This window comes from Eubalaena glacialis, chromosome 4 (assembly GCF_028564815.1).
Source record: "Eubalaena glacialis isolate mEubGla1 chromosome 4, mEubGla1.1.hap2.+ XY, whole genome shotgun sequence".
NCBI classification, from domain to species: Eukaryota; Metazoa; Chordata; class Mammalia; order Artiodactyla; family Balaenidae; genus Eubalaena; species Eubalaena glacialis.
Genome location: NC_083719.1, coordinates 4218125 through 4362303, shown reverse-complemented (window position 1 = coordinate 4362303; position 144179 = coordinate 4218125). Strand labels below are relative to the sequence as shown.

Here is a 144179-nt window from a genome sequence, read left to right as displayed (position 1 = left end):
CAGCTAAGTTCACAAGACATACTCCTCTCCCAACCATGAAAATACCTGCTTATTTACAGTCCTACCACCAAAATATCCATCCCACTTCTTTTGACAGGAAGAGACCTCCATGGAGAAAGACCACACGCCCCCATCATACCTAGTTGCCCCTGTCTTGCAGGCAGCTGGAAGCAGAATTCACACAGATGGCTTTTCCTGCCTGCTCTCAGCATCACTCTGTTCTTAGTACCAAAAGTCTGAGATGCAGCCAATGGACATTACATACCACCTGGACATCCCCTGGCTGGTCCTGAAATTCCAGCCATCTGTATGGCCCTTCATGCAACCAAAAGCACCCTGTAGTAAACATGGTAACAGAACATGGTGGCCTGGCTCCTATCTTGCCCACAATGAAGCAGCTACTCAACCATGTGTCTTCAGAGATAAGGCAAAATGTGACACTGGATAATGTCACTTGTGATAGAAAGTGTTGCTTCTCAGCATATGGTAGGCAAGAACAACACAAGGAATTTTGGAGGACACAGTAATTTGTCTGGGTCTTTGTACAATAATCACATTAGAAGGATGCAAGAAGTACATGATGTAATAAGTGTAGGCACATCTCAGTGAACTATTTATCCCTTGTGATGGCAATACAATAAAATAGACAGGAAATTTCCATCTAACTAGTAGGAACAAACTCTACCCATGGTAAGGAACCCCAAATTCTGGGATGTTTGAAACCCAGGATGCCTCTGGGAAACTAATAGTAGATGAAGTGAAAGGGTCAGCAGAGCCCAGAACATGAAATACCTTGTGTACGTCATATTCCACTTGTTCACTCCTTGGTCTCCTCCTCTGTTTTTGCATGAATGGTTTCTGTGATACGACCATCCCAGCCTGACATGGATGATATTTCCAGTTTATCCTTCTCTCTTTTATCTGGATATCTTTGGTCAAGTAGAAATTTTTTCCTGATCACCTAGTGTGTGAACAAGACCCCACAATACCACATAGGATATTTGTTTTGGGTTTCATTTTTTCAACAATCCCCTCCACTAATTTCAGCAAGCCAGATGCACCACTTCCCATAGGAGATCAGGTGGGAAGCTTGTTACTGTGCTGCATACAATGAGCACTTTAAATAAAACTGCACTCTCTGACCTCCCCACACTTGTACTCCCTGGGCTCCAGCCCTCCTGATCGCATCCAAATCCACTCGGCCTTCTGGGGAATGAAAGTGCATCATAAGCCCTCAACCACTAAGTTGTACTTGATCCCACTTCTGTTGGAGGGAAGATAATCATGACTATCGCTATTCATTCTGGTGTTTATGTCTTTTTAGCTTCTTCATACATAGGAGGAGTATGAGAGTATTACTATAAAGTATCAAGAGAATAAGTTATCAATGAATTATAGCCCACTCCCCACTGCCAGTACTTTTATGAATCCAGATTACTAACCAGTCTTCAAAGACAGAAGCACTTCATACATCAGAACAACTACAGAATGGGAGAAGCCTGCAGAAACCAACAGAGCCCCAACTGCTGTGAAGGCCTGGGGAGTTTCCTGGATCTGGGAGGGGAGAGAACCATCTCTGGGGAGAGATATAATCACCATTCAGAGAAAAAGAGGAACCAAGTCCCAATATAGTACAGTCATTAATCTCTTGACTGAAACTAAATTCTAAAAAGAATTTGCTCTTGTGGGCTTACTGTTCTAAAAAAAAAAAAAATCCTCACACCTCATAGTGTATTCCTTTTTAAAGCCCAGTTATAAAGGTTCATCCAAGTGTATCACAGGTGGGAAAACTAGCTCCAAGCTCAGTTTTCCAAAAGGGTAATGGAGCCCAACCTATTTTCCTACTTCGGAAATTCAGCAGAGCACTGGGAATATTTCCATAGGTGCTTTAAAAAAAGTTTATCACTTGGTATCCCCTTCAAAGTCACAGAGCTCACCCGTAGGAAAGAACCAACCACCACGACTACAACAAAAGGCTCACCAATGCCCAAAAAACTTCAGCAGTTGGAGACCAGGTCAGCACCTGGGACAGCTCCTGGCCTCTCAGCCTCTCTCCTCAACGTAGGACCATCTGAATTTGTATTTTCTTGTCCAGCAGGACAACACTGGGAGTGTCACTGCAGCTCCCAATCCTTTCTTTGACCAACCCAGTGGTCTGTCCTTAGTTTTCACTTCTGAGCTTCTTTTCATAGCCTGGACAGTACTGGGCACCACCTCCTTTCTAGCAATTCTCTCTCTCTGGGTTCCCCTCAGCTTCACTGTTGTCATGGAATTATTAGCCTCTGCTCTGCTCTGTCCTCTCCCCTCTTAGAGTTCCCATTTATTCATGTGGCTTCAACTGTTGAGTTGAAATTTAAATCTGAATATCCTTCCTTGGAATCTCTCCTAATCATTAGTCCCCCCTCCAAACTTTCTACTGTTCACCTCCAATGATGTTGCATAATCATGCCTAACTAACTCAATACACTCTGAAAGTTGAACTTAGCATTTCCCCAGTTAACTCTACCTCCAAATATTTCCATTTTTCACTCTTTTTTGGTCTCCTAACTGAAAGTGTTTCCTCAGTGATTCCCTCTCATATTTTCACCAAGCAATTTTGGGATCTCTTCTGTTAAATTCTCTTCTATCTGCATTTTGTTTTGATTTTACATTGCCACATTCATTACTTATGCATCGACTTTTGCAATTATGTCCAGTCTTGATCCTCTTTCCCCTCCAGTTCACTTTTTTATACTAGTACAAAATTAGTCATCATAGAACCATGTTTTGAACAAGTCACCCCCTGCTGAACAACCACAAATGACTGAAATGACTGTTCATTGTCTGTCAGATAATGTGTAACCCCTTAGCCTGATACTCACATGATATTACCTATGACCCTCCCAACCATTATATTATTTTCTTTTCATTATCCCTTAATTTATTCCTTCAGTGCCTACCATGTGCCAGGCACAGAGCTACATATTGGCCATTTACTATTTCATTGTATTATCACAACAACCTGTCAAGGTTGATGCTAATGTTCCTTTTTGCAGATGAGAGAATTGAGACACCGCAAAATAAGGAAGTTGCAGCAGTCTCATGCACTGAACTCCACAGCTGTGGTCTTCACCTTGTCATCTGTGACATCAATAGTTTTGTCCTTATGGCTAAATATATAGCTCTATGTATGTGGCTAAACAAGCGTTTAATGAATTTAATATATTCAGATTTGCTGCAAACTTCTACTCCATTTCACATCATTTTTGCAACAATGCTCAGAGCAATAGCTTCACTAAGCTCATTAAATCACAATGTCAAGATTTTCTTCTTTTAAATGCTAATTTAGTCCCATCAAGTCCCCCACTTCTTATCATTAAAGGGACTATTAAGTAACAGACAATAGTGAGAACAGCAGTTTCATATTTTCTTTGTTAAATCAGGTACCAACCAAGGGACAGTCCCAGGTCTTGGTTGTGATCAACACTGAGCATTGTCAGACATGTGAAAGCTAGAGATGGAGACCAGCTTCAGAATCCTAACACAGGTGATAAAGGGCTGGTTCTCAGAGAGAAAACACTAGTTCCAATTGTTTTCCAATTGTTCTCTTATTTTAAACACAGAAAGACACGATTAAAACACATCAGTGGACCTTGTTAGTTCACAGCCCAAACATACACCCCACATCTTAACCAAAAGTACCTTCCCCAAATAGAATATGTATATTTAAACTGTTCATTGTACTTTTATATTTCTGTATAATTCAGTGTCTGATCTTGGGAAGCTTGAGACACTTAACTGGTAAGCCTGATGACCTAAGTACAGTATTAAGCTAATCATTTCTCAGTGTTACTCATTGAAGAAATCCTTGAGTGAGGACAGCTCTCCCTCAATAATGCAAACATGAATTAGGCACAGACTCTACTCTTGAGTAACTTAGGTCTAAGTAGACAAGAGAATCTCCTTGACCCCAAGGAGATGTTGGCAAGTGATACAAGAGAGGTCTTGATGCTTCCAAGAACATGGCATACAGATGACATGAGACTCACTTGCAAAGATCAGACAGCAGTTTCTGGAAATACCTTTTTAGGTACGTTGATTAACAAGAAGTATTTAGACATGCAGGTGGAAAGGCAAAAAAAAAAAAAAAAAGTGAGTCAGATCTCAGAGATGGGATCCCACATGGCATGTGCAAAGTAACAGACTGTTTAATTTGACCAGAGCATGGATTAAGCAGAAAGGTGAGATGGGAGAGAAAGGACCAAAGTAGCTAACACCTGAAGCCAAGTATTTAGAATTTAATCATCAATAGTGAAAAGTGGGGACTTTAAATCACAAAGTGATTTAAAGAAATTTGATAGAAAGAATTCTTTCCTACTCAAACATAAATAAGAAGCTGTATAACGTGTTAGCAAGCACAAGCTTGAGAAGCAGATAACCCGAGGACTTAGCCCAAGGCCTGCGTCATAGTAGGCATTCAGTAAAAGCATCATAGTTACTAATGTAACTAGTAACACTCTGGAGGATCAGAGGATGTTTGCATGGACATAAACAGGTAAGAAATAAGGAAGAGCAGAGATGAGAAGAATGGATAGGTTCCATTTTGGTTGGTGAGGTTGAAGATACTAGTGGGAGCCAGGTGGAGGTATTCACTAGATAACATGAGTGCAGGCCTGGATTTGGGGAGAAAGACTGGGGCCAGAAATCAAGAACTGAGACCCATCCACACAGGTGGGAGCTGACTGCACTGGATGAAGTGAGATGTCAGAGAGGTGACCAGAGGCTCAGGCATAGAGTCCTGGAGAAGACCTCATCATAGGGAACAGAGGAAGGGAGCAAGCCTGAGAAGGACCAATAGAGATGGGGAAGGAAAACCCAAAGAGCTCATGGTACAGAAACCAAGGATGAGACAGGAGATTGACTTCTCAAAGGCCACACAGAGGTGGCAGCCAATGAGAGCTGAGGAGAGGCCTATGGCTACCATCACTCTTAAGCCAGACTGAGCCCAAAGAGAACTGTGAAACATTTGTTACTTGGATAAAGAGTATAGTCATAAGAAATATGTGAGAGAAGTAAATAAATTTAAATATTTAAACTAATGGACAACCTCTCCTAATTTTGAGAGGCTAGAAAAATAAAAGCATGATGCATTAGCCATTTCTGTACCAAGAACCTGCTTTGGCCAGAGCAATGCCCCAAGGATGAGTGCTTTGGGGTTCTACACCTGTCAATTCTTTCCTTTAAGAAATGAGATCCTTTGGAAGATCTCAAAGGTGATGGGTTTTTTGCAGAGAAGATTTTATAAAATGATGCTTACACACTCACTGATTTTTTTCTCACTGATTCACTTTACGTCTTGTTCACGTGACCCTAAATTAAGGATGTGATTATTTAGCATAAGTGAAGAGGAGAGGAAATCTATTCTTACTTTATTATCTTCATTTAAGAACTGTATCTAATGAGGATTAAACCAACAGGGAGGCTAATTTTGCTAAATTTCTGTTTACACCCTTATTTCCTGTATCACGTTCTACTCGTTGCCCCTCCCTACCATCCATCCCGCTAAATCAAGTCTGTCCTCTGTGATCAGCTTAGAGAAAAAAAGTTGGTATTTCTAAACTTTAGATCTCATTCAGATGTTGTTTTTGGTTTTAAATAAAGAAATAGCCCTGAGCACCTTGAACACTGCAAACTAAATTTTAAGAAAAAATATTAACAGGGTACTTTATTAGCACTTTATGAATCAGTGCTTTATGAATAACTTGAAAAGCGATGCTAAGTGCCTTACTTTCCTTCATTCATGCCTTTCTATGTCGTTTGACTTCTCTCAACCACTGTCAAAGGACCAAAAATACCCATTACATGGATCAGGCAGCATCACGCTCCTTCTCACCCAGACTGCATCCCTTTGACCCCCAGAAGCGCCACGCTGCCCCCTGGGACTGTAGGACTTCCACTCAGTGGTGAGAGCCAGCAGTCCCCACGGTGGGACGTGGACACATGTGTTCAGTATTGAGCAGGTTAGGAGCATGCAGACCAACCCCTGCCCCAGTTCCCCGAGAGGCCAACTCTCTCACTCTCCTGTCTTCAACCTGGTGACATCACTAGACACAGATGAAGACAAAACTTAAGCTATATGTTTATGTATAAATATGTGAGCAGTATTCTCTCACAATAAATGGATTTTATCTTCAATCCTAAGCTCCAGAATCTGATGTTGAGTTAAATTAAACAGATATTACATTAAGAACTTTTTCTAATTGAAAATTAATATGTATTTTCACCATAGAAAATTTGGAAACTGTGGCAAACACGCAGACTAAATTTAAAATCACTTTTACTTCCCGTATCTAAAAAGAACCACTGCTAACAGTGTTTTGATTTAGTCTTTATATATATAATATATATATTATATAAAGTACGCAATATATATATGAAGTTGAAACAATAAAATGTTAGCAGTGGTTCTCTTTATATATATGTAGTATATATACATATATGTATAAATAAATATCTATAACTATATTTTATAGTATGTATATATGCACAAACATGTCTTTGTCTGAAAATAGAATCATGTTTTACTTTATTATCAAATTTACCTTCTTATCAAATTTATCAAATTACTCTTTTCACTTAAAAATGTGAGCCTTTTTTTATTCAGCAAAGGATCAGCATCACTTTAACAACTCAGTCCTCGGTCACTGTGTCACCCTCTGTCTAACCAATCATATCAACAGCCATAATAATAGACTTCCCGCAGGGCAGACATTGTTCTCAGCACTTCACACGCATCATTTCACTTAAAGCTCAAAGCAGCACTATCCAGTTGCAGGTGGGGAAACTGAGATACAGGGTGGCCACTGGCCCAGTGTGACACAGATAATATGCACTAGGCTGTTGTGATACTGTGACACAACAGGAGATATGTGTTTGGTCTTTACCTCCAATTCCTGGCACAGAGTTCCTAAAACCCTTGTCATTTCATGAGTGGTGGGAACATTTTCTGTTCTAATGCGGTGACTCTGCGTGAGCCCCTGTATAGCTCCAGGATGTGGGCTGGTCACCAGAAAGACCAAGCTTTGATTAGAAGCCTGACCGCCCACCTCCTCATCCTCCAGGAAGGACAGAGGGGCTGGAGATTGAGTTAGTAATCAATAGTGCCTACCTGATGAAACCTCCATTAAAAAATCACTTAACTGACGAGGTGCAGAGAGCTTGTGGGTTGGTGAATACATCCACATGCAGGAAGGATGATGCACCCCAGAAGCTCCTGTGCTCAGACAGAAGCTCCTGTGCTCAGACACTTGGACCTCGCCCAGTGTACCTCCTCATCTGGCAGTTCATTATATCTTCAATTCTACCCTTTATAATAAACTGATAAATATAAGTAAAGTCTTTCCCTGAGTTCTGTGAGCCTTTATAGCAAATTACCAAACCTGAGGAAGGGGTTGGGGAACCCCGATTTATAGCCAGTTGGTCAGAATACAGGTGACAAACAGGGACCTGCAATTTGTTCTTGAAGTGGGTGCAGCCTTGTGGGTCCGGCCCTTCACCTGTGCTAGTTCTCAGTAGTTAGTGTCAGAATCAAACTAAATTGTAGGTTGCTATCCACAGAGAATTGGAGAATTGCTTGGTGTGGAAAACCTATACATTTGGCAGTTTTTCTTACAAAAATCCTAACACTATAGCTGTCCCCAATTTTTTACTAAAATTCATATAATGAGTATCTTTATGGACAAATACTCACGCATATCTGTGATTATTTTTCTACGATAACGTTTTTATAAGCGCAGTTGCTTATTTTAAAGACTTTGGCTGTGCATGTGCCCCATCCTGTTTTCAATTTTGTTGGCTGGTGGGGGAGATGTTCCTATTTCTGCTCTTCCTAATCCTATTATGCACCACAATAAACTCGTTTTTAGTCCAGTGGGAGCCCCTTCCCAGAGACTCAAGACTCCTTCTCTTCTTGAGCCTCTCAGGTGGACCACAGGAACTTCAGCACTGCTGTAGGTAAACAGCGTGAGGGGCTTTTATGGGGCTGGGGTGTTGCACCCCCTGAAAGCTGAACCTAGACCATCAGCAACACCACGTGCAAATGCACCATAGGAAGCTCCACCAGTTTGTGGGAAGGGCTTACCATCAAGGTCTGTCAGTGCCTTTATTTGAAGAGGTACTTGCCCCAGGGCAGCTGCTGACTGATGCATATGAATCCAGATCAATATGTAAACTAACGCGAAGTCTATTTTCATTCAAGCTCCAGCATAGAAGCACCTTTTCAATTTATAGTTCTGCTCAGCAACTCTATTTTTTTTCTTGTCCCATTTACTAGGAGCTTCCAAGTATAATGTGCTCAGCATTGAATTAAATCAATATCCACATTAACATTCTTTCAAAGGCAACAGCCCAACATCCAAAGCTCTCACTTCCTGTGACCTTGCTCTACATGCAAGCTTGGCATGTGCTTAGCACCATCTTTGCGATGGCCCTCGCCAGCGCAGGCTGGGCATCATCCCCCAGGTAATATCCAGGTTAATTAACCTTTAGGTGAAAATGCCGGGGATCCCTGTGACATTCACTTCCTTCCTGCTCATTATGTTCAGTCCCAAAAGCAGCAAGGAGCTGCAATAAATGCATTAATTAGGAAAATGATTAAATGCAGTGCCTCTATTACCTTGGCAGTTAATCTTCTCTGCAAGATGCCTGAAAAGTCACCCTCATGAGGAGGGCTTCTGCACAGGGGAGAGGAAGCTGCTTGAAGCCCTGGGCCCCCCACTCTCTTGCTAGAAGATGAACTCAAACTTCCATCAGGTAATTGCCACAAAGTGCCCAAAGGGAGTATGGGTTCACCTCTTCTCCCAAGCCACTCAGCTGAGGGAGCTCTTAGAAAAAGGCATGGGCATTGTCACCTTTGCCACCAGCAGAAAGTACAGACCCCATCCCACAGGTGGGGATGCTCAGTGGCTGTCTAGTGTCTCATGATGCTTGGATAAAAGGTTCCATGTGTGGCTTGAATGGAAATTAATAACAGTGCTCAGAGCTTGTAAGACGGAGCGGCATTTCTAAAGAGAAACAGAAAGGTGATTAGCGGACATACCCCTCTATCAAGGATACATGAGCAAAGCTAAACAGGATGATTCCTCATGCCCTGCTTCCCACCCCAGATGGGTGTGTTGGAGCCTGATCTGTTAATATCTTGCTCAACCAGGAACATTCATGGGGGTTGAGTTAACCTGCACTCACTGGATAAATGTCGGAGCACTCACACCCTCTTCTCTGGTCCAGGCCACCCTGGTGAGCCCCCAGGATGCTCTCCTTCCTTTCACTCACTTCCAAAACCCAACTCAGCCATCATCCACTCTTCCTGACTCTGCCAAGCTCCCTCCTCACCCACGGGCATTAATCTCTTCTCTCCTATGTCCTACTGACCTGCTTACGAACCACACTGCTGCACTCTCCCCAGTAAATCTAAATCCATCACATTCATGCCCGCATCCTCACACTCCAGAAGGCTGCCTACTGCGTAGTGGGTGCTCATGCATGTCTATAGAATCTGATTTAGAAGCATATATACGATATCTTCTGTAGAGATTTAACGAAAGAAAACCAGGTAAGCTACAGAGTCAATGTGCAATGTTAACTAAAACAAGTGAGGCTCTCTGACTACCTGGTGTGGGACAGAGGAGAGAAAGGAGACAAGGAACCAACGGCTGTTTCACAGCAAAGGTGCAGGACTCTTCCAGGAGAATCTTGAGCTCCAGTTCACGGCCAGCGAACTTCCTTATGCAATAACCCTCTGTCCCACTCCCTGCAAGGCCTCACAACTTTCTTTCCATACTAGCATCTGTATGACTTACTGAAAAAATACAACTAAAGCTCATGAAAAGTGAACTCCGAGAGTCCAGTATTTTGACATTTTCCACTTTCTATGAGGAAAGCAATTGTCAAATTATTAAAAATTAAAATATTACCCAAAGTGACAGAAAATCTCATTTCCTCAATCAGTTCTCAACATTCGCCTTTGACAGAACTGTTACAAGCCCTCGTTCCTTCCTGCTTGGTCCAACACTTTCTGCACACCCAGGCCTCTGTCCGGTGGGGCTGGGCTGTGTACAGGCTGAAAAGATAAAACTGCATTTCTCAAGGAATTCTGCAAGGGAACTCCAATTCTCAAGGCTGGTCTTCTCTTTAATTTGAATGAGGAAGTTGCTGACATACTTAACTATTTCCAGAGTAATTTGCTACTCTATTTGGAGAACAGTGTAAGGTCCCAGAATCCTCCAATCAGCTCCTTAAAAACTGAAGTTATTTCACTTTCAGTAAGCTCATCTACCTTGGACCTCACTTCTACTCTCATGGGAATTAAAAGTGATGTCATTTCTCTCTCTACTGGGGCCAGTCCAACCGGTGCACTTGAGAGTAGGAAACTCCCAGCCCTAAAAGCTGCCCTTGGCCTGTTATGGGTTGAGTCATATCCCTACAAAATTCACTGAGGTCTTCACACCCAGAGCCTCACATGGGAATAGGGTCCTTGTAGATGTGGTTAGTTAAATTTAGATGAGGTCGCAGTAGAGTACGGTGGGGTCCTAATCCAATATAACTGATGTACTTATGAAAAGGGGAATTTTGGACATGGAGACGTGCACACAAGGAGAGCACCAAGTGAACACGAAGGCAGAGGTCAGCATGATGTTTCTACAAGCCAAGAAACTCCAAAGGTTGCCGATAAACCACTAGAATCTAAGGGAGAAGCCTGGATCAGATCTTCCTGCACAGCCTCAGAAGGAACCAGCCCTGCGGACACCTTGGTTGCGGACTTTCAGCCTCCAGAACTGTGAGACAATAGAGTTGGGTTGTTTAAGCTGCTCTTTCTCTGGTGCTTTGTTACAGCTGCTCCAGCCCTTCCTGAGATCCCTAAATGCCTAAACCTGGCTTCTCCTATCCTCTTGCACCCGGTGCTGGCTTCCACGAGGAGACAGGAAGCAGTGCTTCCGTGTGTTTGCTGTGTCACTAGAGCATGGGGCTGACTTGTGAATGTGTCCTGAAGAGTCCCTGCAGAACAAGCTGCCACCCTGCAGGTTTAGCCAGGAAGTGCAGTGAGAGCTCAGAGACGGAAGACAACAGGAACCTGGGGATAAGAACCGTGCCCCGCATCCTTGTCCCACCTCCCTCCATGGAGACTGAGGATGGAAACCCAGGACGAGCGAACATGCTGGTCCAGGATGCAGGTCAGTATGGACACAGAGCTGGTGGGGGCGGGTCCCTTGGTCGCTGGCATCATCAGTACTAATGCTCACCCTTCCTGCAACTGCAGTGCCAATGAGTGCCTGAGACTGCCTTCTGTCTGGCAGATCTCAAGCCTCATCTCAGCTCTGCTTAGTGAAGACCTGGCAGCTCCAACCCCTTTGGGAAGTTCAAGCGCCCAGGCGATGCAGCAGCTAGGATCCCAGTGCACCTGCCCCTTGGAGCCTCCAAAGCGTGAGGTGGGGCATTGCGTCTGCAAGGGCCAGAGGTGAGCACGGCCATCTGGCCACCTGTCCCCACCATGGAACCTCGCAGCCACAAGGAGCAGGCTGGGAGTGTCTGCCGTCAGGGGTGAGAGAAAGAGCAACACCTCCCCATCCCGTCAGACCACCCAGCAGAGCTGCCTCTGGACCCCAGGCCAAGCCTTCAGGCCAGTCCCCTCTTCCTCCACGATGGCCCAGCACCCAACTCCAAAGCTGTCTTGTCTTTATTCCAGAACCAGTTCACTGGCAACAGGAGACCCTCAGGACTGTATCCTCCATAAATTCCATGTTGAGAGTCGGGTTGAAGCATCTTGAGATGGAGAACAAGGGTGTCAGGGAGAGAAGGAGCTGACGTAGACTGTCCCAGCAGGGAGCTGTCCCCAGACGGCCCTGTGCAGCCAACCCTCCCGCCACCCGGCCCACCACAGCTCACAGCCAAGAGAAGGGCGTGCTTCTGCCTTTGACCTTCACTTTCCTGGCCCCAAATCTCACTGCTCGGACATCCTCTCGGGAAATATTTCTACCCTGGAACTCACCAGAGTGGGAACTTCCCGGGCCCCACCTCCCATCGCGCTAAACCAATGAAAGTATTTCAAAAGAGGGTTATTTTTGAACGCATAGGGAACGTCCAGAGTTCACATCTGCAGCCTCAGAGTGATGGTGTTGATACCACAAGGTGCTGGCATGGAGCCCCCATGGGGCCATTGAGCTGCTGTGCCCTGAGCTTGGAGAAAGGGATGGAAACCTTTTGACCCTACTCCAGGGTACAGGCATCCCCTCTTTCTGCTGTCTTGGCCCAGACAGTGCTACACCACCCATGATGTCTCCCCACCTCGGCTGGAGGACAGTGTGGGCTGCGAAGCACAGAAATGAGCTCCCTTAATCACTCTGCGCCACCGTGATGCTGCTCTGACGTCCCCGCATTGAGTTAACCTTGACACGGCACCATCTGCACATCACTTACCCTCTCCGCGTCCCTGTTCCTTCTACATCAGGGGATTCTCTTTGCAGCACACTCACCTGAAGCAAGCATCCCTTCATCCTGATATTCACACCTATGTATTTCTGACATCCTAATGACTCTTAAATATGCATAATCATTTCCAAGAAAGGCATTCCACACTTTTTAATCACTTGCATAAACTGACCAATTTTGAGAGCTCGCCCCTGGAAAGGGGCACAGGCGAGCTGTAAATTTAATTTGCTCTCACATCTGTTGTCATTGCAGTGGGGCCTCCTGGGCTCGGCGACGGTCCAGGACTCATATGTTCTAACTCCTCCTCTAACTCCTGTTTTTAATTATAAGCACTTCCACCAAAATGAATCACCTTTCAGAATTCCAGCCAGGGAAGCAATTTTTCCCTACTTAGCTAAACTGGACCAAAGCACATTCGGCCAAGAAATCAGGAGGCTCAGAACAAACCCATTTCCAGAGCAGTCCGTGTCCGCTGCTGTCAGTTTATGTGCTCACATCAGGGAGGGCTGGGGACGTTCTGGGATTCTGACCAGCGTTGCCAAAATTTTCACACGAAAAGTCTGTCAAAGGTCAAGGTGCATGTCAGTTTCAGGGATCCAAATGCCCCCTAACCTTACACAGAGCCACCTGTTTGCTTAGAGGTCACCTCTTTGCTCCATACTTTTCCCTGTATTGTTCTGTAATTAGTTAGGTCAAGGAGTAAGTATTCTTAAGAAACAAGGCTGTGGGTTCAAACTGGGTAGCTTGGCTTGTTCCTGAGGCCCCTGTTCCAGCCCAGACAAACCTCAGTCGGTGTGATGCTACATGGCTAATGCCCATCGGGAGAGAAAAAGGATACGTGATTCTGGGGACTTTATAATGGCTGGGGGTCCCAAGGCAGATGCTCCAGGGAAAATCCAGGTGGAGGTGACATTCAAGAAGAGGATGAAAATGGAGGTGGGCAAGGGAGGGGTTGACAGAGCGATGAGAAAAATCGTGGGATCAAGTCGTCTTTGATATTAGAACTCTGCTGTAAAAAGCAGTCCATGCAGCCGTTTCATTCACCTGACAAAAGTCAGGGTTGCTGATGGACACAGGCAAAACAGGTCTCGGCCAAGACACAGAAGGACTTGGTGCAGCTCCTGCCCAGGAGCTGAGCATGTATTTCCGTGTCCTGGACAGACTGCGTGGGTTGACTTTTTCTCCTACAAGCTGGTCAAAAGCAAGTAGAATAACCCTGTGTATCACGTGTGTGGACTTCAATCCTCCTCGTGACCTTGGGAGGTAGGAACCATGAATATTTTCTGGGGCCAGACGAGGAGCCTCAGCTCCCAGAGGGCTTTGTCACCCAGTGACCCCACCTGTGACCCCACCAGTGACAAAACCCTTTCCACATCCCGGTCCAGGATCTTGGGCTCTCTGAACATCAGCGTACGGAGTCTGCGAGCCTGCCTCATGCCACAGGTGCTGTTCTGAGCATCCGCATTTAGGGGGGCTCTGAGGGTTTCCCAGGAACTTTCCTAGGTCCCAGGGCTAGGATTTGGCCCTGGACCCTGACTCCATCCAGGCTCTTAGCCACCCGTCTCCCCTTGTCACAGCAGCAAGATTGCTCTTTTTGAACCACACGGACCCAGACAGACATGGCTCAGAGGCAGCTCAAGCATCACAACCCAAACACAAGACAAGAAAGTAGGTCTCTCACCACTGGCTGCATTGCCACCACCTCCCTGGCCTCCCGAGTGTGCCCAGGGCAGAGCAATGGGCGTCCACACCTGCCCTGGAGGGACACTCAGCTACACCCTTGGTGGCTCCTGGCGACTCCAGCCCCCTGACCCGGTGTCAGAGAGTCCCGGATCTGGCATGCGGCCCAGTCTAAGCTGTAGGAGCCCCTCGAAGCACCAGCCAGGGTGGCGCGAGTGGGCAGGCAGGACACCACCGCCGCAGGGAAGAGCTAGAGCAGCAGCTGCCCGTGTGGCCCCGGTCAGCATCCTCTCAGGCAAGGCACACGCCTCCGCAGCACATGTCCTGGGCGTGGACGCTGCACTGCAGTTCTTTGCCTTTGGCTGAGAAACTGGCCAATGTGTCTTTGTGGGGAGAAGCAGGGCCGTTTCTCAGTAGAAAAGGGCTCTTTCCTCTCCCACATGGTGGGAGGTCCTGGGGTCCTCCCATTTGCCTGGTGTTTCTCCCTGTGCTGTCTCCAGATTGGGCTGGTGGGCTTTAGCAGCAGGAGGACAAGCCCTCCAGGCCCTGTACTCGGGGGGCTCCACGAGGGCCTCCTATGGCCACCTACTCTTAGCAGAATGAGGAGGCCATGGGGCCTAGGGGATGGGCCCACCGGGAGCCTGTGCACATCCTTCTAGAACATCCTGCAGAGCCCAGAGCCCAGAGTTCCTCTCCCAAGCGGCCCCACATCCCTTTCCCCCCAGGCGTTCTCCTAGCTCTGTGTCCCCAGTCAAGCTCAGCGCCCAGTGTGAATCCCCGGCAGGGCATGCAGGAAGGGATGGATGGACGGAGCACAGACCCTGGGCTAGGTGGCCCCGGGCATGAGCAAGGCCCCAGGGGCTGTGAGGACCGAGGTGGGCTCGGAGCCGGGCTGCGCGCCTAGGGCCATGCTCCCCATCCTGGAGCATCTGAGAATCCTGTATTCAGACCAGCCTTCCATCCAGGTCCCTGGAAAGGCACAGTTGCCCGCGGGAGTTACAATCTTCACTGACAACCGGCCTGGGCAAAGGGCGCTCCTCAGCAGTGCCCGGGGTCCTGAGTGCTGGCCTGTCCTGCCCACGTCCAGTAAGTTCCCCACCATGTCCTGTGAGGTTTGTAAAGCAGTCAGAGTCCCAGGTTCCACCCAGAATGGACATTTTCCTGTAGTTCTGTCAGAAGGAAGCTCACTCCGGAACTCCTGTTCAGGTGCCTGAGGGGACCCCGGTGTTTTGTATGGTGCAAGGGGGTGATTTTTTTTCTCTCAGAACCCAACTTCGAGGGTTAGGAAAGAGAAAGGTGCTTTTAGAGGAGAGTTTGATGCTCCCACAGAGCCAGAATCCTGACAGAAAGCAGCAGCCCAGCTCCACCTCCACCTCCCTTCACATTTACAATCCTTCATTCATGCTTCTTGCCCTGCAGGGCCCCTGGGAGCTCATGGAGAGGTGGTGAGACCGCAGGGGCAGCAGCAGCGCTGGTTGGCAGTAGGGCCCACGAGGCCTCTGGCAGAGGAAGGACTTGGGGTGGGTTTTAGGGGTGTGGGGTTTGGCCGTGTGCATGGATGGAAGGTGAGAAGGCCTTCCAGAGGCAGCTCTGGGTAATAATGGGCTGAGTGCACGGAACAGGCAGGAAGTGATTGAAGACAGAGAACTTCTGATCCAGGCTGTTATGGATAAACGTGGGCTATGACTGCAAGCGTTCATGGAGGCAGATGGGGAGGGCTCTGGAGACCCCTGATGGTTCTGGACTCTCCGAGGCCGTGGAGCGAGGGCACTGCCTGACGGGAGCGGTATTTCCTACGTAAGACGCCCTTGTCCCTGTCACCTTTACAGGGTGTGGACCAGGAGGCGGGTGCTGAGATGTGAGGAGCAAGGGGGGGCCGGTGCGCACAGGGGCTGGGGGCCACGGCAGCACGCCCTTCACACGTGGCACTTATCGCCTCCTCACAGTAAGTCCACAAGCGTGTGCTTGACTCCCACACAGAGACGAGGACACAGACGAGTATAAAGGTCAAATAATTTGCCAGGAAAAGCACAGGTAACACACCAGGATTTGTGCTTGGGTCTGACTCCAAAGACCATGTCCTATCCATTACATCATAGTGAGGTATTAGAAATTAAAAACAAAACAAAACACATAAATCCATACAGCTTGGTGATGTATTAACATAGGAGGGAAAAAAAAGAGAAAAAAGAAAAGAAAAATGTCTTAAGTTTGAATAATCACTCCATGTATAAAGCCAGGGAAGTTCAGGGTGGGGATTTATTTGGGGAAAAGATCGTAAGCTGGGTATTAAGCGTGTGGGCTTCTTGACGAAACAGGAGCATCTGAGGTGGAGTGGCCAGGATGGAGTTCAGGGCTCGTCTCTACCCCTTAGGAAGGAAACCATGTCGGGGCCGGGGGCTGCATGCTGGAGACGGGGGGTCACAGAGGTTAAGGGTGCAGATCTCCGCAGAGAAGCGCTGCCAGGGTCAACGACACAAGGGAAGATAAAGTTTCCGGAAAGAGGAACGGGTCCGTTGTATCGAGTGCCTCAGAGTTCAGGAAAATTTTAAAAGAATGTTCTTAATTGGTGATTTTTCTTTTCTCTGAGTAGAAAGAATCCTTGACCACCAAAAAAAAAAAAAAGGTAATTTAAAAAGGATTTGTATATCACGGAGAAAATCAACAAAGCCAAAGTTGGTTCCCAATATTATATCTGTAAATACTCCCCCTCCGCAAGCGGGGCTTAGCCCCCGCCCTAACTGCCCTTCTTGAGTGTGGGCTGCACTTAGTGACTCACCTCCAAAGACAGAGGATGGACAGGGAGAAATCAGGTGTGAAGGGTCTCCTCCGTGCCCTTATCTTTGGGGAGGCCCCCATTCCACAGATGAGTCATCAGTGGCCAAGTCTGGTGGGTGGGCTGAGGCCATGTGTGTCTTCAGGTGGGACCCCTTTACAGGAACTCACTCCTTCCCTCAGCCCTAGGTCTCTGGAGCATGTCCTAGGGCTGGGTGTCTCCAGGGACTGATGGACAGGCAGACCAACATCACTTTCACTGAACTAAGACCAACCCAACGCATACATTCCAATAAAAACACAGATGACCAGAAAGTGACGCCTGGCTGCTGGCAGAGTTCTGACCCCTGAAAGAGTGAAACCAAATAAGTCTTGGCAGCATTCGCAGCGTGTGAAGAAATTTCACCTCTTAATGGATCGCACTACGTTTCCTCCTGTCGTGGTCAACTGCAATGATGCTAGGAAATAATAAGCGGCCCCATCACCTCCACTTGCCATCCTGTCGCCAGCTTTTTTTTTTTTTTTTTACCGATACTGGGTTCAACTCTACAAATTCCAGGGACCCTTGTACAAATGGCTTTAAAATGCCTCATCCACAACTGAGCTGCAGCCTTCCTTTCTGAGTGTCCCATATCATCTGTTCATCCTACATGTGGAGCCACAAAAAGTGCTGCCAGCCTGATTTCTCAGACCTCTGTCTCTCTCTGCCCAGGAAAGAGGACTTGCGGATGGATAGGTTTCCATCAGGTCCGGTAAGCTGAAGAGGAATCAGCAAGCTTATCAGGGGGGAGGTCTCGAGTGGGCACGTTTGCCTGTGTCTGTGTCAAGGAAATGACACCCAGAGGACACCCCTTTCCGATGCCATTTCTTCAGCAAGGAAGAGATCACAGCAAATGATGTTTTGAGTTCTTCCAGCTCTTCCACTTCTTTGAGGTGCGGCAGAGTCCACAAGAGGCATGGCTAGAGCCCAAATCTTTAGTCCAGGGGGTCCCAGGAAGGAAGGATCTTGAGAAAACTGAGACAGAAGATGAAGATGTTTCAATAGCCTCCATACCCACTGCAGGATTCCTCTGGAAGCAACAACTTCTATGGTTCTAAAACAGCTCACTAGTTACACTATTCATTTAAGCAAACTTTTCCTAGATTTGTCTGATCATGAAAATCTCCTGGAAAAGTTTTTAAATTCAGAATCCGAGGCCCTCACATGAAAGATTCTGATTCAGTCTTTAATCATCACATGGAATCACGTGATCACAAGAGTTTGGAAATTTAAGTCTTGGTTTTTGTATTTGGAGCGATGGCTATTATGCTGAAGACTTTGCTGAGGATTATTTTCCATATTCCGATCACTATCGAGTAGTACCAAGAGCAATAGAGGACAACACAGAATCACATCCCTTCCTATCGCCCACCGTTTGTAAAGGATGCTGCCTGACCCTAGATGCCGTGCACAGGCATCCCGGAGGACGTGGGTCGGGGGGAATGCAGTGATGCAGGAATGGCCAGAGTGGAAAGGAGAGGCGGACAAAAGCATAGAAGCATCAGAAAAGGGGCTCACGGTCCCCCCAAAGGGCTGTGGGATCCCCCGCCTGCTCACCCATAGCACCAACTCTAACCCATCATCCTGCTTAATCTTCTCAGGAGATGGTCTTCTTTGTGAGGGATGGTCTAATGGGATCAGTGATTCGGAAGCCTCTTGTCTAGTAATAATTACCTGTCTCTATCTTATCCTGATTCATTCAGATATGTTTATCACACTGCTCCTCTGTGCTGAGCCAAAACTGGGAAAAAATGGTGAACAAAATGTCCTTTGAGCTTGAGCTCATGGATCTTCTATTCCAACAGGGGAGTGTTCATTGAGCAAACCTCGATGTATAACTAAGACCATAATGAAAGCTGGGAGGGTCAGTGTACCAGAGGTCCTAACTAAGGAGGCTCCAAAATCCCAGTATGAACCTGAGAGGATGGGGTGGAGCCTTCCAGGCAAGGAAACCCACCCCACTGGAAAGTTTTTAAGCAATAGCCATTACTTTTCAAGATTCAACACTGCACATTAGCACTAGCATTTGTGTTTGGGGTGGAGGGTTGGGTCGGGGATGGGTATGAGCCCTGTTTTACAATTCTCTTCCTTACATCACACCAACTTTGAAGCCCTTTCCCTCACCTAAGGACATCCCAGTCTCTGGCTTTGCAGGGCTGAGGGCTCCCCAGAGACTATTCTTTCCACAATTGAATGGCCTTGGCACCCTTGTTGAAAATCAATTGGCCATAAATGTATGTGTTTATTTCTAGATTCTCAATTCTATTCCATTGGTCTGTCTATCTATCTATCTATCTATCTATCTATCTATCTATCTATCTATGTATCCCTTTATATATATATATATATCTTTATGCCAGTACCATTACATTTTGATTACTGTAGCTGCATATATTGTTTTTTTAACCCTTTGGTTTTACTTAATAAACAGAATAATTTCTGAAATACTATATATTTTTCTATAACATCATGATAAGTCAACCTTGTCATGTTTAGGTTGTCCATATTTCTTTATTATCAAGAGCATCATAATAAATACACTTGTAGTTTAATGAATGAAATAACACAGTTATTTCTCAGAATTACTTTCTAGAAGTAGAATCACTGAATGCAAGGGTATGCAAAATTCCCAGACTTTGGGTAGCTATTACCAAATTCCATTCCAGAAATCTCTGCCAGTTTATCCTCTTTCTAAACTAGAAGAGCCAGCTCTGTTCCTGTACTCCACTATATTTTCACCCCAATCAGACTCCAAGGATAGGTATCTCTTTTCTTCCATCTTCAAATTTGTTGAATACCAACTCTCCTTCTTTTCACAGTCTTAAAATTAATTTCAAATTGGAAAGTATAACACTCCCTTTTTCCTTCTTTGGCCCAGAGATTAAAAAGGCCAGCTCCCTTTAAAAAGCCTGAAAACCCCATTCCTCATGTGATGATCCAGCAAGGACTGAACTGCAACACGATTGACTCTTGGCTATTGATTACACTGATCACAACTGAAATGATGGTTGGCATCCTGCATCCCAACTGAGCAATATCATCGGTCAGTAATAGCCTGTAGAATAGAGATTATGGATTAGTAATGAGTGGTCAAAACTATTTAGCATAAATAAAATGACTAATCTCAACTGAATTATTCTGGTACACAAGCTCTCTCAAGCCCATGGGTCAGGAATGGCACAACAGCGAGGAAGAATGTCTCATTTGACACAGTAGACAGCCCTGCCTCTCTGCACCTCTGAGAAAACACAATTCTGGAAATTCCTCCTCTGTGGCTGCACATCATCAAAGCCGCATGGGCTGCGAAGATTTACTGAGATGGAAACAGCTTCCTTTGTCAAAGAACTCAGAGCAATGATTCTGAACAGCATGCGGAGAAAAAGAAAATCAGGGCTGGGGCAGCTGCTATGCAGAACGTGAAAAACAATAAAAAGTCTTAGCTTTAAATATCTCTGATTCTGGGATGCATGTTGCAGCTCAGAGGAGGCCAACAAACTTTCCTCACCAAGGTCTTTTCACTGACTAGAAACACTTTAAAATATTCCTTTTTTTAAGCATTAAGGTACAAAAGAGTAAAAGTGCCAAAACTTCTTATGTACTTGAGTCATGAACAACTCCAAAGAAGAAATTAACCAAGGTTGGACTGAGCATGGAGACTACACTTCTAGCAAGGCTGCCACCACTCCCCAGCCCAACATCTGCACAGACATCACCAATCAATAAGCGAGCACCTTCTCAGTGAACCAGTCCTTCTCCACAGAGCTCCAGGAAGCCAGAGCCGCCATTCTGAGTGGACACATGAGAAGAAGCCAGTTGGCCATGTCAAGGCTAGATGTTGCCCTCTCCAGGTCACACAAGATTGAATCTCTCCTTTTCTCCTTGTCCTTGTCTCTCTCTCCTCATATCCATTCCTTACAAAGGAATACATGAGAATGAGAGAGAAGATGACGGCAGAGCTGCATATCTTAGTATATCTTCTTGTCATGATTATCCTGCTGGGTGTCCAGGCGGGGATACGCTCAGTAGGCATATCTGAAGGGAAACTTTCCATCCAGAAGAAGGACCATCCATTTGAGTCACGTGGGCACTTTCACTTGAGGGGCATTTGTTCAAGCCACCAGTACCAGGGTACCAGGGGCATCATTCAGTACCAGGGACATTTCAGAGTGCAGAGGTTCTGGAGTTTACATTTATTTCCATGTACTTTAAAGAATATCACACAAAACAGATGAGAGACTGGAAGTAAGCAGAAATTTAAAAGATGCTAGAAGCAAGTAAGATAATGAAAACGTGCTAGACAGAGTAATAGGAGAAGTGGTCTCTGATGAGCTCAGAAAACAAGGTAGGTACAGAGAAATAGAGACACGACTTTCCATTTGTACTTTCACCTCACAAAGCACTTTAAAAATCGTCTCACACTCTCGTATCAATGCCTCAGGGGCAGGTAGCATCAGCCCTCCTTGTCAGGTGAAGCAATGAGGAGAGACCCACCCTGAGGTCTGAACAAGGTCACAGAGCTCATTAGGGGCAGGTCTCTGACTCCTGTTGGCTCATCAGCTAAAAAGACAAAAGTACAAGAAAGCACCCAAATTGGAAGCAGAGCGGAAGGGAGTAGGTAGAATGGCTTGGAGCAGAGGCAGTGTTTAAACATGGAAGGAAACAAATTGGGAAGAACCTCTGAACAGAGGGAAAAAAGACACGTTGGGATAGGAACAGGTCTTCATTCTGTAAGTTAACGACACGGCTCTGTGGATGTTAGGAAAATGACAGCTGGAGGAGGGAAACAGTTTAGAGTAAGCTGGTTGAAGACACAGAAGACAAAGTTCAGAAGGAACACTGCAAACACGACCGGTGATGGGGAAACTTCTAACGGAACACATGGAAAACATAGCTTTACAGAGGACAACAGTGCTGTTTCAACATGGAAAACACCACCAGAGGGAAACCAAGGCAGCGGTGACTCACACATCCAGGACTTCTTTGATGAAACTTTTTAATAGTTTGTGTTAAAAGAGTCTGCTAGTACATCTTATTTACCTATTTGACATTTATCCTCCAAGAACATTTTGAGCCAAGGACATGAAAGTTAATCCAAGGGCTTCCATATAGAACTATCTGATTGGCCATGACCAGCTACTTCTAGTATTTTTATTATAGGGGTTTGCATTCACAAAACATGGTGATTCATTTTCCTTGGAGAAATATCAGAAGAGGGTAGCTTTTAGTAGCCATTAATCCTTGTGACCTCATTCACTATCTCTTCAAAGCGGGCAAAAAACAGAAACAGATTTCAAATGGAAGCTCTTGTAATGAGCAGTGACAGACAGGCAATTTGGGTGTAATGATCCCTGAGTCTGTAATCAGCCACTTGGTTAAAAAGTGTCCCCTGATAAAACAGCCCTCAGAACCTAAACAAACACATGTCTCACCTGGTATGGCTTTCTCTGTCCAGAAAACCCTTCTCTACCTGTAATTTCCTGGTGCTTTATCTGTCCCCTCCTTCCCACCAAGAAAAAGGCTTAGAGGTCTTGGAAATAATGAGTCTATTTATTTTCTCTGCCCCAGTGGTCCTCAAGCACAGTGATTCTGCCCCCCTGGGGACATTTAGCAAAGTCTGGAGACACTTGATTATCATGATGGAAAAGGCAGAGTGGTGCTATTTGCATCTAATGGACAGAGGCCAGGGATGCAGCTCACCATCTTACAATGCGTGGCCCCTAGGACAATAATCTGGGCCACAAAGTCAATAGAGCAGAGGCTGAGAAATCATGACTAACTGAAAGTTATGAATAAATCAGAGCCATCCTCTGCCACCTCTGAAACAGGAACTGGTTCGCACTCAAATCCTGGGGTCTGTCTTCCTTCTCACAGATACAGGATTCCAATACGCATGTGTGTAAACATGGGTATGTGTAGGTGCTGCCCTGTTGCTGTCTCATCTACTGATGAAGCACTGTCTTCATGTTCAAGGGGGTAATTACACAGAGATGTGAAGCATGGGTGGCTCCAGAATGTGTGAATGCAGGGGGGTGGGGGCGAGAGGGACACACTGCAGAGAGTTAACTTCATCAGAGTCACGCGTGTCAATTTTTCAGCATGAATTCCAAAGGCTGACATTCCTATCTACATCTTACATTCCAAAGTCCCAAAGTCTTGCATGACTTTATAGAAGTCAGTTACCTTCTGGATGCCTTACCCTGTCCTGACAGTCAAGAGGGAAAATGAAGGTCATTCTTTAATTCTAGACAAGAGGCTACAGAGAAAAAGGAGTCTAGTATGAATCTAGAATAAGAATGAGTTGTGTAATTTTTTAAATTTGTGGCAAAAGCAACAAAGAAAAAAAAGCCTTTACAAAACCTGCCTATCGCAATAACCAAAAGGTGGAAACAACACAAGTATTCATCAAATAACTGATGGATGGATAAACAAACTCAGTAAATCCATTTAATTTGGCCATAAAAGGAATGAAGCACTAAAATATGCTACAACATGGATGAGTTTTGAAAATATTATGCTAAGTGGAAGAAACCAGACACAAAGGGTCACGTTATGTAATTTCACATATACAAGATGTCCAGAATAAGCAAATCTATTGAGATAGAAATATGTTAGTGATTGCCAGGGGTACAGGGTCTCCACTGAGGTGATGCAAATGTTCTGGAACTGGATAGAGGTGATGATTGTACAACATTGTGAATGTACTAAAAGCCACTAAAATGTATACTTTCAAGTTGCTTACACTGTGAATTTCATATTATATGAATTTTATCACAATTTCAAAAAAAAATGTTTTTGGGACCTTCACTGGGGAAATCTGATGAAATGAGTTCCTTTGAATGGAAAGGAAGTTAGGTTTGAAAAAACATGCAGTATCTATTGACTTACGAAAAATAAAGCCAAACAAACAGCAAAAATTATCAATACACCAGGTGTTTGTGGATGGTAAATTAAATAGCTCATTCCCCTTGGCACTGGGCTGCACGATTCTAGGACAGGATAAATGAATACACGACACTGAACATAAGTCATTCCCTGATCATTAGTCAGGTGTATTGTTCTGCCATTCCCATGCTTAATTGTTCTATGCAGCTTCATTTCATTGTGACTCAGAGAGAGTTGAGCGTCATCAAGGTCAATGCCAGCCTTTGGCACAGGCTGCCTGTCCCTCAGGACTCTGAGCTCCTCCTCCCAAAGCATATCTCCACCACTGGCATCTATGGGTCCCCAACCCTGGAGACAAAACCTTGTCTTTAGGGGGTCTCAGGGAGGAGACAGAGTGTCATGAGATGTCATCTGTGAAGTCTGCATGACACTTAGCAAAGTGAACAAGATCTGGGACGAGTGACCAGCAGCTGAGTTACCCAAACCACAGTGTGCTTCCTACAAAGGCTGGGGTCAAGCTGGGGAGCCCTGAAGCCTTGCACAGACTGAGGACAAGAAGGAAAAGACACAACCATTCTAAAGTAGGTGGTTTTAAACAAAAAAAAGTAGGGGTGGGCTAGGAAGGATTTCCGATGAGGGGTGGTGGAGCTCTGACCATCCGCTTCATTGGTTCCCCCTGTGCGCAGGCTGCACCCTGACCTCAGCCCCATCCTCCTGTGGTTGGCTCTTGACCTTTGCCCACGCACTCCAACACCTCCTTTCTTTTCCATTGCCGCCAGGAAGGGCAGACTTGAGGCTTCCAGAATGTTCCAGCTACTTGTCAATCCCATGATCAAATTCATAGGGTCAGAGGCACTGCAGAGATGGAAACATCCCACCCAAGGCGTTCTTTGCAAAGGAGGACAGGCGTGTCCAGACAGTCAGACTTTGGACCCAGTCGCTCCTACTCATTTCTATCCCTTAACTGCACGCAGATATATTCTTGGCGTTTGGCAGTGTTAGAAGATAAACTGAAGCATCTTAAAAAATGTGAGAGTTTGAGCAAAAAAGGATTCAAATCAGGCAACATCCAATCCAGAAGAAAGAAAGGAGCTCAGAGGAGCTGTACAAAATGAAACACTTTTATAGGCACAAGGAATGGGGACAAGGAAGTTATTCTAGGCCAAAAAAAGCAGTTTGGTTATTGCCAGGTTACTTTCCTTGAGGGGATGGCAGGGTCCATCAGGCAGAGTCCTAACTAGCGCTGATCAGGAGATTCCTGATTGACTTGTTTAAGATACGTTTTCTGGGAGAGACAGAACTCTAATTAAATTGTCTTGGTTGGGGGCTTAGCATAAGCAACTCCATTTGGGGCCTGTTGTCTTGTTTTTAACAGCTGACTGGGGTATTTTCTTCCATGATTTGGAGCAGGGTTTAAAAATCACCATGGCCAATTTGAAGCTTTCTAACCATGAAGAAAAAAACAATTTCCCTTTTAAGATTGTTTTAGATACTAAAATGGGTTTTGTTTTCAATGTTCAAACAACAGCAGGAGGCTTTAATGAAACTGAAAAGAAAACCAAACCGACTAATATATAAAGTTCTGAAAACTGTAAATTTCTTTCTAGGTGCCCAAGATGTGCACCCCATGCTTGTCTGGAAACACATGGAGGGGATACAGAGGGCCACCCACTCCTCTAGGCTGTTCGGTGATCACACTATCACATAAACAAAGCCAAAGGCCTTCGTTTTATTAAATGCCTGGGCCTCTGTGCTTGAGAGAACACAGAGGTGGGCACTCACCTTACACACACTCTCCACTGTCTGTTCACACCCACACGCCCATGGGAAATCCCTCCCCATGTCTTGTTATTTCCTCCTTAGGAACCTGATCTATTTGCTTTTTTTTTTTTTAATTGTTATTTTATATTGAGGTATAGTTGATTAACAATGTTGTGTTAGTTTCAGGTGTACAGCAAAGTGGTTCAGTTATACATATACGTATAACCATTCTTTTTCAGATTCTTTTCCCATATAGGTTATTACAGAATATTAAGTAGATTTACCTGTGTTATACAGTAGGTCCTTGTTGGTTGTCTATTTTATATATAGTAGTACATATCTGTTAATCCCATTCTCCTAATTTATCCCTCCCTCTTTCCCCTTTGGTAACCATAAGTTTGTTTTCTACGTCTGTGGGTCTATTTCTGTTTTGTATAAGTCCGTTTGTATCATTTTTTTTAGATTCCACATATAAATGGTATCATATGATATTTGTCTTTCTCTGTCTGGCTTACTTCACTTAGTATGATAATCTCTAGGTCTATCCATGTTGCTGCAAGTGGCATTATTTCATTCTTTTTTATGGCTGAGTAGTATTCCATTGTATATATACACCACATCTTCTTTATCCATTCCTCTGGACATTTAAGTTGCTTCCATATCCTGGTATTGTGAATAGTGCTGCTACGAACATTCAGTTCTCTCCTGGTAGAGCCAGGGTCAAAGGAGTTCCCCCAGGTTGAGGATGGGACCATGCCAGTGCCCACAAGCAGGCCGTAGCAGGGGGGGATACAGTCACCTCCCACCAGGGCTCTCATCTCACTTGGATCTGATGGGAAGACGCATGCCAGGCAGACACGGGAAGAGAGAGGGAGGGGTTGGTGTGGAAGCCAGGGTTGCTTACAGATCCCAGGCTGCTCCTCGGCCTCCAGGGAGGGAGACAGGAGGGCTGCAAGGACTTGGGGTGCGGGGGGACATTGTGGGACATTTACACATTGGAAGACTCACTCAATATGTGTGCCTGTGTGTGTGGTACGCGTGCGTGCACCTATTTATATACATATAAACACAAAGATGAATATATAAAATACACAGCGTGCCCGTACCAGTCAGCGAGGACTGTCATACAAAGCACCACACACTGGGCGGCTTAAACAACAGAAATGTATTCTCTCACAGTCTGCAGGCTAGAAGTCCAAGGTCAAAGTGTCAGCAGAGCTGAGGCTGTGAAGAAGGATCTGCCCCAGACCTCTCCCCTGGCTTCTGGGTGTTTGCTGGCAATCTTTGCTCTTTCCTGGCTTCTAGAAGCATCACCCTGATCTATCTCTGCCTTCATCTTCACATGGCCTTCTCCTTGTGTGCATGTCTGTGTTCAAATAAGGACACCAATCATAATGGATTAGGGGCACACCTGCTCCAGGGTCACCTTCTCTTAACTAAATACATCTGCAAGGTCCCTATTTGCAAATAAGGGCACATTCTGAGTTCTGGAGGTTAGGACCACAACATATGAATTTGGAAGGAATGTAATTCAGCTCCTGACTATAAACACATATATGAGTGCAACACGTACTCAGACATATTCAGCCCACATCCTGTCTGATTTCTTTCTAAAAATCATATATTAATTTCCACTATGGGCACACACCTCTTCTGGGCCCTGTGTGGGTCCCTGTGCCATGTGGTGACAGGTACAAATGTCACAGGGAATGACAAACCTGGATTAATCCAGAACACACAGCTAACTCCTGGCTTTCTTCTTCATTGTCCTATGTCTGTGAGTAAAACTGTCCACTGGTCCAACCACCCATCAAGGGGTTTCTGCAACCCCAATAATTCTTTGACTCCATGGAAACAAGGGTTAGGAGAGATGATTTCTGGCATCAGAGGTTCCGGACATGCACCCCAACTCTACCATTAATTAATGTAAACAGAACCACTTTCCAACTTTGTGCCTTGATTTCTTCATCTAATACGATTTATGCATTGAATGGAATTCATTCATTCCGTTACACATTCACAAAGCTCTAATACACTCACTATGTGTCAGTTACTGTGCAAAACCCTGGACAGCAGAGAGAAAGGAGAGGCAGCCCGGGGGCCCCACTCCTCCACTCCCCTCCGTCTCCCAGGTCCAGTAATTCTGAGCTGGCAAAGCGGGAGCAACGGGTTTCTAACAATCTTGTCCTGCAGTGAACACGGCCACAGGCATCCTGCAAGCTTGCTGCTTTAAAGGCTGCAGATATTTCTTTCTATGCAGGAATTGATACATACAGCCCACCCTCTTCCAGGGACCTTGCAAAGAGACCAGATTCATGGGTTGCAGAGAGGAAGGACACAAAAACCTCCAGCCCGTTGGAATCTAATGGCCATGACTATGCTGGTTGTTCTCCCTTTGCTCCCCCATCACAAGGCCCTATGGGCTCTTTGGACAGGGCTCCCTTGTGCGCTGGCTTCCTTCTGGGTGTGGCCAGCAGGAGGCACCAGCAGGGGATTGGAGGGAAGGAGAGAGGACAGGCTCTCTCTCCTCCACTTCCTGTTCTAGGCCACATTTTCCAGCAGTGACTGGGTCCCTTCTTCACAGCTCCTGCTCAGCTCGGATAAAACCCTTTCCTCCTTTTTATCAAAGAACAAATTCTTCATGACACTTGTTAGAGATGGCGAGGCAGATTCACTCAGAGGGACTATGGCAATAGCTGTAGAAACTACACAACAGGGTTTTGCAGTAGCAGGGAGAGAGCTTGGGCTCAACTCTGAATATGATGAGGAAAAGTAGGAAGTTACAGCCAAGGAGGGATTCTGGCTAAACTGAGCTAACAGTATTCCTGAGGAAGGCAGGCTGGGGGATCCCCCATCACCTTGGGGATGGAGAGGGGGAGAGCCTGATCAGATAGACACCATGTTCAGACACAGAGGGTAGGGGATTCTGGATAAACCAACCTAGCAGGATTGTTACTAAAATTGGGTGATGTGAAGGTGGACACAAAAGTCCAAAGGTCACGGTGCAGTTGGGAAGAGGGCTCCGAGAACCCTAAGTAGAATTTAGTCAAAGAGAGACACTCTGCCACCTTGGCCCTCTGGATCTGGGAGAGGAACAGTAATCCTCCTTTGCTGTTTCCTTCAAACAAGGCTGCACTTCTGAGACCAGGCCTTTCCTTAAGTTCTCTTGAACCATCTGAGACTGATTCTATCTTCTGCTGAGACCCTGACGGACACAAGCCTTGAGTCCGGTCCAGAGCTGTGTGCATCACCGAGTCCTTGCAGTACCCAACACGATTTACAGTTTTGTTTCTGATGTTACCCTTCAACAGAAATCTCCCAAAGATCTCCTAACAACAGACAGAGCCCTCCTTCAAATTGGAGCCTGTGAAAGGTAGACGGACATTCCCCCTGATCTGCAACGTGCTTGCAAACCTCTCAAATGAGTGGCTTGTGAATAGGAAGGATGTATCACTGTCAGTTCTGCTATAGACACAAGTCTGCCCCTCACATCAGAGAACCCCAGCTGTAGAGAACAAAGTCAGATGAAATCAGACCATGAAGACAGCTGGAAATGTGGTTCCCAGCCAGAGTGAAGGTTCTGTGCATTCTTCCTCTGATGCATGTTGATTGCTTTCAAAGGCGGCTCCTCTGTTGCACACAGCGGTGCCCACACTTCCATTCTGAGCCTCTTTTTGTCACTGAGAACAATGCAAGCACCTGAGCTCACTACGAGGAGTGACCCATCTTTTCTTGCTGAAAGGGCCGACCAGGAGACTCAGGTTAGGTAAACCAGAATTGGGGAAGATGTGAATTTAGATGCTTGCTGGTTTTCTCACACCCAAAAAGTAAAATAACATCTTTCTTCTATTAATCTCTTTCTTTACTGATTCCAGAGACCAACAGCAGTAGAACCAGAATAAATACTTTGACTGTAGTTGTTCAAAAGCCACCTAATGGGGGTGCCTGAAGCCTGTATTTCATGGTCTGATGGCCTGGTGCTGAACCTTGAAATATACATTCTTAACAGGAGCTGACCAGGATCCAGTGTTTTTTCTTGTCTGTGTGGTCATCCCAACGCCCCTTCCGTCCCCGTCACTCATGTTCCCTGGGTGGCCTGTCTCGTTTTGCTGTACTTTCTGTAACTCAAAGTCAGGCATCTCCTTCTCCTGGTGACAGCTGCAGTGGTTGCCAGAACAAGACAGCACTTAGCCCCCAGCCTCCTGCAATACTGAGTGAGAATTGAGCCTGGAGAATTTATGCTGAGCATCTGAGAGACAAATCACCTTGAAAATAAAAACACGTAGAACTGCACTGAGGTTACTTCATGTTCTAGGAGTCAAATATGCAAGGCTGAACGATGAGTCTACTAAAGGAAAAAACTGTTTGTTCAAAGGAAGGCTTAAGTGAATAAAAGCCTCATGTTCTCAAGTCTAAGCACCCTGTTGGCTGGATACTATCTATCTGTCCACGTGCTGGAGTTTACCCTGCATTCATGTGTATATAATGTGTATTCATACAGTCAGGAGATGAAAGCATACCAGCTAATGTTGACCATCCTCAAGGATAAGGTGATAGATCAGGGGTCAGCAAACCATGGCCCATGAACCAAATCCATCCCACCTCCTGTTTTTGATTTGATTTGATTTGATTTTTAAATATTTTTGGGGTGGCTTGTATTATTAACCTATTTATTTATTTATTTATTTACTTACTTACTTACTTACTTATGGCCTCACCACGTGGCATGCAGGATCCTAGTTCCCCGACCAGGGATTGAGCCTGCATCCCCACAGTGGAGACACAGAGCCCTAACCACTGGACCAACTTGAAGTCCCCACCTCCTGTTTTTGTAAATAAAGTTTTATTGGAACACAGCTACTCGCCTGCATTTATATATTGTCTATGCTGCTTTCCCACTACAGCAGTGGTATCGAGTGGTTGTAACAGTCATATCTGAGCTTCAAGGAAGAAGGGGGTGTGCAATGGGGGCCAAGGCTCTGCAGAGTTTCTAGGGCAGCTGTGGACATGGGAGGAGAAGCCAGGTGGTCCCACGCAGTGTTTAAGGGGGTGACCATCTCCACGCTAACTTCACAGACCATTAACAGAAAACACAATTAAGTTGGCAGCACATCCAAGTGCCATGAACATTTTAGAGCAAAGAGATTGCAGCACTGAGTAAAAGCTGTCTTTTTGAACGTGACCACGGTGGTGGAGAAGGAGATTGGTGAGAAAGGACCTCAGCTTGGTGGGTAGATTTAATTACTTTCTCACACGTTATGTGCAAAATTCCTGTGAAACAGATTTCTCTAATATATGGTGAAGATATCGCTATACAGATGAGTTCCAGCTCCACTGATACCAGCTGAATCCTTCCCAAAGAAAACAACCAGGAGATCTGAGAAAATATTGTTGAAATGTATTTAAAGATGTCAGAAAACTAATACAGCAATAAAAAATTTACAGAACCAAGGTTTGAGAGAAAAATCAAAAAGTTAGCCTGGCATTTGAGACCATATTACCCTAAATGCTTTTCTTCAAGCTGAAATGAGCTGTAGAACATGCAGAGATGGGCAGAACCTTTGACAGATGCCCGGGGTGGGGACAGGACCTAGAATTGAGGACATCCCAGGCATGGAGGGCAGCTCTGCTAAATACCTCAGCATTGAGTCGGGATGTCAAAGGGAGTAAACCTAGGAATAAGGGTGAACCAGAAGTAGGTGGAACCTTGGAAAAAAACTGCAGTCAAGCTCTGAACTATGCTCATCCCTGAGAGAGACAAGGTAATCCCAGCTTTCTAACTCCCCTGGTCTAGTTACCTTCCAGAAGTAGACAAACTCCCAGTGTAGGAAGAGAGGTCATCCAGAGCCTCAAATTATCGCTATGACTTTTCAAATACAATGCCTGCACCCAGTGAAAAATTACCATTTATAGGGAGTCAAGAAAACATTATTTAAAACAAAGAGAAATAGTCGACTCATAAAGGATTCAGACACAGGCTTTAAAATGTCTTAATATGTTTAAGGAAATAAAGGTTAGACAGAAAATTTTTGTAAAGAGCTGGAAAATATTTTGGTATAGAATTTTATAGAGAACCAGAAACTGTTTTTAAAACCCAACTGGGCATTCTAGAGCTGAAAAACTACAATGACACCATGTTAATGTATTTAACACAAAATTATAAAAAGCTGAAGTTGGAAATTAGTAAACTGAAAGGTAAGTCAGAAAGAATTGTCCAGACAATGTAATAAAAACAATAGAAAGAACATAAGAGATACAGGGATGTGGTGAAATAGTCTAAACTACCTATAATTGAAGTCCCAGAAACACAAGAAAAATATAAAGAGGCAGAAGAAATAATGGCAATATGGTAATTTTACCATGGTAATAATGGTAATTTTCCAAAACTAATGAAATACACAAAGCAATATATTCAATAAGCTTTACAAACCCCAAACAGGATAAATGCAAAAACACTACACCTAGACCCAACACAGAAAAAATATTAAAAACAAAAGAGAAAGCAGGCAGAGAAAAAAGACAAATTACTTTCAAATTGTTATCGTAAGAGTTAAAGCTGACTGCTTGCCAGAAGTGATGGAATCCTGGAGAAAATAAAATTATATCTTCAAATAACAACAAAAACAAGAATTTAAATTCATGTTAATCCTAGAAAAATGTATCTCAAAAATGAAAGTGAAATGAAAACATCTTGAGACCAAAAAGGAGAGAATTTTCAACATGAGAACCACACTAATGGAAATGCTAAGGGCAGTTCTTCAAGTAGAAGAAAGAAGACTCCAGATGAAAACTGAAAGAAGAAACAAGAGTGCAAACTTAAACATGTGAATAAATCTAAGCAGAATCATCTGTACAAAATAATAATATTGTAGAATTCAAATCAAGGGCAACAGTAACACATGTGGTAGGAGGATGCTAGGTAGAGTGAAGGCATCCTAAATTTCCTGCATTGGGTGGAAATAAGTAAAAGGATTGATTTCTATTAGACTTTGTAAATCAAGGCTGCCTGTCGCATTCCCGAGGGTAATCACCGGTTTAAAAAGAGTACTCTCCTATGAAGCTAATACGGGTGGGGAATGTAATTGATTAATAAAAATTTAACCAGTCCAATAAAAAAGGCAATCTTGGGACTTTCCTGGTGGTCCAGTGGTTAAGAATCCAGCTTCCAATGCAGGCAATGCGGGTTGGATCCCTGGTCGGGGAATTAAAATCCCACATGCCGCGGGCCAACTAAGCCCGCGTGCTGCAATGAAAGACCCCGCATGCCGCAGCTAAGACCAAACGCAGCCAAATAAATAAATAAATATTTTTAAAAAGGAAAATAAAAAAGGCAATCTTAAGAAGAAAAACAAAAAAGAAAATCTTCTCTTCCAGACGTCAAGACTTATTATAAAGTTATAATTAAGACAAACTGGTAGTGACAGAAGGTTAAACAAAATGTTTAAAAAATGGAATAACATCTTTGGAAAACTGTTTTGCACTGGCAGATAATAGAGTCACTTGCTGGATAACAAAGTGGCACTGAGAGCAAGGGAGACACGATGGGCTTTTCAATAAATGAGCCCATTGGACAGCCATATGGAAAAGGTGAATTTTAACCCCTACTTCTCACAATACAATACAATTAATCCCAGGTGGTTATAGATACGCCTGTGAAATACAAAACAATAAAGATTCTGGAAAATAACATCGAAGAATATCTTCCTGACTGAGGAGTAGGAAAAGATAAAAATGAAAAGAGTGATAAAATGACATATGCTAAACTTAAGAAAGTGTATTCATCAAAGAGACATGACTAAGGAAGTAATATTATTGTATGAGCTTATTAGTGTATTATATTAGGTATGTTATTCACATCCTATCTAACTGCTGAAGACCTTGCATCCAGCACCCCTAAAGAACAACAAGAAAAAGACAGACAATCCTATGGAAAAAAAACAGGCAAGAGATTTAAACAGGCAATTTCACAAAATAACGTATCTAAATGGTTCATAAACACATGAAAATGCATCTAGTCTTATTAGTCATCTACAGAAATACACATTAAGACGACAGTGGAACACCATGACACACCCTCCAAAATAGGCGTGTCATGGATTGACAGTAACAAGCATGTTGCTTGGAAATGTTTGGCATCTTTTGAACAAATGCCTGCCCTACGTCTCAACCATGGTACTCTTTGGTTTGTACCCAAAGACATATATGAGAGTACTTGTGGCAGCCTTGTTCGTAATAGTCCCAAACTGGAAGCAACTCTAATATCCATCAATAGCAAATGTATAAATAAATGGTAGAATACTAATACTGATGAAACATCACAAAGCAACAAAAATGAACAAACTACAGCCACATACGACAACATGGCTGAATCTCACAAATATAAGTTGAATGAAAGACAAACAATAACAAAATAATTATACTATTGTATACAATCCCATGCAGATAAACTCAAAACCAGGCAAAACTGATCTAAGATGTTAAAGTCACATGGTGGTTAGTTGTGATTGGGAGGCAGCATGAATGGTACTTTTGGGTGCCTGGCAATTTTCTATATCTTGACCTAGACATTAGTACACAGGGGTATTCAACTGGTAACAATTCGTTGGCTGCACATTTATGATTTGTACCTTTTATGGACATGTGCTATATTTTACTTAAGAAGAGTAAATGTGTGCTTTCAAACGTCAAACTTGAAAGCACAAGAACTTTAAAATTTGATAGCTGAAGCTGGAAATAAGTTCCTTGGGAGCCTCTAACTTACCCTTTTGACCAGATTTTGATATGTAATTCAAAATAGGTTCTGTTTACAGTACCAGTATTTGGTACTCTAAAAGACACAAAAGTTTATGGAATAAATAAATAAATGGACCTTTGAACCTTTAACAACAACAAAAAAAGAATATGGCTATTCTTTGGGAGTAGAGGGCAGATCAACTCTGAAAAAACAAGTCCTTTATTAAGTCATCCCCTGAGGACTGATACCGAGCAGGACCTTGCGGGGCTCTTGGGCACAAAAGCCTTTCTGTGTCCCCCCATTTCTTGATTATAGGAAATGGGCTTCATTTAGCCTCCTTGACCTTCCTTGAGTTCCAAAGAGCAGGTTCAAACAGTTGCTAATCAGAGAAGGGAGGGGATGCAGAGACAAGGGAGGAACAGTCAAAAGAAACAATAGTGTAGCCTTGGGGCAGGGTCCTGGTTCCCCCTCAAGGGATACACACAACAATATCTTTGAGCTGTTCTACAGGTACTGAAACCCCACCAGGTGGGAGAAGTTAACTGTCTGCTGCCCACAATCACAGAGACCCCAGACCGGTTGGAACCAGAAGGTTGATGATGCTGACTCCCAATTACCTCACCACCAACCAATCAGAAGAGTGTCCATGAGCTGATCACGCTCTGTTTGAACCATGACTATAAGACTCCTCACTACTCCCTCCAGGTCGGGACACACAGTCTTGGGGGCATTAGCCCACTGTGGCCCCCTTTGCCTGGCAAAGCAACAAAGCTATTCTTTTCTGCTTAACCCAAAACTCTGTCTCTGAGATTTAATTCAGTGTCGAGGTACAGAGGTCAGATTCGGCTTCAGAACCTTGTAGATTGCAGAGCAGGTGTGTCTTTTGGCCCAGAGACCAGGGCCTGGTAAGAGGATCCCAGGTCCCTCATAAAGTTGGACTCTTTCTCTTGACCTCTGCCAGAGAAAGGTCATCTTGAACTATGATATGGATATATGTGAGACAAAAGTACATGGAATTTGAAATCAAAACACCTACAGTTTAGACTCAATGCAGCCATTAAACTAGGTCGTTTTTGTGGCATTTTAACAAAGAAGATCTAGAAGATAAAATATAGATTATTTTATTATTCTGTAAAGTAAGCATGAAACATTACAATTCCATGGCCTTTTTCATATAGATTTTAAATAAAATGTAGATGATTGTATAGTCATAACTCCCATTGGGGTTGGGAGTGAATGAACCACAGAAAACAAAGATCTGGTAAAGAATCAGGTGGGTCAAACTCTCCCTGGGAAGTTGCCCCAGACTAGGCATTTCTGAAATCTTGAGTGATTGAGGGGTCTTCAGAGAGAAAGCATAAGGAATCCCAGTACATCTTACAGCTCCAGGCTTCTCAGAACAAGTATGTAAAGCTGGTTCTGCTGGTATCTTCTGGAGAGTCAGTACTCTGAGCTTGGACATCTCTCTGTGGTCTGTCAGGAGAAGCTCTGTCCAGTTCAGGTAACATTAAAATCATCATCAGCAATGACTCCTACAGCAGTCCACATCCTCACCATTAACTCTGAGAGAGCCCATCTAATCTTGGATGGCATAAAACACTGTGATATTCCTGGCAAAGGCTGGTATATTAAGCCCTTTTCATCTGCTCTCACCCTTCTCTAAACATTTTTGTCTTCAATCTCAACCTCTACACCTCATAGGGTCATGTGATGGATGACACCCTGACTTCAATATCACACGTGTGAGGATAGGTCCATGTGAAGGCCCTTCCAAGAATCCATAGCATAGCTTTTCCAAAAGAATTACCCCAAACAAGAGAAGTAAGACTCCATTAAGGAGAGTTTCCAAGTTGACCAAATCAGGCTAATAATAGGAACTACATCCTAGGGCTTTAGGCTTAAGTTAGATTAAATTAGAGGTAGGTGATTGAAATAGAGTATTCTCTATAAATGATAGGTATCACCACCATTATCATTGTCCTCATCACCATCAACACTATCATCACCACCATCATCATTATTGTCATCATCATCATCACCATCACCATCATCATCCCCATTATTGTCATCACCACCACCATCACCATCATCACCACCATCATCATCCTAGTTAGTACCATCATCACCAGTACCACCATAATTATCATTATCATTATCATCGTCATTGTCACTACTATCACCATTACCATCATCACCAGTACCACCATAATTATCATTATCATTATCATCATCATTGTCACTACTATCACCATCACCATCATCATCTCCATTACTGTCATCACCACCACCACCATCATCACCATCATCATCATCCTTGTTATTATCATCATCACCAACCCCACCATCATCATCACTATCATTGTCACTGCTGTCATCACCATCACCACCATCATCAACACCATCACCATCATCAACATCATTCTGGAGCTAGTAGACTGCTTCTGTCTTCTTTTTTTCCCACCTCCCACACTCCTGGATGCTCCACTCCAGACCTGTGGATCTAAATGCACCTAACTGTGTCCATCACAAAGGAACTGGTAAAATGGTGTGTTCTCTCCCCCTGACCATATGAAAATGGCAGGGATACATGTCAACATCCAACTGAGCACTGCGTGAGCCAGATACACCACAGACAAGCCAGGATGCATGTCTTTGAGCTCAATGGACACAGAGCGGGAGGACTCCAGTACCAGGAGATGGTGTGACCAGATGGCTGAAAATAAAGATATTAAGAAACTGGCTGCCTGTGATCTTGAAAGTGCAATGACTCGTGGCCTCAGGGAGCATTTCTGAGATGCTTTTGCCTTGCTGTTTTGAGTGAAGCTCATTGTGATGTTTGCCTGTTCCACTTATTTATAGTGAGATGAAACCCAGGTGACTTATTTGGCAGCAGGGAATGCTGCTGTTTTTACTCAAAGCAAATAAAAAGACAATCTCTTTATTGAAAAGATGTATCCTCAAGGCCTTTTACAGATGGCAGATGTGTGCACCTTAATCTTGCATTCCTTTGAAAAAAGAACTCTCTTGAAAAGCAATCTATATGTTCTTAATTTCACAATAAAACACTTGAATAGGTCGGTCTTTCTGAATCAGGAAAAAAAATAAAAAGCTTAAGTCCACTGTGACTCAGAAACCATCACACAACACAAGCCCCTGGAAAGTGACGATGCTGGAGTAGTACTGAGTTCAAGACCACCGAGCCTTAGGCTGCTAAGAGGCAAATTTGATTTTATAACATAAACATGAGAAGTCAAGACAATGAATAAAATGTGGGGACACAAGATGTTGCATAGAATAGCAGAGCCCAATGTGTCTGAGGAGGCTGTAAGTATAGATTTACTTAATGTCTGAAAAGACTTCACACCCATGATTAAAGGAGAAGTTGCATGCCACCTGGTACTATCTTCCACACAGCAACAATGGAGTCGAAACAAATGGATAATGATGCTTAAAAAACAATCGGAAACACATCAGCCTCTATGGTTGCCCAGGGAGAAACCTGAGAAGGCAAATGTTCAGGGAATAACTCCTTCCCAGGCTGGAGCAGACAGGAGCAGCATGATTCTTCATACCAAGCAGTGGAGAGAGATGACTTGTATGGTGATGTTGCTAAGGAAAAACATTGGAGTTCTTAAAATATTTGGGTCTCATGACTTTATAGAGACAATGTATAGAAAACATACATTACCTCTGGATTTCTAATATGATTTTTTCAGCCAACTAGATGAGGGAAAAAAATCATCTTTCCAAGTTACTCTTTATTTTTTTTAAAACTGGTTTGTATGAGGGCAGACATAACTTTGCCCTCTCTTTAGTTGTTCTACTATTCTCAAATGACTTGTACCATAAAACCTATTAATAGCTCAAGGAAGTCTTCATTATAAAAAGAATAAGTCAGTCAAGTGAGATGAACACAACTGAGGGGCATCAGAGCTTGGGACCTGAGCTTGAGAAGATAAGTATTTACAAGGTCTGGACTGGCTAGGAAAGTGTCTCCCCAAGACTCAAGTCTACCTTGAATCTCTTAATGTGACTTTATATGAAAAAAAGGGTCTCTGCAGATGTAATTAGTTAAGATGAAGTCATTGTGGATTAGGCTGGGTTCTAACCCAATGACAGTTGTCCTAATAAAAAGAAAATAGAGACACACCCTGACGAAGGCCATGTGACCACAGGGGCAGAGACTGGAGTGATGTGTCTGCAAGCCAAGGACCGCCATGGACCCACGGCAACCGCCACAAGAGGAAGAGGCAATGAAGGGTCCTTCCCTGGAGTCTTCAGAGGGAGGGAGGCCCTGCTGACACCTTGATCTCAGACTTCCAGCTCCCACAGCTGTGAGGGAATAAATCTCTGTTGTTCTAAACCATCCAGTTTGTGGTGCTTTGTTGCAGCAGTCCTGGGAATCCAAGACCAGGTCCCTTAGTCTGGAGAACGGAGCCCACAGACCCAGAATCTTGCCAGGAATCCATAAATGCCGAGCATTTTAAACCAAGCAGGACCCTGTGGGACTCCTGGGCACAAAAGTCTTTCTGTGTCTTCCCATTTCTTGATTACAGGAAATACGCTTCATCCAGCCTCCATGACCTTCCCTGAGTTCCAAAGGGCAGGTCCAAACAGTTGCTAATTAGGGAAGGGAGGGGATTCTGAGACAAGGGAGGAACAATCAAAAGAAACAATAGTACAGCCTTGGGGTCCCAAGGTTGTGTGTTGGAGTTCAGGGGTCGGATTTGGCATCGCACTCAAGTGTCCTCTGAAATCTGTGAAGGGCAGAAACTCCTGGAGTAGATTAAACAATGCTGGCCTCAGGTTACCCCACTAACTGACAGACACCGTTTCCTCCGTGAGTTCTGATCATCCTTTGAGTGGGACGTAGTCCTTTTATTCTTGATCAGGCTTAGAGAAAACTCTCTTTTATCAACTAACCTGCATTTTCAAAGGCCTGGGGTGTCTTTCGGTCGATAGTCAAAGGTTTTTAGCTGAGATTGTGGAATTTCTGCCCCGCGTATCAGGCTGCCCCGGCCGTCCCTCCCCTTCGCTGCATCCCCTCCCTCCCCTTCGCTGCATCCCCTCCATCCCCTGCCCCTTCCTGCTCTGCCTGAGCTGCACCAAGGCTCCTCCCACTGTACGTAAGTCTTCCCTGTTCTGTGCCCCTTCTATCTTGTATGCGTCTCCTTTGCCTCTTCAGAGCGTGGTGTGTCAGTTCCCTAGGGCTGCAGTAACACAGTGCCACAAACGTGGTGGCTTAAATCAACAGAATTGTCTTCTCTCACAGCTCTGGAGGCCAGAAGTCTGAAACCAAGGAGTCAGCAGGTCCCCGGAGGCTCCAGGGAAGAATGCGATTCCTCCCCCTAGTCTCTGAGGTTGCCCACCGTGCCTGGCATTCCTTGGCTTGCAGCTGCATCCTGGTGACCTCTGCCTGTCACCACATGGAGTCCTCCCAGCATGCCTCTCTGTCCCTGCCTCTCTCTCCTCATCAGGCAATGCATTAGGGCCGATCCTGTACCTATTTCTGGACCTCGCTCTCTCTTTCACAGGTTCTGGGTCCCTGGCCTCCTCTCTTTCTGGTCCATCATTTATCTCTGCGTCTCCACCAGAGGGATCTCTCCAGACAGAGATCCACTCACTGCCTCCACCTGCTGGGCCTCCACCGACTCAACAGACACGGCAGAAAGCCCGAGCCTCTGAGCCTGGTTTGTACAGTTCTCCCAAACCTGGGCCCTTCCTGCCGGCCCTCTCCCCTGTCTTGCTCAACACCCAAAACCTACGTCAGCACAGCAGGACGGCTTGGAGACCGTGGCCCCGAGTGGCATGTTTCATTTGGGACATTTACTTTTCTTTTTTCTTCCCTTTGCGCTGGGGGTAGGACACTAGCACTCTTTTCTGCTTTCTTTCCTGGTTAATTGTCACCAGTCAAGACCAAGTTCAAGGCCAATCTGCAGGAAGGCCTCTCTCCCCTCCACCCCACCCCGACCCAGGCTGGCAGGGCAGCTGCCTCTGGGCCTCCAGAGCCCAGCACACCCTGCACGGTCAGCTCTCAATGTTTGTCCTTCTGTCTGTCCCCTCCCCTCCTCTGTGGGCTCCTTGCCTTTCCCGGGAGGGCAGATGCAGCTTCTCACAGGGACTGAGCACCGGGCCTAAGGTGAGCTGAAGGGCGGCCCGTTTCTCCCGGCCCCTCTGCCCGCACGCTGGCCCCAGGGCCTGTGCACGGCCTCCCCCTTTCGACGCTGTGAGTCTCACCAAAGAGTGTTCAGCTGTTCCTGGTGGCATCTGTTTTTTCTTTCCAAACGAGGATTTTGATTATTGGCTACTTCAGAACAGTCAAGAGAACAGTCAAGAGAACAGTCAAGAGAATCCTCGCCGCACTCGGCTCTCAGCCCCTCTTCCCCTTAGAAGACACAGGTGTCCATCTCCACCCGAAGACCCACCTCTCAGGAGGTCAGAGTTCACCAGAGCCTTCGGCTTAAGGAGAAAGCAGTGGGCACAAGTGGGGCTTTGACGGGATCAGGCCACAGACTAAACAGACCCAGCTTTAGACCTCAGGGGAGCAACCATCTATATCCTGAAGTGAAATAGTCATCTAGAATGCTGACAGCCGCCGCGGCCTCACTGGGTGACGGCTGTCCCAGACCCCGTGTGTCCCCAGCCTGAGTCAGTGTGGCCAGGACTGCTCAGGCCCGAACGGGGCCCGGCCAATGCGGGGCTGGGTCAGCAGCCTGAGTGGGGGTCAAGCTGTTGAGACCCTTGCACACGCTCCATAAGGAGGGCGCCTCTGTCCTTGGTCGTCCCTGGGTCTGTGTCTTCCAGAGTGCTTCCCATGTGCAGGGAATTCCCCGAAGAACAGAAAAGAGAAACAAGCCCTGGCATGTACTAATAAAAGGTAAAAGTAGCCCCCGTTATTAAAGGCTCACGATGGCAGGGCAATGTCATAATGGCCCGAGCGCAGGCCTGGGCTACGTTGTTAAAACCTCACAACAGAGGACTTCCCTGGTGGTCCAGTGGTTAAGAATCTGCCTTCCAATGCAGGGGACATGGGTTTGACCCCTGGTCAGGGAGCTAAGATCCCACATGCTGCAGGGCAACTAAGCCCTCGTGCTGCAAACTACAGAGCCCATGCACTCGAGCCTGCATGCCACAACTAGAGAAAAGCCCACATGCCACAATGAAGAGCCCACGTGCTGCAGTGAAGACCTAACACAGCCAAAAATAAACAATTTTTTTTTATATTTTATTAAAAAAAAAAAAAATTCACAACAGCCTCGCTGGGCTTGTCGGTGCCAATGAAGGAGCTGGGCCTGAGGAGGCAACGTGACCCAGGTGAGGATGCGGCGGAGCTGGGGTCGGAAGCCCAGTCTGCTGACAGCCACACGGCTGCACCTGCGCCCCAGGTCAGGGCCAGCTCCGGGGACTTCTACGTCTGCCTCATCTCCAACTTCTCTAAAAGAGCTTCCGTTTCAAGGGCCAACCCCTTGCCTCTTCCCCTGCTTGGAGCACGCGCTGCACGCTTCCTCCCAGGCAAAGAGGCTGCAGCCGGAGCCATGACAGTGGATGGAGTGGATCCAGGTGACGGCCTGAGTTGCGGAGCTGCAGACCGAGGCTCCAGAACAAAGCTGGGAGCTTCCGGCTGACTGCTGACCCAGATGCCAGTGGCCGCATCTCTCAAACTCTAAGACTCCAAACACCCGCTGGTTCAAGTGCAGGTGGCCAGGGGGAGAACGTCGAGAACATGGCCGGGCAACCAGCCAACTGGACAGCTTAGCTGGTTTTGCTCCTCGCAGTGGAAGCAAAGCTTCAGGCTTCCCCATCGCCCCCCGGGGGACGGGGTTCCAGGCGCCTCTCTGGGCCTCAGCCTCCTTGTGTGTGAAATGGAGGGGCTGGATTGTGTAGCGTTGAGGGAGCTTGTGGCTGTATTTGTCTCTTGACTATAAAATTTCCATCAAGGTTTGAGCTGGAAGCTGAGGGCTACTGAGATCAACAGTAAGTACTGACCCTACCACCCGTGAGTCTTAATGCTTTTAGACCAGAGTGGGAAACTCAGTGTCCATACATGCAGATCTCCAGATCTGCATTAATCTGCTCTCATTATCCAGTCTTCCTTTCTGATTAGCCAGAGGTCAAAGAATCTGGACATGTATATGCTGACTATCTGGCCTACTTGACATGGTGGCAGGGCAGGGCAGCCTTCAGACCTAAGTTATAGAAAGTCCCTCTCAATGTCCTCATGAGATTTGACCTTAGTGACAAATTGCAGGGTTCAGATCTACTAATTGGAGTGAGGTGGGATTCTTTACAAAAGTCTCCCAGAGCAAATGAGTTTGCAGGAGAATCTGACACAACCCTCGCATACAGAAAGACACAGAGAGATGGGCTGGAGTGGAGAGTGTGTGTGTGTGTGTGTGTGTGTGTGTGTGTGTGTGTGTGTGTTGGGATTGGAGGCATAGCCTGGTGAAAGATACTTTCTCAGAGAAAGAAACATTTTTACAAGCATCAGAGGGATGACAAAGATGATGCAGCTTTTGTTTCTGAAAAATAAATGAGTCCTATGCATCCAAAAAAATTAAAAAAAAATAAAAAAATAAAAAAATAAATAAAATTTCCATCAAGACTAAAGCTGGCTTTGCCTCAAACAGCAGCAAACAAATGCAAATCGTGTGCAACGGGCCAAGCTCAGCGCCAGGCACAGCGTGAAGGACCCCATGCCTTGATCCTAACATGAAGATCGCCCTCTCCAGCGGGGGCTCAGGCTGATGCCCACGGCCCGTCAGGCCAGCTCCACTGGCTGAGCACCGGACATCACAGACCCGGCCAGGCCTGGGGCAGCAAGTGCCCACCGTGCCGGGAATCAGGTGCCCAAGCTCAGCGGCCCAGGGAATATGTCTCCTTTCTCAGTTTGTCAGCTTGACCGTTACAGGGCCAACTCAGCCCCTGACCTTGGCGAAAGCCACTTCTTATAGAAAGTCCATCTGGATGCTGGTGCTCTGGACACTTCCCATGAGGGTCGGTTGCAGAAGGCCCTAAGAATCAGGCCAGCCAATCCCCTTGGCCCATGGCTCACCTCCTGCAGAAATGCTCTGAAAAGGAAGTGAAGGGACATGAAATTCATAGATGCCTTCTTCTCTATGGCAGGACCTTTATAATCATCCTTCATTCACTCAACCAGCCTTCCTGGGCACCTACTCATGCCACACACAGATCGCTGGAGAGCCAGCCCTGAGCCAGCCAGATAAAGTCCCGTTGTGGACTTTCTCTTCTAGGGAGAGAGGGAAGACAGTAAGAACAGAAAGAAGTATATCGTGTGCTGGGTGGTGAAGATGGTCAGGGGAAAAGCAAAGCCAAGGAAGTTAACCTGAGGTCCAGAGAAGCATCCCATAAGAGGGGAGGGCCTAACAGAGCGAAGGGGCAGAGGCAGCCCGTGCTGCTGTCTGGGGGGAGGTGGTAGAACAGCAGAAGCAGGGGCCCAGGTGCAGGTGGAGACAGCAGGTCTGGAGGCCAGTGTGGACAGAGTGCAATGCAGGAGGCCTGTGTGCAGGAGGCTGATGTGCAGGAACTGAGTCACGCAGGGGATAGTGGTGGTGGTGAAGTTGGGGAGGACACAGGCCCAAATGCTACAGAGCACTGCTGTTCAATGTAAGAACTTTTGCTTTCTCTGCAAGGAATACAGGAACCCCTGAGCCGTATTAGGGCCAGCAGGAACACGACAAGGCTCGGCTTTAATAGACTTGCTCTGGGATGAAAACAGTGGGAGCGAGGGGAGTGGCAGGCAAGCAGGCAGGAGGTGTCTGCAAAAATCCAGGCAAGGATGACCTTGATCTGGCGGGGGACGTGGAAGAGTGGCCAGAGTCGGGAGCCCCATGACGGGCCCAGCGCTCAAGATTTGCTGGGGGACTAGGAGGTGGAAGGGAGAAAAAGCAGCGGGAAGGATGGAGCTGCCGTACATGCGATTAGGAGAGCAGAGGGCAGGGAGCGAGGACACGCACAGACGCTCTACCTGGACGTGTCACGTCTCATATGCCCGTTAGACTCACAAGACGCTGCGTAGCTAGTTAGATATGAAAGTCTGCAGTTCAGGATGTTGGTCATGGCTGGAGATATAAATTGGGAACCAAGAGTGAACGTATATTTACCACCAAGAGACCCAAGTGTAGCTAGAGAGGGAAGAAGTCGAGGATAGCACCTGAGGCATGCCAAGTCTTAGAGATCGGAAGGAAAAGTAAGTTCTGCAAAGTCCGCTTCCTGGATTCAGGAGGAGAGCCAGCTGTGTGTTCCGGAAGCTGAGTGAAGGGAGCCTCACAGAAGGAGGCTGTGGTCAGCTGGGAGCACCTGCAACGGGAGGGCCAGGTGAGAGGGATGCCCAGAATTAACCCCTGCATGTAGCCCTGGGGTCGTCACCTGTGACCTTGACCAGAGACCACTGGAGAGGTGGGGACAAAAGCCTGTTGAAATTGAGTCATTTCAAGAGCAAACACTGGGGCAGCTCCTGGAGGGAACAGTGGACTAAAAGGAAGGTTGTTTCTTAACTGTTGGAAAGAATATCACGTTCACTTGCTGGTGGAAGGACCCAGCAGGGGAGACATTGATCATGAAGGAGAAAGGGGCTGAGAGGAGATGGGATTTAGGGCACACGTTCATGCCAAGCACAGGAGGGAGACAGAGGCGTGGGCACAGCTGGCAGTAGAAGAGACAGCTGGAGCTTGGAGCAGTTCTTTTCTGATCATCCTTTTCTCCATGAAACTAAAGAAGCAAAGACATCAGTTAATGTCAAGGATGGAGGAAGAGGCGGTGTGTACTCAAGAGACAAGAGAAGGTATAAATGGTGATCAGGGAGCGTAGTATGAAGGCCAGGCAGCTTTCAGAGCCACTAGAGGTCAGTGCTCATGGGTTTAAGGATAGAAGAGTTTGGGCAATTGTGTTTTTGTCCAAACTCAATCTGCTGCCCAGGTGAAGGGGGACTAGGGCGTCACCAAGCACATAAGATGCAGAAATAAAGGAGCAAGGCAGCCACTGTGTTAGTGACACCACCCTGTGTAGTGTAATTCCTTCTTTATGAAAAGGAATTGAGTAACTTGCCCAAGATCACTGAGCTAGTGAGGCGATGATTTGGGATTGAAATTCAGGTCTAACTTGAAAAACATTGATCTTTCCACCACTGTATTCACTCAGTACTTAATAAAGAATGTAGCATTATATATACCTATGTCTACTCTGAGTTTTCTGTGCCATTATACCATTAATGCCACGTTGAATTGCACTGTCTTTATTATTCAGCATTAGTTCTTTGTTTTTCCAAGTGTTTTAATTAAGGTATGGCCTAAACACAGGAAAATCAGAATTCAGACATGTATGGCTTGATGAATATCACAAAGTGATAATTACCAATGAGTTTCTTATATCTGTGAATTGACATCTTCCATTGGTTTTGGAAAATTCTCAGCCATTATCTCTTTCAGGATTGTCCCTGGTTCATTCTTGTTTTCTCACCAGTTCTAGAAATGTCACTCAGTCTCTTCTTTCTTTGCTATGTTTTTCACCATTTATTCTTTCTATGATTCAGTCTGGATGCTATCTTTCAACTGTTCCTTAGTTCTTTGGTGAAATTCCTAACTTGGCTTTTAATTCTTGAACATATTAAGCACAGTTATTTTAAAGTCTGTGTCTGATCATTCCAATATCTGCCTCTTCTGTGGTTTGGTTCCTAGTTTTTTCTATTTGTCTTTGGTCTGTCCTTACTTGTTTTCACCCCTGTTATTTTAATCTGCATTTAGAACTTTAGGCATGAGAAATTAGAGCTCCCGTGAGGTGCTGGTTTGTGCTATCATTCTTCAGGGAAAACTTATTCTCCCTTCTGACAGGCAGTTGGGGAGCGAGGGGGCTCTAGGCTTCATTCTTTGTGAGACCTCATCTATTTCTGTTTCACCCTTATTCTTAAGTGTGACCCTGCAGGATTCCCAGCTGAAGGCCTTCTCCCTTGTGTTGGGCTCTGAGATCCAATTTTTGCTGAAAGCTCTGCAGATACTCAGACTTTTAGCTGGTACAAGGGCCTTGAGAGGAAAGTGGCACCTCCCTCAGGGTTTCTTCAGTGCCTCTCCTTCCAGCCGGGATCCTGGACCTCAAATCCTTGCTGTCTGGGGAGCTCTGCAATGGCTATAAACAGATGGGCCTTTTCTCTTTACAGTGTGTTCAGTTTTTCCTGTTATTCTTGGTGGAAAAGTTGGTCTGCATTATCTCATCTTCCAATACTAGAAATGCAAGTCTCTTCTTAACTGCTTAAAGCATTTCACATGGATTCTTTTATATCCTCCATAGCCCATCAGCAGGGCAGATGCCTAGAAAGACACATTTCACTGGGCAGTACCCACAGATATGAAGTCAAATGGTGCAGCGCATTCATTACATTCTTTAGAGTCATCTCCTTAACAAAGTTTTCTTTTTTTTTTTTTTTTCTTTTCCTGCCTCCTTTGGTTTCAGGAAGGGCCTAAAGAGTTAATTTTTATGACACTGGGAAATCTCTCTCAGGATTCATCATATTGTGTTCTTAGAAATTGTCCACCTCTCATTAAAGCATCCCAGGTTATTTAATTATAAGTTTCAAGTAGTGGTTGGGGAAGAATAAGGTATTTGGAACATGTACAACTTAACCTTAAACTTAATAATGTGTTCTCAAGAAAAAAAAAAAAAAAACTTTAATTAAGAAAGCCAGGGGCTTCCCTGGTGGCGCAGTGGTTAAGAATCTGCCTGCCAATGCAGGGGACATGGGTTCGAGCCCTAGTCTGAGAAGATCCCATATGCCGTGGAGCAACTAGGCCCGTGAGCCACAACTACTGAGCCTGCGCATCTGGAGCCTGTGCTCCGCAACGGGAGAAGCCGCGACAGTGAGAGGCCCGCGCACTGCAATGAAGAGTGGCCCCCACTTGCCACAACTAGAGAAAGCCCTCGCACAGAAACAAAGACCCAACACAGCCATAAATAAATAAATAAATAAAATTTAAAAAAAAAAATCTTCTATCAAAAAAAAAAAAAAAGAAAGAAAGCCAGACGACAGAGCAGAGAAATGTAATCAAGCAAGTCAGTCTTCAGTGGAAAGAAATGGGAGATTTATTACACATTTCCTCTTGAGATCTAGCCCGGAGAGTGAGGGTCAGTGATGCATTTGAATAGAGGAGGTGCTCAGGGTTGACCAGTGCACAGCCCCAGCCCTGGTCACTCTTAGGACCCCATCAAGCAGCCTGCTAGGGAGGGCAAAGATGTGCAGAAGTGGGGTGGGGAGCCACCTCTGTAGGAATGAGCAGAGATGTGCACAGACATGGGAAAGCTGCAAGCCCTGTGCCCAGTGAGTATTTCTGCTCATTCAGAAACCACACTCCCTAACACAGATTTATCTCAGGTGCCAAATTTAATCTGTCAGCACTGTGTTGAGAAAGATCCTGACGCTGAATCAAGGTCAATGACAAAGGGTCCTACTACAATGAATGGTACCAACAAGAGGCTTGGGGTGGTGAGAGCAGCAGTGCCGGTGTTGTGTATTTGCCACTTCTCTCGTTGAAGTATGTGTACAATGACAATTATCCTATACGTTCATTATTTTTTCACTTGTTCTTAAACAACCTCATGATGTAGGTAAGACAGGTATCATAAATCCCATTTTTCAGGTAAGAAAACAGCATTTTAGAATGTAACAGGATTTGACCACATAATCCCAGCTTCCTACTGAGCTTCTGTTCCTATTCAATTTTCCCATAGCTGCTAGGAAGACAGTCAGCACCCGGTGACCAGGGCATCAGGTAAAAACGTGGACGATGCAGTAATATTCATAGCATTGCTCTCAGAGAACACAATAAATACTTCCTAAAGAACAGCAAACTATTCTGTCCATTCATGTTAAAAAATTTTTAAAAACATAATTAAAAGATAAAAGTTATGAATGATCATGAATTTAGACATTTTATATTGCAAATGGAATAACATAAGTATAGAACAACACGTATTTGAATTTATACACAGATTTTTTTTCAGTAAATACATACTACAGTACTAAACAATCCATGGTTGGTTGAATCTGCAGGTGCAGAACTGCATATACAAAGGGCCAACTGCAAAGTCACACATGAATTTTCTATTGCACTGGGGGTCAATGCCCCTAACCCCCTCGTTGTTCAAATGTCAAGTGTAGTTGATGCCCCAAATGTATAAGGAAATACAAAAGGGGTTGAAAACTTTCACTGCTAATTTTTGTGCATACCCAAAAACAAGGCAGGAAAAGAACCATTTAACTAAATTAAAAATATATATTTGGGCCACATGCTAAATGCATAAAATATACTAGAATATAATCTAGTATGGGTTAGATTAATGTATAAGTAACTATAATCCAAGACAGGATATGATAGTACTTGCCATTGGAGAGACACAAGAAAACAGAATGGGAGACCACTGAGTCAGGAGATTTGGATATAAACATTCAGCGTGATTATTGAATGAATTACATTTTTATAACTATATAAAATTTACTGTCAAATTTAAGAAAGCAAAAAGAGAGAGAGGGAGAGAAAGAGGGGAGTATTTCTTTCAATCTTATAGATCGACTCTGATCCTCTGTGTTCTTTTTCCTGGACTCCTTAGGTGGGTATGAACAAACCCAGTCTATAATGTATTCACATCTATTTCCTGGAAACTTTCTAGAATTGTATATAATGAGCATCTGATAATAAATCAATTTATCTCAGGACTCGTGGCATGGATTTTAATTTCTGCTTACAAATTTTCAAAGGTTAATAAAAGAGAAAATAGAGTTTCTACAAGTGAACATAGAAATCAAGAATTTGTTGTAATTCCTTCCACCTTTAAATAGAAATGTTTTTATACTATCCAACATGGACTACTACCCCTCATTACTTAGCTCTCCTGGAAACAAGATCTGAAAGCCCCTCTGCATCAAGTGTTCCGGCTTCTCTGGAGGCTGAATAAGTCTGCTGTAGACAGAGGGAGGGTCTTTAGTTGCATTATCAGTTTCTAAAGTCTCTGACCATGGACACTCTTAACACTGACATCTCCTCCATCCACTTATGCCTTGGTGCTTAGGTCCTTGTAGGCAAAAGAGAAAAGGTCACAACTTCTTTGACACTCCTCCAGTTAAGGGGCTGAGTTTGTGTCCCCTCCCCTTAAATCAGGGTAGGCTTGTGATTGCTTCAGTCAAGCAGAATGGTGGAAGTGACCCTGTGTCTTCTGAAGCAAGGTCATAAAAGCTGTGCTGCCTCCACGTGGTCTCCTGAACCCAGCCCCATGCAGTGAGAAGCCCAAGCTGGGGGGGGAGAGGCCACGTGTGGGTGCCCCGCTCAACAGTTCCAGGTGAGCCCGGCCTTCAAGCCATCCCAGCCCAGGCAACAGATGTCTGAGTGAGGAAGCATCCAGATGGTTCCAGTCTCCAGCCTCTGGTCTGCCCAGTCATTCAAGTCTTTCCAAATGAGACCTCGGACCTCCCTCTTGTGCTCTATACAATTTCCTGACCGACAGGATTTGTGAACATAATAAAATGATTGCTGTCTTACCCCACAAAGCTTGGGGTCATTTGTTACGCAGCACTCAACCAGAACGCCCAGCATTGCATCTGCCTATGTCACTCAAACTTGTCCTGAGTCCCATCTCTCAATCTATTTCTATCCTGACCTCAAATTCTCTGCCAGTCCTTATGCAAATTTTCCATCTTAACACTCACCCAGCTTTACACTAATATTCTTCTCATTGCACAATAATTTGTTGTATTTACTTCCATTTTTAAAACCATTTTACTATCACGGGATGTTTCCATTCTTTTCCACTTGGGGGTAATTAAGGAAGATGCCATCATAAATATCTTTGTATGTGATTTTATGCTTGAGTTTCAGATTAGTTTTAAAGGGTACATTTTCAGAAGTTCAATTACCAGGTTAAAGAGGATTAATGACTTTAGTCTCTGGAGGCATATTGGCAAATTTATTTTCAGAGTTATAACAATTTAGAGTGACACCAATAATCTATGAGCGTGCCTGTGCCTCTGTGCCCTCTCCAGCTAAATTAAGTTTTATAATTAAGAAAAATACTAATTTGAAGCATAAAATTCACACTTTTGTTTATCTCACAAATTCATGTAGAGGTGGAATGACAAGGGCAGCTAGAATCATAAGCACATTAAAGCATGAGATACAGAAACAGACAGAATATGATTTAGAAGAAGAGAGAGAAAGCAAAAGGAATGATTGTCAAGTCTAAGTGGGAGAGAGAGAGAAAGAGCAAAAAAGAGATGGAAGAAGATAGCAGAAGGGACCCTCAGATCATGGTAAGGCCAGATACATAGAGAGAGAACCAAAAAGAGAGATTAATTCCAAGCAGCTGCATGGGTCACTGTATTGAGTAGGGCTCTGAGGCTCCATCAAAGCTCATGGCGGGGGCGGGGAGGGGGGGGCAAGGCTTCCCTGGTGGCACAGTGGTTAAGAATCTGCCTGCCAATGCAGGGGACACGGGTTCAAGCCCTGGTCCGGGAAGATCCCACATGCCGCGGAGCAACTAAGCCCGTGCTCCACAACTACTGAGCCTGTGCTCTAGAGCCCGCGAGCCACAACTACTGAGCCCACGAGCCACAACTACTGAAGCCTGCGCACCTAGAGCCTGTGCTCCACAACAAAAGAAGCCACCGCAATGAGTACCTCCCGCTCGCCACAACTAGAGAAAGCTGCACATGGCAACAAAGAACCAAAGCAGCCAAAAATAAATAAATAAAATAAATAACTTTATTAAAAAAAAAAAAAAGCCCATGAGGGGTTGTTCTCCATGGGGTTTTCAGGACAGCTGTGTCCGAGAATCAGACCAAGATATTGGAGAGACCCAGACCCAGAGTCGTTAAGAGAATGAGAAGAAAAATAATCTTGATCAGTGGTGTCACTATGATAGAATGTCCACCTTGTTTATCATCCCAGTTTCCTCAGAGAGTAACAGGAGGATAGAGCACAAGCTTTAGAAAAATAGCATTAGGGGAAAAAAAATTACAAAAAACTATTTGGAATGGGAGTGAATTTGGCCAAACAGATTCAAATACCTTTACTGTTATTTTCCGAAACAACTAACAATTCATCTTCTCTCAGGTAACTGTAGCTCCTTGAACTAAGAAATGTATAAGAATATTCAAAACATCCTTTTCAAGAGTGTGCTCCTTGAAATCCCACTGTTTAATGGTCAGCTGGCTGTGCTGTTTTATTTTTTTTCACAGATACCAAGGGCTTACGATAAAAACATCTGGTCTGCGTGAGCTGGTTTTTGGAAGCAGCACATTATGTAAATAAATATCTGCTTAAAAATGCATCCCACAATTGCAACTGATATCGTCAGCTCCCCAGTTTTCCAAGAGCAATATGAGATAAACCACAATTAAGTCTTCTAAACAAGAAGAGATTGACAGATAAAACAATCATTTTCGCTTAAGCTCTGTTCTGGGCTGGCGTCAAGGACCTTTGTAATTCAGGACACTGAAGGCTACTGGACTTGCAGAAGGAAACACCTCTTCCCCCAGACCACACTCGAGTGCTTGGCATATACATTTCACATATACAAGCAAATTAATATTTTATTTTCTGCTTAGCCGGGAAATAGGCAAACTAAACACTCTAGTTTATAGTATCAGCGATATTTACATGTCAGGTGTGACCACTTATATTGGTACACTGGCCTACGATATGCAAACGTGATTTCCTTGTATTATCCCATGTCATTAGCACAACAATTCTGACAAAAAGCTATTAGTATCTCCATTTTTTTCAAAAACTGGTCCTAAATAAATCCAACTGCTTGCCTGCATGTGGGGAGCTCAATGCTGAGGAGAGAAATTATACAACTGCCATTTGATACAATTTCAAACCAATGTTCTCCTACTGTACCTGGGCCCTCAGACCCCACCACACCTGGGCCCTCAGACCCCACCACACCTGGGCCCTTAGAACCCACCACACCTGGACCTTCAGACCTCCAACCCATGCCTACCTCACCTCCCACCTCAGCGAGGGATTCTGTGCTGTGCCCAAGGGCTCACCAGGTGCCCACTGCCCTCACGTACTGCTCCACTACACTTATCAGGGCCACCCCATGAATTCCACCACCTGCATTTCTTGGAGTGAACCTAACACAGGCCAGTGAAGAAAAAAAGGTTCTGTAGGGTCTCAGGGGGCCCGAGGACAACCTTCAACTCCCCTCTTGTTTACACTGACATTGCAAACTGAACAGAAAGGCCTCTTTCTCATGTCCAGATGCTCTTTGAAGAGATGACTGGTGTTTTCCGACCTGCTTTCATTCCGTGTGGACGGCCACCCCATTTGGGGAACAAGGATTTATTTTCTGGGCCTTTGAAGAGAAAGGAAAGCAACACAGTGGCTCTTCACACAGTTGGGCCAGAGCCTGCAGGGGTGCTTGTGGAGCAGGGACCCCAGGCCAGCCCCACGAGGGACCAGCAGTGGGTCCCATTCTCTGCAGCTCCGCAGATCTTCACAGGTGAGGACCAGAAATGCGATTGGGCAGGGAAGGGCCAGCGGGACACAGGACAGTACGGCAGAGCAGGTCCAATCCCAGGGTCCTCGTCTGGGAGCTGGCGTCCTTTGGTGATGTTCATGGTCAGGTTCCCGAGAAGCAGACCTGAGACAAGGAACAGGGTGTGTGTGATGAGGAGGAGGTGCAGGCGGGAAATGGTGTGAAGTCGAGGCTGGACCAGGAGGAAAAGCCAAGCGGGATACAGCCCCAGCCTGACCCTGGAGGGGCCGCGGGGGTGTGAGTTATGCCGCAGCGCAGTTCCAGCCCGGAACAAGGATGCTGCGGTCACACTCCCACACCCGGGCCCGGGTCACCAGCCACTCGGGTGGGGTGGCAGGACCTAAACTCTGGGCATTTCCTGTCTGTGCACGTGGAGGACGGGTCAAGGTCAGTGCCTCAAGGAAGAGCTACAGCTCCAGTGGGGAGGTGGACGCAAAGGCAGGGAGGGATCTGAGGGGATTTGGGTAAAATACTGGCATCGTCCTCCACAGGTAATAACTGTTTTATTGTTTAATACTTACCACTGTGTTCCAGCCACTGTTGTCAGCGCTGTATGTGTGTGGATTCACTTAGGAGGATCTAACAATCCTCATGGTCCTGGTTTTGCAGATGGGCAATTTGTGCACAGAGAGGTTAATTCAGTGGCCCGAGGCCCGATTCCTTGATGGTCATATTCCTACAGGTGGCAGAGCCCTGCCCCGGGGGCCATATTATAGGCCAGTGTTTGCACTGCCCTTGCGTAAGAGCCCGTTTCCTCCTCTGTAAAATGAAATAACTAGCTGGTAGGGTTATGAGAAGATCCTTCTTGATTATGACACAATGGTGAATTACCCTGACCAGGAGCAGGGAGAACCAGAAAGGGAACCAGCTGACCCAGACAGCCACAGGCCTGGTCAGTTCCAAGTAAAGTGAGCCTCTGGCATCCATGATCACTTTGATACTGGATGGAATGACCACACACGTTTAACTCCACTCTCATAGGACCTCGGTACAAGGGGACCTACCCCATCCACTTTCATGGGTCGTAACCAACTAGCTCCTATGTTGCATTTAGTCACTTTTAAAAACTGGCAGTTTTGTTTTCTCACCTAATGAGAATTCCAGAGGCAGGTGGCTGCTGGCCTTGGTTCAGTGGCTCAGTGATGTCAGGAACACAGTGTCTGCTATTTTCTTGGCTTTCCTTGTGGTTACAAGATGGCTGTTGCAGTTCCAGCCATCACATCCAAATTCTAGGCAGCAAGAAGGATGAGCAGAAAGGTAAAGGGAAAGTGGTAAGTGCCAGCTGAGTCTTCTGCCTTTTAAAGCTTTCCCAGAAAGCCCACCCAAGGGCATCTCATTTGTCAGAATAAAATCACATGGCTGAAACCAAGTTCCCCTAAGACTGAGTTCCTCTGTCGAGTTTATGATTAACCTCTCTATCAAAAATTTTGTTCCCTTTCTTGTCCCAAACTTGTTCCCCTCAAGATTGAGGAGTATCAAAGTAAAGGGGGAATTAAAACCGCATAGAAGCCCCTGTGTCCCTGTCCTTTGTAGTAAAAGGCTTTAGTCTCTCAGGTCTCCCCTGAGTCTCAAAGGGCTGGCTCAAGAGTTAATGATCAGGAAATGTGAAGGTGTAGAAACAAAGAGTAGCTTTTGGGCCAGAAGACAGGTAACAATTTAGACTATAGCCACATCACAGAGTCACTGAACTCCCAGTTCCCTGAAAGATAGAGATAAGGGCCCGACACATCTTCCTAAGTTGTTTTTACAGGAAGCAGACCCACCAGATGGAAACTGCTGCTGCAAGCACGGAGACCCCAGACAGGCTAAAACCAGAAGATTGGTGATGCTCAAAACTCAACCTTGATACCAACCAATCAGAGAACTGTGCACAAGCTGATCACACACCTGGCAGCTCCCTCCCTCACACTGCCTTTAAAAACCCCTCCCTGAAAGCCATCAGGGAGTTCAGGTCTTTTGAGCCTGAGGTGCCCATTCTCCTTGCCTGATGCCCTGCAATAAACATTGCACTTTCCTTCACCACAACCCGGTGTCAGTAGACCGGCTTTACCGTGTGGGCAAGCGGACCCAAGTCCAGGTTCAGTAACACGGCCACCCCATGTGCAAAGGAGGCTAGAAAATACGCTTCCTTAATTGGGTTCATTGCTGCTCCAAAATGAGAATCCTAAGGGTGTATCAGTTTCCTATTGCTACTGTGAAAAAATTAACACAAACTTGGTGGCTCAAAACAATACCCATTCATTCTCTTTCTGTTCTAGAGGTCAGAAGTCTGCCGTGTCTTAATGGGCTATAGACAAGGTGCGGGCAGGGCTGCAATCCTCCTGGAAGGCTAGGGGAGAAGGTTTCCTTGCGTTTCCCAGCTCGCAGAGGCTGCTTGCATTCCTGGGTCTGTGACTTCCTTCTATCTTGAAAGCCAGCAAAACCCAGTCAAGTCTCTCCTGAGGTTTTATCTATCTGGTTCTCCCTCTTCTACCTCCCTTTTCCACTGTTAAGGACCCTGAGATTACTTTGGTTCCATCTCGATCATTTAGTATCATCTCCCATCTCAAGATCAGTAAGGAATCAGAAACATTAATTTCCCTCTGCCATGTAAGGTAATGTACCCACAAGTTCCGGGAATTAAGATATGGACATCCTTTTTGGAGGGGAGTAATTTTTCCGCCTACCACAGTTGGAAGGGAAGAAAAAAAAAATAGATATCATGTGGGGGCCACCAGCAGCATCTACCATTTGGGTGACTATACGCAACGCTGAAGTAAAAAGTTGAATTAAATAATGCCTTTTCGCTCAGTATGACAATCTATAGGTCTATCCATGTTGCTGCAAATGGCAATATTTCGTTCTTTTCATGGCTAAGTAGTACTCCATTGTATATGTGTACCACCTCTTCCTTATCCATTCATCTGTTGAGGGACATTTAGGTTGCTTCCATGTCTTGGCTATTGTGAATAGTGCTTCAAAGATAAGTCAGACAAATATCATATGATATCGCTTATATGTGGAATCTAAAAAAAGGGTACAAATGAACTTATCTACAAAACAGAAATAGAGTCACAGATGTAGAAAATAAACTTATGGTTACCAAGGGGGGGAAAGGAGGGAGGGGAGGGATAAATTGGGAGATTCTGGCTGACATATACACACTACTATATATAAAATAGATAACTAATAAGGACCTACTGTGCAGCACAGGGAACTCTGCAATACTCTGTAATGACCTATATGGGAAAAGAATCTAAAAAAGAGTGGACATATGTATATGTATAACTGAACCACTTTGCTGTACACCTGAAACTAACACAACATTGTATATCAGCTATACCCCAATAAAAATTTTTTAAAAAGCAAACACACACTCTTTTTCCCACTTTCAACAGGATTATAATATCAAGGAATTTAAGAAACAACCCTTAAGTATCTGATTTTTAGGGTGGTCTTAGGAAACCGAGGGTCAGGACGGTTGAGTGGCCTGCCCTAGGCTGCAGAGAAACAGAGCTGGGATTTGAAATCGGGGGTCAGGGGTCAGGGGTCAGGGGTCAGGGGCAAGTTGGAACCAGAGCCTGGGTCTAGGTTCTCCCTTACCAGGAAGCCACAACATGTTTGTGTACAAGGTAGAGAAATTTTCTGTAAGGGACCAGATATTTAGGATTTACGGCTGTTTGGTCTCTAGCACACGACTCAAGTCTGCTGACATCCACAGAGAGTAGTAAACGAACAGCCTGGTGGCTGAGTTCCAGCAAAACAAAAGCAGCAGGTGGACCTGGTTTGGCCCAAGGGCCTAGTTCACTGAGCCCTGGTCTAGGCAATGATATCATTGGTAGTTTGTTTTATGAAACCTCCTTGAACCCTGAGTTAGTGCTGAGTCGTGGCTCCTGCGGAAACACGGAGCCAGGCTCCTACACGTCTCTGGCCACACATTTTTGTGAACCGATCAATACAGAACCTGGTTTTATGTGTGTTTCTGTTTGAAGACACTTGTTTAATGTATAGTTGAGTTATTAACATTGAACTCATGCCAGCATCTCTGTAGCTCATGATTGAGTAAAGCTCATCTAACACATGTATTTTCCCCAAAAGGCACATCACAGCCTTCTTGTCCTTAGGACCCTGGGCAGCAGTTCAGCATGATGCTCGAGGGCAATTTTAAACAGTAAAGTCATCAATGAGAAGCACAAGAATGAGAAAAATGTGTCACTAAATAGACCGTGAAAAGGACGCTTGTTTACAGGGTGAGAGCCGAGATCAGGAGGCAGAGTCCCTTGGTTCCCCCTCAGCTGGGACGGTGTGTGTCAGGAACTCAAATTTCCCACTGCTCTGGGCACATCTGCCAATGACCATAAAAGCACCAAGAGTATTGATTTGGGGTTACAGATAAATGTTAGCAAGTGGGTGAATGCACAAATATGGAATCCGCAAATACTGAGGACCAGCTGTGCATGATGTTGGTACCCAGGTTACCTTCACAATGAGAGATGTCGTATTTGACATGCTTGGTGACTGTATGACGCTGACATCACCAATGAAAACGGACCCTGGTCCTGCAGAACTGATGCCCGCCTGACCCTGAACAGCTGTAGGGAACACCAGTACTTCTACCAGCCGAATGCCAGCTTCCCCACTAGAAAACAACCAGTGGGTGGCTGGTGCTGGCCAGGCCCCGCCCTCAGCGTCTGTCAGCATCACTGGTAGGAATCTATAGTTCTGCAGATCAGAGTATTATGACACGGTGCTCAGAGGAATAGCATGCAAGTAGCCATATTATCCACAGAACTGGGATACTAAAAGCCCTGCCCAGGCTGGAGCAGTGACCCATGTCCCACACGATGCCTGTGAAGCCTGGTGCTAGCACAGGGCCCGAGGTGGGGATCGGGGGAACTTCATACATGTCAACCAGACAAGTGACCAAGCTTGGGCCCCCAAGGCCTGGTGTCCTGGATAAGTGACCCACGGTTCTAGCGTGATGTGGCCTCGGGCAGGCTACGTAGCCTTCCTGTGCCTCAGTTTCCTGACCTAAGTGTAGCCACCTCACGGGAGCTTTGGGAGAACCAGAGTTCTCGTCTCTTCTCATCCTGTAAAATCCCGATAAGATGAGCTATGTCTGCCCTTCTGGATCTCTCTATCCTGTTCCATTTCACACTCAGAAACCAAACCTGGAGCCTCGTGTCCAGTTATGGATCCCACATAGTAGAAGACAAACTAAGGAGATGCCATTCGTGCCGATACGGATGGACCCGGAAGATATTAAGTGAAATAAGCCAGACACAGGAAAACAAATACTATATGATGTCACCGATATTGAGAACCTCATAAAGTCAAAGTCATAGAAGCAGAGAGTCGAAAGGTGTTTGCCTGGGGCTGGAGGGGAGGGGGGAATGGGGAGTCATTGATCAAAGGGTACACAGTTTCAGTTATAAGACGAATAAATCCTAGAGATCCACTGTACAGCATAACGGCTACAGTTAGTGATATTGTATTGCATACTTAGAAACTTGCCAGGAGGGTAAATCTTACGTTAAGTGTTCTTATCACACACACAAAAATGATATTAGGAAGTAGGAGGAGGAAGAGGGAGAGGAGGAGAAAGAGAAGGGGAAGAAAAGAGGGGCAGAGGAAACTTTGGGAGGTGATGGATATCACCTATTACACGTAGGTGGTGATGATGGTTCCATGGGTGTTTATCTCCAAATTTATCAAGTCATGTCTGTTAAATATGTACAGCTGTTTCTATGTCAATCATACCTCAATAAAGTGCTTAAAGGTACCAACTGTCCAAAGCATAGATGAGAGTGGAGGCTCTATTCTATCTCTCGTGGTTTCAAGCTTCAGAATTCTAGCTGGTTCTGGTGGACAAGGAGATGTAATGGTTGTGTGAGGTATAAACTACAGCAAAGTCAGAAAACAGATTAGAAGAGCTGCTTCTTACAGTGGAATTTGACCCCGAAACAAAATGGCATACAACCGTGCCACATGGTTTGGGGTGAAATTCTCTCCCAAACAGGCAAGGTCCACGTGCCAGGCTCCAAGACAGTTGCTTAGAAGCTTGACGTTTGTCAAAATGAGACGTGCAGGGTTTTCTTGAGGACCTTTCAGAAAGTCCCCACCAAGTGCAAGGGGCCAACCGCTCAGTGACGGGCAGCAGGATGAGCCGGTCAGTTCTAAATCCCGCCGGCTGGACCTTTGTGGCTTTCTGTGCATCAGGTGGTAATGCTGTGACCGTTCCCAAATGTGTGGAAATAGAACTTTGATTAACATATTTGTACTCCTCGTAGAGACCTTTATATATACAGGGCAATCTGTTTGTTGGGTGAATACTTTGTACTTATTTATTTATTTATTTTTAATAAATTTATTTATTTATTTGTTTGTTTTTATTTTTGGCTGTGTTGGGTCTTCGTTGCTGTGCGCGGGCTTTCTCTAGTTGCTGCGAGCGGGGGCTACTCTTCGTTGCAGTGTGCAGGTTTCTCATTGTTGTGGCTCCTCTTGTTGCAGAACAAGGGTGCGCAGGCTTCAGTAGTTGCAGCACACCGGCTCAGTAGTTGTGGCGCATGGGCTTACTTGCTCCACGCGGCATGTGGGATCTTCCTGGGCCAGGGCTCAAACCCATGTTCCCTGCATTGGAAGGTGGATTCTTAACCACTGCACCACCAGGGAAGCACACTTTGTACTTATTTGAAGACTATTCTGGATCCATTTCTCCCATATGTTGCAAAATAGTGAAAAGTATCTCCCTGGGAACAGCGGCAGGTCAGGCCCGGGTCAAGAGAGGCTGGAGTCAGTCCTTCCGGACCGGGACAGACTGGAGAAGGGGAGGACACCAGTGGCTCTTATCAGAAGGGCGCCTGCGGGGCCCCGTGGTGGATGGGCTGGGCTCCCCTTGCTCAGATCCTGTGGCGTCTACACTGGGCAAGGCCCATGCAGAGTGCACGTTCCTCAGATTGCCATGAGGCTGAGCATGAAGGTCTGGTTCCACAGAAGGTAGAGCCCAGCCTCCTGAAGTTGGTTCAGGTGAGGCGCTCGCTGTGGACCAAGCTCCTGTGCACCCATCGCATCTGTAGGATGCCTTCCTCAGAGCCTCTCTCTGCCACTGTCTCCAGGGCCCTCAGCCCTGGCTTTGCCTGAGCCACGAGTCATCTCCTGAGCCTCCCGGGGCCCCCAGCTGCCTGCCCAGAGGAAGCCCTGCCCCAGCACCATCAGCACTGGCCTGAGGCTGAGCGGCTCCCTGCCCTTGTCTCTGGCACTGGTACCACTTCTTGAACCTGTTAAAATGTCAAAGGCTTGGGGCCTGGCTCCCAAGCAGCTGCCCCAGGAAAGTGCAGTCCCATTAACTTGGGGGAAAATTTGGTCAACATGACCCAGGACACAGGAGCACACACTCCCCCTTTTTCCTCCTTCCTGGGGGCTGCTTTGCCTGGAGCCATCCTGCAGAGCAGAGCAGGTTCACCTGCTGAGCACCTACCTGGCCGTGGCTCTCCCTGGCACTGCTTCCCTGCTGCTGTGGACTGAATGTGACCCCCACCCCCCAAATTCATATGTGAGATGGTATTTGGAGATGGAGTCTTTTGGAGGTAATTAGGTTTTCATGAGGTCATGCGGGTGGGGTCCTGTGATGGGATTAGTGTCCTTAAAAGAGGAGACACCAGACCTTACTTCCTCTCTCTCTCTCTCTCTCTCTCCCTCTGTCACATGAGGACACAGTGAGAAGACCACCATCTGCAAACCAGGAAGGACGTGGCCCTTGCCAAATCTGCAGACACCTTGATCTCTGTTGTTTAAGCCCGCCAGTCTGCATTTGTTATGGAGCAAATGAAAATGGCAGCCCTGGTGTCTCATGCCCCAGTACAGCACCAGCACGTAATCCTTTCCCCAGGCTCTGCTTTCTGGGGAATGCAGGGTTGGTTTCAATTATTCAGTTTTTAAGATAGAGATTAAGAGATCTATCTCACAGGCTTGTTATGAACGTGAAATCAAACATATGGAAGGCAACATTTATTGTGCATTAACTGTAGTTGGATATTGTGCTAAGACTTTCACATTCACAATCTCTCAAACAACCTATGGGGGTCGTCCTGTTGTCACCTGTTTCCCAGACGTGGAGAGTGAAGGATTCGAAGAGATATGGTCAAGGTCAAATTGTGGTGAGGTCAGGGGCTGCACAGAACTTTGTACCCAGAGGTCTGGCACAGGGATGGCATCTCCTTACCCACCACCTACATGATCTGTAATCTATCCAGGAGGACAGGCCAACATGTGGAAGGGGTTCACAGACAACAGCTTTCCTTTCCCTCCATCTGTCTTTACAATTATTATGGAACATTGGCTGTCTTTATTTCAAGATAGTTTTGTGACATGTGGTAATCCCCAAATGTGTGTTTCTAGCTGTGGGGAGAATCATTCCTGCAACATCCCTATAATCACTTGGACCGCATTGGGAATCGAGGTTCAGAAACAACAAAATGAATGGACTGTAGAACATACACCATTAAATTATTCTGCAAGATCCTTAAAATGCATAAGCACCCATCCTGATATTTATTCTTGGAGGCTGGTGGTTGTTTCTGAAACTACTTGCAGCATTTTGATTTGTATTATATCACCAAAAAGTTATTCAATTTTATTATATTGGGTTCTTTTTGACTTAACAATTTTACAAGCAACTTTCTGATCCCAGAAAAACAGATAAATTAAAAGTTGGCTGTGGAGATTGAGTCGCACTTGAGTTTGGAGCCCCTCACTTTGGTTCTCCATAAGGTTCACTCACAGCAGGAGGGCCACGCACGGTGTCCTGTCCACCAACTGCTTCCCTTTCGACCTTAGAGGACATTATTATCGCTCATAGGAAGCCAGCCGTGGTGGGCTTCTTGCAGATAATTTGGAACCATTATTGGAGAAATTGATACCCTATGTGGTTCCTGGGCAGTTCTTAGGCACACGCCTGGTGCACACAATCCAACTGATGTTACAGGAGAGAAGCAGGTGATGGGCCTTCAGGCCAGAGATGAGGGGCCCAGTGCAGGGCCTGGGGGGTGGGGGGCAGCAGAGGTGGGTGGGCAGGAGGCAGCCTCTTCAGGGCAGGGCAAGAGGAAAGCTGCAAAGAGGGCGAGCTTCGGCTGTGTTGGGAAGATTGGTCCTTGTCCAAGAGACTGATGGGAAGGGAATCCCTGGATGTGGCATATGGGGAACAAAGCCAGGGGGACGGAGCACACCCAGCAGGGTGTTCAGCGCAGATGAGTCGGGGTGGGAGCGGGAGGGGACGAGGCTGGAGAAGCAACGGGCAAGTGAGGGTGGTCTTCCCCTGGCCCCCCCAGACAGTCAACCACAGTGACAGGTAAAACTGAGCAGGTGATTGTAGAGGCAGTGAAGTAAACACACTAATGATGAGTGAGAAAGGATCCAAGGCTCCCTGTGCCTCAACTCTAAGGCCGTGGTGTCAGGCCCCACCCGGGTCCCGTCTGTCTGTGCCTTTGATGAGGAAGGAAGAAAAGAGAAGAGGTGGAGAGGGTAGAGGGGCAGGAGCACGGACCCCTTTGTCTGGTGGTCGGCGGTCGGTGTGGGGAAGCATCAGGGTCTACGGCGGAATAAGGGAAGGTCCTGGTGAGGGCAGCTCCTCCTGGCTTCCTCCGCATGCTGCCGCCTTACACTCCTGCTCTGGAGCCTGTGGCCTATCCCAGTTTGGATGCAACTGTCTTTTTAACTGTGTGCGCATGACAACCCCACACCCTCTCATACCCTGAGGATCCCAGGCTGCAGCTGGGACCCATCGTGGGATCTTAGGGTCTGTACTGCGCACCACGTATGAGATGGAGAATGCCATGGCTTTCAGAGGCAACCATGTGACCACAGAAAGGACCTTCTGATCTGGGGACACAGAAGCAAAGGGCTTAATACATCCCGAGGGGCAGGGTGGGGCGGGGCTGCCACCTGCCTGCGCTGCGTGGTTGTGTGGGCGTGGTCCAGGTGGGATGGACAAAGCCCCCTGTCCCCTTACCCCCTTCATTCTGGGTTTCCCGTCACACGCAAGCAGCTACTCCCACGATAACTATGAGATGCTGACCTTCACCCACCTGCTGAGTTCATGCCACAGTACTCAACAATGTAATGGTCCTCAGCGGAAAGAGGTACATTGTGATTAAAAAGCCCACAAACACCAGGAGAAAAGATTGTGGTTTAACAATTTTGCATCTGACCACTATTTTTCGTGGGGGAAATAATGAACAGGTACATCAGGAAGAATTATGTGGTGAGCAGTGCAGCACCCCATTCCAGGGATTCTGGATTCAGAAATATGAATGCCCCTGTCCCCAAACATGCCAGCTGGAAGACACCCTCATCGATCACTTCAGGAATGCTTCCTTCCAAATAAATGACCTTTCACGTTGGGCCACCTGCTTCCTCTGACTCAGGATGCTGGGCTGGGGCGGAGGGAAATACAGCTGGTGTGTTAGTCTGGGTTCTCCGGAGACACAGAGAATAGGACATATATGTCAGGGAATGTGGCTTGGTGTCTCTGGCGGACCGTGATATGATGAGTGGGTGGACAGACAGACAGATAAGTATGATTATAAATATAATCTCTCTATACATATCTCTGGATATATAGATATATGTAGAGATAGCTATATAAAATATCTATATATCTACATATATCTATATATAATCTATACCTCTAGCTATAGATATATAGAGACAGAGAGAGGGATTTATTTTAAGGAATTGTCTCACATGATTCTGGGGGCCAGAAAGTCTGAAGACCATGGAGCAGGCTGGGAATTCAGGTAAGAGTTGCCATGGCAGTCTCGAGTCTGAATTCCCCAGGGCTGCAGGCTGGAATGTAAGGCAGGGTTTCTGTGTTGCCATCTTGAGGCAGAATAGCTTCTTCTTTGGGAAACTTCAGTCTTTGCTCTTGGGGCTTCAACTGATTGGATGAGGCCCACCCACACTATTAAGGGTAATCTCCTTTATTTAAAGTCAATTAATTGTAGATGTTAATCACATCTAGAAAGTACCTTCACAGCAAGAGGTATACCGGTGTTTGACCAAAGAAACAGCACAGCCTAGCCAAGCTGACACCTAAAGTAAACAACCCCAGCTGGCGTCTATTCCCTTCTTTCTGGAACTCCATCAGGATGAACAGTCATCTTCCCAGAGAGCAACCATGCTGCTGGGTCAGCTACCTCGCTCTCCATGGACCAGAGAGAGCCGTGTGGTAGGAGATCACAGAGGGAGGAGCATGGTTTCTTTCTTTCCCTCTAGAAATTTCCTTGTGAAGGCAACTTCAGGTTTCAGGTCTGCTCTCTCAGCCAGGGGGTGGCAAAATGATCCAAATTCACACAAGGAAAACATTTTTTGAATATAATTTACACACATTGACATGCTCAGATATCAAGTAGACTATTCCATGAGGTTCTATGAATATTATGAAGGCACAGAGCACTTTCACTAGCACACATCTGCTGCCTCACCTTCCCAGTCCCTCCCTCCCACCCAGAAACCGTGGGTCTCTTGCTTATCCTAGACATTTATACTTATTGAATTATACAGTATGTGCTTTTGTGTTTGGCTTATTCCAGTCATCCTATTATTCTGAGAGTTACACCTATTACATGCTTATCAGTCATCTATTCCTTTTTAAAAATTTTTCACTGAGTACTAATCAACTGTATGAACAAGCAGAGCTTATCCATTCTGTTGATCAACAGTCCAGGTTTGACGGTTGTAAAAGTCTTATAAGAGGTTTTGCATGGACATACATACAGATGTATTTTGCACACACAACAGGAGTGGAATTACTAGGTCATAGAAGTAGATTTAACACTTCGAGAAACTGACACTTTGCCAAAACGGCTGTACTGTTTCACAGTCCCACCAACATGTGCAGGGTCTGGCTGCCCCAGAGCTGTTCCAGATTTGCTGTGGTCAACCTTGTGCATTTTACACATTCTAGTGGAGCATGTGGTAACACCTCATTGGGTTTTTAATGTACATTTTCTTGGTGATTAATGAAGTTGAACAGTTTTTCATGTGTTTATCGACCACTTATATACCTTCTTCTGTGAAGTGCCTGTGTGCCTTTGCCTCTTAAAATTGGGCTGTCTCCTTGTTATTGAATTTCAGGAGTTCTTTATATATTCTGGATACAAATACTTTGTTTTATGAACATATTCTCACAGTCTGTGACTTGCTTTCTTATTTTATTGATAATGTTTTATGATGAAGAATTTTTGTGTATTTGATGAAGTCTAATTTATCATTTTTGATTTTATGATCACACCTTTTGTCTCACAAGAAATGTTTTCTTACCTCAAGGTCACAAATATATTCTTCTATGTTTTTTGTTTTATTTTATTTTAGGCTTTACATTTAGGTCTATAATTTGTCTCAAATAGGTTTTTTTGGAGTGAATTAGTGACTGATGTTGTTTTTTGGCTTTTTGTTTGTTTGTTTGTTTGTTCTATTGGACCTCACACAAGCACATTTCAAACCCTGATTTACAAGGTGTTAATATTAGCAACAATAAAATCTTTCCCCAATTTGGCTATTAACACAAGTTTTGACAACTGGCTTTAATACACCTGGGAGCATTAGGTGACCTCACAAGATCCAACTCCTCTTCTTGCATTTTTAAGCTTCTCTGCATGGGACCCCTCTGACTTACCAACCATATTTATTTATCACTGTCAGACTCCTGCTGTCAAAAGAGCACTTCTTTTCACTCCTCCTGTGTGCAGTATAGCATGTGTGACAGTCTCCAGATGGTATTACCTCCCTTGATTTTTTTCTCTCTCTACTTTTTTAAATTATGAAATTTACTATTCACAGATACATATGTACAATTCCAAGAATACACATTCACATTGATAAAGTCTTTTAAATTTATACAAATCTGTACATTTTTGGTGCTCTTCATTGCTTCCTACAGATTTGGGGTTGAATCTGATATAATTTTTCTTTAGCCTGAAGAAATTATTTTGGTATTTCTTGTAGAGAAGTTCTGATTGGGAGAAATTCTCTTAACTTTCACCTCTAAAAATGGATTTATTTTGCCTCCAATTTTTTAAATTAATCTTTTCATTTTGGGAAAATAGTAGATTCACATGCAATGGTAAGAAATACAGAGAGATTTCATACATCCTTTACTCAGTTTCCTCCAATGATAATATCTTACAAAACTACAGTACAATATTATAACCAAGATATCAGCACTAATGCAATCAAGATACAGACTATTCCGTCACTATAAGGATCTCTCGTGTTGCTCTTTTTAGTAACTTCTCTCTCCTCTCTGCCTCCATCAGTGACCCTTGGTAACCACTATTCTGTCTCCCCAGTTTATAATTTTGCCATTTCAAGAATGAAATTGTTGGATGGAACAGTTTGAGATTGCTTTATCTTTATTTTTAAGGCTATTTTTGTAAGATATGGAATTCTAGGTTGACATTTGTTTGTGTATGAGTGGGATATATGTGTGTGTGTGTGTGTGTGTGTGTGTTAGTGTGTGTGTGTGTGTCCTTTGTATTTTTCCAGATTGGTGTTTCCTGAGCTTTTTGGATTTGTGGGTTGATGTCTTCCATCAATTTTAGACCATTCTCAGCAAATATCTAATTAAATATTTCTTCTTGTTCTCTTTTTTCCTTCTTGGGCTCCAATTACAGATATGTTGGACCATTTGATATTGTCCCATAAATTAAGACACTCTTATCTATTCTGTTGTTTGGGGGTTTTTTTGTTTGTTTGTTTGTTTACTTATTTGTGGTTTGCTTTTTTTCCCCCCTCAATTCACCTGTCCTCAAGTTCACTCATTATTTCCTCTGCTGAGTCATTCTGTTATTAAAACCAATAAAATATTTATTACTGATACTCTATTTCTCATTTCTAGAATTTCTACTTGATTCATTTTTGCAGTTTCTTTGTGTCTGCTGAAATTCACCATCTCCTTATCCATACTGCACACTTTTTCTAATAGATCATTTAGCATATTTCTAGTTATTTTAAAGCTCCTGTCAAATAATTCCAACATCTGGGCCACCTACAGTTCTACTTCTATTAACTGTTTTCTTTCTTCATCATGAGATGTTAGAACAATAAAGTCTAAAGTAAATAATATTTCCCTTTAGTAAAGAGTTTTTTCTTGTGTCAGGTCACTGGTTTGGAGTGACGGAGTAAATTTGTTCTACAGTTAAACTGGGTCTGAGCTTTTGGGCAAGTTTAGTTTGTTTCAGTTCACTACTAGCTACAGATATTTTGAGAGTGGGCTCAGAATTTTCCCTTCTGCAATGCTCTAGGTGTGAACGCTACCAAGATTCCCCAAATTTATTCATGTTTTCCACCAGTTTTCCACACCATGATAGATCTCTCTCTGATTTACAACTCAACTGACAGCTTTGTACATTGTTGGAGAGTTCCCTTTGCTTTCTGGTCCAGCCACAGGCTTTTGGACACTTGTGAAGACTCTGTTCTGCCTGGAATGCCTTGGAGGGATTCCTTTCAGCTTTCCTGCCCCACCTGTAGCTATTGTCAGTGGAAAACCTGAAGTGTTTGGGGGAGTGGAGGATTCTCTCAGGTCTCTTGCTTATGCCCAGCCCTTGGCAGCCGAAAATCCAGGATGCCTTTGGCTGACTTATCTCAGTTCTCCCCTCCTTTTGTAGCTGCATCTTCAGCTCTCTGACTAGTTTAGAAAGACTGTGACTTTGTGGCTTATACATCTTGTTTGGGTTATTGAGAGCAACGGTCTCTTGTCATTTTCTACCTTCTAACCAAAGAGACTTCTTCCACATCTCTTACCTTCTGTTTTCTCTCATTTCGTCTCTCTGAGTTGTTTTCTGGGTAATTTTATTCAGAGCAATCTTATAACAATATCTCATCATTTGTAACTAATCTGCTTTTATCCTGTCCTTTGGCTTTGTACTTGGAATACACGTGTGTGTATGTATTTGTATCTTTTTGTTTTTAGAAGTTCTATTTTGCTCTTCATCAAATCTGCTGCCTCATAAATTTTCATAATCTCTTTTTCTTTTGTCATACTTTCATATTCCCCTCTTATTTCTTTAAACATATTAAAGACAATAATTTTATGTATTCTAAACCTGATAAATAAAATATATACAAACTCCACAAATCTGACTTCAAACAGAGTTTGTGCGTTCTGGAAATTCTCACTCGTGGAGTGGGTTTTTTTCTCATCTGTTTAATTTTGTCGGCATGAGTATGAATTCATGCTCCTTGGAACTTTACTTGTGGGGAGTCTTCAAAAATGGGGTTTAAAAAGAACTTTTCTCTAATAAGGATACGCATTTGCCTTTTCCAGGTGCTTTAGTACTACTGAATTGGAAGCACTGTCAACTAATTTGGAGGGATTGAGGCCACATTCCTGCCCAAGTTCCCATGAGTACAGGCCTTTGGGTAGAAATTCTCATGCAAGATACTGGTGTGTGTGTGTGTGTGTGTGTGTGTGGTTCTTCCTGTTCCTCCCATAGCTAGGATGGTGGGGGGGGGGAGGGCGGGTTTCAATTCCTGTCTTCTCCTTCTGTGGATTTTTCCTTGGCTTGACCTCCTGGGTTTATGGGGTGGGATTGTCAGTGATGTGACCACGTTATTCTGGCCCCAGGCCTTGTCTCCTTTGACCTTCCTCATGACCCATAAACCTCAATCTCATTTACCATCTGAGACTGGTTTCCTCCCACCAGGTGCCATCCAGGCTGATGCCCCAGTGATCTCTCCACCCATGGATTTCTTCCCTACCCTTTATAACCTTCAGGAGATTCCCTTATTTTCTGCTGGCTCAAATGGGCATTATATTTTAAATATTTGATTCAACATTTTTAGTTGTGCTATTTGTCTGCAATTCTGCAGGATTCCCTCTTTATCTTCTATTTCAGCCCTGCTCTCCTGACAATGAATGGGTCTGTTTGCAGTTTCCAGGGGCCCTCAGGAGCCATATTTTGAAAGCACACTTCAGGATTTGGATAAGTGTGGGGAGATGTGTGTCCTTCTCGGATAAGGTAGCTACACACTCATCTGGATATCCACCATGCAGACCTTCCAAAAGGGAAAGCCTGCTCCTTCCTCAAGCCACTGGCCCATTCTGACTTTAAAAATATCATGTGAAAGTGATTCTCATATTAATCTTTATTTTGGTAACTGTAAACGTTGACATGAATGTAGATATTGCTAAGTTGAAAAGTAAATGTATCATTACTACAAACTTACTTTTACTGTTTTAAATCTCATACAAGCCCTTATGATTTAAAGAACAGTGCTTAACACTTATTTCTAATTTTAAGTTAATTGTTTGGCAGAAATATATACTTTTAAATAATGACTAGACATTGTCTGGTGTTAATTGCTCTTGCAGACTTTTGTGAGTAAAAGGTTGAATAAGTCTGTGCAAGCTTAACAATTTAGAAGGGAAGTGAGCAATCAAAGCTGTAATTACACAGAAATGTTGTGAGATAGTCTGGGGTAAAATCTATCTGATAGAGTAGAAGTAACTGTGAAGTCTTAAAATGTGCTGTTTCCCCTTTCTGCAGAGAAGAAACCTCACACGTGGATACACACAACGGGGCAGTGAGCCAGCGGCATGGACGCTGAAAACCAGGTGGGTTCTAGGCTAAAGCCAGAGACCTGGTTTGCACCCTACCTCTGCTGCTGCCAGCTCTGTCCCGCCAGGGCCCTGGCACCATGCGTCGGGTGAGGTGGGTCGTGGTGAAGTCACTGCAGAGACCCCTGTGGGGACGACGCCTGTGTCCTGGGCTGGGGAGCAGGGGGCTGATGGTGCTCTTGCTGCCGCTCAGTTAACTGTCCTGCTGTACCGGCCAGGCTACACCAGCATCTTCTTCTTCCGGGAGATGCCAAGATGAGACAGGAGATAGATGGGCCCCAGGCTGAGCCGCTAGAGTCTGTCCCTTGGGGACAGATACTCCAAGATGAACATAACAGCAGGAGGATAATAGGAGGAGCTGAGCCCTGCCCAGATAAAAGATAAAGACCACATATTCCTCATTCTCGAAGTCAAGGAGACCTTCCCGACTACACACGTGCAGAAAGACTTGAAGGTCAAAAGGGAAGGGGCACCACCCCATAGTAGGTGAGGTCAGCCTTCCCATAGGCCTCTGTGCTGGAATCCATCTTGGCTAAGAGAGCACACAGACACACAGGGGAGGACCCTGAGATAAACCACATACGGACTCAGAACCAGGCAAAGCAAGATGACTGGCCAGAGTAAACACAGAAGAAATGTCCCATAAACGTGATTCAAACTACCACGAGGGCACGACTCTCCGAGCCCACCCGTGTGAGTCTATTCACAGGTACTCTTTTCCTCCTAATAAACACTTCACTTGTTTCACTACTTTCCATCTCTTTGTGGAAATTCATTTCTACACAGCTGACGGGCCAGGGCCTTGTCACTGGCCACTGTCCCTAGTGGCCTAGTGGCTAGGATCCAGCCCTCTCACTGCTGCGGCCTGACTTCAATCTCCGGCCGGGGAACCGAAACCCTGCTTCAAGCCGCTGCAGGCCGAGGCCACCCAAGATCAAAGAGACAACGAAGTGGCCTTAAACCAAGTCTGACCTTTCTGCCATCTTTGTCACGTCTGCTCAGTCTAACACGGTGAAACACATGATCTGGGGCGCAGGAAACATGCTTCATCCCTGGACACTGGAGACCTCACGGGATGCTAGAAGCAGCCTCAGGCTCCTACAGTTCTGCTTAGTGCTCTTCGCAAGCCCACATCCACAGATGCTGAGGTCACCATGCCTGCCTGAGCCTATGGAGATGGCAGTGCCTGACCTCAAGCAGGCTCCCAGGAAGTCAGAGATACAGTATTCTTCTGTTTTGAAAAATAGTAGTTTGTCTTGACAAACTACTGAGTAAAACTTTTAAAAAGTTAATCAAATAAAATTAGTGGCACATAATTGCTTCAATAGTTAACAAAGAATATTGTGATATCCATGTATGAACTTGAACATTGAAAGCAAATTCTCACTCCCCACCCCCCAAAAAAAACCACCCAGATACAACAACAACAAGAAAACAATAAAGGCACATGCAAGCGATCAGAATAATGTCATTCCAATGGTGAGCAATTACTAATGGTGTCAACTAACAAACCAGCAGGATCCTACTGGAATTACTGACTGAAACAAAGAGACTTCTCCAAGGCTGAATGTCTCCTGAGTTCAGATTCTCATTATCTGCATGGGCAGTTTTAGGGGCATTGTCTGTATTTTCTATAGAAAAAAGTTTTGAGCCCCACAAAATTTCTTGGGTGACTCATAAAAATATCATTTATGGTATACCTGGCTTGTTTCTGCAACGCTGAGACAAAAGACAAGTCCCAGGGGTGCAAAGAGCCAAGTGAAGTCACAAAAGAATATAGACATTCCAGACTCAGCCTCCATCTGAGAACCCACGTCAGTAATCCCAGGTGAGTTGCACTGTGGTCAGGTTAAAAGGGAAGGGTGCACTTTCTCATTGCTTTCTCAAAACTTCTGTGCTGGAGGCCCCTTCCCAGGCCCCTCAGAAGCATTGCCACCAGCAGCGGATGCAGCCTTTGCCTCCGTGGAAGTTTCCTCCTTACAAGACACCAGGAGCACATTTGGGTTCCTGTGAAATCTACCTTGATGTCCTTCTGTTTCTTTTCTCTCCTAAACCCGTGTTTCTGTGTCTGGGCGGAGGAGGTCCTTGGGATGGGTGGAGGGTCCCGTGCTCAGGACCAAGAGGCCCCTGCCGGGAAGGTCAGGCAGCTGTCGGCCCCCAGCTTGGAGAGGAGCAAGGGAACCGATAAGATCAATGTGTTTTCCATTGAAAACACTTGCATGGGATTAAAGAGAAAAAAATAAAAATAAAAATCAACTTGAGGAGCCAGCACAAGGGTTTTCTTCTTTTAAGATTTCTCTCTCCCTCTCCTTTCTCTCCACTTGGTCAGATTGTGGAATTTGAGCGGAAAGGAATGCCAGGGAAGGACAAAACGCAAAGCTCAACCTGTGAATTAAAACAAATCATTCATGGTAACATTTCCTTTTTCTTAAGTGCATTAAAAATGGGATGCACAGCTAAAGAAAGCCAGAAAAAAAGAACGTGAACTTACAGTTTCAGAAATTGTATTTACCTTACTTTAGTTTTTCCAATGCTAGTATTTCTATTTAGAAATTAAAGTTATGCATTGCAAAATTGCATCAAAATCCAGAAAACTCATTTCCCCATCACTAAACAAATAGGTTTATAAACAGAAAGACACATTAAAAATATTATTCCGGATGATTGCCAAGGTGATAGGAGCTAAATTTCAGTCCCTTTAAAAATACAAATAGGAAAGGTCAAGAGTGAATGCTTTTAAAATTCTATTTTCTGCTCCACTGCTGATTTAACAGACAGATTTTCAATATGCAAATAAAGGCTGGTCCTCAGTTACAGACATTCCGAGAGCTTAGACCCTGAGTCGCCCTTTTCCTCCTTCCCTGAAGGCAGCTCTCCAGTTCAACTCAGGTTCCTTGAGTCTCAGGCAGGAAGAGTAGCTATAAACTGACCTGCAGGAGGCGCTACTCACATTTCATAAAGCACTTCTTCAGCACTTTAAGGTGGGATATGGGTTGTGTTTGGTTTTCTTGGGCTCTCCCTCGGCCGATGACACGGCTTCAGGGCAGATATCATGACTCTGGAGAATGGCTGTAGCCACAACAGAACCCAAGTCTGCTTTTCTAGATGCTTCCACACTAACAAGGCTCTGGAGGAAGCAAGCACCCTACACTGGCAGGTTCTCCCCAACATCCCCAGGGTGATGGGAAAGCAGAAGCTTGAGACAAGTCCTGCCAGCCTTTGGATCGTTGAAGGGAGCGTCCCAAAATGACGGCAGCTCGGGATCAGAGGCCCCTTGACCTTCCTCTGCCTGGTCAGGGATAGGGGCTGGCAGGGGGCTCCACTTAAGCAAAAACTAACTCTGCAGGCTAAATGCCTCTTTGTGAAAACTCTATCCTCTTTCTCTGGGAACTTATTTTTTTCCCCAAAGGTGAAGCAATGGTTGGAAAACATATAGGGATACAGGCCAGGAGACCTTTCTCCTGCAGAAAGACACCGACACTAACCCCCAGTCTTCCTATGAAGGATGTTTCTGGCGTCACGCGTGGGTTGCCCAAACACCTGCAAATGTGACTGTTGTCTTCTATTAAAAAGTCCTGATTACCCGCTGGTGGCTGATGGGCGGCCTAGGTGGGGCTTTGCCCAGTGCACGTGGGGCACGTTCCCGGCTGCTGAGAGACTCGTTGGGCGAGGTGCCCTGGGCAGGGCAGAGGACCTGGCCCTCGAGTTTTGGGCCTTATCTTGTCGGTTGCCTCCCAGCCCCAGGCCCCTCCTGCGTCCACGCGACCAAGGTGCCTTCAGTACAGCGGGAGCAGAGCAGTAAAGGGCAGACAGCACCTCAGGGTCCCTGGTGACACAAGGGTACCTTACCATGAACGCACTGACTGTCCTAAACCCCAATCCCTGAAACATCACAAGGTGTTTTTTTCTTCAAGAACCATCACAAAACTTTAAATGTAACCGTTACTCAAAAATCTGTATGGTTACCTGCTTTCAGGCTTTGCTGCGTTTTTATTACGGACGGTTTTAAGAATCTAACTGATGCTGCTGGCTTGGAGTTTGTTCATGAAACAAACACCCACGAGTTAGGAGCTGAGGTGCTCAGGCCGCCTGGGGTGACAGCTGGGGGGAGACCCGACAGCACTGCCTGCCGACCCTTCCCCCGGAGCTGCAGGCCCAGGAAAGGCAGTGGAGAGCAGAGCCGAGCGGAGGGCACGTGGGGTTCTCCTCCCGCTGGGGGACAAGAGGACAGCAGTCCCGAAGCTCTCCCTTCCCCACGCCTTCCACCCTTGGGGACAACTTCCCGAGTGGAAATGCACTCAGGAGACAGGGCAAGCGCCTGAGTTTGTTGTTAACCTCAGGGGCCATCAGAAGGAGCGGAGCAGGGGCTTCCCTGGTGGCGCAGTGGTTAAGAATCCGCCTGCCAATGCAGGGGACACGGGTTCGAGCCCTGGCCCGGGAAGATGACACATGCCACGGAGCAACGAAGCCCGTGCGGCACAACTACTGAGCCTGCGCTCTAGAGCCCGCGAGCCACAACTACTGAGCCCGCGTGCCACAACTACTGAAGCCCATATGCCTAGAGCCCGTGCTCTGCAACAAGAGAAGCCACCGCAATGAGAAGTCTGTGCACCACAACGAAGAGTAGCCCCGCTCGCCGCAACTAGAGAAAACCTGCACGCAGCTACGAAGACCCAACGCAGCCAAAAATATATTAATTAATTTAAAAAAAAAAAAAGGGGGGCAGAGCAGGTGTGGCCCGTGACGTTCTGGCTCCTCCAGCCAGAGCTGGGCCCGGGGTCTCTGGAAGGAAGCCCAGAGCCTGGTCACAGAGCTGCCTGGGGAAGCAGGGCCTGCGGGACGGGGCAGAGAGGGACGGACATTCCAGTGTGTGGACTGTTTTAATGTTTAATTCACTACATGCATATAAAACTAGCATGAAAACATTAAATAAACTAAACATACTGGATTACAATTTAAGCTATTAAAGTGGATACTTAATAGTACAAATTTACATATAAAAACGTGGCAATCAAGAAGGGGCCTTCTGTGAATGCAAAGGGCGGGGTGGGGTTGAGGTCCACTTCTTCTGCCCCCATTCTCCTCCTCTTTGGAGTTTTGTCAGTTGAACACTCACAGTTTAGGGTGAGATTATCTCAGAGCAGCAATCAATGGCTATTTGTTAGGAAAAAATAATACTCTTAAAGACGACATAAAAAATGAAAAAGAAAAAATGGCGGGGACTAGATTCAGTTCCAGATGGTGGAAGGCAGTTTAACATGCTCCCCTCCTCTTCCTCCTAAATCTCCACCGAAATGGACCAGGAGGGGGACAAGGGGGGAGGCTGCCTGGAGAGCGGACATCTGACCTGAAGGCAGTGCGGCTGGGAGAGCAGAGGTGGCAGTCGCCCAGGGCAGGCTCCCCGGCTGCAGGGAGCACGCCTCTCCCTAGAGGCTGGTACACACCCGACAACCCAGTTTGGCACCCAGTGGGTCCGGGGTGGGGTCGTGCCCTTTGAGAACCACTGGTCTGGGGATCAGCCCGCCAGGCATCCCCTCTCCCGTCCCCCAGGGCACAGCCCCGGACAGGTGCAAGGCAGCATCACCTTTCCCAGCAGGACAGCAGAGGCCCCTAAGGCAGGAAGCCCTGATCCTAAAGCCCTTCACAAACGCCCAAAGTCCGTCGTAAAAGCAAGCAGCTGCTTCCATTTTTATAAAACTGAATCAACCATCTCTCACCACCACTCTTCACTCACAAGCCTTTGTCTACATCGTTAGAACTGTTCAGCTGTACTGAGCAAACGGACTGCAATACAGTGACGGCTCTTTAATTCATAAAAATAATCCGAGCATACGAAGACAGAAATGTCACGCTATAAAAGTAGGTCTTCCTTAAAATTCTCCTTAGAGGCAAGAAAAGGAACCTCATGTTTGTTTCACAGTCACAACAAGCACACTGAATTTCTCTGAGGAAGTGTCAGGCAAATTAAGGAAAAAAGAGAGGAAAGTGTTTAGCTTAATGGCTCTGTCTTACTTTCCAAAGTCCCCTAAACTCCTAGAACACTCTTCAGGGAGACCTCTGTGGCATCGCTGGCCCTGGTCAGGCAGGTTGATTAGACTCCCATTCATGAATCTCTGTACTATGGTTCTAGGAATGCTATTTGTAAAGAACTGAGCACGTTCCAGGTGGGCAGGTGACTTAATCAGGCCCGTGTCACAGAACCTCCCACCCACTATCACTATCACCCGCCCGCCACTTGTTTATTCATTTATTTATTTTTGGTCAGAGCATTTTGTTTTAGGATCGTTAGAAAATATCCAGGAAAGAATCTGACCAAGCTGGAAAAGTATTTGCTTCTATTTGGGGGGGTGGGGGGGTATTACTGTGCTCTTGAATTCCATCAGCTTTACAAGCTACCCTTTCCACACATCTTCTCCCACTTACTTCTGGAGATAAGGGGCCTGGGCAGTAAAACTAACTCCGTCCGAAGCCTACAGCATGAATGGAGAGCTGTCCTCCGGAGCGCGCCGGCTGCAGACAGGAGGGGCCCTTTGCGTCCTGGACCCTGCTGTTCACGGTGGGACCACAGCGCCCTCTAACGGCACCACGCTGCTCCTTCCACTCCTGGCACAAACCCTTCAGGTTTCCATCAATACCGTAAATTTGTCAGTTACGCTGCCACATCCTCTCTTAAAAAACAAAGTAAGCAATGTGACCAAGTATTCTCAGGGGGGTGGGGGGGATTACAGCCTGAAGTGTCACCTCCAGGATGATTTGTGCTCGGAAGGAAAAGCTGGGGCCTCCCTAGGAGGTGCATGGGGACAAGACGTCCCTTAAGGTCACTGGCCACGCTGCTCTACGCCCTCCTCACGGCCACCGCCCGCTCCTCGGGCCCCCGAGTCACGTGAGCGGCTGCAGGCACAGAGGGCCAGGCCGGGGCCAGGCTGCCTGCCGCGTGCGGGACCCAGCCAGGACGCCAGGACCCCTGTGCCGCCTGGGTGCACAGACTGACGCCAGCCTAAAGCCCCACCCAACTACAGGTTCAAATGTTTACCTACCTTTTTGCGTGTGTGTGTGTGTGTGTGTGTGTGTGTGTGTGTGTGTTTGATAAAACTCTACAACCATGTTCTGCCCGGGGACCAGAAATAAATTTAACCCCAGCTTAAAACTGTTTCACCCTCTGAGAGTGACGCAGCACGACAGGCAAGCTCAGGCCTGTGTATTATCAGGAGCGGATGCTGACACGTAAGCCCCACGCATCCTCGTGGGCAAGGAACGGCAGCCGGCAGCCAATGTCAGGTGCCACCTACCCTCCACCAATTAAGAACACCTCAAACTGTTGAGGTTAAAAAAACGTTTTGAATCCTATGACAAATCTACTCACTAGGCAAATGTACCCCCAAACTGCGTGTGCAGACCTGCTCTCTCTCCCTTACCCCCTTTCACTCTGCAACCCTCCCAAGCCCGTCGTTTGTGGGAAACGCTCACCTGTCTCACCGCCACCCACAGGAAGCAAAATCCAACCACCGGCCACCCCCTTCCTCACCGACCTCGCAGCCTCAAGCAGCTCCGGGGCCAGCTGCCTGCCTTCTTGCCTCCCTGACTCGGGCAAAGTAGCAGGAGCCAAGGTGCTTGGCCACCACCTCCTGCCTCCCCGGCGTTTCTCCCTCCTCCCTCCCCCACGCATCTTCAAATTACACGACCTGCCAAGTGAGAGAGGCTATCTTCCTCCCCAGGTGACCATGCGCTTTAAATAACCTCCAAACTCAATCAGCTTCCTAGCTTGTGTCCCCACCTTGCCCGAACTCGACTTCCACCTGTAAAGGCCCCCTGCCACCTCCACTTGGATGTCTCACGTCCCAGTCACACGTGTGACTCCCACCACCAAACCCGGAGCTCCTGTCCCCAAGCCCAGGTGCCGTGGGAACCCTGATTCCTATCTGCCCACCACCCCCAGTTCACGAACTCAGCATTGATCCCACCTCCAAGACCCGTGTGGCATCCATCTGCCCCGATGGTCTGCACGGCCACCAGCATCAACCCCCAGCCTCCTGACACGTCTGCTTCCCGCCCCGCCCTTCTCCTGCCCTGCGTCACAGAACAGCCCCGTGAACCGTGACACCTGCTCAAATCTCCCTAGGAGCGTGACCGAGCCCAGGGCTGCCCAGGTCCCAGTGACTGGCAGTTACCTGTGTCACTGAACCAAGGACGCTCGCCCCCTTACACAGTATGTTCTGGCCACACCGGCCTCCTGCCCACACACGGCAGGCTCTTCCCCTCTCGGAGCCGGCGCACCTGTCTGGGAGGGACGCGTTCCAGGATCCCCTCCTTTCAAGGTGGGCGCCCTTCTCTCGGGTCCTAGCTCACATGTTACTTCCTCGGAGGGACCCTCCTTGACTAACAGAAAGAGAGGAGTCTCCCTGCTATTCTTCTGCAGATCGCTCCATCTCCCTCACCACACTTAACCCCAAATCTGGACTGTTGATTTATTGGGGTGACTGTGCAGGGTTCTCTCTACCAACAGATCACAGGCCTGTGAGAACCTGGCCCTGACTTTCTTCACCAGCTCCTCCCAGCAAGGCCCTGGCACAGAGCACAGGCCCAAGAGACAGAGGCAGAAAGAGGGAACACACCAACAAAAAGCATCTAAAGGGCAAGGCAGAGTCGTTTACAAATCTCAGTTATAATTACTTAAAAAACAGGAGGAAGAAGCAACAAAATACTTGTCAAGTGTGATTTTTAAAAGGTAGCAACTGTAGCTAAACAAAGACATCCAATACTGAGGGCCAACCAGCACTTACGTGGTATCTGCTCTCACCAAGAGCACCCGGGAGAGCACCCAAACCCGATCACACCCGGGCAATCGACCGCGCCTCCGCCCAGGAAGGAGGTCCCTCTGGCAGGCCGCCTCCTCTGTCTTTGGTTGGCACTGACTATTTGCCTCATCTTTGGTTGGAGCAGAAGTAAGGCCAAGTGTCACTCTTTACTGATCAGGACAATCGTGTGCATGGCTTACTTTTATTTTTTATTATAAAAAACACATACAAGAGTTTTAAGAAATGATGAATATAAGACAAATCAGGACCACGGTGAGTTATTAAACCCATTTCCTATGTACAAATACTAAAATTCCGAAAGTGGAATATCATCAAATGTGAGACACATTATAGGCTGTCCATATATACACGGCACATGCAGAGACCTGCCCGCACTCGGCTGCGTCTGTATGTACACGGCGAGGTACAAACACCCGCGGCGACCTCTATCCTCAGCTCTCCTTTTCCTGATACATAGTTAAATATTTGCAAGGAACTTTAGAGATCTGAAGAAATGCATTAAAGTAAGTTCTAAAGGCTCTCCCTGTTTATTTACTCTGATCAGCTGCACTCTATACCTTGAGAGGAACTCTGTAGCCCACTTCCAGCTAAGACAGTGGAAGAGTCTTCGAGTAGCACTGCTTTGGCCTCCTCATCTTTTCCTAGTCAGTCATTTGGGCGCAAAGTCCAAAATTGGCTCAGGAACCAAATCAATGTTTTTACATTAAATTCATTACAAAATGCCACTCAATTTTTAAAAGCGACTAAAAGGACACTTTCTGCAGCAAAAAAGGGCTAAGTTCAAGTTTCTGTTGTTTGACCAAGACACAACAAATTACAATCCATGTCATGTGATCACAGCAGCCATAAGTGAAATGTGTGCGGTTTAGGGAAAGCAGCCCCTGCTTCCTCCTCCGCCCCCAGCACTTGTATCTCCCTGACGTCTCTCTCTGGAACCCCGGTCTGCACCCTGGAAGCTGATGATCTGTCTCCACTCGAGCAGCGGGAAGGCACTTCTCCGGGCACAGCACGGGGCCGTCAGCCACGCTCCTCCGTACACAGAGTGCTGACCTCCTCCAGGGAGCTGAGCACCGCGGAGGGGATGCGGCGAGAGGTCTCCGTGCGCCAGGCTTCCAGGATCTTGGAGATCTCCGCTGGGTTGCTGGGACTCAAGTCACACAGAGCGTACACGGCTGCCAGCTGGATACCCCACGGTATGTCTGAAAAGAATTTCCACATCAGTCATCACACAAGAAAATCTTCGTTATGCAAAACGTTCATGCTGTTGATCTAATAAAATACTATTCAACAAATACTTTCTTCCAGCAATGAAAAGTAAATATTAAAAAAAAAAAAAACCACAATGAAAAAGTTCATTTAAATCCCTTCTGCAAATGGAAAACAAAAACAAAGCCAAACGCTGCACAGCTCTCTACAGGTTCCTGGCGCTGCCTGTACCCAGAGGACGGCGAGCCGGAGTAGGGGCACAGGGCCTGAAGCGTCCGCCCTCTCATGATCAGTGCTAAGCTTTCCAAAGTGGTCCTGGAAGGATCACACCCTCACGTTTAAGTTTTAGTAAAATGTGGATCCCAAAGCATTTGTCAAATAAATGACTCCATTATACCCCCTGGAAGTGTTTATGAGTGGACTTTGGAAATGAAAAACATGATGAAATGAGAGCAAGTGAAAAACTAGTTTTTAGTATGTAGTATAGCATATACTATGCTCTTACACACTAGATTATAGTATATGACTATTGATCATGGCATTTAATTGTAGACTATAACTAGGTTAGAGATTACGGTGTATTAGAGTTCTCATTAAGTATAAGTTTATTTAGGAGTTATTTAATTCAAATTTAATTTAGTTCAATTTTAGTTAAATTCACTTCAATCATTTAGTTAAAAAATTTAGGAGTTATTTCATTAAAACTTATTATTAACTATATACTGTTAGTGATGCAATGCCCAATAGGGCAAACTACTACTATTTAAAAATAAATATCACAAAACCCACACATTCAAATGTTAATGCTGTAGATGTAGATAGTACTACAGCAGCTTTAAAATTACATTCCCCGGGCTTCCCTGGTGGTGCAGTGGTTAACAATCCGCCTGCTGATGCAGGGGACACGGGTTCGATCCCTGGTCTGGGAAGATCCCACATGCTGCAGAGCCACTAAGCCCATGAGCCACAACTACTGAGCCTGTGTTCTAGAGCCCGCGAGTCACAACTACTGAGCCCGCAAGACACGGCTACTGAAGCCCTAGACACGGAAGACAACCTACACGTTAAGATCATCTCGGATGTAAATTTCAGATGTCACCGTGTTTCCGATGGAAACTGTGTAACTGCATTACTCCTTTTTTTTGTTTTAATTTTTTTTAATTGGAGTAAAATCACTTTACAATGTTGTGTTAGTTTCTGCTGTACAATGAAGTGAGTCAGCTATATGTATACATGTATCCCCTCCCTCCTGGACCTCCCTCCCACCCCCTCTTTACACCCATCTAGGTCATCACAGAGCACCGAGCTGAGCTTCCTGTGCTTTATAGAGTGTTCCCACTAGCTATTTTATACATGGTAGTGTATATATGTCATTCCTAATCTCCCAATTTGTCCCACCCTCTCCTTCCCCCCATGTCCACATGTCCGTTCTCTACGTCTGCGTCTCTATTCTGCCCTGCAAATAGGTTCATCTGTACCATTTTTCTGGATTCCGTATATATGCATTAATATATGACATTTGTTTTTCTCCTTCTGACTTACTTCACTCTGTATGACAGACTCTAGGTCCATCTACATCTCTACAAACGACCCATTTTCGTTCGTTTTCATGGCTAATATTCCATTGTATACATATACATGTACCACATCTTCTTTATCCATTTGTCTGTCATTGGACATTTACGTTGTTCCATGTCCTGGCTATTGTAAATAGTGCTGCAATGAACACTGGGGTGTCTTTTTGAATTATGGTTTTCTCTGGGTATAAGCCCAGTAGTGGGATTGCTGGGTTGTATGGTAGTTCTATTTTTAGTTTTTTAAGGAACCTCCATATTGTTTCTCCATAGTGGCTGTATCAATTTACATTCCCACCAACAGTGCAAGAGGGTTCCCTTTTCTCCACACCCTCTCTAGCATTTACTGTTTGTAGATTTTTGATGATGGCCATTCTGACCAGTGTGAGGTGATACCTCATTGTAGTTTTGATTTGCATTTCTCTAATAATTAGTGATGTTGAGCATCCTTTCATGTGCCCCTTGGTCATCTGTATGTCCTCCTTGGAGAGATGTCTATTTAGGTCTTCTGCCCGTTTTTTGATTGGGTTGTTTTTTTGATATTGAGCTGCATGAGCTGTTTGTATATTTTGGAGATTAATCTTTTGTCTGTTGCTTCATTTGCAAATATTTTCTCCCATTCTGAGGGTTGTCTTTTTGTCTTGTTTATGGTTTCCTTTGCTGTGCAAAAGTTTTTAAGTTTAATTAGGTCCCATTTGTTTATTTTTGTTCTTATTTTCATTACTCCAGGGGGTGGGTCAAAAAAGATCTTGCTGTGGTTTATGTTTATGTCAAAGAGTGTTTTTCCTATATTTTCCTCTAACAGTTTTATAGTGTCCGGTCTTACATTTAGAACAAAAAATTTTACAATTTGTATGGAAACACAAAAGACTGTGAACAGCCAAAGCAATCTTGAGAAAAAAATGGAGCTGGAGGAATCAGGCTCCCCAACTTCAGACTATGCAACAAAGCTACAGTAATCAAGACAGTATGATACTGGCACAAAAACAGAAATATAGATCAATGGTACAGGATAGAAAGCCCAGAGATAAATCCACACACATATGGTCACCTTATTTCTGAAAAAGGATGCATCACTCCTTGATTGCATAACATTCAAATAAAAATGAGACTCATCGCTTCAAAGGGTTACTTTTGAGTTTTAATCTCTTCCCACAAAGGAATAAGAATATAAAATTACATGCTCTGAGGTATACAAATGAAAAGGAAACCACTACTATGAAGACCGGCTCACAAAAAGCCTCCAGTTTCCAAGTTCTCTGGGGATGCTAAGTACTCAGTGATACCCAGGCCACACTGGGGTCGCTGCTTCACAAGTGTGACCACACTTGGTCATCACGACACAACTTCAGCCGGGCCTCTGCAGGCAGCTGAGGTTGAGTCACTGGTCGGAGGTCACAGGGCAGCATGAAGATAGTACCGACAGTTTCTGAGACAGAACGTCAGCACCAGGACGACAAGAGAGTTTCCTCTTACTTAGGGATGCGCTGCCCAACAGGGCAAGTGTCTACCCACTGAAACAACAGGAAACCCACACACATTCAAATGCCAGTGCTGAGAACACCGGCAGAGTGTGGCTTCATGATCAAACTCCTCACCCCCAAGCACTGAGAGATGCACAGAGCACGGCACGTAGTAAGAACTCAAAACAGATTTAATAAGAGGAATGCAAATGATTTAAAAATAATTATAATCAACAGAAGTTTTACCTTCATCCTGGGCATGCTGTATAAACATACCAATAACGGCACTAATATTTTTCACAGCTGATGGAAACCCTTCCTTCAAACCCAACTGGCCTAAACGACCTAGGGAAAAACAAAACAAAAAAAAACCAAAATGTAAACAATCTGTGGTTAAATGTTAACTTTTCATAAGAATTTAAAACTTACGTTTTTTTTCGTTTAACACGTACATTAAGCTTCAGGATCCTGAACTGAAGTTAGATGGGTACCTATTCTTAAATGAAAACAAATTAAACAGTAAAGCATCAGGACTCAATACAGCACCATCCGTCCCGGGGTGGGGGGCTGTTCTGACTGAATGATTCGTCATCTCTTCTGTTACTCACACATACAGATGATAACACAGATACACGATGTGTCGCTTTCCCAGTAATCATATAATAAATGGGGTTTAGCAGAATGAATGGTTTTAGCAGGCTCAGAGTGAAATGACTAACTTCTATGGGTTAACGGACTAAATGTAAGACACAGTTTGCTGTTACAACGTAGTTGTCTAACACAACCTCCGTTCTCACGTAGAGCAGCAGCTCCCAAGTGCACTCTACTAAACCCCCGGGGTCCTCAAGGTCAAAACTGTGCTTTCCCAACGACACTAAGAAGTGATGTGCTTTCCTTCCAGTGCTGAGACGTGGCCTGACAGTGCAAAGGCAGTGGCCATCAAACTAGTGGACCCTCAGCACCAGTCAGAGCAGTGACATGGAGGTCACTCTCCATGGCCAGGAGCTCACAGTCGGAAAAGCTAACTCACTCAGAATGTCCTTCATGAAACGGTAACAATGATTCTTATGAAATCTAGACCCCTAAGCACACGGCTCTGCGATCTTCCGCGGACGGGACAGGAAGGGCACGTGAAGCACACCCCTGGCACCTCGGCATCCCAACTCTCTCCAGGAAAAGCACCTGTGCAGCTGCTTCAGCTGGGAGGGGAACTGGGTGCTTTCTCCACCCACTTTTCACTGAAAGAACCACTGACAAACTATGGCTATTTAGACCGAGACAGACATTTTCTCAAAAATGAGTAAAGTGAACCTGTCACTGCAAGGAAATTTATCATTGTTGTCAATGATAAAATTTGAGCTCTTAAGCAAAATTAGAATTTTGGAAAAACTTCCATCGCCTACCCTAAGCCTGACAGCTTCAAATACTCCAGATTTCTCTGATGAGATCAGTGATGATATTAATGTCTGTTTTCTTGATATTGTTGACATTTGGAAGATCTGTACAAATCAGTATTTTCCAAGTGAGCAGTACATGTTACAAAATCATGAATGGGCAAAAGATCCCTTCAACAAGGCAGGTGGACCCAGGGACTTTGGTGCAACAGAGAAGCAAAGTTCACGGATGAGGTTTCAGATCTCCCACTGCAACTAGCCTTTAAGAAATCATCGCCTGCTGAGTTCCACTGCAGTGTCAAAGAAGAATATCCACAATTACCTGAGCGGGCTATTAAAATATTCCTTTAATCAACTACACATCTGTATGAGACTGGACTTTCTCCAAATACTTCAACCAAAACAACATACAGCCAGAGACTGAATGCAGAGCAGCTATGGGAAACCAGCTCTTCTGCGAATCTAGACAGTGAAGAGGTTTGCAGCAAGATAGTGTTCCATTCTGCTCACTCTTATTTTTGTTTGTTTTGGAAATAGTTATTTTTCATTAAAAATATCATTTATATTAACATTAGTTTATTACTACTAATTTTAAGTGAATAGTAAACTTTTTTTTAAACTCCTAGTTTTAATTTCTAGTACAATAATTGACACATAAAACCTGGAGTGACAAAACCTCTTTGGGGGTCTCACTAGGGGACTAAACAGGACAACACTCCTCGCCTAGTCCCCACCCATCCGGACCCTCCTTTATTCCAATGGTCTTGTGGAAACCAGCTTGCTTCAAAGCGGAAGCCTCTGCGCCTCCCTCACGGCCAGGCCTCATGTCCTTTTGCCCCTGCTGTTACACAGGAGGAGGATTCGGGGACACACCTTGGATGCCGTCTTACCCAAGTCCTCTTCCTGTGCTCTTATGACAACATTATCCTGCATGCTCACTGTTCTGTGTCCATGTTCTCTCTCAATAGTACAAACAGGCCACAGGCTTAGATGTGACCCAGCCCATCAGCCTCATCTCTGTGTTGAATATGGAGAAACTGAGGCACGGGACACTAAAGGGACTTTATTACTTTGTATCCCCTATAGGAACTAGCTTAGCGCTAGTCACATGCACCCTGAATGCTGTGATAGACAGCAGACATTCAGTAAATTCCTGCTGATCAATGACTCCCCGGTTAATTCCTAATCCAGGATGAAACTGTAAACATATGGATAATCCCTTAGCAAGTCTTTCAAAGGCTGAAAAGTAATATACTTCAGAGATCAGAAATTTCTAGGTACTGAGCACTCTTAGATATCTCCTTGCAATCAGATCAAAGTGCTAATAACTGCATGTCACCAGACCTGTCCTCTGAGACAATCTATTGGGAGCATTCAATGCATGACTATTAGCAGAGAAAGGGACAGTGTGCGTGCCTAGCACAGCTATGGGATCATTTGGCCATGGGATATGCATGTGTTTCCAGATAATACACGACTGCATTATAACGGCTCCCTTTCTTTTAATTAAAAATGCTTAATGAAGTGGGTTTTATAAAGCTTTATTTAAGTTAACGGAGCAAATCAGAGATAAAATAAGAGGAAATCATGAGTCTGAGGTATATGGTTTGGGGGAAAAGGCTTACATATATGATGACCTGACAAAGATGATGGACAAATTTGCTAAATAGACGGGAAGAAAAGTCCCTCTACAGAAGGAGGTGAGTGAGTCCAGGGCAGTTCAGCCAACATATTAAAATTCAAGTAAGAAATGTGGAGTCAGTCTCAATGTCAAAGACAACACTCCCCACTCACGGACGCCTGAGGAGGAGAGCTTGCCGGCCTTAGGGAAGGTGAGACCCAGTCTACAGGGCAGGGATCAGAGCAAGATAGTTACCCAGGGTTTTCAATCAAGATTTCAGATGCAGGTATGTTAAGGAAAGGATGAGTTAAGACAATTGCAAAGAAAAGCTGAAAGACAAGATGAGACACTGGACAGAAATCAACCAAGCACTGGCTATTGCGGCCTGACGTGCAAAAACCTGACGTGAGAAACAGTGTTACCCTAGCTTCTAGGCTCTGCTAACACCAGGTGGGCCATTTCAGAATTTAAAGCTCTTTGGGGCACAAAATGGGGTATCCTGTACCTTTATACTCCGCTGCGACTAATGGCAGGCAGACTGCCGTCCCCACTCTGCTCCCTTCCCACCCAGAGACCTCAGACAGGGGCTCACCACCTCCCTACCTCCTGCCCCCCCAAAGAGGCCCCGACTCCGCCAGGACACGGGCAACCTGGAGCAGGCTCTCCCACTCCTCCGCGTCCCCAGGGGTCCAGAGCAATCCAAATGTTCCACAAAACGCTCTTTAATCCATTACTGTTAAGGTAGGTTAGAGAAACCCCATTTAATAATCACATGTAACCATTTCAATTGCTAACAGCGGTGTTCATACCCCAATCCAACATTAGATAACACTGAACCATTTTACCAGATAGCCTGTTTTTATTTCCTATGGGGTAAAAATCCAATTAGGATTTACAAATTTGGAGTTAAGAATACAGACAGTTCCTTTATTTTATGAATGCCTACTGTGTGACTTCATTTATTAAGAAATCACAGCCAACCAAGTTAATTATTTGCTAAATTCTTTAGTAAATGTCAGCTTCAGAAACTGCAAGAAGCTTCTCCAGCAGAGTTTCTTCTTAGAAACGGTTCAAACTCCAACTCAGACGGGTGTGTGGGAAGGAAAGCACACATCCACCCTTAAAGCCACCTCTCAGGATTCCGCCCAGTTGACAGAGCAGGCCTCACCTGCTTCCACCCTCCCCCTCGGCCCACCCCTGCTGGCTGGGACCCCAGCCCCTGCTCTGCTCGGGGGTGGGGGTGGGGGGGTGCCTTCAGCGCCAACAGACTCCCAGCAAAGCTCAGCCCCGGTTTTCCAGGAACAGCCCAGTGGCCCCTCTCGCCCTCCCCACACCAGCTCGACCTGCCCTGGTCCACCTGCGGACCTCAGCAGGGTTTGCCAGTCCTGAGTCTGCTCTCATTTTTGACATTACACTTCCTTTCTAATTAGCCATCCTCTCAACTAAATTTATTTACTTACATATTATAATTTTATTATACAGTATTGTTAATTATATATTAATTATACATTATTCCTATGACACACATCATTGTATTATATCACTAATTATGTAAATATACATATATTACTCTAAATAATATATATTATCAAATGTTATAAATTATTTTCTCAAAAGCTACATTTTAAAGATTTAAAGAATAAATTAGTCTGAGTTTGACTGAAACTACCAGTCAGGTTTTCTCCCTACAATTATATATCCTTGTTTTTAGATAAACTATGACCATATTCTTCTTAATTCACAAATGAGTTACTTTTTAAGGTATATATTCGAAAGTATTTCTATAATCTTGTGCGGGTTTGTCTGGAACCTGAGAATTTGTAATTTTAAAAAAGCTTTTCAGGCAGTCTGGACAATCAACCAAAGCTGATAAAAGCTAACTGAGGAGGAGAATGACATGTGAGGCCGACCCTCCATCACAGATGCTTCCCAGAGCAGGTGGGGTCGACCACCAGAAACACAGCCTCCCACTCTCACTTCCCTTCCTGTTACAATCAATAAGTACACAAAGAAACAACCACTGCAATGATAACAGCAAAAATCACACCATATTTTATAAGTGTGACTTCAAAAGTATATTCTTCAGCAAATTCCACAGATTCTTCATCTAGGTCAACATGTAAGCATTTATAGACCTAACACCTTTCCTAATTTCTTAAATTCTCAAAAAGCTTTCTCAATTTGGAATGAATTAGTTCAAAGTATAAACACATTCTTTCTTGAATCCATAAGAGAAGCTGCTACCAAAATCAGAATTTCCAGACACACACATGCCACCAGCTGACGGCTGAAAATGAGGTCACTGGCCCTTCCGTGTCCTTGCTGCTCCCGCTTGGCACAGACAATGGTCCTCAGGGCACTGGACCTGCGGCATTCAGGGAAGTCCCCCCCCGAGCAGTTCAGTCATCTCCACTTGCACACTCTCATGCTCTCATGTTCTGTATCTTAACTCCAAGTGTATGTTCGGTGATTTCCAGCGAAAACTGTTAGATGTCCACCTTGAAACCAGGTTTTTGTCAAGACCCAGTTTATATATTTATTTACTACAATGTTCCTGTGTTTGCATGTAAAATGTGCACAGTGCAGGAATGCAGATACAGTAACAAAATTAGTCAGGGATATTGTATTTCTTACTGTGGTCCATTTATAAGACGTGATTTAAAAATTCTCAAACCTATTTCAGATGGTTTTAGCTTGGAGTTTTAATTAATTAAACGCCAAAGATACTTAAAAGTCATGATAACTATCTCCAAGGATCTAAAGGGCCCTGACACAGAAACAGGCTGAACCTTGTTTTGTCAGCCCTCAAGCAATCAATACATGGCAGATAGAAGAGTCACTTCAAAGTAAAGAGAGCCTTCTAATAATGAACAGACCTCATCACTGATAATGATGCCTGGACTGGAGAGCAGTTTGTCAGAGATGGGTCAAAAAAAGGAAAAAATAAGTAAAAATAAAAAATAAAGATTTGTGGGTGAAAGGGAGGGGCAGAACTAAATGGCCACTGAGGTCCTCTTTAGATCTGAGATTAAAAAGAATCCATATTTCACTTAAAATATTTTTAAACAATGATTTTAATTTCTGTTTATTCAGCTTACAATTTACAGAAACAAAATAAAACTAGTTCCCAATTATAGAAGTACATAGTTATCCTTATCGAGCGAGTATGAAAAAAAAAAATCTGGGGTGCAAGCAGGGATTAAGTATCTACTTATTTTAAAAATCAAATTAACTGTAATTTATAGCAATTTATGTATCCTGGAGTGTATATGCAAGTGTGTGCATGTGTGTATATTAAAATTAATATCTGAGAATCAAGAGTTCAATTATAAATAAAATGTACTAACATGAAAAATCTTAAATCTGAAAAAGGTGAATAAAATGTTAATTTACAAAGGAAGAGTATGAGTAATGAAAATTAATTTAGTGCAAAAGTACCTACTCTGGTGGCTGTAAAGTCAGTTACTATAGTGAAGTTTCAGTCAAAATATATTATTACACACTTATTCTCTCACCAAGATATCATCAATAACAAGAACAAATTTAATACAACAGACAACTCACCAATGAGCCTCAGTATTGACGCTATGATAATATCAGGAGTGTATGCAATGTTTGCATGTCCTTTTCTGTATTTTATCCACTTATCCATTACAGGCCACAGCTCCTTACTACAAAATAACAACAACAAATATATACATGTATGTATGTATATGAAAGTATGCTCACCCACCATCGTTCAAACATTAAGAAGAACTTATCTTACAAATGGTCCATAGGAGGCAATTAGTGAAGAGGAGGAACTTTTAAAGATGTAGCATTTTTGGCTAACATGAGAACAGACACTGAAAGCTCACAAACTTTCCAACTATTCAGGATCTCTGTGCTTACAGTGGCTTTAAAAAGGCTGCAAACACCCATGCTTGCATCTTTATTCTATTTAACCCTTTTCACAAGGCTTTAGTGTAGAGATGCTGAACAATGCCCCCAAGTCACAGAACTGGAAGCAGTAGTCTGGATCCTCACGTGGACCATCCCGACGTAAGGTGGCACCTGCGTTCTAGAAGCCTAGTTTCCCGGGGTGAAGCAAGGACAAACAGGCTATATTTTGTACAAAGAACTAAACCAGAGGAAATGAACCACACTTTACATGGATTAAAGAAACTAGGTCTACTGACTGAAAACAGTGGCAATTCCTCTTTGCTCTCTCTTTTCAAAAATGTATTAACTTCTTACATAGTATTTATAATATTAGAAAAGTTAAATACAGACAAATGAAAGGAAAATGTACATTAAAAACACATTCTCAGATAACTATCACTCTTTTAATTTGGGGCTTTTCCTCCCACAGACTTCTATGCTTGCATGTATGTAAAAAACACAGTCAAAGTGACTGCAGTGCTTAGGAATCAGGGTCTGGAGTCACCCAGGCAGAGATCCTGATATCCAACACTCTGTCCATACCGCCAGCGGGGGGACCTTGGACAAAGCACCTGTGACTGGCACCACCCCTGGTGGTCTCATCTGTCACTGGGGATAGAAGGGCCCCTGCCTCCTGGGCTTCCAGGAAGATGAGGCCCAGGGCAGCCACTCACACATCATCACCCAGACAGCACTGAACAGACTGTCCTGGCACTTTCTTAGTAACAGACTGAAAAACACTTTCGTGTCAGTATATAAAAATCCACGTATAGCTATTTATTCTAACATGGCTGTATCTCATTATATAGACATTCCATAATTCAATGACCTATTATTTGACATTCAGATGTATAATCTTTCCCGAGTGTTAAGAAGGGAAAACAAGAGAACAGATTTCCACAGAATATATTCCTCAGGTGTCTCAAAGATACAGACTATTATTAATCCTTTGGTGAATCCTTTTCAATGTGATAAACCCCTTTAAACCAGCCTTTCTCAGTCAGGGTTGTAAGAAAATTAAGGGTTGTAATTAACTGCAGAACAGTTATTTGACTACTTTCTCCATTCTCCAAACATGCTGCATAGATAGATGAACAGAGAAAAGTTAATTCATTACATAAAATGGACGCCTGAGCGTTAACAGGCCCAGTTCTCTCCTGAAACCCCAGTGAGAAGAGCTGCTGACCCAGAATTTTGAATATTTCTGTTCCTGTGGGTTTTTCCATAGTATCTGTACATTAAGATAATGATCATTACATTTCAATCTACACATATTCGCTGAGCACCTCTCTTGTGTGGGTGCTGCTCTCTCTCTACGTGCTGGGGGAGGCCAGGGAAACCAACGTCCCCCTTGCATGAGATTCATTTTCCTTTAGTAATAAGAGAATACAATGAAAAGTAGTGAAAGGTACCATAAAAAAATAAAGCGAGGGGATGTGGCAGTGACACTGGCATTTAAGAGTAGTTTTATTAACTCTTACTCAAATCAAATCAAAATGTGCTTTGTAAATGTTTCAGCTGCCTTAAACAGCAAAAATGGTTCAAACCACAATTCAGCAATCACTGAACAGACTACCTGACAATTCAAATAACCCAACTTAAGTTAGCAGAATAGCCCTGTACCTTATAATGTTGTCATGTGTCCAAATCCACTTCTGATGGCAGCAGAGCAGATCAATGGCACATATGTACTCCCAAGTGTTATCACTTAGGTCTTCACCAAATCTTTCACTGGACTGAAATTCTGTTTTTGGACATAACTGTATGGTCAAAAGCAGCTTTGAAACCATGAAGCCAACATCTGCAGGAGCATTCTAGCAAATAAGGTAAAAAAAAGAAAATTTAGAGTTTCAAATATAACATATCTCATGTGGGTGATCTCAAAGAGTATTAACAAGCATCAGATGAATAATCATTTAATTTTAAAGGACACCTTTTGAAAGTTATTTTGAATAAAGAACTATGTTTATCTTAGTCATAACATCTGTCCCAAAATGATTATACAATGGCGGTTGACAGGCCTGATAAAAAAGCTCCAGGCAGAATGCAGAATCCAGTCAGGTAGGAAAGATACTGCAATCCAGATAGGAATGCAAATTTTCATTAACTGAAATCAGAGAATTAAAGTTTTATTAAAAAACAATTTTTAATCTTTAAAAAATTCTTCAATAAATTCATTCTGTCATCTTTCTGACCCTAGATATCAGTCTGCTTTTTCCAGAAATTCTTAAAATTGAATCAGATTGTACTAGACTCTTCTGTCTGGCTTCTTTTACACCTATGCATGCTTTTTTGATATTTTTCCACATTCTTGCACATATAGGTAGCTTGAACAAACTGTGGATATACCACAGTTTGTCCATTCACCTATTGATAGAAATCTGGGTTACTTCCAGCTTTAGGCTGTAATTAATAATGCTGCTTTGGACATTCATGTACAAGCCTTTTTGTGGACATAAATTTGACTTTCCTTGGGTACATACCCAGCAGTGGATTTATAATTTTTTTCTTTTTTTATTGGGTTTTGTTATTAAAAATGAACAAGGGGCTTTCAATCTTCTCTTACACCTGAAAAAGAGTGGAATTAGTTGGTTCTTTAAAGATTAAATTCAGATGAAATCTATACACGCTTCTTGTATACTAAATTTTTAGTCACCTTTTCAACCTTTTAAAATGGAAAACAACTGGTTTATTCCACTGTTTTACCCCTAAAGCCAATTTTGACCATTTTTATGTTGCTAAGGGACCATCCTCGGTTTGCGAACCTGTTATGCAGCTGTAGGCGGCAGTCTTCTCATTCTTCATCCTCCATCTCTACTCACACTGCCTCTCTCATTCTGAAATCCTGAACATTTTTGCTTTTCTCTTTTTACATTAATCTGAACTGAGTTACCTGATTTATTAGTATTTTTTAAAGGCAATTTTTTTTTTTTGTTCTCTACTTCATTACTATTACACCTTTTAAACTATATTTTTTTTCTGGATTCCTTCTCATATTTTTAATTTTTAAGATGATTATCAGGGAACTTTATTTATTACTTGTTTAATAATGAAGACATTTAAACTATTTCAATGAGTGTAAGTTTTCCAAAAACGAGAGGTCTTCGGTATGAAGGGTTTTCCTTTCATACCAAATACTGTGATTTTACTTCTGAGTTTGTATTTGTTCACAGATTGTCCAGGACTGTGCATCTCGATCTCCAGGGAATTTTTATAGAATCTTTTAATTCTTTGTCTAATTTTACTGAGTCGTTGCCAGAGAATTGAGTGTAGACTCTTTACTTTTTAAAAATTAAGGTCAAATGCATGACTGGTTTTTGCAAATGTCACAGACATATGAAAAAATACAGTCTTCATTCTAGTTTACTTTTTATATTGTTGAATTCCACTACCTCTTTACTTATTTTTGTGCTTCACACTTATTGAATTCTGTAGGATAGAATTTGGAAGTCCTGGACTATAATGGTATTTTTTTTTCCCCCCCAAGTATTCCTCTTTTTTTTTTAATAGCTTTGACTTAATATTTTTATTTGATATGATACAGGTTAAACACACTTATTAAAATTCTACCTTCTTCATTAATCATGTTTTATCATCCAAACATATCTGGCTTCATCCTGAACAGGCCAAAGGAGAAGGCTCCAGTGCACAAGCAGGCGGACCAAGCAGGGACAGGAGTGGCCCTGCAGGTAACCGCGGAGGGTGGAAATGCGTGTATGGATGCTCTTCTCACTGCTAAGGGACTGGAGTCTGATGGTACCTCACACCAATACACTCTGGTTTGTCTAGGTGGATTGATGAAGAGATAATTACAGACTTGCTTTTTAAAATTCCCTAACTTTTTATCCGCCAATAGCCCTTTCCTTTTCTTTTCATAAGAAAATAAAAGTCTAATGAAGAGTAACATCAAAAAGTACTAAAAAGGAAAGCAAAATGACATACAAAAGTCGACTACATGCATAAGCCAGAATTTTTTTAAAAGAGGACAGTAATACAGTCATTAAAAAGGGCAGAACAAAGTGAAAGTCAACCCCTCACTGACTTCAATACCTCTTCTTAAAGATTACCACTATCAATTCAGCAACCAGCGATCCTCATTAGAGAAAACCTATGAAGAAAAGAACACCAATCTAGATACTATATTAACATATCAGTCACTAAAGAAAATAAGATAATGAAAGAAAACATGGAACACAATACTTAGAACAAACACAAATTCCATCAACTGGAAAGAAAAACAGAGAATATTAGATTCAGAAAAAATCGTAACAGGAAGGAATTGAGATACCAATTTTTTCACCTAAGTACCTGTACTAAGGTACTTACTGGTACTAAGTACCAGTACTTTCACCTAAGTACTGTAGAAGCAAATGATGTGCATCTCCTCCGAGCCCTCACATATATATGCGCATGTATAGATTTCATCAGCCATAAATTAGTACACAAAAGAAACTTTGTTCAATTAACACAGCACACAGGTCTACAACTTCTCCCAAAGTGTCTCATGCATACTTAATGAACAAAATGCATAAGCTTAGACTAAAATGATATTTTAAAGGATCTAATATGAAGAATAATATCTCTGAAATGCTCACAAATACAAAACCAAATAATAACATTTATATAACACCTACAAGTACAGTATTACAAAAAAAGAAACCTCACCTTCTCCCAATTGAGGAAAGCTCGCAAACAGTTCAAAACTTCTCCTTTAGCGCGTTGCCTGGCTACCAACTGCATTGCCTTATTAATCACCGATTGAGAGATAAATATATCATGCCACATGTTTGCAATGAACAAAGTCAATTTTTCAGACTCTGGAAAATCTATGAGAAAAAAAACAAGATAATAAACCTTTATGTCTGATTAAGTGAATAAATGACAAACTAAGAATATATTTGAATAATTTCCCCTTGTGCACAGCAGGGCCACCTAAAGCTAAAGGGAAGAAGCCTGACGAGGCCCCAGCCTCAGTTATTTCAACTCTGCTTCTCCATCTCTCCCGCCCATCCCTCCCCTCCCCCCGCCCCCCCAGCCAACCTTTCTTTCCCTTTGGCCAACTTTCTTTAATCGAATTTGAAACACAGTGCATGAGTATACACCACTGTAGAAAAGAGCAATAAACTCCAAAACAAGAAGAGAAGGCAAACCTCCTCTCGCAGGTTCCAGACCCTGCGCCCAGAACCCGCCCACTTGGTGCGTGTCCTTTCAGGCCATGTTTTATGCATTTACAAGACAGAACTCACGTGAAGAACACCTAAGGCTTCTGGTATGAAGGGATGTTTTTTATAAATTATGACTGATAATCCTTTTCTTATGAATACCTTCTCCAATGCCACGGCTTGTCTTTTCTGTTTGTCTAATCAAGTTAATCGAGGCACAGCTTACACACAATAAAATACACTCTTTAAGCAGACAGTCTGAAGGATTTTGACAAATGAACACACCCATGTAACCCCCACTACAACCCACAGATGGAACATTTCCATCATCCCAAATTCCCATGGTCTGACCCTTTCAGTGAATCACTTTGTCCCAAATACAGACAAGCCTGATCTGCTTACTGTCACTCTGCACATGTGCCTTTTCTCAAATACTTATGAAGAGATTCGTAAAGCATGCACCCTTCTCTGTCTGGCATCCCCCTCTCAGCAAAATCCATGTTGCTGCACGCATCACTAGCCCTTTCCTCGTTTGTCTGAGTAGTATTCCAATTGCTTGATATACCACACTGGTTTTTCATTCAACTCCTGATGGACCTTTGTTTCCAACCATGGGCTATTATGAATTAAGATGCTCTGAATACCTGTGAACTGTATATGGATATGTGGATATGTCTCTATTTCTGTTGAGTAAGTACCCAAGAGTGACATATCTGTGTCATATGATAAACTGTTTAATTTTATAAGAAACTGTCGAAGTGTTTCGCAACTGGTTGTATCAGTCAACACGAAGATTCGTATCTTGTTTGGCATGACGCCCCATCTTTTTCGTTTTCTCTGTTCTATTTTATCTAACACTGCAGGGTGTATAGAGAGAGGGTAACTCAAAGCATAAACTCACTGCACTATTTTGATCTGTTACTTTGGAAACCTTGTGCTTATCTGATTATACTTCCTCCTGTCTCAGGACTCCACATGCTGTTCCCTCTGCCTGGAATTCTCTCCCTCACTTTTATCTTCACATCTAAGTTCAAAAGGCACTCCGAGGAGCAAAGCTTCCCTGACCCCTGAGACTCTCTCAAACCCACCTTCCACAGCACAAGTCATTCATTCAACAGATACTTAACGAGAGCATACAACACATTCTTCTGGGGTGAGGATGTAGTAGGAACAAGACAAACAAAATCCCTGTCCTTACAGAGTACGCAACCTAGCAGAGGAAAGAGACAGCAAACGAAAAGGTTACAGCGTAACCATAGCAAAGCAGAGGGAAAAGCTTCCCGACAGAGAACCTGTTACAAAGACCCAGAGGTGAGAGCGGGCTGGGTGTATCTGAGGAAGAACCAGAAATCCCACGTGGGCTCTGCAGAGACCCTGTTGCCCTGCTTCCTGCTGCCCTTCACTGCTAAAACTTGACGTGTGCGCCCCACTGGAAGGCTGTATCTATACCTGGGTTTGGTCACCATCAAAAGCCTTAACACTTATGTGCACCCTGTAACTATTTGTTAAATAAGTCAGTGACTGAAAAAATAAATGAAGTGGGCAACAAACACAGCAGCCTCACTCACAACTCTACAAGTGACAGATTCAATTATCCTGATATTTAAGCCCCATAAACATTATGGTAGTAAAAGATTATCAATCTTTGCAATCTAGATAAGACTCTCTGATGTGGCATTAAATTCCATTTGTGTATCACTTTGCTATATTAAAATGTTTCCACTGATGATCTGATATGAAGAAGGAGTCCTATTTGCTCCATTAATACACTTAAGAAATAGTAGTAAAAAGAAAAGAGAATCAAAGGACAGCCCTCCTTTCCATTTCTCCCTGAAACTCTTCTTTCCATGCGCTTATGAATCCATCTTAGCGTTTCTGCCCTTTCCAGCTAGTAACAGAGCAGAGCGGTTTGTCACTTTAAAATGATTCCATTATCTTGTGTCAACTATATCTGACTCTAAAGTAGCTGCACAAGGAATAAAACCGATACGCACTAATGAGAGATACACTTTTATACACAAGTGAAAATGTATATACTGAGCGAAGTAAGCTTAAGTCACACAAATTCTCCCACTGAAAACCAGGTATGGCTGGGTCTATAGCCTTCCGGCAAATGCACAAGACAACATGATTTAAAAAGATACACAGCAATACCTAATCTGAAAATACAGATGCACATATAAGCAGATAAAAAAGCAACAAGCCGTTTTCAATACAAGAATGTCGCCATCTAAACATACCTTCCTTAAGTAGGCTGTAGCAAAACAAGCGCGCTCTTTCCAAGTCTCCCAGCTGCCGACAAATACCCACATACACTCTGCAGAGGGCGTGGATGTAATTGTGCTCCACAGACATCGTCTGAATTTTCAGTTCTGAGAGAATAGAGCGAAGCAAGCACTCTGCTAAAGGCTGAATTGGAAAAAACAAAAAATAAAAATGAAAAGGCAATGTACACTGATACTTATCTTCAGCCTACTAAAGACCAGCTAAAAGTTACAAAATTAAGTACCTTTTGGAAAGTTGGAAAGATAAAACATGCCCTGTCTCAGAAAGTAGAGGACAACACCCACCATGGTAACTTGCTTTAGCAGGGAAAGCCGTGAGGCTCGGGGAGGAGAGAGCCCACGCCTGTCGGCGGCCGGGGGTCAGTGGGGCTGCAGGGGTCACGGGGCGAGTCCCAGGACACCTGGATGCCTACTGTCACTACCACCACTCCTACAAATGACCACTTTTTGGTTTTTACTAAAATAATCTGTGTGTGTGTATTAAATCCACTCGAATTCTACTCCCATTCTTGTTTTCTGAACTCCAATGTACTCTACACATTTATCCTGTATAGATCTTAAAATACTGGGTAATGTTTTCCTCGCCCAGTAAAAGGAGCATTAAATAATTTGATACATTCAGCCATTTGAAAATAAACATCTTTCCAAAGTTACCTGTACTGCTCTTTGTGCTTTCTGAAATGCAATCTAAGAAAAATAAATATTTATACCATTGTGATTCCAAGGATGTACAGATAACCGATAAAGCATAATCCATGGGACACTGGAAATCATCCACCCAGTATCAACATAAATATGTAGAAAATAAAAACCGAGGAAAGTCCTAATAAACCATGTAGGTAAATCTGCATAATCCTCCCCCAGCCCCCTTCCTGAAACTAAGCATCTGTTCCTGTTTGATTTCTGACCTACATCAAGGGGGGGAGGGTGCGAAACCCACACACTACCTTTCTGACTCTCAAAATTCTCAAGTGTGTATATAATACCATTCACAGAAAAGAAAGGCTCTATTACATAGCAATTTGATGCTTTGGAGCAAATCATTTCGAGCTTTTAAGCATGCCAGAATCAATGGGAAATACGCAATTTAAGTCCTGACAGGCTTTTTTTTTTTTCCTTTAAAATTTTAAGGTATTTGGTGAATACAAATTATCAAATCTCCAACGCCTTATCACTTCTCAAATGTATAAAATGCTGGCTAGAAATAAAGTATAGGTCCTAACGTTTACACGGGTAACTGCCCATCTCTGAGAATAAACTTCTGTTCAGGGCCAGCTCCCCTTTCGCTGACAGGAGACGGCCTGTGTCTGAGGACATGCGATTCCTAACGCCCCCAGAGCAAAGGAGCCACATACCTTTTTTGTTGTGCTAAATTCATAAACAACTTCTTTCTCTTGATCTCTCATCACAGGCTTTTTGGAGATGTTTCCCACATACACATGACTACGAATGACAGGTAACAGGTCAAAGGACGACTCTGCGATCTTCTTCAGGGCCTCCGCTACGGCTCCGTCGTAGGACTCCACGGTCTCCTTGGGGCTCAGAGGTGACTGTGAGACTGCACCGACGGCCAGAAGACGCCGCCCCTCCTCCTCTGCCCTCACAGCTGCAGCCTGGGAGGGGTTCCGTTGGGGGCTCCGGCTGACGCCCTCCGAGGGGGGCTCTGGCTCCGGGGACCCGCTGTCCAGGCGCAACCTCTTAGCGCTCCTCGGTGTACCCGCTGACAGTGCCCTTTTCCCACCCGAATCCTGCGGAGGCCCCAGATCTCTCGACTTGTCCCGCTTACAGTCACCACCAGAGCTGCCCCCTGCTTTCACAAAGGCGGTTGAGCTTGAAGTGATGGCTTTGAAGCCCCTGATGGTGCTGGCGGGCCCCGGCAGGTTCTTGGGGTCGGCCGGCGGGCCTCGCGTGAGCTGGATGTTCCCTTTGAGGATGCTGAGGGTGCGGGCCCTGGCGGACAGCTCTGGGTACATGGTGTCCAGGATCTTCACGGAATTCTCCTGGGGCGCTGCCACCGCCGGATGGGCAGAGGCGAACGGGGGCAGGCGGCCGGGCACGGGGACGGCGTGCTTTGGGGTCGCAGCACAAAACTGCAAAGGCGATGACAAGACCCTGTCACTGGCCGGGGCGGTGGACGGGGATGGGGACGCGTGTGGAGGAGAGGAGTGCCCCGGCTCCTCCAGCAAGGGGGACACCACAGGAGACACCATAGGAGACACCGGGATCTCACACGGCGGAGAGATCGGGCCGCGGGGAGAGACGGGTGAGGAAGGGCTGGAACTTGACGTCAGCGGAGAGGCTGGCTGTGAAGTCCTTGGAGGCGTGGCTATCAGAGGAGCCAGCAGGGGGGGCAGGGGGGGGCCCACCTCCTGCCGGATCTTACTCAGCGTGTCCGCACAGCAGTCCGCAGGAGTGGATGTGTCGGCGCTGGCTAGGATGGTCTGCGTTTGACTTCTCTGAGTTTTTCCGTTCCCTCTTTCTCCGGAAAATGACGGAGAAACTTCACTCTGAGTAGTCTCCACTCTGCTCGACGCTAACATCTTTACCGGTTTGTTTGTTTGATCTCTGTTTGAAATCTTTGATCGATTCTTATTTTTGCTCAGTGGCTCTAGCTTCGAATTATAGTAAGTGTGATCAGAAGGCACAGGCTGAGTCTCAAAGTTTTGATCATATATCTCAGAGCTAATCCTCACGCTGGGTTTAACGGGTCTGTTCCGCAAACGACTTTTATCAAAGTTAGCACTCTGACCGCTGCTTGAGATATCGCTCTGGGTTCCGGCCACACTACTGCCACACTGGGGCTCCTGAGAAGGAGGGCCAGGGCGACCGGTCTCTGGGGACTTCTCCACAGAAGGAACGGGAATGAAGCCAGCTGCCAGCCCTTCTGGATCCGGGGAAATGGGGGCGTCTTCAGGAGCGTCACACAGGATAACCTGGTCCACGTCTGGCATGAGCGCTACCCCGTTGATGATGGTCCAGTTGTCCCCTTTCTCAATGACTAGATTCTGATCATTATTTATCAGCACGTTTATAACCTCGGAGGTCACTGTAGAGATCTGACACTGAAACGCCACGTCCCCCGGCCCCACTCCCGGGGCAGCGCACAGGGGCGAGGGCTCCGGGGGTTCTGACGAGACCTCTTCCTTACCATCCACTGGCCTGGTCGCATCCAAGTTACCCCCAGACCTGCTGTGCGTGTTTTCATGGTCAGGCCCACCACCAGTGGGAGAACCGCCCCGAGCGCCCGAGCCGGCCGGCGTCAGGGGCGCAGAGGAGCCGGCTGTTTCCCGAGGCAGCACGTGCTCTTCCTCATGCTCTGCTGTCACGCCGTCAGGTGCATCCTTCCCACCCGCGTCCTCGCGGTCGGCCTGCAGCTCCTGGCGGACCCTGGTGAGCGCCCCGGGCAGCGTCTCCAAGGAGCGCTGGGCCAGCTGCCTTGTGCCCCTTAAAGGGCAGTCGTCGTCCTCCGAGGAGCCGGTGCACCCCTCAGAGGCTTCTAGTGCTTCCTCTTCACACAGGTGCTTTCTGTACTTTTCTCCTGAGGGTTCCCTCTGCTTTAATTCCCTGTTCATCCCTTCATTTAGGGTTCCTTTGCTAGAACATTCTGAAACAGAGTCCCCCGAACTATACCCTCCTAACTGACAACTTTCAAGAAACATCACGACCTCGGACGCGGAAAGCCCGTCTGTCTCAGAGAGTGCACCGAGGGTGCAGTCCCGCAGAGCCGAGGCCAGGCGCCCCACCTCCACGGAAGGCCTGGTCTCAGCCGCACCGGCGCCGGCAGCCCCCAGGCCCCTTCCGGAGGCCCCGACCGCGCTCTGCTGGCCGTCCTCCAGCCCGGCCTCGGGATCGTTCTCTCCCTCGCTGCAGCTCGGCGCCTCGCTCTCTTCTACCTCGGTGTCACCTCCGCCTGCCTCACGGATGCCCGTGTAACAGTACAGGGCACCAGGGAGGCTACTCTGCGGGACAGCACGCTTCTCCTCACCTTTGCTGCCAAACGATGGTGAAAGAGCGGTCTCTGTGGTGTCTAGGGCTTCAGGAGAAGCCCCCCCAGGAGTGTGAGAGGGCAGCTGCGGATGCTCCTTTGGGCCGTGCTCTACAACAGACGGGTCCCGTGTCACGGCCAGGGCCTCCCCTGAGGCTCCGACGGTGTCTCCAGCAGGAAAACCTCTTGACAGCGTCACCTCCGTGGCTGGAAGTTTATCCACATCCAGCCTGGACGTGTCCACATCTGTGGCAGGAAGACACGGGCTCTGCTTCTGCACCTCTTCCTGCACTGCGGCTCCCGTCACGACGTCTTGGTTTGGGACCAGGATGTCGTCAGAAGAGAAAGATAATGTACTATCTGTGGGATAACGGGAACTTTCTACTGGTAAAGAACCCCCTGGAGAATCAAAGTCTGATCTTCTCCAGGGGGAGGAAACTCGCGGGGCAGCGCTCTCTGTAGCAGCCGCCCCCCTGCTTCTCGGTGCTGTGTGCGCTCTCTCCCCACATCTTGCTCCAGAGGGCGTCCGACCAGCCCCATTATCAACGTCTGTCACTAAGGGGGGCTCCCTCCTAGACAGTCTCGAGGGCTCCCATCGTGCGCCCTGCATGGTTTCAGGCCGTGCCTGCTTGGTGATAACTGACACCTGGTTAGGCAACAAGGACGCAGGCGCCCTGAATCCCGCAGGACTGTCATCCTCTCCAGCACGTTCAGGCGTGGACGCTGATCTTCTACTTTCTGAGGACGCCGCCGCCTCTTGTTCACGTTCAGGTTGAGGTTCCAGCCTTTCTTCACCACTTCGCCGTAACAGATCACTGTGGTGCCACGAAGTGCTTTTACCAAAGCCAAAGCCACTCCTGATCAAGCCAGACTGAGGCCCTGCCAACGATGTGAAATCTGACCGACTCGGCGTGAGCTCGACCCTCGGACCTGGCCTTTCACCCAGCCCGCCTCTGGCGGCTCCCGAGAATCCTGACTGCAGGAGTGAGCAGATATCGTTCATGCCCTTCACAAGGGTCGTACACCCCACCTCGCTGCCCCTCTGACCGTTAGAATCAGACGCCTCCGACACTGGGCTCAGAGCACGTAAGCTGTTCTCCAGGTGGCCTTCTCCTATGGGACACTCCGGGGGCTCAGAATGCACGCCTATCATGGTGAACATGGCAGCCTGTTCCAAACGATGCAGTTCGGGAGGGCCTACTTCAGTAGGAAGAGATGTTTCAGCGTCATCCTCCAGCCCAGAGGGAGAGCGGGGGTGACCGCAGAGAGACGAGGCTCCCGAGGCCACGGGGGAAGACAACTCCTCCCCCAGACCGAGCGCCGCGGCAGCCAGCGCGGCCCCTGCTGCTGCTGGGGCAGAGGGGTCTCCCGAAACGAACCCTGGCATCGCTTCTCTTTCCTTCTCCAATTCTCCAGACAGTCCCTGAAAATGACCAGAAGTGGACAGACGACCTGATGCCGAAGTGACCCCATCAGTCAGTGTCCACTTGGTCACCTCCGATTTGGATGATCCTATCACTGTGGACGCTGGGGTTTTTCCTTCAGGTGCGCTGGGCTCATTCGATGGCCACGGGCCCAGGGGAGGATGACACGAGTCTGACGTCCCAAGGGCCATGCCCTCCTCTAGAGCCAGGCTGCTCGACAGCTTCTCAACACGCTCGCTGCCCGTGGCTTTAGGACGTGTCTTCTCCGTCTGCACTGACCCATCCATCTCCCGAACCTCTCTTTGTCTTCCTGCCTCATCCAAAACACCTTTTTCTCCCTCGCTCACGGACTCAGATGACACTGTCCAGCGTTTCTCATGAGCGGAGGGGAACGCGGCTGCAGGTTCTCTCAGGTTTGCTGTAAATGTCCCAAACCCAACCGCTGTCACCTCACTGACTTTCAATGTATTTAGAGCTTGGGTGGCTTCGTGTGGTTGGAGCTTTTCCTCCCATGTTCCAGTTCCTTTACTTTTTCCAGATGAGCTAAAACAATCCAGCGATTCAGGTGTATCATCTTCTGAAACAGGCTCCGAATTTCTATGTTGGGCCGAGTCATGATCACTGGAATCCGTACACTCTCCGAAGTAGATTTCCTTAAATATAAAAGAATTATATTAATTAGTTAGTAAAATACTACTTCAGTCAACTAAACGCAACTACCAACTAAATGCATTAAAAAAGTGTGTGCTTCCTGAAGAATCTGAAGAAAGGGTAGTCCACTCTCTGGACTCTATCAATGGATGGGTAGGTCTCAACGAGCACAGCACTGCTTCACCTTCTTTCCTTAAAGAAGCCGCCTCTCCCCAGCGTTTCCCGCACTCACACTGCTTCTCCCCAAACGGAGAAGCTTCCCAGTTCTACTCCACATGCAGCCTAGGGTCACGTCTCCTCTCCTAACTTCGAAGCAGGCCTCCTCTCAACTCTGACGTCCCCATGTTCTGGCCCAAAAGGCTTCCGCCTCTAGCTGCCCAGCCCCGCCTGCCTTCCCCAGCGAGCCGCGGGCTCTGGCCCAGTGCAGCTCGCCCCAGCGCCAGCCCGGCCATCGCTCTGGGTGTCACCCTGCAGACCCCTCTGGCCACACCTCATGCCTGTGCTGCACCCCGACACCTCTGCCTCCTCCACGGCCCCTGACTCCGGGTCTGCTCCGGAAGCCCCCCGTGACTCCCCACCAGCCCCTCCCATCTTGAGTGACCCGCCGCTACCACACAGCCCCCAGGAGAGCCGGTTCAGCCACCCATGCCCCCTGGTCTGCGAGGCCCAGGGACTGACGAAGGGTCACCACCGTTGACATGAACTTGCTCCCACTGGAGAAATCCTTTCCTCCCTTGGATGCTAGGGCACCATCACCCCCTGGTTTTCCTCCGCTGTCCTGACCATTTTCAACCTCTCTCCTCCTCTTCTGTTTGGCCGCGTCGGCACTGACAGCTCCCCAGGACTGTCGGGACCCGACCCTCTTCTACACGCGCATTCCGGCTGGATGGCAGCACGCAGCCCCGGGCCTCTGCTGGCCCCCAAGCTGAGGCACCCCGGCACCTGCATCCACCCAGCCTGGCTCTGAGCGCCATGCCCATAGACGGGGGTGCACCTCGCACACGCCGCACCTGGAAATCCCGCGCACACCTAGCACCTAACATTCCTATGTTACCTCCCCACCCAAAGAGGTTCTTCTTCTCTGTTGCTTCCAGCATCCTCGACCCCCACTCGCCTAACAAGCGCACCGCAGATCTCATGAGACGTGCTGCTCGCTCAACCTCGGGACCTTTTCCAAACCGGTTGACTGTTCAGCTGTCAAGAACTGAGGAAACTGCTGATTAAATGACTTCCCGACTACAGTCCTGCCTCCTTCCCGACTCTCCCCTCCCCATCCCCATTCATACTGTGACTAAACGAAAACCTTCAAGTGGAACTGGACCATTAGCTCCACTTCTTTGGATCCACCGGGGATTTCCCTTTGCCTTCAGGATACAGTGGAGAGTCCTTAGGACACACATGGACCCGGGGACCCGGTCTGGGTGACTGCTCCCCAGAGTCAGGTTCGCCCCGAGTCCTACACCTCTGTGTAAAGAGCTCCTCCACCTGACACAACGCACCCTCCACACGCTGGGCCGGGACGCCCGCTCGCTGGAGACGCTCCCGCCGCCCTCCGCCCGGCCTCCTTCCGGCGTGAGCTCTGTGTCCAGGCCCCTCCGGCAGCATGCTTCCCAGCAGCGTGGACTCCACCACGGCCCCGTTATGGGGGCGACCGCCTCACAAGACCCCACCGGGGTGACCCCGGCCCATGTCACCTCAGCCTTCCCAAAGTCTAGCACCAGCTCCAGAACGTAACAGACGTGCATTATGGTTTCCCGAATGAAGGATGTGACTCAAGGAGTCATTTATCTGTTCCTTAAGCCAAAAAGCATACAAATCTGCTCTGTCAAGACTAACTTCCTAAGAAATTACAATAAACCATTCTGCAAACACACAAAAAGATGATGAATTCGTTGCACGAAGGTGGGGAATTCAGCAACCTAACTGACCTGCATGCTCTATACATGGACTTCCCATCTCTGAAAAACTCCATGTCTATAAACACTTGTTTAATTCATTCATTCCATATCTGTTATGTGTCAGGCACTAAAGATAAGAGTAAGCAATTAAGACACAGAAGACTTACAGTACACTGTAGATGAAAACAATAAAAAGGCACCCCTAGTACAAAATGAAAAAAAGCCGTATGTGCACGTGGACCCGAGGGCACCGGCCCGCCTTGTTAAATCCTCACGTTCCTCCCTGACACGACCTGGTCTGAGCTCCCGTAGCAGGATGGACAACGTGGCCACCAGGTAATGCAAAGTGTCAACTTACAGGCGAGAGTGAGGACGGAAATGCACCCAGGTGTGGGGTCGACAGCAGAGGGGGTGAGGGCACCGGGGACAGAAGAGGCGGCAGGAGCTTGAAGAAGTCGACGGCAGCCTGAAGATCTTCATCAAAAGAATGATCACGATCAGAAAAGTCAGCACGGTCATCCTCATTCCCCTGCGTTAAAGCCTCAGGATTCCGGTCCTCTTTAAAGACACCATCGTCACGGCAAGCTGCTCCGCCCGGCCTCTCTCTCCCCGCGTCGTCACATGCAGAGAAGTCGCCCTCTATCTCCATGGACAGCTCTGCCAGGCACGTCTGCACGGCCGAGGTCCTGAGAGGGCTGCCCCCTGCTGGAGGGGGCACACCATCTTCCCTGGACTCGAAGGATCTGGGGTTTTCTTTGGCAGGTTTTTCTGTGGGGAAAAAATATATATAAAGAAAACTTTTAAAAAAAGCCTTATTTTAACAGTTCAAAATGCTTGCATTAAATCCAAGTAGAAACATTTTTAAAAGGCAACCAATCCCTTCCTAAAGAATATCCTATAAGACTTGAACATATTCCACAGAAGTATGCTTCCCTCACAACAAGCAAACGAGAAGACAGGCAGGTGGATGGTGAGATGCCCGTGTCCCATTAGCAGCAGGGTGTCCGTGCCAAGGCGCCCATCTGCCGCCATGGTAACGGGCCTTGACGATGCCCTCATTCTCTTAGGAAATCAGCAGGACTGGGGAGAAACAGCTTCTGCATACAAGGTGATAGGAAACACTATTTTCCCTGTCTAAAATCAACCTATATTAGGCTACTCCATGACCATATTTGTATAATACTCTAACTAAGGAACCTGACTAGGTCACAAAAATACTTTGCATTATAACGCAACAAGAAAACTAATATAAAACGCTAGTTCTCTTTGGATTTGGATTTTGGTATACTGCAGTAATGCTAATTGTTAGTAAAAACATTGTGTCCTAGGAGATAACTAGAAATAACCATTTGTCATATTTGAAAGCTGTAAAAATACATTTTGCAGAAGGCCTCAGGGCTCCTTGGAGCAGTGTTTGATAACAGGGCTGGGGAGGGGAAAATACAAGCTGAGCCTTAAACAGCTCGCAGTACCAGAAGTAAAGAAGTACTCAAAACAGGACGGGACATGCCTAAAAGACCCAGGAGCCAAACTAAAGATGGTCCCAATAACCAAATCTGGAGCAATTTGAATAAGATAATGAAAGTACCGTATTATAACATACAGAATAAAATAAATATCTGTGAGACTACACTGACAGAAATAGTGAATAAACAAGTCAGTGGTGAAAAGTGACAGCTCTTCCTTACTGAAGAATTCCAATTAATACACGTAGGAGGAATGAGGGAAATACAAAAACCACTATTAGAGTAGTAATCGTAGCAGACAAGATCCATCAAGAGATGCTAAAATCAGTGGGCTACAGTTGGAGAGAAACAGAATATTTGCAGTGTCAAAGCATCTTCCTCAAGATAATCAATGAATAAGGAAGCAACAGAAACTTTACATGGAGGAACCTGGCCAACACCACCTGAAACAAGCAATCAAGGTTAACATCCCCAGTGACAATGCAGACACACACACCCTCTCCCCTGGCACACTACTGGGGAACTCTTGCCAAAAATATACAGCTTCACTCTCATACAAGAAAATATCCCACAAACCAAAAGATTCGTATTCTACCAAATGATTCGTATTCTCCAAAAGGGTCAGAGATGTGAGACAAAGAAAAACCGTTAACTGTCAGACCGCAGGCAATTAAAGGAAGAATGACTGCTAAACGCAACATGGGGTCCTGGGATGGGAGGCGACAAAAGTGGGAAAATGGTGAAACTCGGTCTTCCGCGTACACCTGCCATATACACCTCCCCCCATGTGTCTTCCAGTTTCCATGAATACTCCCTGACGAAAGGTGCTATTACAAAATAAAAAGCCAGATGCATTCACTGAGACTAGAAGTCACCCTGGAGGGAATGGAGTTCTGTATGACTTTAAGTACCCATCCTAGTTTATTTCACTCTTTCAACGTGAGATTCAGGAGATATTAAAAACTGAAGGCATATAATGCCCACAGTAAACATTTCTACTGCATGTATGAAATGTACTTCTGGAAGCTTCTCTCTCACCTGGGACAAATCTGCTGCCTTCACCGGGTAGTCTGTGTGTTGTGTTTATACAGAGCCAGAGTTCCTTCAGAAGTAGTTTTACTTTTCCTGTGAAAGAAAGTAAAGTATTAAAGTCATGTCATTTGGCTCATTCTACACAAGGCTAAAACACAGTCCTGTAAAACCGGGACTTACTAGGGAATTAGAAAACCAGGCAACTTACATCATCTTCCCCAAATTCAATCACTGCACACAATTCAGTCAGCTACTCATACAAAGGTCTACTGATAGGCTGAATACAAGCTCGGGATTTTTTTGGAAGGTGGGGTGCAAACAGGGGTAGGACTCAAAAAACCGTATCTACTGCTGTTAAAGGCCTTTATCACCGTTATGAATGCACAGTATAAATAAATCTTTGGTCTATGTATTTTCTACAGAGAGTGATATGAGACTGGGGTCGGGGGCGGGGGGAAGCATAGATATAATGACCGATGTAAGAGATTATGGCTCTATGTAGTCTACAAAGAACAAAGAACAGTATCCCGTCAGTTCCAAGAGGTTATCGGAAAAGCCATCAGAGTTGACCATGCTGTAATTAACTTAGGGGCTTCATGGATCTTGGAAAAAAATGTAATGGCCTTAAGGGGAAATGGGAGGAGACAAAAATGTGTGTGTATAAACATGAATAGGGAGAGAGAATCACACATGAGCAGACACACAGAAAGAAGCATATGCTTCTATAAGGAAACTGAAAACTTTGGAATTTTCATAAATATTTTTCAAAGGGGTCTGATTTCCTAAAATGGTTAAGAATCACTGGTTCAAGCTGAAAAGCAAAGGGCAACTATAACAAAGACAGGCCTAATGAAAGTCATATAACATTAAGAACATTATGCTATGGTTTTAAAGTCAATTTAACATTAAGAACACAAATTCCCAAAAATGTTCCAAAGCAAAAAATATTCATAAAAATATAAACATGAACAGTTTGTGTCAAATACGCATAAAAAGACAACCCACACTAGCTGAAAATAGCATTAAGTATTAAGTAATTTCAGTCCACCCCTAAGTTCCGTTATAGTTCACTGGAAGTTCTTAAACTGAATCATTTATTGAAAATACTGAAATCTTTAATCCAGTTCTAGAGAGGCTAAAAAGACCAACCTTTTAAACCAAAATTTCTACAAGGAATCACAAATTTTGGAAGAGGTCAGCCCTACTTAAGTTGGCAAACTACATCGCTCTAAAAAATGAAGTCCATAGTAAGAGGACCAGGACAAATGGGGCACAAAAACAAAGAAGTTTGAAAAGCTGGACATTTCCAACCTCTCCTGAGCCAAATCAGCCACTGTCACTGTGTGTGAGGTACATCCATTTTTGAGTTTCAAAATTCTATGATCAAGTAGTTTATCTACATTGTGATTTAACCTACCCAAAAGCCTGCTTCCAAATACTGTAATCCCCTTTGCTTAAATGACCTGACCAGGATCCCTGCTTATTACGTATACCCAAAGCAGCAAACAAGGAACCTTAAAAAAAAAGAAAAAAAGTTACTTTTCTATGCTTATGGAGGCTGTTAACCAGAGCTAGGCCTATTTCAACTGAGCACTCATTCATTACTTCCAGTCTGACATAAAAGAGCTATCCATTCCCAGCAAAGCAGAAAATAATCTTCATTGTGGCATTATTAGTTGTGAAAACCTCCTTCAGCTGAACTGCACACCTTCCCCTTATCCTTTAAAATGCCTCCTTTATCAAAATCCAGGCATCTCTGAATACAGTATTTCTGGACTTTCCTACTCCACTGATTTGTCAGTTTCCACGTGAATAGCACGCTTCTTTAAACACGATGGTTTTATCAGTATGTTTTAATATCTGTGCAGGCATGAATGTGGCTCAGAATTTTCCTTTTCAAAAATTATATTATTATTCCAAACAGCTATTCTTTCCAATAAGCCTTCACCATCTGGTTTTAGCGTGTATATTTATAAATACATGTGGGGAAAATGCACATCTTTATGCCTTGAGTCTTTCGATCCAGGAACATAGCATTTATGCATGTGTTCAGATGGTTTAGTTTTCCTTCACGGAGGCAGGCATGCTGCTTTCAGGTCTTTCCCCGGACATCTCAGGTCGGCTGCCACCTGAGATCGGGTTGTTCTTATTCCACCCGTTTTGAGAGGCTAATGATGGCCCATTGTGCGTGTGCACTGTATATACCAGCACTTTCCCCAGCTGCTACACTTCTGTTTTCCTTTTGCCACATAGATAGTCACATCATTTAAAATGAGGACAATCTGACTCTTCCTTATTAGCACTCACAGCTCCTACTCTTTGTGTCTGCCTGGCTGCACGGCTTAGGGTCTCCAGCACACACAGAAGGGATGGAACGAAATGACTATGCTCTTAGGGTTTTACCTTTCTCAAGTTCAAAATGTTTTTTTCTGTTATTACCTCACCAATTTTCTTTTTTAAATGAGGAATGGGTACTGAATTGAGATGATCCTATCATTCTCTTAACCAGTTGTTGTGGTATTCCTGAGATAAATCCTTAAGTCATAACTTGTCCATATTCTAAATTACTAATAGATTTGAGTTCTTAAAATTTTATTTAGTACTTTTGTAGCTTTATTCCTAAGTAACAGAGTTCTGAGTCTTGAAGATATGTATGCATGTTATTCTTAATTGATCTTGGTACAGGGTTATGCTAGTCTAAGAGAATGAAACAGGAAGCATTCTACACTATTTAAGTTCTAAAACCAAACAATAATAAAGACATCAGTTTTCCACTTCAGGCTTGCTCACCTGCAAGCCACCTAGATCTTCCATAGTGCTGGATATTTACCTATTTTTAAAAATTTCTTCTGGGTTATTTTTCTGTTCAGGATTGCAACAACTAGTCTGTGTCAATTTGAGTATGTCTTCCTACAAAATGGTCCATTTTATGAACATGATAAAATCTGAATATAAATTTGTAAATTAAAAATAATTCTCCAAATGTATTTTTATAGCTTTCTCAGTCCTGGTGTGATTCGGTTTTTGTTTCTTCCTTTCTTGATCAGATTTGCCAAAGAGCTGTCAGTTTCACGAGCATTGCAAAGATCCAGTTATTAGTTTTAATGGTCCAAAATCAAATGCCTTGTTTCCTATTTCATTAATTTATGTTTCCATCTTCATCAATTCCTTCCTTCTATTTTCCTTAGGTTTCTGCTGTATTTTCCTACCTTCTTAGTCGTTCATTTTCTGTAATTCTTGCTTCATTTTCTGTAATTCTTGCTTTCTAACATAATCGCTTAAGACCACAAACCACTCACTGAATGCTATATTGACTATATCTCAAAGATTTTAATAAATACTGCCCTGCTTTTGTTTATTTCCAAAACAGTTTAGTATTTCAGTTTTTATTTTTTCTGTTATCCAAGAGGGGTTTGTTTGTATTTATTATGTGTGTTCAGTTATCAGTTTTTCAGGGCGGAGGTAGGAGAGATTTTTATTAATAGCCTATGAAATATCAGTATCTTAATATCTCATATTAGATCGTAGCTTTTCGTTGTCTAGTAAATAGTCAGCTTTTATATATGTTTGAAAAGTATTTTAAAGAATTCAAAGTTTGTGGTTTAAGAGCTATATGTAAATCATCCATCTTGCAATTATGATTCCAATTCTATCTCCTGTTTAAATTCTTGCTTTTACTCTGTATTTCTGAGAAACACACTGAAGTCTCCCATGAAAACAGATTTGGTTATTCCCCCTAGAATATCCAAGCATTTTACTTGACATAGTTTTATGCTCGAAGGTCATAAGAGCAGTATCTTCTTGATGAATTGTACCTTTAATCAATCTAAATATTTCCTTTTAATCCATGTAAATTCATTTCTAGGTGTGAATTATTTCTTTGCCTTGTATTACTGCTTTCAAATTAGCATTTGCTTGGAATTTCTTTATCCATCCTCCTATATTCAATCTTTCTGCTTCATTTGATTTTAAATGCATTTCCTTTGAACAAGTCAGAGATGGAGACCATACATAAAAATCATGTTCTACAGCTGGGAGGCTTTTCTAATATAAATATTGTATCAGTGTCCTGCTCTGGGAAGTTTCTTTCTATAGAATTTCTTGATCACATTCTCTCCTTACAGCTCTGTTCTCCCCTCTGAGAAGTCCTAGATGACTATTACAACAACTGGCTCTACGCTCTAGAGTCTTAGGTTTTCCCTAATACCTTTTATTTCCTTATCTTTTTACACCACATTCTCACAGATGTCCACAATTCAATCTCTTGGTTCATTATAGCAATCTTCTATTTGTCCACTCAATAATCCAGCCTTTCTAGTGGGTTTATTTCTACAACGTATTTTTAATATTTGAGAACCCCAACTCAGATTTCACATCAGCAGCCTATGGATATGTTCTTAGATGTTCTCTAAGGACACTATTTCAATTGTTATCATTTTCTTCTTGTTCATGATTTAACACTGTTTCCTCAGGGACTAGTTTCTCTTGAGCTCGGTGCCTTTCTTTCCTGTCACTGCTTTTTCTCAGTGACGTCTCTCACAGCCAGAGTACATTTCTACAGCCTCCATTTTTAGTCCTATTCCTCTGGCAATAAATGCAGGTCCTCATCTAATGAACCTACAAGACCCTGTCTTCAGAAGGAGGAAGCAGAGTGAATACGGTTGTGAGGACTTACATGGCGTATACAAATATCTCATTTTCTGGGAACAGGAGGGGCTATCCTTCAAAGCAGCCATAATTAACCCAATTTTCTGACATCCACACCCACTCTGGGTCTTCCCATGTCCTAACAAACACTTTAGAGAACTAAACTTTGGGCCACAGCCTGTGGACTATTGCCAGGAACAGTTTCTGAAGCCAGAAGGCTGCAGGCTTTTCGCCCCTTAATCAGTCACCTGGCAAATTGCTAATGCACTGCTCCTTCTCCCATGCCCACTCCTCTGATTTGGGGAGCATAGACTTCTGCAGTGAAAACCTGTTTTTTGAGGGCTGCTGTTTTTCTCTGTAATTTGGGGTTTCATCACCAACTGACACCACCTGCTTTACACCTTCCTCATTAATTTCTAGCACTTTTTAACTATTCTTTTCTTTTCTTCTTAATCTTCTGCCATTTTTATTGGAATTTGAAAGGAAGGCAGACCAACAAAGCCCCCAGGCAGTCTTCTCAAAAGTGAAGCCGACCCAGTGCTCTTTCTGCCTAACTCATAAGGTTTTTTCAGAAGTCAGGTATGAACAAAGAAAAGTGTTAAAGATACACTTAAGAATCAGGAATTAAACCCATCAAGGTCCACAGCTGAATAATCAGCAGATTCCTAAAGACTTCATTTATTTACTTGTTTGGAAAAAGTAAAATAAACAGTATCCCTTCCCTCACAGTGAGGATAGATTAAAAAAAAAAAAAAAAAAAAAAAGATTTTACTTGAGAAAGTAACTAGTTCTTTGAAGGAACAAGAGAATGTAAGGCTAGAGAGCAAGTACGGAAGGGGGTGACGGCTGTGTTTTAAATAGTGAGGCCTGAGGACAGCAGAACCCTACAAGAAAGATGGTTGGACGCCACACCTGACTGCCAGCTGGGAAAGCCCAGTGCTGCCGTGTCCTGCTTCTCTGAGCAGCGCCTATCACTCAAAGTCTCACTTCCCACACCTCAGAGGAGGAAGAAAAGTCAAAAGCACATGGGATTATGCATCAGTGACAGTGATAAACAGACTCAGGGCCCAGGCAACTGCAAAGTATCAACTGCTAGTCTTAAGCCTTGATCTATGGATTTAAAAAAAAAAAAAAAAAAATTAAAGGAAGGAAAAAAAGGTACAGGAGACTTCTGAAGAGACACTATATACTTGCACAAAACAGTGTAAGTGGTTTTAATAATTTCCATTTGGAGAAAACATGAGTGACATGAAAATACCATTATTTACTTTGAAAATACCATTATTTACTTATTTGCCTTTTTAAATTTATCTCTACCAAAATAGTACAAGATAGGCAGAGAAGAAATTCATAATCTCTTTTTTACAACTAGGAATCAAAACACAAAGAAGAGAAGTCAATGGCCAAGGGTCAAACAGTAAGTAGAAAGACTGACATGAAACTCCAGCGTCCCCACTTCTCATGTTACACCTCCCCGTCCACGAGGTAGCAAGCTCAGTGTGCCGGGGGCGCTGGGGACGTCGTCCCTGTCCTGTGAGCACCACCTCACTCCTCTGTGTAACTTCCGGCCTTCCCTAAACCCTTCTGTCTTCCAACAATACACCCCAGGGCTTTGACTCCACAGTTTCCCTGCCTGACTTTAACCATTTTTATATATTTGGCACCTATGAAATCTAATACATTAACTTGATAAATTGTAATCTAATGAGGAAACTACACTCATTTATTGAAAAGTGTGGAAAGTATAGCTCTCCCAGTTTTCTTTCCCAAGGAATACTGCTTTTTGACTCTTTCATTCACTGTATTATTCTATCAGACAGCAAGGTGATAACATACACAGATCTAATGAAGACAGGAAATAGGAGATGGCTTCTTCTAACAAAAAACATGTACAAGCCCAGGAATTCCCACAATTATAGGTAAGAGTAACAAGCAACCTCCCAAACCACTAAAAGAAATGCAAAGAGATTGAAACTAAATTTGTAGTATACTCACTTTTATCGATGCTTCCATAAGAATCACTTGAAATTTGTGTTCCAATATGTCTCAACTCTAAAATGTGGGGAAAAAACAGTTAGAAAATACTGTGTGTCAAAACAGAATTCTTAAGTAAGCATTAACTGAATACTCACCCTTTTCATTTTTCTGTTTAGAAAATTCATCAAGCTTTTCCTGTGAAAACAAAACACGAGCAGTGTTTGCAGTGGATAAAGGAGTGCTAGTTCTAGATGGGATGTAAGAGGGGGCGACCCAGGGGCACTGCTGACTGCCCTCAGCTGGGGGCCTCACGTGTGACTCCTCATGACGAGGACCCAAGGAGTCCCGGAGGGAAGATCTGAACATGCGTGGGCACTGCTGTTATCTATTACCTGTGTCTTCCTAAATTCCTTTTCAAGTATTTTCTTTTCATTCCTTAGTTGCTTGAAGTCCTGAGTTTGCTTGACAGCAGCCTCTTTATTTAAAGAGTGCAGTGAAATAAGAGAGAAAAGTAATTTACCACATTTATAATTACCATTAATGAAATTCTCAAAATAACTTATTGAGAGCTTTGCTCGTTTCTTAAAATTTGAAACAAATTCTGTAAAAAGTTACTGTTCTTTCAGTATTGTAGCAGAATCAGGGATGAATGCAGGAACACTTTTGTCTAAACTATTATCTACAAAACTGAAGAATTGGCATATAGGCCCTAAGACTCCTTTCCAATCCTGAAACAAGCCAACCCCGACCCTTTTGTCAGGCAACAAGCCAATGTACAAGATCTTTAGAGGGAGAGGCTGTGGTCCCCTTGTTCTTCAACAATCAGGAACACTCAAGTTTTAGAGACTTAGAACTGTGCTTTTATCAAGCAATAGTTAAGACCATTTTCTTCATTTGGGGGAAGGGACAATCTTCTCAATGTTTACTATATTTTTACTCCTTCCTGCCTGGAGTTCCCTTGCATCAAGACAAGTCATCCTAAGTCCCAATATCTTTACATAGATCTACTTTTCAGGTATTTTTATAGCTCTCCTGTGGATCTAGAGCAAATTCTTAACTCGAGTTTTTGGTTCTGAAGCACTGAATGGTTCAAATATACTGTTAACCTGAGCAGTATTGACTTTATCTGAATATGTTCATATACAATTGCTGTGAAAAGTAAAATCCTATAAACACCACAGCAACAATCCTCTCCTGATTCCTCTAACAAACTTGAGTATTTCTTTACCTGATTATTATGCCCTGTCACTTACTAGAAAAATATTTTTGTCACATGGGAAATACACTTCCGCTTCAAAGGAAGTTTGCTGTAAAAGCTTCATATAGTCTCACAGGCATTTTAGATCCCTTTAAAAATTTTCCTTAAATAGACACATCTCCACACACTAGCGAGAGAAGGTAATACTGAGAAAGAACACAGTGATGTTGTACTTACTGCCACACTCAATGTTTGTGCAACAACCAAATCAGAGGAAAACTTGTTAGCAAAATATTTAGAACCTAAGTCTGAAAAATTGGGCTCAATTAAGGCAAGTTAATGACTGGAAATATATTCAGCAACATCTATTCAAATTCTCACTTCACACTTGAAATGAAAATAAACTGTTCTCCGACAGACTTGCGGTTGCCAAGGGGGGCTGGGGGAAGGATGGAGTGGGAGTTTGGGGTTAGCAGATGCAAACTATCATATACAGAATGGATACCAACAAGGTCCTCCTGTCTAGCACAGGGAAACTCTATTCAATATCCTGTAGTAAACCATAATGGAAAAGAATATTAAAAAAAAGAATGTTTATATATGTATAACTGAATCACTCTGTACAGCAGAAATTAACTCAACATTGTAAATCAACTATACTTCAATTAAAAAACAAAAACAAAAAAAACCCCCGTTCTCTGAAGCAGAGGACAGAGCAGGCCCGTGAGCCCCACAGCTACGAGGGCAGCCCCAGCCTGCGCCGGAGAGAAAGGAGGAGGGGACCAGGGGTGGGCTGGCAGGTCACACTTGTCTCTACTTGATGTTATTTCCACATCACAACCACCCAATGAAGGAGGAGAAAACAGAAGAAAAGATCTCGGATTCAGTTCCTGAAAGGGCTCTTAGATGCCACAGGAGGGCTGAGCAGACCCTCGTGTGGCCCTCTGCCTGCTCAGTGTAGACAGAAGGCCCTGACCAAACTTGGGGTGCCGGCGGGGGTGGGGGGGTAGTGGGCAGGGACACAGCGGAAATTCCCAGTGTAGGGAATCTCACAGAAATCTCTCCATCATGAGTGTGTCACAACCATCCAAATACATCAAGTTTCTCAGTACAAAAAGTAGTATCCTTTTCTACTAACCATTTATTTCATTAGTAAAAAATGAGAGGACCCCATGAGATTCAACTTTCAAAATTTAAGTCCTTTTCTTGATCGCTGCTTTTTACAGTAAAAGTATGGGCTGTTATTATTTTGAGTGAACACTTCAAGGATATGCCACATTCCATTTCCATGTCTATCTAGTAACTGAGAGAAGTACAGTATTCAACCTTCTTCTTAATGGTACCCTTAATGCACTCATCCAGGGATGCACCATCAAAAACCAGGACTCAACTACCTGACCAAGTACTACAGCCTTGTACAGTTACCAATCATTCATACAAAGACGATGACTTCCATTAGCTGGACGACAAGAGTACCAATTACCTTCCAGCTTCTTCACCTTGGCTTCTAGTTTCTTCTTCCTGATAATATAATTGTATAAATTAAAATGGTTAAAAAAAGTAACTTCACAATTTGTGATATACATGATTTTTTAAATTATTGAGATTTACATAATAAAGAAAATGTTAGTCACAACAAGCATAACACATCAATCATTAAAAATACCAGCAATTGTTTTGAAGGTAAACTTCAGAAAGAATAGTATGCTGTTTACTGTGTAATATCTGTAAAATGGATTTTTAAAACTCTGCATTTTTGTGGCATATCATGCCTGTGTGGCTCATCTCTGAGCCAAGCTGATGTGTCCAGGTGGCATCCTGGACTCAGTCCAGCACCTGACTAGGTGAGGTTACTTTCAGGAGCACGTTATGGAGCACAGGAGCATAGGTAGACAATATCCATACCACCATTTTACAGGAGGCAGTGGCTAGAAAACTGCACTTGTTTTAGGATAGATTTCTGAGTCAGAGAAGGTAGGAAACCCTCTGAGAAAGTCTCTGAATTACTGTGACATCGCATCTACATTAAGCTACTGTATGTGTAGCTCAGGAGTTTTGTAAACAATGTGAATATAGTATTAAACTTCAAAACAATCAACTGACTTCTTTGGAAGAGCCCCCTTCATTAATGGAACACAGACACCCATTCCAGATGATATCTATTAAAGCAATGGTACAAAGCAGTGAGACGGCGATCATGTTTTCTCCATGAATACAAACTACAGACACACAAGCATGCACGCATAGAGACATAAAAACTTCTATGGAGTTCTTTGTGCAGGCCTTTAACATAAGATGGTTTATGTACTCCTATTAATCCTTCAACATCGGTATAATTTCCATTTTACAGATATGGAAACCAAGGTTGTGAGACTAGTTCAAGATCACCTAGTTAATCATGGTCAACATACCCAAAGACAGGGAAAAGAGAAACACTACTGATTTAAGCATTAAACATTTTCAAAGTTGACAACACTATTTCCACAGTAATTTTTGAAATACTTAACTGAGCATCAGTTTTCAAGCATTCTTCTTTCACACGAGCATATTCCTGATGAGTATCCTGATACAACTTCAGAGAACTCTAAAAAAGAAATAAATGCGTGCGTGTGTGTGTGTGTGTGTGTGTGTGTGTATATCTATATATATATATCTCAACAACTTGAAAGTCACTGACCACCAGTGATAAGGATTTTGACCCTGATAAGCTAAATTATTATCACTTAATAGTATGAAATTAACCAAATGAATACATATGATTAGGCAGGAAACCAAAGTACAATTCATTGAACATTTTAACGGATATAACCAGATCCTTAACAGAGGTAATATGATAAACAGTCTAATCAAACAGAGCTATAAAACTTAAAATATACTAATTTTAAAATAACCCCAAATCTTCGTAATATCGAATAGCTAATATTTTTGTTGCAGCCAATTAAAATTCAACAAAACCTAAAGCAATTTTAGAGGTAATAAATGTAAGCTATTATTACTACTATGCAAAAATATAAAATAAAACATTATACTTAATGATAATTTGGGAAAATATGTTAACACCAATCAATATGTATACGCTACGGGCACTACGGAATGGGAAAGAAACTTACTGAGCCTGATAACACAGTACCATATAATGTGTATAGCTCTTCAGTCGCCAAAGCTCTGACAGACGGGCTTTATGACCCCTTTTTACAGATGAGGAATCGGAGGATCCAGACACTGAGTAATTCTTTGAACGTCACAGTGAAAGAGTGACTATTTAGGTTTATTATTCAGCTGTGATTCCAATGTTCATGTTTCCTCTCAGGTATGGCTGATGACATTACTTTGTAGTCAGAGGTAGACAAAATTCAACATCTTGATTGTTTCTGTTTAACTTTCACCGCATAGTTAAATATATAATAAAGACTTTCTATAGAAATAGGAAAATCGACCACTGTTACAGTATGTAAACCTCAGAGAGGTGCATGGCGTCCTAAAATGAAACAATCTGAAGACTGGGAGGCACAAATACTGTCAGACCGAGGAGGCAGGAATCCTTCCAGCTCGGCTACGGCTTGTCTAATGCTAACCACCTAACTTCACTGGCTTCAGGGTTTTTTTTTAATTTGTAAAAGCCATGAATTCTCTTCTAAGGCTCCAGTAAAACAAAATTTATATTAAAAAATAAGTTTATAGCATTTAAAATAGTTTTACTTAGTGCGACTGGGTTTTGAAATGGAAAACATAATTTCTGTAATTTAAGTTTGAACTCTTGCATGTTACTTTACACTTACAGCAAGAAAAATGGAAAAGGCAAGCAATGCAGGGCACATAAAGTCATAAAAATTCATAGCTAAAAAGGTTCCTCTACCGAACCTCTCAAAAAGCATAAGCAACTAATACAGCATTACATTAATTACTAATAATTACTGTAAGGACCAAGCCATGAATCAACTAGTTCAATGTTCTCTAAGTATAGCAATGCACTTAGAGTCTTGACTATCATTTATTTCCTTTGTTAAGACATAAACTGTCCCCTTATCCCAATTATAGTAAATAAGTAGATCTTAATTTACTGACGACAGCCTTTTGTAGGAAAATTACTTTAGGTACCTTTTTCTCTTCTAACTCTGCTTTTAAAGATCCCAGTTCTTCCTGACACTTCTGCAGAGGAGAAATTTTCTGAAGCATCTGTTCCACTTGGTGATGCAGAGTAATATTCTCTCTAAAAATGGACAACACACTAACGTTATTATGCAAAAGTATCTACAGTGAATTATTAAATATATCTACTGGTTTCGATTTTATTTCTAACTAAAAACAACGAATCTCTCTTTTTAAATGCATTCTCTCTATTTGTACCAAAATGATTTATGTATCACTTTTTATTTCTGACATGAGTCTATTTCTAATGAAAGTACATCCGAAACCATATGAGAAGCAAGCGCAACAGGCTCTCAATCTGCTGGAGAATACAAGAACTCCTGGATGATCTGCCAGGTGATCTGACTCTTCAATCCTGAGTTCATCACCACTGACTTCAGTTCAATGATAGGCAAACTGTGTGAGTCATTTTATAACCATATTTTGCCTTCTTCTAATTGATATATGTAATCAGAGTATAAAACATTACTAAATTCTAAGTAAGACTACTTTAAATTGATTAAAATATACATGATAAACAACCACATTAAACTGTCCAATTCACAGAGACAACAATAACTGATAGCAATAAACTTCATCTCAGTGGCCACAAGATCAGTAAAATTTACTGAAAAATCAAACACTAGGCTGTAATTTAAGACCTCGGTAAGAAATTCATTTGGACAATTTAACAGTAGGAAAATGTGAATCTCCTTTTATTATGAGCATCAAAGAAACAGTCTACATAATGGGTCAATTCTATGTGGCACTTTGTCGAATCTGTGTAAAAATCTGGTCCGATAAGTGTCTACCCCAAATACACTAAGAAAACAGGTAGCTAGCTTACCTTCTTGCAAACTGCAGCTGTAAAACTTGTTAAAGAAAACTGTGACAATTTTATCTACTGACGATAAAACAATTTCATCTTGTCTGAAGATAAAACTCACCTTAAAACTTCAATAATCTGTGTTCAATATACATACAGGCAAGATCATAATTCTTAGAAAACAACATTCAAAGTTCCATCTATAACATATGATAAAGCTTTTTACTGAGTTACTCCTATTAATTATAACATGTGCCGTAAGTCAAAATATGTACTTCTCTAAATTAAAAAAGATTCCTGACTAACTATACGATTAATATTAAATTCCAAGAATAAAGACAAAGCAATAAGCAACTAATGAAAACTACCTTGAATCCTGTGTATATCAGAATACCCAAACATCCTGTCCTTCTTTTCTCAGAGTCCGGAGCACAACTCCAGCAAACAAGAGTTACGTACTCACTAAAACCACGTATATATGTGTGTATATATATATTTAATGAATATAAATATTGAATGAATTAAATATATATATATATGTATTTAAGGAGCAATGAGAAAAGAAATACAGGGAGAACATAAAATCTGGAAAACCTTTCACTTTTACAGTCTGCACAATTTGTTAACTTCATTTCCCATCATGCTGCCAGTAAAATGTTCTAAGACAGCAAAAAGTCATTCCTTTAAGTTTCACCGCCTGTCAAATCCTACTCTCATATCACAATATAGAAATGTCTGTTGGTCACAACACATCTGTACCCTCCTCTATTAGAATGTAAACTTCTGAAGATTAAGGAGTTTCATCCTAAATTACTGCAGTCTTTGCAAGAAAGAAAAATTCAAAAAATATCTGATGAAATAAAATATACTCTCTGCCCTGTACAAAGAGGAACTAATAAACAACAAAACAGTCAGAATGACACAAAAGAGTAAAGCATCGAGTCACACAAGAAGCCATATATTAAACCTGCAACACTGGCACCTCAGGTTGTAGAGCAAACAACCGCATACTTGAGGTACAATGAATACATATTGTGAGCAAATGTCAGATGTGTTTTAAAAAAAAAAAATCTATATTTACCTATAGTTGAGGCTGAAGCAGATTAGCACACTGCAGAAGGGAAATTCAAGAATAATCAAAAAGTTTTATCAATTTTTAATAAATTACTCTAATAATTTTGATTTTAAAATTTTATAAATTTTAGAAAAGTAAATCAATAATTTCCCTGCTAGATTACATTTGTAATTACCTCAAAAAGTTCATACCATTTCCTCCAAAAAGGATACAATGAACACATATTTTCCTAATACTGGAATTAACTGTCTATTTCCCTATTTAGCTAATTAAAAGTGTTTATAATAACTGTTTCCGTACAGCTTTCAAAATCAAAGATATTACTCTTGCAATAACATACATTTATACTTAAACAGACTGATAGTTTCAATAAAGCACAAGAGGAAATTTTCAAAGACCTATTTTTTTGAATGTAAAACTTGAGATACTAAAAACAAATCGAAATGCTATGCCTTGATTTTATTACTCTAATCACACAAATTAGATACAATGGTACCAACACAAACAAATACCTGGTGATTACATATAAGTTTAGGAATACCAGAAATAATATTGAAACAGGCCTCAGGTTACTGCCAGAGTTGAACAGCAGTATTTGCTCCAATACTGAAGCTAAGGCTGCGGGTCACACGTATGTGTGTTTACTGTCACAGGAGACACTTAATTCAGGTAAGTATCACCACAAGATGTGGGAGGAATGATTGTGCACACTACTTCAGCCCTGCCAAGAAAATACAGAGGCCTGCAGGTGCTCTAAACGGCTACTGGACAAAACGGTGACGCAGAGACCAAGGACTATCCTGGGGATACAAACTTACACTATGATTTGGGATATATTCATTAATTCTCTACAAGTCACAAAACTAATTAACAAAAGTTAATTTTCCACCATGCTGAATATTCCTACAGTGCACTCCTTATAGAAATCCCAAAATATTCTCATAGCATCATATTCAGCTTCACATAATTCCTAAACCTAAGGAGCACAGGTCATGTCCTCAGTACAAATGAAAAAGACCTACTCTTTAAAAAGCTTACGAAACCTTAAGAAAATCAAAATCAATGACAAAAACAAAACACATTCTATAACAAGGAGGCCAGCAGCCTTGACCATTAAACGTGCGTTACGAGTAGAAGACAGCTGCTCACTGCGCTTGTCAGGGGCACTTCCTACTTGGAGCCTGTAAGCACCGCTTTCCAAAGAGTAACTATGAAAATTCTCACATTTCTTTACATTCTTAAAAATTCCAAGGAAAAAGCCAGTAAAAGGATATCATCACATTTCTTCTGATATTCTGTCAACAAATTACTGTAACAAAGAAAAGAGTTATGTTATTTTTTCAATCTAGAAATCACACTATGTTAAAATCATGTTTCCAAATGTATAAGGCACCTTTCTTCCTAGGTTTCCTGTAACAAATTTATGTTTAATTAATTAAACATATGCACACACATACACATATCACCTTAAATTCCTTAAAAGCACTGCAGTGATATATGAGTTTTTAAGTTAAAATTCCTATGATCTAAATAATATCTTTGCCTATAAATTCTTGTGACTTTCACAGGATTAAAAAAACAATCTCACACCAGGAAATTTACTACAAAGAAATCTGATGTCCAGTCCTAAAGCTAAGAAGGCTTTAAAGATAGAAAACAGCTTTAAAAAAAATTTCCAGTTTAGCAAAAATCATGGTCTAACCCCTGAGCCTCGTTGTAAAGGTCCGAGCACTGGTAATTCCCCAGCGGTCCAGCGGTCAGGACTCTGCGCTCTCGCTGACGAGGGCCTGGGTCAGGCCCTGAGGAGTTCCATTATAACCCACACCACACAGGCACCAGGTGAGCAACCCCAGTTCCACTCTCAGCCCGAGGGGGTCTAACACCACCACCATCTGCTCCAGCTTGTATGTCAGGTTCACGAAGTTCGGCCAAACAGAGGAAAACATACTCACTCTGTATTAATAATTTTTTGCTTCAGAGTAATTAATGCTTCAACATATTCATTTAAATTCTGAAAGAAAAAAAAGCTAGTTAGCTATTTGCTTTTATAATATAAACTACTTTATTATTTTTTCTGTAACATTTATTATAAAATATAAACATACTGTTCACTATATTATATAAACAGAAATACGTAAATCTATTATTTATGTTGAGTATAAACCCACAGAGGTATTGTGTGACCTTGAGCCCATGCTGCATTTCTCTGAATCTCTTTCTTTACCTGAATGATGTCACTCTAACAGCAAGGCAGTTGTACTGATGCTCTGACTGTGCGTGCTTTTTCACTGCGAGAGCTCAATAAATATTCATTACTTTAGTTCACTGATTACTACTAACCATCAGTCTACACTTCACTCCACATTATTTCTGAAAGGACTTAATCCAAAAATACACGTAAATTATTAAAAACAGCAAAAAAATAAAAATAACATGGGAAAAGCAAATAGGAATATTAAAATGGGGCCAAGATTCAGTGAAACTTCTTTTTATAAGGATCTATGTTACACTTTAGGATAAACTACAAATGTGGCTCTAAATTATTGCTCTCAACTTGACAGAAAAAAACATTAGTTACACTGTTCAAAATGTTCCTAAGATTTAAAACTGAACAGGTTTTCTTTTCTTTAAGTGACTTTTTCCTTTAATGTCTCCTTTTTTTCACTGATAAACACTTCAGAAATACGAATTTATTTTTCATTAATTATCCCCAAAACATCTTTTTCTATCTAGGTAATCCAACTAATTTTGAGAATTACAGAACTATTTCCCTTCATGCTAATATGTGCATTTTCTTTGCAGTCATACATGTAACATATTTACTAAAATAAAAAATCTATACATTAAAATATATAAAAAGTATATGTTACCTCATCATAACACCTGTCAAATATCACTGTTACTTTTTGTATATATCCTTTCAGAAGTGTCACTATATATTTAAAATACGTTTGGATGTACTCAATTCACCAATTCTCCACTGAAGGCCAGTTAGGTCCTTTTCAGTCTTTACTAACAACAGGCAATGTATTTCCTTGCCCAGTTCTCTGGGAGACACTTCTAGTTTCCCCTAGGATAAAGTCCAAATAGGCTCCCTGCATTACTGATAGCTGGGAGCTTTGGTAATCTCAGAGACATATTCTTCATTTATATTTCTTTATGCGTGATACTGAGAAATCTTCCTTATCTCCTCTGGCCATTCATCATTTTTCTTTTAGTAAGAAAAACGGCCCCTTATATCACTTGTTCATTGGTGTGGTTGCACTTGTCTTATGAGCTGCAATATATGCGGAACAGTAACATCTGGTCCAAAAGTTACAAATATATACATGTGTATGTTTCTCAATTGATCATTAACATACAACTACATACGAATACAGTAGTTTTAAATATTCACATAGTTGAATCTGTCATTTTTCTTAAATTTTGGTTTCCTAATATATTTAGAAGGCTCTACCCCACCTAAGATGCTAAATCATAAGGAGTCTTCCATATGTTATTCTAGTACTTTTATGCCCTTTTTTCGTATTTCTATCTTTATTCTAGAATTGATTCTTGTGTACAGTAGAGACTCTGAACATTATAAATCAAAGGGCAATGAATGGACTATTCAATAACTTTAGTGTATTTGGCTTTCCACATTTAAAAAAATCTTTCATTATGTAAAAAATAAATTCTACATGGCAGCTTTCTAGGCAGAGAGGGTAAATAATGCATCTGCTTTTACTCCCTCCCTAAAACCAGCTAAAACTAAAGTCAAGGGATTTCTTTTCCCCAAAGGCCAAACCCACAAGAATGAGAAGCGGATAAAAGACAAATGAACACAGGAAAGCAGACTTGAGAATACTGATTTAGCAGACCCAGGAGAGGCAGGTGGCAGGGCAAGGGGGGCAAACCACTCAATTCTCAGTTTACACTGCAAAACTTCAACAAGCACGGAGGGGCCAGGGTCCTCAGGAAGGCTGGGCGGGGGTCACTAAGACGAGAACTAGTTGCAAGCTTCCTGGTAAGCATGAACCCTCAAATCCCCACTCCACTCTGCTACCAGGAAACTGCCCCTCCCCCATCCCGCAGGAGGAGGTCTGCTTTTTGAAGAAGCCTCTGCCTGGAACACTGTGAACACTTGGGGCAGGTGGAATGCACCAAAAACAGAGGGACCAGGTACATCTAAGCACACTGCGCTGATACTGACCGCCTGCTTCTCCCCATTAAGCTCCCAGACAGTGGCAGCCAATCCTTCCGCCCTCCAGGCAGGAGACTAGAAGCAGTTTCTCTGAGGAAATCTAACCAGCCTGGAGACAAGATCTAAAGTAAAGACATGAGATATTCTTCAATCAATAAGTGGCCCCCCCAGACCTATTGCAATGAAGCTCGGGGCCCAAAAGCCCACAACACTCGGCATTCTCCAGCCACCACTGTATTAGCTACGGCTCTTAATATGAACAAACAATCGAAGATTTCCAACCATCAGACAGAAACCTGTAACACGAAGGAGAGACCAAAACAAAACGAACCAAAGCAACTGGGAGTAGACAAAAACTGAGAAACCTTTAAAGGTACTAATTAGCATGACCTGAGATAAATGATGTTATATTCATAAAACAAGAACAAGCAGCTATTTTTAAAAGGAATACTCAGAGTTCTTGGAAGTTTTTCAAAAAGTTTTTAAAAATTAAAAACACCCACTAGGATGGCTGAAATCAAAATGACAGACAATAACAAGTGCTGGTGAGGAGGCAGAGCAACTGGAGCCCTCATAGCATTGCTGGTGGAACAGGAAATGTGCAGCTGCTGTGGAAAAAATTTGACACTCCTCAAAATGCTAAACAGTTAATTCGATGATTTAGCAATTCCATTCCTAGGTATATGCCCAGGAGAACTGAAAACATGCCCATGCCACATTTGTACACTCTTATTTAAAGGAGCATTTATTCACACTAGCCAAAAAGTGGACATAAACTAAATGGCAACTGATACATGGATGAACCATCACCTGATGAATGAATAAATAAAATGTGGTACAGCCATGCAGTGTGAATATTTGACAATGAACTGGAATGAATGGCACATGCTACAGTATGAATGAACCTTGAAAACCTGCTCAGTGAAAGAAGCCAGTCGCAAAAAGCTACACGCCGTATGACTCCATTCATATGAACTGTCCGTAATAAGCAAACCCAGAGAGACAGAAAGCAGCCTAGTGACGGCCAGGGACTTGCAGGCTGGGGAGGGGGGGCTGCTGATGCTTAAGAGGTTTCCCGGCGGGGGCACGGGGCAGGGTAAACATGTTTTACAAGTGGCGACCAGGTTGTGTTAACTGTGAATAGGCTAAAAACCACCTAACTGTACGCATTAAAAGGATGAACTTTATGGTATGTGAATTATACTTCAATAAAACTGTTATAAGTAAATTAAAAACCGGGAAGCAAAATGAAAGACTCAGAAGATTTGATGATAAAGCTGAAAAAATGTCCTCCAAAATTTAAACACAAACAAAACACAGACGTAGGAAAGAATGAAGAAAAAATAAAAATCAGAGTGTCAGTGCAAGAAGTATCACATGCCCAACAAGAGTTCCAGTGAGAGAAGAATGGAAAAGATGGAGAGATCATTAAAGAAATACTGATATTCAAGAAGAAAGAACCAAGAACTGAAGCCAGAAGTTTCTAAATTGAAAGGGCCCAGCACATGGGTACAAATTGGATCCAAACCATGAAACGTAAGCACAAAATTTCAGAGCATCAGAGACAAAACAAAGATCCTATGAGAATCATGACAGAAAAAAATCAAAATGAAACAAGTCATGTACAAAGAACCTGGAATCAGAATGGCTTTAGACTTCACAAATCCTCTAGAGACCTAGAAAGCAAGCCTTCAAAATTTTGAGGGAAAATGAATTCCAAGGTAAAATTCTGCAGAAGCTATCAGCCAGTCATGATGGCAAAACAGACATTCTCAAACCTGGAGTCTCCACAAACTCACTTCCCAGACATCCTTGCTCAGGGAGGTGCCGAAGGATGTGTAAACGCTCCACCCAAATCCTGGAGTAAACTGAGAGAGGACGAGGTGGGCGCAGAACAGAGGTAAACAGAATCCAGGAAGGCAGCTGCACACCAGACTGGAGCAGCTCTAAAGGCCCAGAAGGGGATTTTTTTCCCTTAAGAACAAAACGACAGAATTATCTGGTGGAATGAAGGCATTAAGATGATATTTCTACCTAACTGGCAGAGAACTGCAAGCGCCATGTAGCGTCATCACGCATTTAAATGGATTATTTTTTAAATAACCTTCTTTTCCCATTCTCTTTCGAGTTCTTTGCTAGCCAATCTCATCTTCCCAGCCTTGCTTCCAGATGCCATTCTGTAATGTCAAGAACTGTGCCAGAGACGTTCCAGAAACCTCAGGCTCTACAGTTAGACACAGCTGGATTCAAATTCCTGTTCCACCACTTCCTGGAAGGGTGCCTTGGGCAAACTGACTAAACTTATCCCTGCCTCAGTACTATTTCCAAGTTAGAGATAAGGAGACTGAAACACTGGTTTGGGTGTGTGTTTGGGGGGTGGGGGGTACCTAACTGGCTTGCTATCAGGGTTAAACACAATGAGCCATAGAAAGCGTTTAACTTGGTCTCTGACACATAATGAACACTCATTAACATTTTCAAGATGAAAACATTGAATTAAGTAAACAGTCATTCATCGGGGAAACAAGAAAACACACAGGTAAGGAAAAATCATCGTAAGTTACTCCACAGTTTGGCTCTGAATAACAAATAGTCATAATGATGTCAACTCCGAATAGTGACCTAAGGGAAATCACAGCTGCACTGAGAGGACTTTTTGTGGGGGGGCAGGGGGCAGGAGGGAATGCTCAGGGGTGCTGGAGTACAGGGCAGAAAGACAGCTCAATCCTCACCTTCCAAAGTCAGAAATCAAACAATATGCCTAAAACTGAAAAACAAGAAGCAGTAATATACATCTATTATTTAACCAGATGAAACACACAGAGTGCAAACAAAAGTGGTGTCTCTCGAGAACCGGGGCAGGCTGGCTGGGGGCTAACAAATTCTGTACATCTAGCTGTCTCTCTAAACTATGCTCATGTATAACTCTGATTTTAAAGACTTAAAATCACAAAACACAGCATCACACAGGAAAATAAAACACGAACTGAGTGAGGACCACTTCTTAGTTTCCTACAGTACTCCAGTCCCTAACTTTTTTCCTATGGCCTGGCTGAGTGGCAGCTTGAATCTGGTCTGTTACTGCAGTGTCCTAATAAAACATCCTTTGGTTTTTCTCCAATCTGATTCAAAGGTCACTTAGGTTGGTTGCAATCAAGGTCTCTAACTAATGGATCTCAGAACTGTGAATGCTGAGCGGGCTGTGTCTAGGTGGAAGGCAGTAGGGCCCTTCTGACTCACGTTCACTGAACGGGTACACACACCGTGTGCCCTCGCTACTGCCGTCCAGCCTCTAGGGAAGGACGCAGGGTCCAGGGTGTTGTTCTTCCTCTCCAGGCAAGGGGAAGGTGGCCTGGCGTCTTTGATTACGGCTTCTCTCCCCGCAGTCTTGTCCTCTTCTTCTGGAACTTCTATTATAACATCTACTGGAAAGCTCAGATTTATCCCCAGTTCTCTCCTCTCTGCTGTCATAACTCCCACCTTCTGTTTTTCTCTGCCTTCGGGCCCAGCTCCTCAAGCTCTATCACACTCACCCACTCACGTGTTCGCTAGCACAGCCCCCAGAGCAGCCCTCACCCCCGCCCCCCATGCCACTCAGATGCGCTCCCCATACCCCCCACCCCCCGTAGCACACTGTTCATTTCAGCCATACAACAGCCTCCGGAACGTCACCGTGAGCGTGGAGCACCGAGGAAAAGAAAAGAGAGGCAGTGCACTCTGTGCTCCCATCTCCCCTCCCCTTCTCGGGGAAGCGGGATCAACATGGTGGCTACGCACACAGGGTGAGGAGAGGGGGCCTTGGCACGGAGCACGCAGTGGGCCTGGGGGCTGAGAAGTGGACAGAGGAGACGGCAGTATAGTTAGGAAAGCGGTTTTACTAAACCACTAAGTGCAATACATAGACACAGAGCGAACAAGGAAATATACAGATGATAATGGAATAACTAAATTGCCTGAGTCGACCTCAAATTATACTAACATTTGGAGATGGGAGATTCTTAGCTGTGGGGTTGCCCTTTGCACGGACAGGCCTGCCAGCTTCCCTAGCTTCTACTCACAATGTGGCCAGAGCACTGCCTCATCCCCAAGGGGTGGTGCAGACAAGAGTTCACAGGGCAGGCCTGAGACTGCTGTCCTTAGAAAGGCCTGCTCGAGACATGGGCCCTTCGCTGGCGTCTGGGAACTTGGATTTCTGGAGGGTTCCCACCATTCCCCAAACTGACAAGAGTGGCGCCCTGTACCTCAACTGTGCAATGTGGCCGATACTGAAACCTGTTTTCCTTCTGGGAGTCTGGAGTTTTGGTACGTGCTAGACAGGGGGTGCCCACGTGACCAGCCCCTAGCAGTCTTTGGGCTCTGCGTCTCTAATGAGAGTCCCTGGTAGACGATACGTCACACGTGTCACAACACACCGCTAGAGGAATTCATGAGTCAAGTCACTCACCTGGTTTCCTCTGCACGTCACCCCACTCGCCTTTCCTTTGTATCCTTTCACTACAATATACCACACCCTGGAGCAGTCCCCCTAGGGAATCACTGAACCTGGTGTGGTCCTGGGATCACTAATACAGTGTAACCACCAAAAATGTCTCCAGACCTGGCCAAATGTTCCGCAGAGAATACAAGGCTGTACTCAAACTTCCCTGAACGTGAAAGACAGAGAAAGACTAAAGGAAAAAGGCTGAAGAGACGTGACAATGACATACAACACATCCTCCTTATACGACCTTGAACCAGAAAGGGAAAAGCTACACCTGGGCCTAACCTAAGCACAATCGGATGGGTGCATGGGCTGGAGGGAAGTGCTGCACCTGCACCGAGGCTTACACCCTGACTGGAGAGCTGTGGATCATTCTGCTGACAAGTGCTCAGGTCTCGAGGAAACACTCCGTGGAGAGCGCAGGGGAGGGAAAGTGTACGTGTGTGCACACCCATGATGGAGTGAATGCAACCATCTTGACAACCTGTGAATGGGGTGAAGAGAACACCAGCGTTCTTTGCACTATTCTGGCAACTTTCCTATGAGTTCTCAATTATTTCAAAACAAATTCTTTTTTAAAACCACACTAATCTCCTTGATTGCTCTGCTGTGGGTGATCTGCTAACTGGCCAGCCTGAATCCTCTCTGATAAGCCAGATTTCCTCCTCCTGCTTGCTAACTTTTTATTAACTGCTCTTACTTAACACTGAGAGTCTAGCTGCGTGAGAGCTCAGTGTGCCTCTGAATGGTGAGACAGGACCCCGGGTGATGCCCTCTGGCACAGTGGTAATGGCCCACCCCCCTCCACCTGCACGCACCCACCAGGACGAGCTGAGAGGCTCTGGCCTCGCTGGCCTCACTTTCCTCTCCTCACCTTTTGCCTTGTGCTTACTCTATCACAAACTCCATTCTCCCCTCCCAGTCTCCCCTCCCCTCCACATGATGCGCCCTCTGTCCACACTCTCCCTCCATCTCTTCCCTCTTATTTAGTCAGGGATCATCCTTCAGGCCTAGACTCACTTCCGCTGCACAGCCTTCAGCTGTCCCTCCTGGACGCTCCCAGGGTATCTACCCTGAACGTCCCCCAAAATAGTACAGGTGACCCCTGACCAACATGTATCTGACCTGTGCAGGTCCACTTTTCCTCAAATTTTTTTCAGTAAGTACGTGTACTTATTACACTACAGTTAAACGGTGGTTGCTTTTTCACTCATCCGTAACCTTAACCACAACACAAGCTCCATGCCTCTTCTGTTCATGGTTGTATTCCAACACGTGCCACGGCATCACAGACACGGTGATGCTCGAAAAGTGTTCACTAAATGAATGAATTACAATTTTGTGAGCATTCTTTATAACCACTTACAAATCAGCATGTCTAGGGACAAGTAGGTTTCAAGTTCCAAACGATGAAGTTCCAACCACTGGCGATTATCAGTGGGAGTCCAACAAAAGTTTATATAAATAATTCCCTCAAACCTGCTCCAAGGACAACCAGACACCATTTATTCTGACTCTATCCTAGTTACATGAGCTGAACAGTATAACTATATGCTTCAAACTCCCATCTGGACTCCCAAGAGAGTTAAACTGTTTCACTCGGCAATGACTGAAGCTAGTAAAATAAAAGGGCCTCTCTGGTGGTGTGCTGAATTGGGTGATTGGGATTGACATGTATAAAGTGATGTGTATAAAATTGATGACTGATTAAAAATTTTAAAAAATTTAAAGAAAGGGCCTCTCCTTCACCAGAATTAAAGGGACTTAGGCCAGCTTGACTTAAAACCACTCAAGACTTGTTTAATTGTACATAATATCACCAGAGTAAGGATCCACCTTGGTTTAGGATTCCCAAAGCTCGGCAACCCATATGCACACTGGGCTACAGATCAGTGATAAACCATTATAACCAATAAGGATGAGTAAACAGATAAGGTGAAGTGAAAGACTAGAAAAAGAGAGACTAGTGGGTATCTCCGCACCCACTGAAGAAAAAGAGGGCAGGGAACTCCCTGGCCGTCCGGTGGTTAAGACTCTGCACTGTCACTGCTGAGGGCTCGGGTTCAATCCCTGGTCAGGGAACTAAGATCCCGCAAGCTGTGGGCACGGCCAAAAAAAGAAGAGAAAGAGGGCAGGGAGGAGTGAGACAGGAAGGAAGACTTGCAGCGCACCCAAGCACTGTTCCGCTGGGGACAGAGCCAGCCAGCCTCCCACGGAGGTTCAGAATGAAGCCACAGCACTGATGCCAGGGCTCCTGCAGGCAGCACGCTTGTAACGTGCTCGTATATGTTCTGCAAGATCCCGAAGTCTCAGTGTGTTAAAGCTATACAGCAGGATGCCTTCTCTACGTACAGAACCTCTTTCGTTTCTCCCTGGTACAATTTTCGTTGAAATACAGAACTTGCTGTGACACTATGTAACCCTGCAGAAACTTCTTTTCTACCGGTGACCGATCATGGACCTACTACCTGGCAAATGCCATCGCCTGTTCTCTGCCCTCCATCTTTCTCATCCTGATTCCCGTATGCTTCCTGTGTAGCTCTGTTTCTCCTTGTTTCACCACTCCATGCGCACCTTAGTCATGAGCCCGCTGGGCTTCTGTTAAGAGACAGAACAAACACACTTCTCCATTCTCCTATCCCCACCCCTCTCCAAATAAAATTCTTACAGTGAACTCAGTGCCCATCTGACCCAGCTGCTTCACTATTTCCCTGGAAGTATATCACAGTACCTTGGAGGCACCTCGCACTACAAACAAATGTGAAAACAGCTGAAAATCCCCTATGCTGATGTCATTCCAAAGCTTCGCTCCTACATTTCCAACGTCTCTCCCATCTTGGTGTCTGCTTTTTCCCACCTCTACCATAGTTCTCAGAGTCACTCAGGATTTAAATCTCTGGACCTTCTATTTTCCTGACTTGAGATCTGTCCACTCTTTGCAGTTTCTCATACTCAGAACCTTTTTCTTCTCTATTCCCAGTCCCAAGACCCTTCAATTAAGCCACCCTTTTATTACCACTAGCATGCACCAGTGAAATCATTTACCTCCTCAATCCAGCCTGCACACCACCACCGGTTATTTTTACTACAAACACTGCTCTTGTGCAGTAACCATACAAAACCCTTCACTGTTCATGATGCGAACGGAATTAAGCACAAAACTTTAAGGTGGTTACCATTCAAGGTCCTCCATAATCTGCCAGGAACCTATTTTTCCAGCCTTACTTTGCAATATTAAAGACTTGTTCCATGAACTCCACTCACAACTAACCATTCTCTTCCCCTAAAAAAGCATTCCAGGCAACAGAAACCCCAAATGCAATGGAGTACTGCAATCTAGGAGAGAGGTCTGCAAACTAAGGCCCTTGGCCTGTTCTTGCAAATCAGGGTTCCATGGGCCATAACCACACCCACTCCCGCAGTGTTATCTGTGGCCATCTTTACACGAGGCAGGCAGAGCCGAGTATCTGTGACCGAGACCACAACACCTCAATATTTATGATGCTGCCCCTTACGGAAAAGGCCTGCAGACCCCGGGACTTAGGGACTTCACAGGACAACTCCTACTGCTGTTTTGAGAGCCAGTAGCAGGAATGTGGCACGGGAGGAAGGAAGGCTGCGCCAGGAGACTACTGCAAAAACCCCTGGGGCCAGAGATTACAGCAGTTCACACAAGGGCGGAAGCAGTGGGGATGGTGAGAAATGGGTGGCTAACAAAGCAGCCAACAGAATCAGTTGATGGACTGGATGCAGGCTGTTAGAGAAAAGTGAGGAACCACGGACGACATCTAGTTTCTGGCCTAAGCTACCAGAAGGATACAGTTGCTACTTTGAACCAAGATGGGGACTACTACGGGTAGACCAGGTTTTTGAAGGAAAATCAGATCCACAACTGGACAACATAATTTACACCAGTCGTTCTCCTGCACAAAAGCCTCCCAGGACTCACTACCCTTTCAGAGTAAGAGCCCAAATCCTTACAATGGTCTCTAAGGGCTCCCACAGTCAGCCTCTCTTCTCCCTGACTTCATCAAACTCCCTGAGTGCTACAGGTTGTTTGTGTCCCCCACAAAATTCATATGTTGACATATAATCCCCAATATGACAGCCATTTGGAGACTGGTCCTTTGCTAGGTGAATAGGTCGTAAGGGCAGAGCCTCCATGGACGGAATTAGTGTACTTATAAATGAGACCCCAGAGAGCTCTGAGTTCTCTCCCCGCTTCTGCCATGTGAGGACACAGCAAGAAGGCATGAACCAGGCATCATGCTCTCACCAGATACCAAATCTGCCAGTCCCTGGATCTTGGATTTCCCAGCCACCATAACTATGAGAAATAAATTCCTGTCGCTGACGAGCCACGCACGTTATGGGACTTCATTAGAGCAGCCCCAAGCAGACGAAGACACCAACATGCACTCCACCCTGCCCACAGCACCTCCCTGCTCTGCCTGACCACACCAGTCAAGCTCCTGCGTCAGGCCCCCACACCTGACGTTTCTATTGTCTGGGATGCTTTTCTTCAAAGACATCAACAGAGCTTATTCTCACCACCTCTGCTCAAATACAACCTCTGTGAGGACTCCCTATTTAAATTCCACTAGCCCCTGGCCCCTTCCTCACCCTTTTGTTCCCCTCCCTTCTCTGCTCACTTTATCTCCAGCACATTTATTACCTTCTCACATAACTTGTTTAATCTATCTCCTCCCCCCACCTCCTAGAATGGAAGCTCCAAGAGATGGAGAATATTTGCTTTTTCCCCCCACTGTGTAACTGCACTGCCTAAAACACAACAGGTGATCAATAAATATTTGTTGAGTAAATAAACCGGTGCAAAGAATAAATACAACTCGCGAAAGAGTCAAGAGAACTTCACTCACATTCCTGGGTTTTGAGGGAAAAAAACAAAAGCACGTTCTAAATGCCTACGTGAGGCAGCTCAGCTCAGGCAATGATTTTACTAGTAGCTCTCCCTCTATTTCAGAGTGCCAGCACATGACTTTCTTTTCTCCCTCCCCCGCTCTCAGCCCTTAAATGTTTGGGATCAGTTCATAGATGATGCAGTTTAAAATAAAAACAAAACAAAACCCTAAGCTTATCTAGCTTACATTCCTTTCTGGTTTCATCAGTGCTCTCCGCTCTGCGCTACACTCACACCACCCAGACTTCGTTCTGCTCCTCAAAGACACCTTGCTCCTTTTCACGTCAATCACCGCTCGCCCGTTAAGCCCTCCACCTAGAAAGCTCCTCTCACACCTCTGCCAGTCTGCGTCTTCTCATCATTCAGATGTCCGAACGCCATCACCTCAAAAACACCCTGCCTGCTGCCACCCCAGCCAAGAGGCCAAACCTCCACTCCAACTCCTCCTTTATTTTCCTAACACTTAAAACCTTCTAAAGTCTTACTTGCATACATGTATCTTATTTATGACGGCAGATCTCACCTACTTTGTTCACCACTATGTCCGTGGTGCCTAAAACACTAAGTAAAATAGGTGATAATTTAGTTACATGTCAATACCGTGGTAGACAGTTCCGCTTTACCACTGAAGACACTGATAGCCAGAAGAGAGACTCCTGATATCAGATAGCTGGGAGAGTCTACTGGAAACGACTACTTGGGACTATTTCCACGACTCCGTGAGACCTGGGGTCAGACACCAGCATCTCTTCTGTCACGGTAGCGCACAGACCACGCTACAGTTAGGAACCGCCAGGATCTGCGTGCCTTTAATCGATGAACGACCCTCTCAGCCAATCCGCAGGCCGCATAAGAACCTGCCCCCAGGCAAGAAATATTTTGAGGGCGGACCAGCACAATTAAAAAAACCTTATCCTGGGAAAGGTGGCTTCCCTTGTCATTTTGACCAACCCTCACCTACCGACAAGTCAGCCCTGGGGAACCCTGTGACTGCATAACGGCAGCAGGGGGCCCTCCAGAACTCGCTCCCCAACCACTGCATCCCAGTAAATAAATCCTGGATCCTAAACCTAAATAACGCAAAGGAAGCCGTTCCCAAAACAACTGCAAGAGAAGGGAAGGGGGGCAGGGGGGAGGGGTGCTTCCGCCCGGGAGTGGGAGCAGCGCGCGGAGGCTTCACGCGCGCGGCCCGACCCCCAGCCAGAGCCCTGGACGGCCGGCCCAGCCCCTCCGCACCCTCGGCCCGGGGGAGACGCCGTACCTGCTGCAGGGAAGCGCAGCCCTGACAGCGCGAGAGGTCCGCCGCCGTCCCGGGCGCCGCCGAGTGGGTCTCGCCCGGCATCATGGTGCCGCCGCCGGGCCCGGTGAGCCCGCGCGCCTCAGGGACCCGCGACCTCGGCCCTGTCCTGCCTCTGCTGACGCCGCCGGGGCCGCCGCCTGCCAGGCCGCTTCCCGCCGGGTCCGGGCGGGTCCATCCGTGCACAGAGGTCCCCGTGGAGCTGACGAACCACTCTCCCAGCCAGAGCTGCCTCGGGCACTAGAAAGAAACGCTACCCGGCGCGGCCCCCGAGCGCGACGCAGTCCGGCCAGGACCCCGCCCCGCCCTGGCTCGCTCCTCCCCTCGCCGCGGCGCGGGGCTGCCTGAGGCGCTGCCTGAGCAAAATAGGGAGCGGAGCCGCGCCGATACGGTGGGAAAGACGGGCGCGGAGGAAACGTCGAGGAGAGAAGAGACATCGCAGGGGCCCTTCTTCCACGGTGTAGGGTTTACTCTTTCATTGCCGGCTTGCTGTGTGGCACACTTCACATAGACACCTAAAACCTTCAACGAGGGGGAGGTGACCTGAGCATGACGTCACTTCAGGCGCCTCATGGTCCTGAAGGACCCCGCACCCGGACGGGCCAGTGCGTGATTCTTAACTGGAGGGATGGGCGCTGTCCGAGTCCGGCCGGGTCCAGGAGGAGACGGCAGGACTACAGCTCCCAACGCCCCGCGCGGCGGGCGGACACCGAGTGGTTCCTCCGGCCGCGCCCGGTGCGCTTTGGCGCCTCGCCTTGTTTGTCGTCGCCGCTGACCAGTCCTTCCTCCGGGAACGTCTTTCTTCCCCGCAGCTCCCCCCGCCTGCTGTGTCCACTTGCCGTCCGACCCGGCGCTCCTCGGCCTCATTCCAGACCCATCCCCGCCGCGTCCCTGAAGCCTCGGCTGTGGGCGCCGCCACCCACTAGGTGCCAAGCACAGCGCCTGGCCGAATCCTCGGCGACCCTGCCAGTAATTGGTAGCTACTACCAAGTCTTATTTTTAAAATCTCTTGGAAAGGGAAAAAAGAAAAGAAATCCTCACCTGACCGCAGTTCCTGGATACATTCAGGTCCCGATCTTCTTGTTTGAACCGAAGTTTTTCCCATCTGCATTCCAATACCCACTGCCACCAGAATCTCTTTTTGATAATCACAGCTTGCTGCCATCGGTACCTTGCTCGGAAGCCTCCCGTGGCTTCCCGACGTCTGGTTAGAAAGTCCAAATTCTTAGCATTCGGTACAAGCTTTGTATGTGTTAAGGAGACGTCCAGACCTTACCCGCTCCTTCCTAAATCTTCAGGATGGAAATTGCAACTGAAAACACCCCTTCCAAGAAAGCATTCTGGGTTCCTCTCCAAATAACGCACCCCTGCCCTTGCTTACACGCTCTGTGGCTGACGATTGCTGTGAAGTGGAGGGACAAGGTATCCATCCAGCAGATCCCTAGATTACCTGTCGTGGGCACTTAAGACACACCTGTACTTGTCTGAAGAGGTGCTGTGGGATGCGAAGAAAGCAAGAGTAGGGTTAAAAGTGAAAGGAGAAGTAAGTAGATGGACAGCGGGGAAGCAGGTGTACCTTGGAAGAGAAAGGGGAAAGGAGGCCCTCGCGGTCCTGGTGACTTTCCATTTCTGGTTTCCGATCCCAGACAACTGGTCTTAAGAGTAACTTCCTTTTTATTTAAGTTTTCCCAAATGAGTGTTTTTTCCAGAGTCCCTTCGTAGAGGAGGCACCAGCTTACCCTCCAGCGTTATCTCCCTCTGCACTGCACCCAGGCACACAGCGCACCTCCCCTTGCTGGAACTGGGAACCCTCACTACTGCCTTCCTGCCTTTGGGCCCCTGCCCTTGTCTTCCCCCAGCTCGACAGGCTGTCGTCCTCCTGTTCCAGGCCCCACGTTTTACCTCCACAACTGCAGGTAACACCTACGTCCCTTTTTGTCCCTTAGCACTGAGCAATTTTTTTTTTTTTTTATAACACCACATTTTGACTTGTACTGTGGTGATTTTGATGTCTTAGAGGTGCTTTTTCCTTTTAAACGCTGCAAAGCGCTGTACACTGTAGGTGCTCCATGGATGTCAGAGTGAGTCAAATTTGCTGCAGCTAATTGAAGGTGAAAGAGAATAAGCACTTCCATTCAAAAGTGGAAGTGCATTTGTTTCAACTTCTGCCTTTCTCATAAGATATTTAAAGAATGAAAAAAAGTGTGGTTTGTGTAATGTAGGGTGGGCAAACTTTCCGTAAAGGGCCACACAGTAAAATATTTTAGGCTTTTGGGGCCATAAATATGCAGGTCTCTACTGCACATCTGTGTCATCTTTTGTTTTTGAAAGACCTTCTAAAGATGTAAAAATCATTCTTACCTGGCAGGCTGTACAAAAACAAGTGTAATTATAGTTCATGATGGCAATTGATGTTGGCCACTAGTTAAGGAATGCTGAAAATAACATTTTTCCTCTTTCCCACGTGAAGGGCCACACCTGTTTTGTCATTGTGATGGAAACAAGCAAGCAAACGTCTACACTGCAGAAAGTGGTGAGCAATGGCTTTGGAACCAAACGCCTAGCCTTAAAGTCTCTAGCAAGTGACCTATTTGAGCTGGTATTTCCTTACAGAGGATTAGCTATAATTTAAGTGTAAAATGACAAGGACAGGGCCAAGTCCATAGGATCTTCTATACAGAGGGTAGGTATTAGCAATTCATTGATGGTGTTATCCACTTTGGAAAATAGAGAAATAATATCCCCAGCCTACTCCTTAAAAAAAAAAAAGTTTGGTTTTGTTTGGTGTTTTAGCTTTTTTTTTGGTCAAAATTCCAAGGAAAGCTGTGTTTTTCTGTCAGACTGTCCTAAGACCTGGAGGGATGTCTAGATTCTGACTCTGATTTGGTGGACCCCTTGCCTGTAGAGTCCAGTTAGTTATTTAGAGGAGAAATAACTATAAAAGTCTGAGTTCTTGCCCTACACCCTCATCATCATCTCCCAGATACTTGGTAACTTCTCACAATTAAAGCTTTAGAGTATAACATAATTAAAAAGTTAATTAAATTGATGATTTAATTTATTAACATATGATTCCACTGAAACGGCTAATAGATTTTGTCTAGAAGTCAAGGCTTTTATCACAGGAACTCAAAATGGAAAGTTGTTTGTTGTTTGAATGTTCTTGTATTTTGCTTTATGAAGAGCTATTCTTCCATCTGTTGCATTTACCCATAAGAAAAATAAACTATGTTTCTTCTTTCTTTTAAAACCCTGAGAGATGTCTTATGGAGTAGCTGCAACTCTAGCAGTCTACAACTCAGTGATATTATCTGATGGAGTTATATTAGTTTGCACATCTGTGATGTAATGCTAACATAAGCCCACAAGATGTCTGTCTTTCCCTGTCTGTGGTTTAGGCCCAAATGGAATTTCCAGCCATATTTATTTATGATATAGCCCCTTCTTACGGGAGTAGAAATGCCGTCTTCTGGGGCATCCTGTGTGGAGGTATTTTGTAGGAGCCACCTTGCCGTCTGCCCAGTCGAGTCCACCGTGTTTGGTTCTAGCGTGCCTTTGCCTCGGTGTTTCTTACTACCCTAGGTGATGGTGGGGTTTTGATCCTCCCCCAGGGATCGGGCGGCAGGCCCTGTGACTTTGCTTACAGCCCAGCTCTTAAGTTCGGGGGGGTAAGCACTTTACTTCTTCCTGGAAGATCGAGTTCACTCAGAAACCAGAAGAACCCATTTTTGTTTTAAAACAAGCATAATTTGGAATAGAATGCAAAACTGATACGATTGTTAAAGCTGAAGCACAATTTTAAAGGACTTTCATGGTTGCTAAAGCCCTCTCCAGGGGAGTGTGGGGTATTTTGTGAACATCTGTCAGCTGTAGCTCCTTGTCACATGAGACAGTTCCTGTGGTCTCAGGGATTTGCTTCCTAAAAGTTCCTACACTACAGTCCCAGTAACTTCTGGCGCCTTCCGGCCCCAGGATCATCTATACAGTTTGTGAGGCCAAGTGTAAGACGAAATTGCCAGACCCCTTGTTCAAAACTTCTGAAGAATCTTAAGATGCAACAGCAAAGCACCAAATAAGCACAGAGCCCTTGTGAGTGTGGATCACTCTTTGACAAAACAAGTAGCACACTGAGGAAGTGGCCCCGCCAGCCACCCTCTTTCTAACCAGACGTGCTCCCAGCCCTGCTCACCCTGGGTGGTCCCACCCCCTCCCAAACCAGAGGTACAGGGCTGTGTCATCACTACTTTCAGACTCAGCCTGCCAAATGGTCGCATCTAACGCCCCCTCCCTGTCCTCAGAAACACCAGCATCTGGCCAATCCAAAGGTATCACTGGTTGACTTCTCACTTCACCAAACTCTCTTATCCTGGGTCTCCCATCTCTCCTTTCTGTCTGTCTGTCTAGGCCCTTGATGATTCTGGTTACACATGACCTCACCCTCCCATGCTGTATATCAGGGGTCCCCAGCCCCTGGGCTGCGGACCGCTACTGGTCCCGTTAGGAGCTGGGCCGCACAGCAGGAGGCGAGCGGTGGGCAAGCGAGCGGAGCTTCGTCTACCGCTCCCCGTCGCTCCCCGTTACTCCCCGTCGCTCCCCCTCACTCCCCGTCGCTCCCCCTTGCTCCCCCTCGCTCCCCGTCTCTCCCCGTCGCTCCCCCTCGCTCCCTGCTGCTCCCCCTGCCACTCCCCCTCACTCCCCGTCGCTCCCCCTTGCTCCCCCTTGCTCCCCCTCGCTCCCCGTCACTCCCCGTCGCTCCCCGTGCTCCCCGTCACTCCCCCTTTCTCCCTGCTGCTCCCCGTCACTCCCCGTCGCTCCCCCTTGCTCCCCCTCGCTCCCCGTCGCTCCCCGTCTCTCCCCGTCGCTCCCCCTCACTCCCTGCTGCTCCCCCTGCCGCTCCCCCTCGCTCCCCGTGCTTCCCGTCGCTCCCCTTGCTCCCTGTCGCTCCCCGTCGCTCCCCCTAGCTCCCCCTCACTCCCCGTCGCTCCCCGTCACTCTCCGTGCTCCCCATCGCTCCCCCTTGCTCCCTGCCGCTCCCCGTTGCTCTCCGTCACTCCCCGTCGCTCCCCCTTGCTCCCCGCTGCTCCCCCTGCCGCTCCCCGTCGCTCCCCGTGCTCCCCGTCACTCCCCCTTTCTCCCTGCTGCTCCCCGTCACTCCCCGTCGCTCCCCCTTGCTCCCCCTCGCTCCCCGTCGCTCCCCGTCTCTCCCGGTCGCTCCCCCTCACTCCCTGCTGCTCCCCCTGCCGCTCCCCCTCGCTCCCCGTGCTTCCCGTCGCTCCCCTTGCTCCCTGTCGCTCCCCGTCGCTCCCCCTAGCTCCCCCTCACTCCCCGTCGCTCCCCGTCACTCTCCGTGCTCCCCATCGCTCCCCCTTGCTCCCTGCCGCTCCCCGTTGCTCTCCGTCACTCCCCGTCGCTCCCCCTTGCTCCCCGCTGCTCCCCCTGCCGCTCCCCATCGCTCCCCGTGCTCCCCGTCGCTCCCCCTCGCTCCCTGTTGCTCCCCGTCGCTCCCCGTCGCTCCCCCTTGCTCCCCGTCGCTCCCCCTCGCTCCCCGTCTCTCCCCGTCGCTCCCCCTCGCTCCCCGTCACTCCCCGTGCTCCCCATCGCTCCCCCTTGCTCCCTGCCGCTCCCCGTCACTCCCCGTCGCTCCCCCTTGCTCCCCCTCGCTCCCCGTCGCTCCCCGTCTCTCCGCGTCGCTCTCCCTCGCTCCCTGCTGCTCCCCCTGCCGTTCCCCCTCACTCCCCCTCGCTCCCCGTGCTCCCCGTTGCTCCCCCTCGCTCCCCGTCGCTCCCCCTCGCTCCCCCTTGCTCCCCGCTGCTCCCCCTGCCGCTCCCCATCGCTCCCCGTGCTCCCCGTCGCTCCCCCTTGCTCCCTGTCGCTCCCCGTCGCTCCCCCTCGCTCCCCGTCTCTCCCCGTCGCTCCCCATCACTCCCCCTCGCTCCCCGTCGCTCTCCGTCTCTCCCCGTCGCTCCCCGTCACTCCCCATCACTCCCCGTCTCTCCCCGTTGCTCGCACTACCGCCTGAACCATCCCCCGCCCCCCACCCCACCCCCGTCCGTGGAAAAACTCTCTTCCAGGAAACCGGTTCCTGGTGCCAAAAAGGTTGGGGACCGCTGTTGTATATCACTCCTCTCTCCGATGGCTGTGGTCATAAGACTCCAGGGAGCCCTAGGATAACTGCAGCGTGACCCCAGGAAAATTCTGAGGGACTCCTAAAGACAAAATATTTCCTAACTGTTGAATAAAAAAAATTATTCACAGCACCTGACAAAGAACAGTAAGGAAGCCTTACAGAGCACCATCATGATAGCTGTAGGGACCACTGCGATGGGGTTTTGAGGTAGGGGTTTGGGCTCAACTCCAAATACCACCAGGAAGAGTGGGAATTTATAGCCGTGGAGCAGGGTGGGGGGCAGCGGAAGGAGCATTTCTAAAAGGAAACATCAGGCATGAGAGGGTGGAGGGCAGGAGTTCTGGCTAAACCATGCTAACAGTATTCTTGCTGAGGGCAGGCCGGGTGATCAGGCCTCCTGTGGGGTCGGTGGAGGATGAGGAAGAGGGTTAGAAATCTTGGGAGATCCGGTATCCAGAGTGGAAGATTCTGGTTCAAGTGACTTAGCAAGACCCTTGCTAAAATTGCACAAAGCATAGATGAACCCAGAAGCCCGGAAGTCAGGCCCACATTGAGAAGACAGTTCCGAGGAGTCCTGTCGAGGGACTGACAGCTCAGGCGCACCTGCTGGCCCGCGGCTCTGCTCCCCCAGCCCCGCTGGGCCTCCTCCACTTATCACATAAAGCAAAGCTTTCTCTCCCAGAAGAGGCTTGGGGACCTCTTCCATTCTCAGAGCCATGGCTCAGCCGGAGTCTGGGTGAAGGCCTGCCGAGGGGGCTGTGCTCTTAGAAAACCCACCAGGGCATTTATCAGAATAACCTTCGCTGCTACTGCCTCAAGGCCGAGAGTGGGTCCCAGCCCAGGGTGACAGCAAGGCTGGATTCCGCAGGTGAGAGGGGGTGGAGAGGCCACCAGAGGCCACCCGTGGACGCCTTCTGATCCCAGATCCTTTCAGGCAGATGGGAAGGAAGGGTCTCTAACAGGCGTTGTCCAAGGATGGCGATGCTCCTTTTGAGACAGGCTTTCTTTTTCCACTTCATGGGAATCAAAGCTGCTGGGGAGACGGAGCATCACGAGGGCCGAGGGAAGCTGTCCTGCCTGTTGGACATCCTGCCTGGGTCCTCCCACCCAAACCCCTCGCCAGGCCCTGCGCACCTGCGCTGCTGGCTCAGTCCTCACCTGGGGAGTCCTGCCACCACCTCGGTAGGCCCAGCAGGTACTTAAAACCCTCTGCCCACCTCTAGCCGTGATATTCTCTGGGCTGCAAGTCATTCTTTGTTCTACTATTTTTTGGAGACAGTGACTGTTCCACTTCCTTTTAGTCCCTTCCCTTGGGCATTGCCTTCCCTCCCGTCCCACCCACCCTCTTCAGAGTCTGTGCCCTGAGCTGAGGTTTGGTTCCCGCAGACCCTGCTGGCTTGTCCTGTATCCTTGAGCTCTAGGAAGACCAACTCTGGAAATGATCTGTTTCTGTGATGCCTCTGATACCCGTAATTCCCATGCTCTTAGCATCCCTTCTTGTCATCATTTAAAGGGAACCATCTTTGCTAATTTAAGCGGAACATCTCCTAAACTGACTTTTTTTTTTTTGCCTGCGTTGAGTCTTCGTTGCTGCGCGCGGGCTTTCTCTAGCTGCAGCGAGCGGGGGCTACTCTTCGTTGCGGTGCGCGGGCTTCTCATTGCGGTGGCTTCTCTTGTTGTGGAGTACGGGCTCTTGGCACGCGGGCTTCAGTAGTTGTGGAACGTGGGCTCAGTAGTTGTGGCTTGCAGGCTCTAGAGCGCAGGCTCAGTAGTTGTGACGCACGGGCTTAGTTGCCCCGCGGCGTGTGGGATCTTCCCGGACCAGGGCTCGAACCCGTGCCCCCTGCATTGGCAGGCAGATTCTTAACCACTGCGCCACCAGGGATGTCCTCTAAACTGACATTTGTGTTGAACGGCACTTCGCCATCATCTTTCCATGGTTATTAAATATGAG

General features: G+C 45.2%; 2 protein-coding genes across 2 annotated transcripts; one reads left to right on the top strand and one right to left on the bottom strand.

Annotated features, from left to right (window-relative positions):
• Positions 1-78451: 78451 nt before the first annotated feature.
• Positions 78452-136363, bottom strand: ICE1 (interactor of little elongation complex ELL subunit 1). Its single transcript, XM_061189112.1, has 19 exons — positions 136063-136363; positions 123170-123228; positions 122492-122526; positions 120164-120182; positions 119287-119398; positions 117696-117772; positions 116672-116709; positions 114383-114465; positions 114146-114185; positions 114009-114065; positions 107373-107459; positions 105227-105636; positions 98266-102972; positions 96866-97034; positions 94129-94289; positions 91087-91277; positions 89107-89213; positions 82774-82872; positions 78452-79483 (listed from the first exon to the last, which is right to left on the bottom strand). Exons 1-19 carry the CDS (start codon positions 136144-136146, stop codon positions 79302-79304), a joined length of 6717 nt encoding a protein of 2238 aa, XP_061045095.1. The 5' UTR covers positions 136147-136363; the 3' UTR covers positions 78452-79301.
• Positions 136364-136647: 284 nt separating this feature from the next.
• Positions 136648-138926, top strand: LOC133090477 (uncharacterized). Its single transcript, XM_061188926.1, has 3 exons — positions 136648-137074; positions 137872-138014; positions 138569-138926. The coding sequence occupies exons 1-3, from the start codon at positions 136648-136650 to the stop codon at positions 138728-138730; spliced, it is 732 nt and encodes a 243-aa protein (XP_061044909.1). The 3' UTR covers positions 138731-138926.
• The last annotated feature ends 5253 nt before the right edge of the window (positions 138927-144179 follow it).

Coding starts and splice junctions, on each gene's coding strand:
- ICE1 (XM_061189112.1), bottom strand. CDS start 136,146: ATGATGCCGGGCGAGACCCACTCGGCGGCGCCCGGGACGGCGGCGGAC. Junction 114,066..114,145: donor TAAACAGAAAAATGAAAAGG/GTGAGTATTCAG, acceptor CCCACATTTTAG/AGTTGAGACATATTGGAACA. Junction 79,484..82,773: donor ACAGCATGCCCAGGATGAAG/GTAAAACTTCTG, acceptor AATTCTTTTCAG/ACATACCGTGGGGTATCCAG.
- LOC133090477 (XM_061188926.1), top strand. CDS start 136,648: ATGACGTCACTTCAGGCGCCTCATGGTCCTGAAGGACCCCGCACCCGG. Junction 137,075..137,871: donor GGCGACCCTGCCAGTAATTG/GTAGCTACTACC, acceptor CACTGCACCCAG/GCACACAGCGCACCTCCCCT. Junction 138,015..138,568: donor TTTTACCTCCACAACTGCAG/GTAACACCTACG, acceptor TCCCACGTGAAG/GGCCACACCTGTTTTGTCAT.